Below are 144,179 nucleotides of genomic sequence, written 5' to 3' on the forward strand. Positions count from 1 at the left end.
TTTCCTCCCCGACTTGCTTCTTGGTCATGATGTTTGTGCAGGAATGGAAACCCTGATTAAGACATATTCCTTCTATATGTCAGACAATGTGCCAGCAGCCATGCATGGTAGCAAAGGCCATACAGGTGATAGATAGCCCACAGGGCCATTGTATGAGACTCATGGATTTTAATTCTGGGAATTAGGTCCTGCTGGGACCTTGGTTTATTTGCTTGGGGACAGGTGAAAACATGTCTAAGAAGACTTGTTTTGAAAAATAACCGAAAAATTTATGTAGCACAATACTGTACAGGCAAGGGTTCAGTTAACTAGTTCCCTCCCCTTTCAACAGTTTGACTTACGTTAATTTTGAAAAAAAAATTCCTTGAAAAATACTTTACTAGTTCACAATTAATTGTGATTTTAATATTATTATAGGGGAAATTAAAACTCCTCCTTTGGGTTCTTGTTCACAAAAGGACTTAAAAATTGTCAGGAGGAGCTTGAGGACAACTTTATCAGATTAGCGTCAGCCTTCATGAGGTGGTGGTCTCTTGGCCAAATGATTGACAAGCCCAGATGAATTAACTCTTAAGGGAAAAGACAATAGTATGAAATGTTCTATTCTCCAGAGAAAACTCATTTTCCACCCAGGGCTAGAAGTATATTCCATTTTTTTTTTGACTCGGAGGAATTACCAAAACTGACAAACTTAGTTGTGATGGTAGCGATAGAGTAAAGGTGCTGGCCCTTACTGGAATCTCCATACCGTCTCAGTATCTAGTGGAGCCCAGGAGGGGTGTTAAAGCTCAAGCCTAACTCCCATACCCTTTGCCTTTGGAGATGAGGTGGGACTGCACCTGAGATCTGAGTGTCTATTCTGCTTTAAGAAGCCGTTCTTTACTTAGTGATGTTTTTGGGAGAGTTAAGTTTGATACATGCTGACCCATACCTCAAGTATTTGCCATCACTTATTGCTGGAGCTGCCTTTCACTTAGTTCTCTACACAGTCACGGGACAAAGCTGGCCTGAGTCATTGGTACAAAAGACTGGATATACCCTAGAAAGTCTTAAGCCTTGTCTCATGGACCTTCACCAGACCTATCCTCAAAGCACCACAGCATGACCAACAGTCAATAAGGGAAAAGTACAAGTATTCAAAATATCACAGTGTTTCTCTTCTCAACCCACCAGAGACACTAAATGTGTGAGAGTGAAAGACTGAAATGGAAATCGCTCAGAGTTCATGCTGTACAGTTTTTATCTTTGGTTTTAATTTTACAATCATTTCTGAATGTAGATGGTATAGCCACAGACAAATTATGTTATCCATTGCTTTTAAAATGGTTTTAATTTGTATATCTTTTGTACATGTGTCTATGTTAGATTTTGGCTAATTTTTAATTGGTTTGTTAACATTGGTGCTGCCACCTGTCAAGATAATAAGAATAAATTGATTTGGAAATCTAAAAAAAAAATAAATAAATAAATAAAAAGAAGCCGTTCTTTAAAGAACGTTCTTTAAAGTCTTCCGGTCCGTCAACAACTGGATCAGTCCCAGAGCCTGTTACCTGCCTGTGGATCCCACACCCCTAAATGAACCATCTCCTCTGGCGTCAGTGGGAGAGGATGCCCCTAGTCCAGCCTAGTCCCACAGTGACTTACAGGGTGTGTGCGTCTTTGCTCTCGAGTATTGTGTTAGTGCGTGGTGGATGAGACCCAGAGGGGGACCTCCCTTTCTCAGAGAAGGTGGAATGGGGAGAGGACTTGCATGAGGAGGACTGGGAGGGGAAGAAGGGCTGATATTGGGTTATAAAGTGAATAAATAGAACAGAGTCAGTCTTCCCAGCTCTATGGTTAACCCACTTCTGTTTAACTAATGTTTGATTAATTTTTGAATTTTTGTTTTTGTTTTTTCCGGACAGGGTCTCTCTTTGTAGCCCTGGTTGTTCTGGAACTCACTCTGTAGACCAGGCAGGCTTCGATCTCAGAGACCCATCTGTCTCTGTCTCCCAAGTACTGGGATCAAGACAAGGACCACCACGATGGGCTGCTTAGATGTTCAGCTTCCTTCCGCTGAGTTTATCACCTGGAGCCTTGGGTTGCTTCTCTCTGTAGCTGGATCATGCTCCTTTGCGGATATGCTTTTCTAAGTGAGACTTAGGTTGACCTTGGATGAAAAGCTGGCTAAAGGCTTGCATAGCTGTTCCCTTAATGGGAGGGGACTTTCCTTGTTCCCTCAAAGTGTTCTTGATTCAAAGTGTTGGCTTTTCAGAGTCTACTAACTCCTTCATCATATCTGGCTATGTAATAGTCTTTTGTCCTCCATGGCATGCTAAAATTTAACCTGCATGTCTTAGGGTTTTACTGCTGTGAATAGACACCAAGACCAGGGCAAGTCTTATAAAGGATAACATTTAATTGGGCTGGTTTACAAGTTCAGAGTTTCAGTCATCGAGGTGGGAGCAGGGCAGCATCTAGGCAGGCATGGCTCAGGAGGAGCTGAGAGATCTACATCTTCATCTGAAGGCTGCTAACGGAAAACTGACTTCCAGGCAGCTAGGAGGAGGATCTTAAGCCCAAGCCACAGTGACACACTTACTCCAACAAGGCCACACTCCCAAGTAGTGCCACTCCTTGGGCCAAGCATATGCAAAACCATCACACTGCATCAGATTAAGATGCCATTTTGGTTTCTCTTGTGATTTTTACTTGACCTCTAGTTGCTTCATAAAGATGCTCACCTTAGAGCATCTCTGAATATTTACACCATATTTGAGTCAAAGGCCAGATAATACTCAATAATTTTCTGATACTTATGAGAGCCACTGAAGACAGCAGCAGATTCATGGAAGTGAGCTGCAGTAAGTGGCGCCATGGCGTCATTAGAATCTGTCCCATTTCTAGCTTGTTTTCTGGATGTAAGATTATTCAATATTGATTCTCTTTTCCCTTCCTGTATCTTAGGCCCCTGCAGCTCCTTGGTCCCTAGCCCAGGCTGGCATTCTGGTGACCCCCTCTGTCACTGCATGGGGTTGATTCCTGTATCCTTGTCATGGATGTTCAAATCTGACTACATACTCTATCTCCTGAAAGGTCAATAACTCCCTCTGGGATGGAGGTAGGGACCCCTGAAATTCTTGTCAACTTGTCGAGGGCCTCTCCATCTATCTATGGTGGCAAAGAAGCCCTTGTTTTATTTCTAGCATCACTGTACCACCTGTTTATTCTAAGAGGGTGAAGTCCAGGAAATGGGAGCCCCTTTCATCAGCCCCTCAGACTCTACTGTCTTGGGGGATGGATATTTTCTTATATTCATACTTGAATTTTTGTTGTGACAAATCTTATGTCTTCAGTATCTTTTATTTCTTCTAAACTGAAGTTGCCCATGCTCTGGCTAGAAAACATGGTCTTGTTCTCTACGGTTAAGGATTTAAAGGACCCAGAACATTCCTTGCTGGTAGAGAGCTTGCCTGGCGTGTATAAGGCCCTAAATCCAATCCCCAATCAATCTCTTCAGGCTTATCCAGGGTGGGCAAGCCACTGAAAACACAGTTGCTTCTTTTACAAATTTTCTGCACCCAAAGGGAGGGAGACCCACCAAACGTGATATTCAGTGATATTCTTGATAACGATTTCTGAGGAGGGAATGATTTCTCACAAAGAGTACTTTCTGCTGTTATTTATCAAGGCAGACAGCACTTCATTAGTACCCTGCCCAGGACCTAGGTGCTTGTGCTTACCTGGGCGCTTTAAAGCAACCAGAGCAGACACACTCCCGACCTTAATCTGCCCTGGCCCAACGTTTCCAGTTGGTGGCTTAGGGCAGGTGAGTCGGTGTCCTGCAAGGCGCCTGCAGGCGGGAGAGGGTGGGATCGAGGGCGGCGGCTCTGGGCTTGGCTCAGCCGCAGTAATCGCAGCCTCCCGCACCGCCCGGATCCCCGGCGCCCAGCCCCGCAGCTGCGGCCGAGTGGAAGCAGCGCACCGCGGGGATGCTGGGCGGGGGGCAGGGCGCGGGGTAGGTGACTTTATCCCGCCTCTGTTGCCCGGCCCTGGGGAGCAATGACATCACGTGGCCTTTTCCACGCACCGACACAAAGAACGCCTGCGAGAGGCCTCGGCCAGGGAGGCCGGCGGCCGCCGCTGCCTCGCCGGGCCTCAGGGCCCCGTCAGCCCGGCTCTCCGCTCGCCACCGGCGCCCTTCCACTACCGCCTCCGCCTGCGCCCCCTGCGCACCGTTGAGCCCGCCTGCCCGGGCGCCGGCCCCTTCCCATGCGGGCGGCGCGGGCCCTGGGAGGGGCGCCCGGAGCCAGCCGCGCAGCATGCACTGGGGGGTTGGCTTTGCCTCGTCCAGGCCGTGCGTGGTGGACCTGAGCTGGAACCAGAGCATCTCCTTCTTCGGCTGGTGGGCCGGGTCCGAGGAGCCCTTCTCCTTTTATGGGGACATCATCGCTTTCCCTTTGCAGGATTACGGTGGGATCATGGCAGGGCTGGGCTCGGATCCCTGGTGGAAGAAAACCCTTTATTTGACCGGGGGAGCTTTGCTGGCCGCGGCTGCGTATCTGCTCCACGAACTCCTGGTCATTAGGTGAGCCAGAGAGAGGGCCCCGAAGCGGGCGCTGACCGGGGCAGCTAGCCTGGGTAGGGCTGGCTTGAAGGGGGTTCCGGAGCCAGCCCCTAGGTCCCGCAGCTCAAAGGTCCAAGTGTCCTCACTCATCCTCAACCCCCTAAGGCGTTTCATGGCCACCTGGCCACTTGTGAGAGACCATTTAGAATTGATGGGTGAATTGAATTGGGAGGGGAAAGATAGCATTTGCCTTCCATCATTTCCATGCTAAAAGCAAAGTGCTGTGAGTCACTAGTGTTATGGATCAAAACAATCCGCTAAAGCCCATAGGAAGATTCTAACTGCAATCAATGCATTTGTACCAATAGACGAAAGCTCTGTAGAAATACTAAGACACACTTTTATAAACGCCTAATTGGTTTATAGGTAATAATGCTGGAACATCAGCTATTAGCCTCATCTTTACTTAAAAGGTTAGTTCTCTCTTATTCCTCTCGGTAAATGTCAACATTATTAAGAGACTGCAGTTGAAGAAGCTTTGTGCAAACCTGTTCAGTTTTGAATGCAGCCTTAACCTGCTTACCTGCTTATCTGGTGTGGAACTGTGAGCACCTTCAGGCTTAAATGCAACCGTGAGAGCAGTAGGAGATCTGAGGGCAGCACTAGCACATGGGGCACTTGACCTAACAGGGAGTCTCCCTGGGCTGTAAACAGTTTCATGGCCGCCTGCCGCAGAATGTGTTCAGGGCTGACTTGAACATTACAATAAATGGAGGCCCCTGCTGTTGGTATTGCTAGTCCCATAGGTTTTCAGTGCAGTAGGTGGTAGATATTACAGGGTACCAAGTCTTTGGCTAGCCGGTGCGTCAATTTTGGGTTAAAATTTCCATGCATTTGGGGCCCCAGTCTCTGGAGATTGTTGGAGGCAGAGCACTTTTCAGTAGCTCAGAATTTCTCTTCTGGCCAGTATTTTCAAAGGAGCAAGGGTGTATTTGTACCATATTTTCCGGGGGTAGGGTAAAAGAGGGGGGCATGGTTCTAGAAGTTATAAAGTGGCTGGTGACCTCTAATGGACTTTGGGGGTCCAGGAGGACACTATGATAGCCCCACTGAATTCACACTATTCGTTGGTTCTGAAAGGATAAGGAATCATTTGGACCTGAGAAAATGTGTTGGCTCTCATATTATTTACCCACAATAATGGAAGACTGAGAAGTTTATTTTAACTTCAGAGCATCTCATTGAGCACAGCGTCTTGAATTTAGTTGAGCCAAACACAAAGTTTTAACGTGAGATATCATCAAGATTACTCCCCCTTGGCTCCAGTCTTTAGGACTCTATTTTCAAGTCAGGTTTCAGTCCATATAAAGACACCCCACATCTGTGCAGTGTTTTTTTTTAAACAGTAGCCTGTTGTTTCTCAGTTGTATTTCAGTCCAAAGCCTATGAAGACTGTCCCTGTACTATGCAGCTTCCCAGCATTTCTCCAGTTGATGGAGAATGAAGGCTTCATATGGCTGAATCCAAAATGTGGCTTCGATGACCTTGCAGAAATAATGGGGCCTTGGGCGCTCCCTTTGGAATAGACCACACCCTGGAAGCTTTGGACCCTATATATTCTTGAGCCCTCTGCCCAGGCTAGCTCCTTCTCCATTGTGGTGGCCACAAGTCCCAGGCTAACTCCTTCCCCATTGTGGTGACCAGAAGCCCTAGACTAGTTCCTTCCCCACTGTGGTGACCACAAGCCCCTACCCCATTGTGGTGACCACAAGCCCCAGCTCTGGATCCTGACATGGATCAAGGGGTTTTAAGACCCATGTTGTTTAACTTTTGTTTCTTGACAAATGAATTGATAAACCCCTATTATAATACAAACTGAAAGAAGGCAGCTGGATTTTTGGGAACTTAGTAGTTCTCTGTCTCTTCTGTCTGTCTGTCTATCTGTCTGTCTGTCTGTCTGTCTCTCTCTCTGTGTGTGTGTGTGTGTGCGCGCGCGCACGCGCGCATGATTGTATGTATCTTTAACAGCTCCCACTGTGGAGTGGGAGGGGTTAGGTAACCTGCTGGTGATCACACAGTAACAGGATAACACTGAGGTAACAGTGTGGAGCCTGGCTGCTTGGGAGAAAGTGCTCACTTTGAGGGACTCTGTTAGGGGAAAAGGAAGGACCTGGGAACAGGGGCATTTCCTGGGAAGTGAGGCCTGTGGTCAAGACTCAACTTTCTGCCAGCGTCCAGAGATCTACGGAGCAGACAGGAGCAGTGAAGACAGGCTTCAAAGGGTACAAGAGAGGAAGACTTTTACTTGCTGAGAAATCTAAGCTTCTGTACAGTTAGGCAAAATCAAAATGTGACGTGTGCAGGAGGAAAATGTATTATAAAGTGACCCCCACTGTCTGAGTTTATTGGCAACCGTCAACTCTCCCCTACTCCGCCTGGACTTTCTGTTGCCCAGAGTAGCCTTAATCTATGGCTTTGTCTCAGAAAATAAAGTTATAAGGTTAATTAAGAAGTCTAATTAATGAGCATAACCAATGAATGTATTTTTGTTTTTTTGGTGATGCATGTTTTTTTTTTTTTATTTGCGATATATTTTTGGTATTTGTATTTTTCCACTGTTCTATTTTAAAATAATTATTGTCTTCATCCTTTGTCTTCCCAGAGTGGAGATGGCTTGGCATCTATATTAAATTCACTCAGCATCTGGAAATTTGGTTGTAAACCGAATGATTAAGTAATGACTTCATTACCTGGGGTGCATTTGCACTTTGTGCTCTCGAGCTAAAGGGTCCCTATCTGATCACCACGACTGACTCATTGCCTGTTGTAGAGGCATGATCATCTCTGGTGTCTTTAGAGCAGGGCCAGGGGCTAGTGAGTCTACTATTAGGTTAGCCAGCTGGCCTCTGCAGGTGTTGTTATTCCAATCTCCTTCTAAGGCTGTTTTATGATAAAGTTGCACAGGAAACAATTCATCCTGTGACCTTAAACTAAGGAGAGGGTTCTGACATGTAGAAGGTGGCCTATGGAGACAGGTTGTTCGGGTTCAAATTTGATTCAGCCTTTTGATGTACACACACACACACACACACACACACACACACACACACACACACATTATATATTATATAAATGGATTGTACTAGGGATTGATCCCAATGCTTCACCCACGGAAGCCAAGTACCTTACCATAGAGTTATATCCTCATTTTTCACTCATTTTTTTGGCATTTATTTTTGACATGGTCTAACTGAATTGCCTAGGCTGCTCTTTTTTTTTTTTTTTTTTTTTTTTTTGGTTCTTTTTTTCGGAGCTGGGGACCGAACCCAGGGCCTTGCGCTTCCTAGGTAAGCGCTCTACCACTGAGCTAAATCCCCAGCCCCTAGGCTGCTCTTAAACTTGCAATTTTTCTTGCCCAAGCCTTCTGAATAGTTGAAATCTGCTGCCATTCTTGGCCTGACAGACTTGGTCCTAAATTGGTGTTCCTCGGGCAAGTTACTTTCTGACTTTGAAGTTTCCCATCTACTACAAAACATTAGTACAGCATCCCAAATTTAAACTTGAGCAATGCCCGCTTTAGAATGGGATCAAGTAGGCTAATACAGGCCGTGTCTGTGGTGTCACTGGCACATGCTGGCACATAAGTAGCATCTTTGTGACTGTGATGGGGCCTAAATTAGTCTTTAGAACTTGACTCTTCGGGCCAGAAGGACAGAGGATTTCCTATTTACCTCCTTTTAGTTCTTAAACCTTTGCCTCTCTGATTTATACGAAAACATCACTTTGTGGTGTGAATTATTGTCCTGGGCAAAGTCAGTTGTGAAGTGTAGAGTTCGTATTGTCTACTAATAGAGTCAAAAAGTGGGTCCTGGATTTTAATATCTGATCTCCCACACATTTCATAGTACAGACAACCTTGGTTTTGTAGTGAATGCTTTTAATCTTTTGGCTTGTGATTTAGAATGAGTCACTCTGAGCAATTTAAATGGAGTAGGCTCTCAGTTGGTAAACCCCAAAAGAACTTGTTATGGAGATGCTGAAGCTAGTGAGCACCATGTGGGGATGGTCACAAGCCATTTCTTCTTGGCCAGAAGTAGGTGTAGAACTAAACTGGGATTTGGAGAGGGGAAGCTTGGTGGGGGGGCGTGGGCAAGCCTTGAGAATGTAGTTTATCTGACTGGGAAATGCTAGGCACACAAAACGGTGGAAACTGTAATAGGTCCCTGAGGGGTGTGTAAGCCAGATTGGGTGAGATTGTAATTGTACAAGACCATATCTTGTTGTGTAAGAATAAATTCTTGCCAACTTTTAATGCTTGATAGCTTACTAAATGTTCACAGATACTTTTTTTTTATTAAATCCTTGTGATTGTCCATCTAGAAAAGGAACCGGGATTTTTAGTATCAGAGTTCCTGGAGATGTGGGTCATGGTGCAGCCTGCCCATTCTGTTGTCTCCTCATCTTATGGAGAAGGGTCTGGTTCAAGGGATTGTCTAATGGAGGCACTGCCAAGGTTCTGCAGAGTACTATCAATGTGACCATCTCTGTACCCAGGATTCTCTGTAGCCCAGGTAGACCATGAACTTGTGATCCTCTGTATCTGCCTCCTAGAGCCAGGATTAGAGGCCTGGAGTACCATTCTCACCTTCTAGCATTTGCAATCCATAAAATATATGGAATATATCTACTTTATAAGGTTGCTTTGGAGATTAAATAAAACAATGCCCGGGAAACATGCACAGTCAGGTGGAATACATGGTAAATGCAAAATGCCTGTCCCCCAAATACCCCTCTCGCCCTTGGGCTCCACATAATAAAAGCTAGTTGATTTGTAATTACTTCCCAGAGCCACCAAGTTACAGTCATTTCAGAGTTTGTAAGATCCTCCTGCATGTCCGATATGCTTCTGGTCTCTAAACCCCGGACGAGGTAAGATCTATCACACACACTTCAGGGTCCTCTTGAGAACTAAGGAAACAGAAAACTAACATACAGGCTGTTCTTTATTTCTGACAGGAAGCAGCAAGAGCTCGACTCCAAAGACGCCATTATTTTGCATCAGTTTGCAAGACCTAACAATGGTGTCCCCAGCTTGTCTCCTTTCTGTTTGAAAATGGAAACTTACTTAAGAATGGCCGACCTTCCCTATCAGGTACCTGTTTGCAAATGTGTTTTACTCTTATGCCATTGATATCACCTAGAGGGAGGGGTAGTTGATGTCACAAAAGTGAATATCAGAGTAGGCAGGGTCTGAAGGTAACAGTGCCGAGTCCTCAGTAAGACAGGCATGTGATTCCAGGGTCTATTAACGTCTTTTTACATCAGTTTTAATGAAGGACTCAGTATTTCTTTTAATGTGTTCTTTGGTGGGAGATTTGGATAGGCTTATGGAGCAGCTGGTGAGAAATGTAAGTGTGTGACTGCCTGGTGGGACTTTTAGGTTTTCATTTGTCATTTTGGCCTCCGTGAGTGTGGGGTTAGAGGGCACACTAGATTGGCAGTTCTAGGGCCTGAAGCTTTGCCTCATGTGTACCAGACAAGGGCTTCCCACCCAACTACAGCTCTGGCCTTTGAATAGACTTTAACTTCCTTATGTTTTGCTCAAGTGGCTATCAAGGAAGTACCTGTTCATTTCAGCATTAAAGAATCAATTAAGGGCTGGAGAGATGGCTCAGCGGTTAAGAGCACCCAACTGCTCTTCCAGAGGTCCTGAGTTCAAATCCCAGCAACCACATGGTGGCTCTCACGACCATCTGTAAAGAGATCCAGTGCCCTCTTCTGGTGTGTCTGAAGACAGTGACAGTGTACTCATATATAATAAATGAATAAATCTTTAAAAAAAAAAGAATCAATTAAAAGATATTGGAGAGATGGGTTGGTGATTAAGAGCATTCGTGACTCCTGCAGGACCCTGGTTCGGTTCCAACACCTACCTGGTAGTTCATGGTCATGTGTGACTTTAGTTACAGGGAATTCCATGTCTTCTTCTGACTTTAGGCACCAAGACAAGCAAAAACCAGACATATAAAGTAAATAAATAAAAAATATTATAAGAAGAAATTCAAGAAAAAAGAAGGAAAAAGAAATGCACATACCCATACATACATGCATATACATACACATTCATATGTAATAAATAATTTGCAAGTATTTTCACCCTGTGAAAAAAGAAAATATGTGAGAATCTTAATTATGGCTAATTAGTGATGTTTAGAAATGGATAATTTAAATAAACACCATTTCATAGAAAGAATAAACAAAAGAATGTACTTGAAGACGTCCGTTTTCCCCTCAGTAACCCTGGAGATGGCTCACACATGGCTGCATTATTGCTGTTCTTGTCATTACTCTATGTAGCTTAACTTTTCCCTTATGCTTCCCTTTTAAACAAATTCTAGCTGGGTGGAAGTTTACTGAAGCTCCATTTCTATAATTTTTTAGGTTATGGTCAGAGAAAATAGTCTCTGATGCCAGTCCTTCAGTTTACTGAGACTTTATCCAAATGTGTAAGTTTTTCGTTCAGTGCAGGCAGGGTTTCTCTGTGTAGCACTGGCTATCCAGGAACTCACTCTGGCCTTAGAGTGAGCTCTGTCTTCCAACTCACAGAGATCCGATTCCCTCTGGGATCAGCCTACCCCTGCCTCTCAAGAGCCAGGACTAAAGGCACCCGCCACCACCTCCTGGCACTTATTTTTCTTTTCTAATAGTGGAAAATAATTAATTAAATCTTATCAGTATGCATCTGTTTATCTGTTTACTTGCTTGAACATGTTTGCTGTGTCTTTTAGAGCTGCACTTTTGCGTTTTAAAAATGGTTTGCCTTTGCTTCCCAAAGGGTAAAAGCAGTCAAGTCTTCATTGATTGGTCTCTTTTTGTTGTTTGGTTCACACTTTTATACTGTTTGTATATTTGAGGTTTTATTATTAGGTACTTATACTACAGAAGATTGCATTTCAAAGTGTTTTAGTGTTCAAAGTACAGCTCCAATTATTGTCCCTTGTGATGATTTAAAATTGGACTTGTCACATAGTGAGGTGGATTCAGCCCTCCCTTGGTTCTTATTCAGTTGGGATATCTTTCTCTATCTCTTTATCTTTTATACATTTGCTTCTCATAGATATTGCATTGTTTGTATTGGATCCAAGAGTCTTACTAGCTTTGCATTCTGGAAATAGCATTCTTACATTTGGTAAATTTATATAAAAAATATTTTACATCCAGTTACCTATTTACCTATGCGTATCCTACACAGGCTATCTTTTCATTTGGGTAATTTCTCTCCCTCTCTCTTTTCCTCCCTTCCTTCCTTCCTTGAGACAGGGCCTTACTATGTAGCCCTGGCTGGCCTGGAACTTGCTATAATATACCAGGCTAGCCTTGAAATCTCAGAGATCTGCCCCTCCTCCATGCCTTTTGAATGCTGAGTTTAAAGGCATACACCACAACACCTGACTTTGGTGCATTATTTCTTGATGAATATTTTCCTGGTAAGTCTCCATGGCTTGGAATTCTGAAACAGCTCCCCCCACCCCCAGTTTCACATTTCAAAAGTTTTCTTCCAAAATTCTTTACATTTAGTGTTTTGAAACTATTACCCCAATGTCTTTTTTACTCTGATGTTGCTACTGAGAATTTTGTTGTTGTTGTTGTTGGTGGTTTTTAAAGACAGTCTCACTATGTAGTCCAGGCTGGCCTGGAACTTGCTCTGTAGGGTAAGCTGGCCATGAACTCAGTTTGTATCCAGTAGCTAGAGTGAGTCCTTGAACTTGGTCCTCCTGCCTTTGCCTCTCAACTGCTGGCAGCTACTGAGAAACTTAACTTAATCTCATTGCTTTTTTCTCTGACTTTTTTTAGAATTGGTTTTTAATCTTAATACTCTATGGTGCATTTCCTATCTATCTATCTATCTATCTATCTATCTATCTATCTATCTATCTATCTATCTATCACCTATCTCTCTTATATATCTGTACCCTGTACTTTTTCAGCTTTTTATTTATTGTGTGTGCTCACGCACATGCACATAATACGTCTGCATACCATGGCACACATGTGAAGGCCACACATGTAGACTAATCAGTTTTCTCCTTCTACTATGTGCATCCTGGGGATGAAACTTAGGTCATCGGGCTTGGTGGCAGGTATTTTTGTTTGCTAAGCTACCTCACCAGCCCCTCTGGTTCTTTTTAAATTCTTTTGAGTTTTTTTTTAATATTTATTTATTTATTATACATAAGTACACTGTAGCTATCTTCAGACACACCAGAAGAGGGCATTGGTTGTGAGCCACCATGTAGTTGCTGGGATTTGAACTCAGGACCTCTGGAAGAGCAGTCAGTGCTCTTAACCGCTGAGCCATCTCTCCAGCCCTTCTTTTGAGTTTTTATGTGTCTTTTCTTTTTATAAATTTCTAAAGTCAACGTAAAAAGCATTGGATTTGATTACAGCATGTTTTCTTTTATTAAAAATAATTGAGGCTTTTAACTCTTTAGAGACAATAAACCCAATAAGCATTAGCATAAATACCAATTCTTAGAACAATACATTTTCAAACACAGAAACATTTACTGAAAAAAGGAACTTTTTTGCATCTTTATAAATCTGCTCTATTCTAGCTTATAAGGTCAATGCTTTAGGCTCATGTCCAATTTATATTCAATGTTTGTTGATGTCTGCAATCTATGAGGAAAATCTAACCTCACAAAGGTGCATGGTTTAGAAACAGAAAAGTTTGACTTTGGTTTTGTTGTTGTTTGGATAGTGGTCTGTTTGGTTGTGAGTGTCACATTTCCTTACATATGTGTGTGTCATTATACTTTTACATATTACTTTTACATATGTGTCATTATACTTTGCCTAATTTGACCCTCTCCTCCCCTGCTCCCCGACTCTATTGCTGGTTCAATTCTTCACCCCAAATAGTCTCTCCCAGTATTCAGGTCACATGAATTCCATTACTCTCTCTTTCCCCAACACTCAGGCTCTCCTTTTAGTTTTTGTGGGACACAGAAATGCATGCATGTGTCTAAATTTAAATCTTAGTGTTTGCATATGAAAGAAAATGTGAGCCTGTTCTTCCCGAGTCTGCTGTGTCTCATTTACCAGAGTGACTTCCAGTTCAATCCATTTCCCAGTAAGTGACATAATTTCATTCTTTATGGCCCGGTAAAACCCCTCTGTGTATACACAGCACGTTTCTTTAATCATTCACGGATTGCCGGACACTTAGGCTGGTCTCGTCACTGGGCTGTTGGGAACAGGGCCGCACTAACTGTTGACTTAGATTCCTTCAGCTGTGCATCCAGAAGTGGTATAGGGGCTCACACGTTAGCTTTTTTGAGAAACCTTCATTCTGCAGGTTGGCTGCACCAGTTTATATTCAGGGTTCCAAGTGCTAAATGTTCCAGGGAGTGTTTGCTCTCATTTGTTGTCCTGGTGAGCACCACTTGGACCGGACTGAGGTGACTATGAGCTTTTTAAAATTTTTTATTCTGGGGGAACTAATCGTTAATATTTTAAAAATATTTCCTTTAATAATTGTTTGATTTTCTCCGTGCCTGTTCCCTGTTGTCTAGATGTTTGTCCTTCTGCTTTTCTCTCTCTTGACTCTCTGCTGTCCTGTAATTCTCTGCTGCCTCATGGAACTTTCCTTTTGCTGAGCATCCAATGCTGTATTCTGTTCTTGCAACCATTATGTTGCTGGGTTTTTGTTTTTATTTTTTTTAATTTTTAATTCTGTGTGCCTGTGTATCTAGGGCTGTGCACATGTGAGTCCAGGAGCTTGTGGAGGCCATAGGTACCTGATTCCTTGGAGGCTGGATCACAGGTAGTTGTGATCTGCTGGATGTGGGTGGTGGGAATCAAACTTGGGTTCTCTGAAAAGCTGCATGCTTTTAACTGTTGAGCCATCCCTCCAGCCCCTTGTGGTGTTTTCATCGATTGTGTTCTTTCTTCTTTAGACTCTTTCCTGTGTAGCCTTGGTTGGCCATTCCTCTTACCACCATTCTAGGTGTATGTTACCATTCCTGGCTAGCTGTTGACTAAGGTTGACTTTTTTCCCCTCCCCTCCCCTCCCCCATCCCCTCCTCTCCTCTCTCTTCCTCCCCTCCCCTCCCCATCTCCCTCCTCTCCCCCCTCTCTCTCCAGGGTTTCTCAGTGTAACCTTGGCTGTCCTGGAACTCATTCTGTAGACCAGGCTGGCCTCAGACTCAAAGAGATCCCCCTGCCTCTGCCTCCCAGCGTGCTGCCACCACTTGGCCCCCTTATCTTTTACTGAAAAGTGTGTCTCCTTAGTCAATTTTCCTAATCTCTCCCTTTGTCTGTGGGAGGATATTCATTATGCTAACTAGAAGCATTTGGGCTGACCCAGTATTTTTGCCAGGTGCTGCCTGTACTCAGCATGGTAGTCCTTTCTTTTGTGTTGTACTCATCAGAGGTCCACACTTTCTTTTCAGATCTCCTCTCAGGGTACTGGCTTTCCTCTCCAGGCTTTGTGCTGGGAAAGGGCCAGAGCCCCTCCGTGGTGCTCAGCCTCCACTTCCTGTGTTCTGCTTATTTGCTCATCTTGCGTTTCAGCTCTCTGGCTTGATTTTCTGTTTTCTATGGACAACCTGTATGACTAATATAAAGAGCACCCTAGTGCTCCCCACAAGTTCACTTATGGTTATTATTTCACCTCCTTTGCTTTCGCTCTCTTTTAATATGCTTTTAGAAAGATATTTTTCACACACCATTCGAAAGTACTGTGCAAAAATCAAGACACTTCATTTACAATGCTTTAACATGCTTTAACCTGCCCCCCCCCAATGTGAACAGTTTTTCTACAAAATTACAATATACATTAGATACATGGGCTTTTCTCCAAGTGTTACGGTTTACAAAAGAGAGCCAAGTTGTTTCAAATGTAGCCGGTGGGAGGTGCTGGTGGTCTGGAGTACAGTGAGGATTCATTTTGTTACATAGTTAAAAGCAATTGAGCTGAAAATTTAGAGGTCAGTATAGTAAGTCAGAGCTCCAAGACTTTGAAATCTCACTTAGGCTTTAAAAGTCGTTATCTTAAAATGGCGATGATGATACCCAAAGGTTTTTCCTTAGATCTGGTCATACCTAAGTAAATTATAATTGTCTCTAATTTTAGCTACAAAGCAAATATTGATTATGAAAACATGCTTGAGTTATCATATCCAGAATTGACCTATAGTTTTTATTTCTGTAGTTTGTTTTGTATTTTCTTTTTTTTTTTTTTTTTTTTTTTTGGGTTCTTTTTTTTTTTTCGGAGCTGGGGACCAAACCCAGGGCCTTGCGCTTCCTAGGCAAGCGCTCTACCACTGAGCTAAATCCCCAACCCCTATTTGTTTTGTATTTTCTTAGGTAAAGGTCTCACTTTGCAGCTCTGGATGTCCTGGAACTCACTATGTAGTCCAGGCTGGCCTTGAACTCATAGAGATCTGCCTGCCTCTGCCTCCTGAGTGTTGGGATTAAAGTCATGTGTCACTATGCTCGGCAGGTGGCATCAGCTGGATGCTATGAGTCTAGGTAATTGTTGCAATTTTTTTTTTTTTTTTGCAAGAGGAAGGTACTAGATCAACCAATGTTCTATGTGTATGAGACAAGTGATCTACCGCTGAGTTATAACCTCAGCTTTTAAATTTTGTTTTGACGGTCTCTTGCTCTCCTACCCTCTTCTCCCTTTGTCCCTTCTCTCCCATTCCTCTCCTCCCCTCTCTCTCTCTCCCCCTTTCTCCCCACTTCTATGGCTGGCCTCTATTCTACTCCTCTACTCCTCTTTTCTACTCTTCTCTCTCTCTCTCTGTTTTTTTCTGCCCCTACTACCCTCTTAACTCCCCTCCCTATGCCCTGAATAAACTCTATTCTATACTAAAAATAAATCTTTTGTTTGTTTGTTTTGTTTGTCTGGTTTGCACATCCATATGTATGCACATTGAAATGTGTGTGCTGGAGGCCCTAGGTTAATAATGAGAATGTTCCTTGATTGCTCTTCCACATTATTCACTAAGCCAGGGTATCTCAGTCAAATCCAGAGCTTGCTGACTTGGTTAGTCTCACCAGTTTGCTTTGGGATCCTGTGTCTCATCTCTAGGGTTGAATTACAGGTAAGCCATCATATTCACCTAGCATTTACATGGGCTCTAAACAACTAAACTCTGGTCTTCTTATTTTCATGGTAAGCATTTTAAATTGTATTATTTTTTTAGACAAGGTCTAATACATAGCCCAGACTAGCCTTGAACTCAACTATGTTGTACATGCTGCCTCAGCCTCTAGCATGCAGGGATATAAGCATATGCTACTATGCTTAGTTAGCACTTGATTTTGAGGCAGAATATTTGTACTCATTTGCACTGTAGAATTCCTTCTGGTGGCATTGTTGAAGTTAGATTACATGTGAAGCAATGAATCTAAAAGGGACATGATAGGAGGACTCCAGTGTAGCAAGAGAAATTGGCAACAGGGGTAGTTGTGATTTTACATCTCTAGAATACAAATGACACAAATGTCAGGTGCACTAGTAACTTTTAGAGAGGTGTGACATTTCTTTTAACTAACATTAAAGATAATGTCTAAGTAGCACCCATGTATGATTGTGTAGGTTGCTTTCTGTATAACAGTATAAGGATAAAGGTTCGACAAGAGGAAGTTCCTTTTTTTCTAAACTGTGCATAGGCAATCTGGTTTCATTAATTTTTTTTTTGAGGCTTGGCCTACTTTCATTTGATAATAAGCAATGAGATTAAGTATCAAGACTCTCTGAACAGAGACCAGTCTAATGAAGACAGTGGTAAGTGGCATTTACCTTCTTCACGCTCTGCTTTTGACCCTCTGGAAAGGTGAGACCATTTTGAGAAGTCCAGGACCCTGAAGCTCAGCCTAGCTTGTGGGCATGAATGGATGCCTACCTTGTCACCATGTGCCTGTGATCTCACTGAGATCTCAGAAGCAGGGCATACTCTAGTGCACACCATACAGAGACATACAAATCTGGGTGTGATTTATGTAGAAACAGGTTGAATGACTTACAAAATATGTATCTATCTAGTTCTTTAGTGTATGAGTGTTTTGCCATGTATTTTTTGTATGTATGTCTGTGGACCAAATGTGTGCGTGTGCCTAGTGCTTGCAGAGGTCAGAAAAGGACATTAGATCCTCTGGGACTGTAGTTAAAGTGGTAAAGTCATATGAGAGCTAAGATTGAACCCAGGTCCTCTGGAAGAGCAGCCAATATTCTTAACCATGGGACCATATCTTCAATCCCAACTTCAATGATTTTTTAATACAATAATTTTTATTAGGTCTTTGAGAATTTCATATATGCATACACTGTATTTACATCACATTTACAGTCACTTTTTTCCTCTAACTTAACCCTGAATCTACTTTTCCACCCCCTTTCCTCTTTATGGTTTTTTTTAAATAACTGACTGAATTCAATTTGTAGGGGCCCCATTTACTGATTGGTCTGGGATCGACATGCATAAGGAAGATTCTTTTTCCTCTCCTAGCAGCCATCCCCTGTCAATAGCTCCTCACACCAGCCTTTTCTCTAACCATGCTGTCATTGACTGGCTTATCTCATACAGATTCTGTGCAGGCAACCACAGCTGTGATGTGCTGTGAGAGTAGTGGTCCTATTATGTCCAGGTGGCTGTTGTGCTCTTGTCCTCTTCATGTGGGTGTTAATCCCTGTGCCTGCCCCTAAAGAAACCAAATGAAACTTCATGCTTTTCCACCCAGGCCCCACTTCCCAAATAACAACTTGTAGGCCTATTATTTATTTTAAAAATGCCTAGGCCATAAGAAAAGCTTGTTCCTATTAGCTCGTAACTTATTTAACCCGTTTATACTATTCTATGTCTGCCACATAGCTAGTTACCTCCTCAGTTTCTGACTGACTTCCCCAGAGTCCAGTGGGGGAAATCTCTGACGCTGGCTGACTCTGTCCCAGAGTTCCTCTCTCCCTGCCAGATGTCCCACCTTTTAATCCTGCCTCAGCTTATTGGCCATCAGATTTTTATTGACAGGTAATGCTTCCACACAGTACCCAAGATTATCCCTACCAACAAAAGATCCAGGAGTTTTTGTTTCATTTCTGAAATTCTTTAAGTTTTGGGATTACTAGGGAGAGTTGATTTGTGCTCTTCTAGAGTCTTCTGTTTAAAATATACCTTTGTAAAAAGGTGTTTTCTTGATCAGAATGCTGCTTTAGTTTTAGTTTTGTTTCTCTAGCAAAGAAAGTGGGTAATGACTAGTCTTTGCAACAGGGGTTGTCTTATCAGGCCTGTGAAGGAAGAGGCATTTATAGATTTTTAAATAGTTGGACAAAAATAAAAATAATAATAAAGTTCAGATCTCAGTGTCCTGACTTTTTATTGGAAGCAGTCAAACTCATTCCTGTGTGGTGACCCATGCCAGCTCTTCTGCTGCAATGTTGAGCTGTTAGTAGAGACTTTATAGTCTGGAGTATTTACTACCTGGCTTTCTGTAGGAAGATTTTTGCCGACTTCTATTTTAGAGAAACACTTAAAGATGTTGAGGATCGTTATATTCCAAATTTTATCTAATACTTTCTTCTATTAAAAAAAGCCCACAACTTCCTATAGTTAAAATTGACATGCAACAAGTTACACATGTTTCAAGTATAAGTTTGTTTTAACCAGGTAAGTACTTATGAAGCCATTGTCAAAATCAAGAGTAAAAGTATCGGCCAAGTGTGGTGGTGCATACCTGTAATCCTAGCACTTAGGGGTAGAAGCAGAAAGATCAGGAGTTCCAGGCTAGCCTTAACTATGTGGCAAATTCAAAGCTACTCTGGAGTATATAAGACTGTTTCAAAACAAAACACAGTGAAAGGATCAATTTTCTTCTGAGATTTTCATGAGTCTCTTTGAAATTCTTTGGCTTTTACTTCATTGTCCTCAACAACCTTGGATAGACCTACTGTCACCAGAGATTAGATTACATTTTCTAGAGTTTTTGAAAGGAAGGAAGGATGGATGAAAGTCAAGAAAGAGAGAAAGAAAGAAAGAAAGAAAGGAAGGAAGAAAGGAAGGAAGGAAGGAAGGAAGGAAGGAAGGAAGGAAGGAAGAATTTACAGTATACTTCTTTTGTATGTGTGCTGGCCTGAAACTCACAGAAATCTGTCTGCTTCTGCCTTTCTAGTGCTGGAATTAAAGGTGCACAGCCCCATGCTCAGCACATGTGCCTCTGTCTGTGTGTGGCATGTGGGACCATAGACTGATGTCGGTATTTTTTAATCTTTATCTTATTGCTTTCTATCTTAATGTTTGAGCATGGTTTCTTACTGACCTTGGAGCTTGTCTTAGTTACTGCTTTACTGCTGTGAAGAGACACTATGACTGAGGCAACTTATAAGAGAAAGCATTTATATTGGGACCTTGCTTGTGGTTTCAGAGGGTTAGTTCTTAATCATTCTGGCAGGAAGCAGTCAGACATGGTATTGGAGCAGTAACTGAGAGCTTTACATTCTGATCCCTAGGTAGGAGAAAGAGGTGAGGGGAATGAGGGAGGGGCAGAGAGAGGGGGGAGAGAGAGAGAGAGAGGGAGGGGCAGGGAGAGAGGGACAGAGTGGGGGACACAGAGAGGGGAGACACACAGAGAGAGACACACACACACAGAATGAGAGGGAGAGGGAGAGGGAGAGGGAGAGGGAGAGGGAGAGGGAGAGGGAGAGGGAGAGGGAGAGGGAGAGGGAGAGGGAGAGGGAGAGGGAGAGGGAGAGGGAGAACCTGAGTCTAGCAGGCTTTAGAAACCTCAAAGCCTATCACCAATGGCAGACTTCCTCCAACAAAGCCATATCGCCCACTCTTTCTCAAACTGGGGGCCAAGCATTCAAAGACAGAAGCCCATGGGGGGACAGTATTGTTCACACAACCACAAAGCTCATTACTTTGTCTAGGCTGGATGGCCAGTAAGTCCCAATCTTCTGCCTGTCTCTACTCCCCTACTGATGAGATTACAGATGCCTGTTTCACTTCTGGCTTTTAGTGTAGAGACTGTGGTTTGAATTTCGGTTTCCACTCTTGAAAAGCAAGCACTTTACTGACTGAGGTATCCTCCAACCATATATGGCCAGACAGAACCGAACTCAGGTCCTCTGGAAGAGCACTATATGCTATTAACCACATAGCCACCTCTCCAGCCCAGACTTTTGTTTACATGTCTTTGCATGGCTGTATGCTTTCTTACTCTTGGGTAAATACTTAGGAGTGAAATGGCTTTATTAGAAGAAGGTTGAGGGGCTGGAGAGATGGCTCAGTGGTTGAGAGCACTGACTGTTCTTCCAGAGGTCCTGAGTCCAATTCCCAGCAACTGCATAGTGACTTACAACCATCTATAATGGAATCTGATGCCCTCTTTTGGTGTGTCTGAAGATAGCTGCAGTGTGCTCATATAAATAATAAGTAAATCCTTTAAAAAAAAAAAAAAAGAACAAATGAAGAAAGTTGTAGGGGCTGGAGAGACATTAGTTAATAGAAGGCGGCTCTTTTAGAGGATCCTGGTTCAGTTCCTCACACCACAGGATGGCTTACCACTGTATTTCTAGTTCCAGGGGATCTAATGACCCCTCTGGCTCCACTGGCACCAGACTGGCCCATGGTACAGATATACATTGGAGGCAAACACTTATATACATAAAATAATAAAATGCATTTTTAAAAAGAAGAGAGTGGTGTACGTTTAACTTAAGACAGTGTTAGATCGTTTTAAAGTGGTTGGCCATTTAACAACCCCACCATGGTTTTGAGTATCAGTTGGCCTCTGAGGGGCCATCATTTGCATTATTCAACAGTGTTTGTATAAAGTATAAGGAAGAGTTTTTGACAATCAGATTGATTTAGTGTGATTTGGTGTGTGGTCTGCAAGTCAGTGGATACCATTCTAACAATTAATTTTGAGATTTAAATGATTATATTTATTGAGAAAAGTGATTGAGGACAGAATTTTCCAGAATCCCTCCATTCATGTGGTCCCTGTCTTTTTGCACATTGGAGAACAATTATTGTAATTTTCAATTGTATAACTTGATCTGTACACCTTCTTTCTGATATCTTCTGAGATACTTCTACTGTGCTTATAGATCAAAATAGAGCTTGTCTGAACAGGTTCTGCCCACTACCACTAGGACTAGCCATTAACTCTGGGCTGAAACCCAGGAACCTGCTGAATTAATTTCCTTTAGGAGACACTGCAGTTGAGTCTGTTGTGTATTCTTTGTTTTTAACCTCACTATGATAGATAATTTAGGGGACCTCTTACTTGCTCTGTAGTGAAAATAAGCATTCAGATGCAACATACTGGATTTCAAAAGAGTTCTTTGGTTAATAAATTGGTGCAATCTTCTTTGTGGTTTATTTTCAGTTTTTTTTCCTCTTTGTGGCTAGTTTTACACACTGTAGCTACACTTGTCCACTTCAAGCTTACCCCTTTCTTCTCCCACTCCTTGACTCACAGTTCCCCTTCCTTTCCTAGTTTAGATAGAATTTGAGGCCATGACAGAACCTATGGGCACAAATTAATACTTTAATGTTCAGTAAAAGGCCCCCCCCTTTTAGAGTAATGATCTTAAAGAGTCAGTGTGCTGAGTTCATTTGAGCACTGGGGTTGGAATGGTTGTTTCTGTTAATCAGTGAAGTTTATACACATTGCTCTCTCTCTCTCTCTCTCTCTCTCTCTCTCTCTCTCTCTCTCTCTTTTTCAAAATGCTCTATTTAGAACTATTTTGGTGGAAAACTCTCTGCTCAAGGGAAAATGCCTTGGATTGAATATAATAATGAAAAAGTGTCTGGCACAGAATTCATAATCGACTTTCTGGAAGAGAAACTTGGAGTGAACTTAAACAAAAACCTTGGCCCCCATGAAAGAGCTGTCTCAAGAGCTGTGACCAAGATGGTGGAAGAGCACTTTTACTGGTGAGTCCTTGCTGTGTCTCCCCCACCCCACCCCCACCCCACAGGCACTGCCCAGCCAGCCCAAGTTTACTCATGGTCTCAAAAGTTGTCTGTTAAGTTTATCACCTTTCTCAAAGGTTTTATCAAAAAACAAATGACAAAAACAAAACAAAGCCCTTTGATTTAGGGCCATAGTTCTGCTTGTTGTCTCTAAGAATCTAGGTAAGGACTCCACAGGTAACACTAGAGAGTCTGTCTGTCACAGTCACAATCACACAACTATACCAATAAACCTGGCAGTTTGCAAGCAGACGTCATTTCAGTAAAACTATTATGCACACTGAAACTTGGATTTTATTTATAATAACATAATCTTCCTTTGATCTTTTCCCAACCACATAAACATGAACAATTTTTACAGCCTATGTGTTGCAATTTCCTGGATTTTAGTGAGGGACATATATCAATTTTTGGGACTTATCAGCACAAACTGCTGAATAAATGTGAATCAGATGCTGGGCAGTACTGGCATACACCCTTAATTCCACACTCAGGAGGCAGAGGGACTTAGATCTCTGAGTTTGAGGCAAATCTGGTCTACAGATCGAGTTCCAGGACAGCTAGGGCTACACAGAGAAACCCTGTCTCAAAAAACAAAAACAAAAACAAAAAAAACAAAAAAAAAAACAAAAAAAAAACAAAAAAAGGAAAGTGCATGAGACACCAGAGGAAGACATGAAAGGCTAAGTAGAGATATAATTCCTCTGTAGAATAAGTTAGACATTTGTGAGATGATGTCACCTTTCCTTAGATAATATTCTGCCCAGGTTGCTGCATTTCTAGTTCACAGTCCCCAAGTTTGAAGCGGTACATAGTTGGGTTGACCAGTTGTTCTGTTTTGTTTTGGTGGTAACAAGTTGCTACATTTGAGTTGATCACATCTGCTTAGTCTTGCTTTGCAAACCTATATGTTTTGTGGGCTTTCCTGTCTTTGGCTATTGTCCAGCACATCTTACCCCCTCTCTATGCTCCTAGAATTGACAGGAAGTTTCTTCCGATTAGTTGCTGACTTTACTTTGTCTCAAATACTTAATTAGAAATTCTTAGTCCCACTTTATTGGCATTGCTGTTTCTTGGTCAGTTGCTGATCCAGGAGCTTTTACTGATCACTTAATGGAGGCCATCTTCTCATGGGATTTACCGTGTGATCCTTCCTCCCTGACTCACTGCTTCATCCTCCACCCTCTTTCTAAGTAGCAAACTGGGTGTTTCTTTGTCTCTGTTCCTATGCTTGTCTCTTGTACTCTGTCTTGCGACTCACCAGCACTCCACTCCTCTCCTTACCTCACTATGGAGATGGAGGGCTGCCCAAGGACATGCCTTGTTGGAGAGTGTAGAGCGGTCAGTGTGTGAGAGAGCAGACTCAGTGTTTGAAGGAGCCTGGTCCTTTCCATGAAACGCTGATGGAGATGCCAGGCCTCTGCTTTGTCACAGTGGACACTAGGCCGTGTGACTGTCTGGCTCACTTGGCTTCTGGGAAAGGCTGTGCAAAGGATCCATCTCATTCATTTGCCAGTTTTCAGACACAGCTCTGAAGCAGCAGAGGGAAATGAAAAAGCTGTCCTGTGCCCCTGACTCTCAGGCCACCTTTGATTGTGTTCACTCTACCCCCTTTGAGAGATGGGGTGCCTGTCACAAGGATGTGGACAGCTAAATGTCAGCTTTCTAGAAAGCTGCAGAACTTATGTTTTCCACTCATATTGTGGCTGTATCTCTTACAGTTTTGTACTAGCTCAGAAATACATGTACATACACATATAGATATATATGTAAAATATAAATGTTTGGATTCGGTGAAATACCCAGTTCTCAGATATTAGGCCTTTTGGTCAGGGACCTGAATCATTTTCTATAACTTTACCTCCTGGTAGAAACTCACAGACAACTCTTTTCTGCCCCTGTCTTCACTAACCCTCAGCTAATAGGGAGGTATGGTAGGCTGTGGATGTGAGAGGGAGCAGGGGGAAGATCATGAACTTCCAAAAACTTACTGCATTTGGGGTGTACATACCCTCTTTGTTTCCTCTAACTCACTTTCTATTAGAAAAAAAAGGGAGGCGTTTTGAGATACATTTTCATCTCTAGTACCAAAGGGAAAACAATCCCTTGTTCTGTTTCTTTTCTGCCCTCTGGCTAAGACTCCCCAACACCCACCAGGAGATTTATATCCCCACTCTCAAAAGGAAATGTCCAAGGCAGTGACATTCTCCTATCCTTCTGTTCTTCCAGTCCCAGAGAGCGGACTGACCTCAATGTATGGGAGTTGTCTATGAGATTCTCTTACATGCTAACAAGCATCGAGCTCTGAGGTTGTGATGGTACTTACGCAGGAAGGAGCGGAGGCGTGTCAACCCTCAGTGTTTAACGCATTTATCTGTGGATCTGAGGTTTTTCAGGTACATTTCATTTTGGCCTGAAACTTTAAAACTGCTTGGGTACAGTTTTCTGTGAGACAGAGGTGATAGGATGCTGTCATTACCATTGAACATAACATAATTTCGAAGCTTTGTTTTATGTCCACTCAGATAAGCGCACTCAGCTGTAAAGTGGTTTTTCTTGCATTTGAAATCTATATAATTATATCCCATGTGCATTATAAGAGCTATTATTGAAGATGAAGAAGTCTGTTTTTTTTCCTTATCTTCTTTGTTTTGTTCCGAGTGCTTAAGTTAGATCTAATGCTTGGAAACTGGATTTCTCAGACACAGAATCAAATTACCAAAATGAAATTGATTTTCTAACGACGTTGTTTCTTCAGTGGTGCATACTGCCCTCCCATGGCCATCAGTGAAAACCTCAGATTTTAACACTATAGAATAAGTGCAACACTCAACATTTCCCACACAAATCTGCTTCTAGGTTGCACATAATTTATACTTTTAAGCTTCATCTTTCTGAGTGCTGGCATTTGAACTTGGAGACCTTGTGTGCTAGGTAAGCACAGCAGCATGGAAACCTATCCCCACCTGAACCTGGCTTTTGATGTAGTTTTAGTGTCTGAGGGAGATGGGGAACTTTCCTTAGATGGCTTACCAGATGTGTAAAAGCCATGTGACAACCTGACTGTGATGGCTGATTACATTACAGAACCATTCCACGGTTTTCCTTCTTTATCCAGTCTTAGCTGTAGGGGGAGTTCCTGTTTGGAAGGTTTGTGAAATTTGATGATAGTTGAAGAAGTACATCATAAGTTCCTACCCCTTTAAAGTAGAATCAATAAAGACAACAAGGGTAAAGCCTTGTGTAGAAAGAGGTGGTTTTTGAGATAGGGTCTCACTGTGTAATCTTGACTAGCTGGGAACTCATAGAGACCCACACAGCTCTGCCTTCTGAGTGCTGGAACTAACAGGTGAGCCACCATGCTTGTCAGTGAAAGGTGTTCTTCTGACTTGGGAGGCCCTGTTCTGAGGCTCAACAGTTTTGTTTATGCCTTGGGCCTGACTTCATGTTAGGTTATGGTGAAAAATATTTTCATCAAAACGTCAGCAATAAGGGACTGGAGATATACAGCTCAGAGGTTGAGTGCCTAACTTAGCAGGCATAAGGTATTGGGTTTGATTCAGTATTAAAACCAAACTAAACCCAAGACCAGCTGTCTCTACTTGAGACAGGATCCTGTTCTGTAGTCCTGTGAGGTATGTAAACTCACCTCCCTCTGCCTGTTTCCTGGGTGCTGGGATTACAGCCATGGGCCACGATGCTTGGCCTTTTGCCTATTTTCTAGGTTTCCTTTAGAAGTGTTAGCACAGGCTTTAAATCTTTAAATCTTTGGCCCAATTTATGTAGGAGAGATTAGACACATTAGTTGTGACAAGAAAACGGATATTTGAACTTTCTGAAATAGATTGTCACATGATAAATCACTTTAATTGCTTATCCTAGTCTGTTTTCCCAGTTGGCCCTTCCCGCTGACACCACTTAATAATTCATGACTCCCTGTGCACTGGGCTTCTTCCCAGTGAAGATAAAGGGGCCGTGAACTGCTTAAGACATGAGTGGCCTTCCTTCATCCTCCTCCATGGATCCTTCTCTGCAGTTTTCTTTTCTTTTTTTTTTTTTATTTTTTTCCTCCATCTTTATTAACTTGGGTATTTCTTATTTACATTTCAATTGTTATTCCCTTTCCCGGTTTCTGGGCCAACATCCCCCTAATCCCTCCCCCTCCCCTTCTTTATGGGTGTTCCCCTCCCCATCTTCCCCCCATTACCGCCCTCCCCCCAACAATCTAGTTCACTGGGGGTTCAGTCTTGGCAGGACCCAGGGCTTCCCCTTCCACTGGTGCTCTTACTAGGCTATTCATTGCTACCTATGAGGTCAGAGTCCAGGGTCAGTCCATGTATAGTCTTTAGGTAGTGGCTTAGTCCCTGGAAGCTCTGGTTGCTTGGCATTGTTGTTCATATGGGGTCTCAAGCCCCTTCAAACTCTTTCAGTTCTTTCTCTGATTCCTTCAACGGGGGTCCCATTCTCAGTTCAGTGGTTTGCTGCTGGCATTCGATGTCTCTTAGGAGAGATCTACATCTGATTCCTGTCAGCCTGCACTTCTTTGCTTCATCCATCTTATCTAGTTTGGTGGCTGTATATGTATGGGCCACATGTGGGGCAAGCTCTGAATGGGTGTTTCTTCTGTCTCTGTTCTAAACTTTGCCTCCCTATTCCCTCCCAAGGGTATTCTTGTTCTCCTTTTAAAGAAGGAGTGAAGCATTCGCATTTTGGTCATCCTTGAGTTTCATGTGTTCTGTGCATCTAGGGTAATTCAAGCATTTGGGCTAATATCCACTTATCAATGAGTGCATACCATGTGCGTTTTTCTGTGATTGGGTTACCTCACTCAGGATGATATTTTCCAGTTCCATCCATTTGCCTATGAATTTCATAAAGTCATTGTTTTTGATAGCTGAGTAATATTCCATTGTGTAGATGTACCACATTTTCTGTATCCATTCTTCTGTTGAAGGGCATCTGGGTTCTTTCCAGCTTCTGGCTATTATAAATAAGGCTGCGATGAACATAGTGGAGCACGTGTCTTTTTTATATGTTGGGGCATCTTTTGGGTATATGCCCAAGAGAGGTATAGCTGGATCCTCAGGCAGTTCAATGTCCAATTTTCTGAGGAACCTCCAGACTGATTTCCAGAATGGTTTTACCAGTCTGCAAATCCCACCAACAATGGAGGAGTGTTCCTCTTTCACCGCATCCTCGCCAGCATCTGCTGTCACCTGAGTTTTTGATCTTAGCCATTCTGACTGGTGTGAGGTGAAATCTCAGGGTTGTTTTGATTTGCATTTCCCTTATGACTAAAGATGTTGAACATTTCTTTAGGTGTTTCTCAGCCATTCGGCATTCCTCAGCTGTGAATTCTTTGTTTAGCTCTGAACCCCATTTTTTAATAGGGTTATTTGTTTCCCTGCGGTCTAACTTCTTGAGTTCTTTGTATATTTTGGATATAAGGCCTCTATCTGTTGTAGGATTGGTAAAGATCTTTTCCCAATCTGTTGGTTGCCGTTTTGTCCTAACCACAGTGTCCTTTGCCTTACAGAAGCTTTGCAGTTTTATGAGATCCTATTTGTCGATTCTTGATCTTAGAGCATAAGCCATTGGTGTTTTGTTCCGGAAATTTTCTCCAGTGCCCATGTGTTCGAGATGCTTCCCCACTTTTTCTTGTATTAGTTTGAGTGTATCTGGTTTGATGTGGAGGTCCTTGATCCACTTGGACTTAAGCTTTGTACAGGGTGATAAGCATGGATCGATCTGCATTCTTCTACATGTTGCCCTCCAGTTGAACCAGCACCATTTGCTGAAAATGCTATCTTTTTTCCATTGGATGGTTTTGGCTCCTTTGTCAAAAATCAAGTGACCATAGGTGTCACCATAGGTTCATTTCTGGGTCTTCAATTCTATTCCACTGGTCTATCTGTCTATCTCTGTACCAATACCTTACAGTTTACATCACTATTGCTCTGTAGTACTGCTTGAGTTCAGGGATAGTGATTCCCCTGGAAGTCTTTTTTATTGTTGAGTTAGGTATTTAGCTGTCCTGGGTTTTTCTGTGCTGTTTTCTAAGTACATGCTGTCCCTTAGAAACATCACACAGCCAGCACTGACTCAGTATAAAGCTGGTTTCCATTCAATCATCAAGTCCCTCTTAGCAAGTGAAGCGAATGCCAACTAGTGAACAGACACCATGACCCTGCCCTTACGTGGCTCTCAGGCTGGAGAGCCTTTATGAGAATCCTTCCTTAAGCTTTGCCATTGTTGGGGAAGAGTTTGAGGCTGAGGGAAGGCAGTAAGCACCTACCAGAGAGATGAAGGCAAGGGTCCCAGAGGAAGTGTAGTGTGATAGAGACAACTGGAGTGGCAGGTGAAGGAGCTAATTCTAAGGCCAATTAGGATGTTCAGGTAGACAGCAGTGCCTGCAAACACATGAAACCAAGAAAGAGGTGTTTGGGGAGTGTCTTAGCCCGTTCAGGCTCCTGTAACTGAATAGCAGTCTGGGCAGTTTAGAAGTTTATATCTCACTAGACAGGGAAACTAGTAAACCCAAGGCCAAGGTTTTAGCAGACTCATTGTTTAATGAGGTCCTGTTTTCTGGTTCACAGATAGCTATCATCATACAGTAAGGTCACATAACAGAAAGGATACAGAAACTCTATGGGGTCAGTTTTATAAGGGCAGCAATCTTACCCTTAAGGGCTCTGTCCTCATGACTTAAGTACACTGAAGGACTTGCTTCATAATACCACCTGGTTTCAGTACAAGACATTTGGGGACATGGACGTCCAGTCTATAATTGGAAATGGAGGATCATGCCCTTCCTCACAGCTAACATACAGTTTATATGAGGCCATACTGAGAGATGGAGACTGGGAAGGGCCAGAATACGGTGAGGGTCCTGGGTTTCTGACATTGCCATACTATGTAATCTACAAATATGTTATAGCCATCCTGGCATTCACATGGCCTGCAAGCGTAGGTTTGGCACACCTGGGTGGAAACCATGAAGAAAGTCTCCTGGGTTCCTGAAAAATGACTTTTGGGGGTCGGCCTGTGAGGCGATACAAGCAAAAATCAATCCAATATTGGCAATGTACTTTGCATTCCCTGAAGCTCTCCCATTTGGGACTCATGGGTCTCAGGATGGAGTTCTGGGTTAGGTATAGATTTGGGAGTTACTTTGAACTCCTGGGTATGAACGAGGTCACCTTATGACCATAGATTTAGAAGGTAGGAAACTAGAAGAAAAACAGATAAAATTCTTTCAGAACATGGGAAAGGTGGGAGGGAAAACAGCCATTGTAAGCAAAAGGCAAGTTCCAAGAGAGGCTAATAGTGTTGAATGCTGCAGCGTTCATGAGACTAAGTTGCATGGAGCAAGTTGCTGACCTTTGGCCTACATGAGAGTTGTTTGGGCGGAGTGATGGGGTGGAACCTCTCACTGTTTCTGGAATCCTGTTTGAGAGGTGTATCCTTGACTGTAATGACATGGAAACATGCAAAATATCATGTCCCCTGCCTGCCATAGCTGAGGTAAGAGTTTGTAATTCCCACATTTGTTATCTTTTGACACTTTGCTGGATTCGATCCCCAAAGAGCCCCGTGGTCCTTATTTGACGCTGGTTTGTAATATTTGGGCACAGTAGAGAAGTAAAGAAATCAGATGCAGATCAGGGGCTTGGGAGACATTTAGTCACTAAAGCGCTTTCGAGGCCTTGCAGGTATGGGACCTGAGTTTGATTTGCACATGTGCTGAGTGTTGGTGTTAACGAGATGGCTTAGCAGTTAAGAGTGCTTGCTGTTCTTCCAGAGGGCCTGAATTCTGCTCCTAGGGTCCATGGCAGGGCATATGAGCACATGGAGTGTACTACCCAACTCCGGAAAAAAAAATAAAGCCAAGTGCAAGTGTGGCAGAGCACACTTGTAATCCCAGTGCTGGGAAGGCTGGGGCAGGCATGGCTCAGGGGGGCTCACTGGCCAGCCAGCCTAGCCGCACTTGGCAAGTTCTAGGTCAGTAGTGACCAGGCCTGAAAGAAAGTTGTGTGTAGAACCTGAGGAACCATCATACTCTCGTGCACACATGCACTTATATACATAATGAACGTGTGCATGGACACATACATAGACACAGACAAGCACATGCATACACACACACACACACACACACACACACACACACACACACACAGCGCACAATGGGGAAGAGAGAAAGACCAGTTTGCAAGGCTACTTATAGCTGCAGAGTTCGGAATGAGTGCAGTTCGTTTCTTGTGCCCGTGTTCACGCTGCTACTGCAGGTTGAGAACCTTACATCGTTCACTTTCTGCCATCACTGCTGAGCTGTGTGGCACAGGTGGCCGCCTCTCCTACAACCTGCCACTCTACCTTCTGCACATCTCCATATACATATTTCCTGCTCTGGGACCGTAACAGATGTCATCCTGAGGCAGGAAGCTTTTCCTCTCTGTAGCCCTCTATTCTTCGTAACGCCTTCCTTCTCTCTTAGGCAATGAGGCGTCTCTCCTCCTTTCCATAGCACCTACCAGCACTTTCTTACCTTCTAATGTGCCTTTGAATTATGAATTTTCTAATTGTCCCCATTCTAGAAAATTCCTTAGATAATCTCATTTCCCCTTGCAGCCTTAAAGCCCACTAACGTGTCCCTGCCTACCAGTTTGATCTCCATGTAAAGTTTAAACTCGCCTCTTGAGTTTTCTGCTTTCTGAACATCTTCTGTCTTTGGAACCTTCAAGTGCATCTGGCCCACCTCCCTTTCATTCCTTGAACCCATTCCACCCTGTGTGGTCCAGCACTTATTAGTGAAATCCACTCAAATGCTTAGCCTGAGAGAAAGCAGCCACTTTCCTGGAATGTCCATCAGTTACTGCACTCCTCTGCCTAGACTCTCTCCATGTACCGTCTGCCATGGTATACAGTACCTCCTTTCTTGTCTGTTTCACTCACTCTGTCTTCCTGCCAGCCTTCTTACCGTAGGTCTGAAACCTTCCAGCACTTAGTCTTTACTTTGGGAATTAGAATGATTCAGCCTGGCTTCAAACCTCCAGGGATTGGTTCCGTGGGGCCCACCCATCCCAGGTCTTTAAGATTCCTCACGTACATCCTAGAGCCCAGCTACACTCCTGGAGTTCTTGCAGGTCCAGGCAGACAGTGTTGTCAGGCAGGTGCCTCCTGAGCTCTTTCTTGCGCATCCCGCAGTTATGCACAGGATCTAACTGGGTGACACCACACTTCTTCTCATGTGAACTTGCCAGCTTAAAGTCACAAGTGCCTCCTTTTTATGCTTTAGGTACCTCTGGTATGCGATTATTACTTGTTTATGCTCAGTTTAGATTAATGTTTCCCCCTAAGGCTTTCTTGATGATCAAAGGATATGTAGCCTCCTTTGTTGTGAGTTTAAATAATGTGCAATGAGAATCACGGTGCTCGTTATTTAATGGAATATGAAAACCACTAGTAGATTATTGCAGATATAAAAAAGCTCTCGAAGGGTAGCACTGGCACTTACATAGGATTCAGTGCAATGGATGTGAGGTAGTTTACATCAAAAGACCCATCACATGCCCTGCCCATGTCAGATATTGTCGCGAGGTACTTTTGCTATTCTCAGAGAAACTCATTTCTTCACTTTGCAGTTTTGAGAGACTTATGAAAGAGACACATACAGAGAACTCTTTACAAGATTTGTAGAATTTCTTTTTAAAAGATGACACAGAAGAGTTAAATATGGCTGTAGTGTGGAGAGTGCTTTTAAATTAGGGCTTTTTAGTAAAAATCCAAAAATGATTAGAAACTATATTAGAAACTCTCTCTCTCTCTCTCTCTCTCTCTCTCTCTCTCTCTCTCTTGGAGAGGATCTCAATAGAGTATAACTATATAAAATGCTTAAAATGTCAGGGCTTGTGTGTGTGTGTGTGTGTGTGTGTGTGTGTGTGTGTGTGTAGCTAGAGAACAGGGCCTGGCACATGTTGGCAAATCTTACACCACCATGCACCCCAGCATTTGTTTTCTTCCTAATGTGTAAAATAACATTTCTCCGTAGCTACAATTTACTATCACCCTGTGTGTTTTTAATAATAATAATAATATCTTTTACCTTTGGATTTTTAAGAGGTCATTACTACATATCAGCCCACACCAGGGGATAATGATCAATACATTTTTTTATTATAAAGAGAAGTTAAAATATTTCATGTGTATATTTTCACATTCTTCTCAGAGGAAAACCCTTAACTGTGTATCTAATAACATGGTTAGCTATAAAACCACTTTTGAGATGGTGCAGGTTTCTCAAACCAGTAAGGAAAAGTATAGGCGTTGCCTCCAACAGGATACTTACCATCTGCATGTGTTGTGTGGGAACTCTGGATGGTGAGATGGCCACAAGCGCCACCCAGTGGGAGAGTGACTCTGCAGTTCCTTGGGCGAATTCTTAAAATCCTTGGAAACAGCCTGAGCAAGAGAGTTGATTTTCTGGAAAGCAAATAATTTGCATATTCTCCGCATATCATTTATGGCTTGTAGACACACAGGCAGGTGTACCTGCGCCTTAACCTCTGTCCAAAGGGCAAAAGGATGTCTTAAAAAATAAGTCCACCTTTTCCATTATGAAATGTAAAATACATGCAGCCTAGAAAACAAACACATGACTTAGCACAAAGCACACACGTGCCTGTGGAGCCATCCTTTTTTTTTTTTAATTTTTTTATTAACTTGAGTATTTCTTATATACATTTCGAGTGTTATTCCCTTTCCCGGTTTCCGGGCAAACATCCCCCTAACCCCTCCCCTTCTTTATGGGTGAAGCTCCAGAAGGGAATGCTGCTCTCTTCCCATTGGCTGCAGGCATTGGCATGCACCCTACGGCTCGCGCCAGCCTCCTGAAAGGCTTTCATGAGATAGCACGAGAATGAACAGAGGAGTCTGAGGGCAGGTGGCTGGGAAGATTTGGTTGAACAGGGATACAGGACAGCATTGTTTCTCTGAAAGCTTGTAAGTCCACACGTTGGCTAGAGCTGTTGTGACAATCCCTGCCACTCCGGTTAAACATTGCACTTCTTTGGTCCCTCCAGAAAGTACTAAGTTCTGTACAGTGCATTTGAAAGTGACCACAGAGCTACACATCTCCGACGCACAACAGTAACTTGTTTCCACACAATTCCAGGACATTAGCTTATTGCCAGTGGGTGGACAATCTCAATGAGACCCGGAAGATGCTGTCACTTAGTGGTGGTGGTCCCTTCAGTAACCTGCTCAGGTGGGTCGTGTGCCACATAACAAAAGGAATTGTGAAGCGGGAGATGCACGGCCACGGCATTGGCCGCTTCTCGGAGGAAGAGATTTACATGCTGATGGAGAAGGACATGCGGTCTTTAGCAGGGCTTTTGGGTAACGTACCACACCTTCTATATTTTCTGTGCTTACTGTTGCATGACTAGTGCTGCTGGTTTGTGGATTTAACTTGCTTAGAGTTTTTGCTTCCACCATTTAACCAAGGCCCCTAATCTCCCAGAGTAATCTCTGGCGTTAGTTTTTAGTATAGCAACTCAGGACCCCTGTGAGAACATAGGGAGGACTCTTAAGCATTGGAACTTGGCTGCAGGGGATTCTGGCTGTGCTGTAAGGATAGGTGATTTTGAGCGAGGAACCTCCTCTATTTATTCACAGGCCAGGCTGCTTGTAAGCACATCCTCATGTAAAGTTCCAGGGACTTGGTGACAACCCAGCTTCTGACCTGTTCTGCATGCGCATGTGCTGACCCTTGTCATGCTGTTCATTCTGGTGTATATCCTTAGTTTTCTTCTTCCTAATGTGTTTTATCACCCACTGACTGCAGATAACCTGGGCTGCTATAATTCCATACTGGGCGAGCTTGATTCTTGGCTGTGACGATTCACAGAGAGACTTTCCAAAGCAGCAGTATAGATGTGAACCCATGTCCTCTAGTATGGGACTGTTTAATGGACTCAGTGAGACTTCTGGTTTTATTTTCAGAACTTGGTTTTGTTCAACAGTCCTCCCTTTGTGGCAATGATGTTCAAATCTGTCTCCATTCCCATTGTAAGGAAAGCTAGATTCCTCACCTCCATGAGGAACTGGGCTGTGGGATTTGTTTTGTTGGAACCTACCTGGAAATGGAGGCTCTATGGACATAACCCTTCTTGCAGAGTGATCTACACTGACCACTTGATTGTTCCACATTCCAGAATCTCACTAGACCTGGTGTCCTCCCTTGAACACCATCTGGTGCCTTGCTCTGGGAATCATCATCTCAGACAACCAACCCTTAATGGAATCCTTTTTCCTTAACAGTGGCTCTGTCTGTTTCTGACTTATTCCTACTCCTCTCCAGTTTATGCTGTTGGAAGCCTCCACAAATGAGGAGTTGAGTCCCAGAGTAATTATTATGGCCAAGATTATGCCAGTAAAAGCCTTTTGAACAATTAACCAGCATTGATTTCTTAACCAGAGCACTGGTGAATATCACTCCACTAGAAGTGTTTTGTTTGGAGAAGTTTAGAGAGCAGGGTGATGGCAGTAATGACCACTGACTTTTTCTCTGAGCACTCAGTGACTAGATGGATGCTTTGTTCCCAGTGCATCACTGTGAGTCACTGATAGGTAGGCTGGAAGCCTTGTAAGCCTGGGACTTTGCTCTCACTTATGGCTCATTTGTGATGGTTTCAAACATCAGTGGTTGACTGTGGTCTGAATAGGATGTCCCATTTAATATTTGCAAGTTTTAAATTGGGTGCTAGGACCTGTTCTGTGTAGCCCAGGACATAGATGACTCCTCTCTGTTGGCTGCTGTCATAGCTACTGCTTACTGCCACCTAGTAGCAACGGATTGTGGTGAGGAGTTACAATGCTTGCATTGAAGTAAGCTTTATTTCACTTAATCACAGAATTTGCACTTAACATAACCTAACTTCATTAGGAATGTTATTTCCTAGGAAAACTGTGTTTGAAACAAAACCCTTTTCTCCCCTGACTTTTAAATTTGTCAATTATAGAAGTTTGGGAAGGTTCAGAAAAACACAGAGAAAGAGAGCAAGTCAACAATAATTTTACAACTTATGGCTAACCAAAGTACTATTTAATGCTAACTATTTGATGCCTAGCCTTTGAATACTTTTATAAATAATTTTGAATCATGTATATACATACACACATTATTTTTCTTTTCTTTTTTCTATCATCAAGTATTCTGTACCATGTGACTGTATGCTGTATTATAGTTGATGCCAGAAAAACTTATCAGACAAACTCCACTTTGCCTACTGTTTATCTTATAGTTCTGTTCTGTTAATTCTGGGTCTACTGATACATTAAAAAAAAAAAAACAGAAAATAAGACAGCATGAGAATAAAATTTGTTGAGCTGTATCTAGTATTAGCAAGGAGATCCCCAGCTGTGACCATTAGGTATGCAGTTAAAGTCCGTAGAGACCATGGGATCCAGAAGGAAGTCAAACAACACTATACATCTGATAATGGGGGAAACGGAAGCACACTCAGATTGAGTCACGCCGTTAGGCAGAGGTGAGACAGGATCATATCCAGAACATTAGGCGTAAGACGTTCTTTTCTACCTGCTGAGTGCTTGCATGGCTTGGGTTCCAGGACTCAGATCTGGATGTGAGGGAATAAGGAAAGGTCAGACACTCACTCATACAGGAAACCTGGGACCCGGTGGTCTGGGCTGTCTGATGGAGAAGCCGCAGCACCTGAAGCTCAGCGTGCTTTTTACACAGGATTGAATAAGGAGGCAGGCTTATGGCATACAGCTGAGTCAAGGACACAGGTTTAGGTAATCACGGTGAGGGCAGTCTCTGTGGGAAAGCTTCAAACTTCAATATGGACTGAGAGGACAAAGCCACAGTAGACATTTCTGCATATCCTATCAACATCCGTACGAGGAGGGAAGGGTTTGCCATTCCCAAGGGACTGAGGCACTAGGGCCTTTGACATGGCTCCCTACTACCCAACTATGACCCCAAATCCCCCTCGAATTGTACTCGGTGTGACTCTTTATTATTTCAGGTTGGCATCTTCAGAACATTTCCTGAAGTAGACAGAGCTTAGACTATCAAATTAAGGGGGTGGTCTCTAAAGTGATGTTTAAAGACTTTTATTTGCTTGCTCCTAGAAGTGGGCTACTGAACAATTTTGGGTTGTCTGAGAATGGAGCTCTGTCCAAGCACTGTCCAATGTAGGACCCTGGGCTCCACCGCCAAGGACTGAAAACAAAACAAAATAAAACAAACATAGATAGGTTTGTAAACTGGGGTTGTGCCATCATTGGTAGGCATGCCTTTAAGAGCCTGCTCAGATAAGAGCCAACTGAGAAATTTGACTTATAAATGGGAGTGAGAAAAGCTGATTTCCAGAAAGCATTGTCTGCTTAATAAAACATTTATTGTGCATTTTCTAGTGTGAAGTATTTCTTTTGAGTCCGGAAATAGCTCAGGGTTTCTTTGGTCTTCAGTCCTTATTGATATCAGGTTGGCACGTTTATAAGAACCGCATTTATTGGCTATTTTAATAAGCCTTTGTGATCCTGAGTATTTAATGAAGGGTAAATGATGCAAAGTCTGTGTCCTGTCAGAGGCAGCTTCCCAGACCCTCCTAAGCATATGTAATTACAGCGTGGTGCAGTTTTATAGAATGTTTGCGTGGCGTTGTTGGATAAAAGGAATCATTCTGTTTTTCAAACAGAAAAGACATTTGACTGGTCCCTTAGTTCACGGTTAAGTTATATATAGATGATTAAAATATTCTCAAAGAACAGCATGGAAAAGCATTTGCAATTGAGAAATAGAAAATCTCTAGCCCTCGTGGTTCTCAGACCTTCCCGTCACAAAACACGACTGCATTTTGAAGTTTTGAAAAGGAGATTTCATAATGTGGACCAAAGCTAAGTGTTACTTTAAAGTGTGGAGGTGGGCACTTCCTGTAGGGGTGTGTGTGTGTGTGTGTGTGTGTGTGTGTGTGTGTGTCAGGGGCTAATGGTTGGGTCGAAATGAGCCTCAGTTTCTTCTCTAGAATTCCTTCCGGCTTCTCAGGCTCATAGTGGAGTTACACGCTGCTGGCTGTGGTAGCTGGACTTGGGGACCATCCATCTTACTATGGTGTGTGTCTCTGGTTATAATGAAGCAGAATAGACTAGTTCCTTAGAGTGCTTCTTTGCCTTTAATTGGACATCTATAGGCCCCGTGTGATGACACTGCTGTTATCTCACATGACAGTAGATGATAAAGTTCGTTTGTGAGATGGAATCCCATATCAGGAAAATAATGAAATCCAGTTTCAGTATGGGGACCAAAACTGCATAGTGGGAGTTAATAGTGTCTGTTTGCATACAATTAGCAGACAGCCAACAATAACCTTAGGGTCTGTGGATCTAAGAATTAGTTCTGAGCAAAAATATTAAATTTATGAATCTCCTTGATTTTTCTAGTAAGGGTCTCATGTGGCCTGGTCTGTTCTCAAACTCACCATGTACCAAAGTCTGGCTTTGAACTCCTGATTCTCTTCTCTCTAAGTTCTGATTGTTGGGATTACTGGCATGTGCTATGAACATCTTAAATGTTTATGGTTACATTGAAAGGATGGGGACAGAAAGAGTAACAGGCTCTAATGCCCCTTTCAGACCCGTTTCCACTAGGAACATAGCAGGATAATGTATTTGTAAACACGAGAACTCAGAATCCCATTGATCAATGAGACATGCATTGGGTAGCATGCTGAGATCCTTGTGAAGGGCTTGAGAGCTGGTGACGGGCAAGTTTAGCACAGCTCCGAGTTACCAGGGCTGCCATAAGAAGGCAACATTTTTGGTGAACATTTATAAAATCACACATCTGTGGGTTTCCTTCATGAACAACAGGATGCAAAGAGGTAGTTTTCAGGGGAGCAATCGTCACTCCAGAAGACTTCTTTGGTGGATGACATTTAAAGTGAATGCTGAAGCATAAGCCAGGGTTAGGCAAGCATGTGTGTGTGGGAGGAGGGCAGGGCTATGGCAGCAAACTGAATAGCTTGGGATAAGAAAGGATCATTATGTGGAAAGATCTAGAAATCAGATGCAGCTGGGAGTTTTCAAAGACGGAAAAGGTGGCCAATGTGGTTGGACATTTTACAAGAGCAGAGGGTGTTAGTAGGCAGAGGTAGTCAGGGGCTGAGAACGTTCAGGTTTTATATGTCATGTAAATAATTTCTGTGCCCCTTGTCTGAAAGCAAAGGAGACCATGAGAGGTTGGGAACTGATGGGATGGCTCAGCAGATAAGGGCTCTGTTCCCAAGCCTGTTGATGAGTTGTGTTTGATCCCAGGATCTACATGGTGGGAAGAGAAAACCAACTCTTAAAAGATTCTCTGGCCTTTCTACACATGTGTGGTGACATATGTACCCATACACATTGAAACACACACACACACACACACACACACACACACACACACACACACACACACAGAGAGAGAGAGAGAGAGAGAGAGAGAGAACAAAATAGAAATGTTGCATATCCTGTTTTATGTTTAGTGTGATGATGGAGAGTGGTGCATATGTGTGTATGTGTGTGCATGTGTATGGGCATGTGTGTGTGTGAGTGTGTGTGTGTGTGTGTGTGTGTGTGAAGAGGATTGTTACTGTCCAGGAAAGATAAGATGGTGTTGGGACTATAACCAAGGTGTTATATATAGTTGGGCAGCCAGGGATGGATTAGGCTTGAGTTTAGAGAGAGAAGTAGAAAAGATAGCCATTTGTGGACAGAAGTGTTGGAGGAAGGGGAGTCATGGATTTTAGGTGTGGATATACTGTTTGAGACAGACACGAGTGGAGATGAATTATGTGGCAAAGGGAGCTTATTGTTAGTGGATTTAAGGCAAATGTGTTTATCAAGTTATACTAAAGCGGTTGTGCAATTGTTGGGAACAAATCAATGTAATTCTGATTTCACGTTACAGACAGACAGGTTGGTAGATGCTGTGGTGAGTGCTGCATAAATGACCTTTTCGTCAGTGTTGAGCTGAGGTGGGTACATCCGTATGAGGAGGTGGGAAAGCAGTAGGTTGAAGTGTGTGAGATAGCTTTAGGAGGTAAAAGGAGCCACTTTTTAGTGGCTGCAGGGACAAAGCCAGTCAGCTGGCTTCCAGATAGTTGAATTGACCTGAACTCCAAAAGAGGTGAGGAAGTGGCCAGAAAGCTCTTTGACTAACAAACAGACTGGCGTTGCAGTTAGTGATGTTATTCATTTATTTACTTATTTAATGTGCATGAGTAATACTGTAGCTGTCTTCAGACACACCAGAAGAGGGCATCAGATCCCATTGCAGATGGCTGTGAGCCACCATGTGGTTGCTGAGACTTGAACTCAGGACGTCTAGAAGAGCAGTCAGTGCTCTTAACCTCTGAGCCGTCTCTCCAGACCACAGTTCGTGGTTTTGCACACTGACTTTCTATCAGTTAGGTACAGTTGTTAATTTGGTGCTGGGCTAAGTCTGTGGGAAACACAGAACAGCAAGCAAGATCTTCAGAGGCTTAGACTCTGTCTGCAAGGCCCAAACAGTGTCATAATGTGTGGAGATTTCCTATGTGATCTCAGAATCTCTTGTCATCATTTAGAAATAGGAAGATGTTGGAAGATGGAGATAGGAAACTGTTCCTCTTTACAAAGGGCAATGGTTTCACTAGACAAACAAAATACTCAAGCGAGTTATTAAGGGGATGGCTGGCTCTACAAAGCTACCTCTTATTAATTCTGAACTGGTTACAGCAAAACTAACATTATCTGCATTGCTTGGCCACTGGGAAGAGCAGTTCTGAATTTCTTCCTATGGCTGGATGCCATCTGGTGGGCAAGAGAACATTCTCCTCCAGGGAAAACAATAGAAAACTTCTCTGTTAGATTGAGGCAGACTCATGCCAGGCTGAATAACTGTGTCTTCTTGTCAGTTAGGATAGAATGACACCACCCAGCTCCTAGGGCTGGTCACACTCAGTATTTTTATCAATGACCTGTTCACATCTTTGGAGAAATTGTTTTCTCAGTAGCTAGGATTATAGCACGTACCGCTACCCCCACTGAATGTAACACTTTGATCTATGTATATATTTTTGACATAGTACATTTTATACTAGTTTGGCTATTCAATTTTTAAAATATTTATATTCTTACTGTATGTGTATTGTGTATATCCTTGCATGAGCATGTATGCCTGTGCCTGCGGAGGTCAGAAGAGGGTGTCAGGTTCTCTGGAACTGTGTGATGAGGGTGGTGGGAACTAAACCCCAGTGCTTGGCAAGAGCAGCAAGTGCTCTAAACTGCTGAACCATGTAAGCCCCCTATTCTGCATGTCAAACAAGCAGTGTCTCATCACGGAAAGGGATGCCTGGGCCACTTTCACATTGGGCCGTTAGGCCTTGCCTGGGCACTGCCTGGAACACACCGTTCCCAGTGAACATGATGGAGAAAGCCTCATAGCTGGGCAGTGAGAAAGGATGAAGGCCATAGTTTGTGTCTACACACATTTTAGCAGACGCATTGCATGCTGGGAACTCGGGCCAGCTGGGAAGAATAAAGATGCAGAAATAACCGTGCCTGTCAATCAAGCCAAAAAGGGAAGAGCCACCTAGAAAAGAAGAAAAGAATAGATATTAAAAGGAATGTTTCAGAACCTCAAAGCAGTGCTTGCTGAGTGCTGACCACACTATGGGGACACTTTTGGAAAAGTGACCTGTAGCCTGATTGCTCTTTCAGATCACCCGGGAGATGTGCGTAGTCTGGTAGGGAGCCAGCTACACAGCCCCACGCCAGCTGGATAACTCAGCATTCCCAGCAGTATCTGTGAAGAGATACATTTTTATTTTTAAAGCTGAAAGCCTTGCTTTTGATCATCTATGTAAACTCCACATCCCCCTTTGATCAGTCTGTGTAATTTGTTTATTTGCTTATTTGTGGATGGTCTAAACAGGTCTGAAATCTGACATAGGTTAGGACTCACATACTTAGGAAGGGAACAGATGCAGGGGCCCGGGACGATTCTGAGCCTTCATGACACTATGAGAAAGAATACTGGACTCTTTTATTAGGGAGGGGATCAAATGAGAACAAATCAGGCTTATCTCGGTGCTGTTGAGGATGCGACCTTGATTGGGTCTGCTCACATCATATTTAATCCATTAAGCATGACTCTGGATTTAAAAATTAATAAATGTTTGTAACAATTCTTTGCCCTTTAAAGTTTAATACCGTATTGATTGCGAATTGTGCTGTCTGTATACTTCTTGGGGTGGGGTCATGACTGGAGCATGGTTGACCTACCAGGAGCCACAGCCTTGAAGAGAACTGATTTTCCTTCCCCGCAGAAGACAGACTGTCCACAGCTCCCCAGTTACTGACGGAGGCTCATGAGTGTTGACCATGAGCCATGCTCTTGCCAGGGTGTTGACCAGCTTGCTCTTGCTCTGAGTTCATGACTGCAGCAGTCCTTTGAGATGCTTGTTTTGATCCAGCCCTTCCTGACCTCTTTCTGCCTGGCTCTTCCAAGTCTCTCCACCCCGTCTTCCATGGCGGTCTCTGAGCCCTGAGGAAGGTGTGTGGTACAAAGGTACAAATTCCTCATTTGCGGCTGAGAACTCCATGCTTATTCTTAGGACTTTGACCAATTGTGAATTTGTGCGATAACCACCGTCCACTGCGTATAAAGAAAGTTCTCTGATGAGGTCTGAGAGCTGCATGGGTAGAGACATCTGAATTTAGAGGGCATTTTGATACTCTGTCCATTTAGAACATTTTTAAATTGTATTTATTTAGTTTTATTTGGTGTGTGCACACGTCAGAGGATGGCTTAGCTCGAGATGCTTGTTTCTGTCCTTCTACTGTGTAGATTTCTGAGCTGGAATGCAGGTCATCAGATACGGTGATAATTACTTTAACCAGTTGAGTCTTCCCACTGGCCCCTGAGGGAAGTCTGGTTTTTTGGTGTGGGTAAATTTTAGGCAGTATTTTAGTAAGTAGTACCTTGCAGATATTCTAAACGTAAAACACCCTAGCTAAACACATTTTCCCAGGCAATGCTAAAGAGCAATCCAGCTGCAGGCCACCGTTCTATGTGGGTCTCCTGGTTTGCAGACCATTTACAATCTGCTTCATGAAGCATTGCTTTGAGGTTCCAAAACATCTACTTTAGTATTTCTCCTTTTACCTGTGAATGGATAATCACGTTGATAAGGATAATTACATCTGGATCCTCACTACAGCATGCATGGTTCAGAGGGGCTAAGAACTGTACATTCCGTGGGCCATTTTGTGTCTTTTGCTTTAGTACACTTAGGTCTCTGTTTGCACTGGTGGGTCATTAAAGTCACATGTAAGGAAAGTCACATGTAAGGAAAGCATTGGTTAGACTTGTAAGTCTTACTTTTCTCTTTGTTAATTGAACTCTGGTGAGAGCTTAACTCTTCAAAGGTCCATACGCTTAAAGATCGAAGGGCAAGTGATTTACTCAGAAAGGTTTTTACATATTGGTCAGTAACGCTAAAGTATGTGCTGCTCTCCGATGGAGAGGGCACTAGATGATACACTTAGAAAGTACAAACTCCTCCTTTTGCTCATCCTCCTCATTCCAGAATTCCAGAGGTAGGATGGGGTCTAGAGAGCCCGAGGGTTAATGATTCTGATCTCCTTGATCGTGAGATCAGGTCCCATTTGTGTGCGGAAGAGGACAGCACAGTTGGAACCTCAGTTTGTGGTTTATTTTGCATGCTTCTCCCCTTCCTCCTCTTTTCCTCTGCCTTTTCCTCTTGCTAACATTTACTTGGGCATAAATTTGTATGAGGTCTACAATCCGTAATGGTGAAACAAAGGCATGGTGGAGTAATGGCAGGGAGCTCATGTATTAAAAGAGAAGTAGTAAGCAGAGAGGTACACTGGGAGCTGCACTAGGTTTTCGAAGACTCAAAGCCTAGCCCCTCCCCAACATCTCCTCCAACAAGGCCATGATTCCTAGTCCTTCCCAAACAGTTTCACCAATTGAGCTTATGGGCATCATTCAGATCGCCATAGTGTGCTCCTCCAAGATGGCATTCCTCATCTGTGTTCTTTTGGATTGACTGATTTGGATAAAATTTGAGGAAGAATAAATTTTTGATAGGTGATAACCTGTTACATCCTAATACATTTGTGAGCATTTTTTATAGGTCCTTGCTCAACTCAGTAGCTCGATGAGAATTTGTCTGGTCTATTCACCTCTGTATCTAAAGCCCCTAGAGCTTTGCCTCATGGAGAATCAAAATGACACCAACAAGAGCTGCCATTCATGAAGCACTCACAAAGGCAAGAAGTGAAGTATGTATCGCATACCTTCATAGGGAACCCAGTTCAAAATAGTGTGTCTGTTATGAATGTACTATGTAAGCTAAAACATGCACAAGAATATAAGTTAGATATATGAGTAGTGATCTAATGACAGTGTTTTATGTAGTTTTGGTGAGAATTAACTGGAGTAGTAATTGTTCTACTAATCCTCACCAAAAACATCAGAGAGCGGGCATTACTCTGATTATTTTTACCAGCGATATAATTACGTCTAGCCTGTAGATGGGCAATGGAACCTGGACCCAAGCCCCTGGCTATACGATGAGATGCCTAGTAAGTGGTTGCTTACTGAGAACACTGACAGACTTCACTGTTGGAATGCTCACTGAATTCTGTAATCTCCTAACTGCTTTCTGCCCCACCTCTGTGGTAGAAGCACCCACTGAGGTTGAAGCTCCCGCTGAGATAGAAGTGCTGGGTGGCTTGCCTGGATTTGCTTGAGTTTCATGGCTGCTGTCTCAACCTCTAGTTTCATCTCTTCTTTCTAGAGCTGTTCATCTAAATTTTAGATTCTAAAATATAAGCCAGACTCGAAGGCCTTCACTCTTCTTTACAAAAACGTAAGGTCCTTTCTTTATAACCCTAACCCTACCCTCATGATATCCTCCTTCCCACTTGTTCCCATGTGTGTCTGCCACACTGTATAATCCTTGCTTGCTGAAGTTCACTGTGTGGGCTTATCTCCCCTGCCTTGTTTGATATTTGTTTCTACTTAGACATTTTCTTTGTCTTTTCCCTCCTTCCCACCTCATGAAACTACTTAGATTGGTCGTTTCCCCTCTGAGCAGTTTTATTTTGGTACCCATTGTGGAAGCATCTTCCATGCCTGCTGGCAGTAAGGGGCTATCCAACTCTTCTATGTTCCTCTTCTCCCAGCCTTGCCCGAGGACATGATCATGTTGAAAACTGACCAGCTTTCCTGTGATCTGGCACCTACTAGAAGACCTAGTAAATAGAAGGCCAAGTAACTGTGAGGAGAGTGAGCCCTGATGGTATGATAATCCAATGGTTAGCTTGAGTACCTATCTATGTCCTTGCTCCTAAGTTCTAGAGCCTATAGTCATGTGACGCTAAACATTGAAAGGAACTAATTTAGTGTACAAGATTTAAGGACAAAATATTGTAACCTAGTTTCCACTAATGTAAGAACAATTCTATTTTCTGAGTTCCTGTAGTGCCGGCCACTGGCCAGGGGCAGGCGCTGGGAGGTGGAGTTTAGGGCTGAGGCAGATCTCATTGTCTACATTGGTTTCTGTCTTTCTGGAATGTATTCTTTAGACAAAGTCATCAGAGAACCATTCTGATGGGACTGTTAGAGCATATGGTTGCCAAACAAGCCCCCTGATAGTTGAGTTAATTTGCTTGTTACATGAGGACTAGTTAGCATTGTCTGTGTCTGCTTGTTTTGAGATGGACTTTTTCTGTCTAGTTGGTGGTGCCTTGAACCTGAAGTCTTCCTTCAGGCTCCTAACTGCTGGGATTACAGTGCTATGTTAAGTCACACTGTCTGTTTTAAAAAAATAAATGTGAAAGCACTGTCTGTATCTTAGTCAATGTTCTATTTCTGTGAAGAAACACCATTACCATGGCAACTCTTATATAGGAAAGCATTTAACTGGGTTAGTTTACAGTGTCAGAGGCTTAGTCCACTATCATCATGGCAGGAAGCATGGCAGCATGCATGCAGACAGACATGGTGCTGGAAAAGGGGCCAAGAATTCTACATCCGGGTCAGCAGGCAGCAGGAAGAGATAGAGAGAGGGATAGGGATAGGGGAAAGGGGGAAGGAGGAGGAGAGGGAGAGGGGAGGGGAGAGAGAGGGAGGGGGGGTGAGCATTTGAAACCTCAAAGCCCACCTTCCTCAAAGTTGCAACTCAGTTACACACTCCCTTCAGCAAGGCTACACCTATTCCAATAAGGCACACCTCTTAATAGTGCCACTCCCTAGTGACCAAGTATTCAAATCTATGAGCCTATGGGGGTGTGAGATTCCTATTCAAAGCACCACAGTCTGCTTTAATGTTAGAGAATAGCTGCCAAACATAGTTTAAGGTCAGATGTAGTTGATACATACCCCCTTAGCCAGGTGGTTTGTTCTTATTATGAAACATTTAAGACACAGAAAAATAGAATAATAACACAATAAGTAACTTTATATACATCACTTTAACTAGAAAGGTCCATGGACCAACAGAGAGCCATCTGAGTCAGTGAACAGCTGAGATAGTATCAACTGCTTGGTTTTAGACCCAGGGACAAGGGGCTGAGGTGCATATTTTACATATCACAGCATATCTGAACCCTAGACTCTCCCAGCATCCCTCAATCTCTACTTGGCATACCCTTCCCCCAACCTTGAACTTTCCACCCAGGGGTAGGCTACCCTTCCCAGAGTCTCTTCCCTATATAATCCAGACATTTTGGTCTCCTCTCCTCTCCTTCTTCATTTTCTCCTTCACTCACTCTCTGCTTCTTTCTCTGATCTTTCTTTCTCTTCCCCCTCCCCTCTCTCTCCCTTCCCATGGAGACTTCCCGGCCTCTGGCCTCCTTCCTTGGAGCCAGTGAACTCACCCATCCAAGAGCAGTTTCCCCAATAAATCTGTTAGATTTATACAAACATACACAAATATACATGTGTATATGTGTGAGTGTGTATGTGTGTATCTTGAATTAACTCATTTCACTAGCAGAGAAATCACATATCAGCAGCTATGTGAGCAGTTTCTTAGCAGATCTTTCCTAAGTTATCTCTCTATATAACTGAAACCCTGGCATTTTAGTCAGCTTTCTGATACTATAATAAATAACAGAGATAATTAACTTACAAAGAGAAAAGGTTTATTTTGGCTTTCAGATACTGTTTATGATTAGGCAGACTCATTGCTGTTACCCCTTTGATAGTGGTGCTGTGAGAGACCCTGAGCCTGTGGTACCCAGATAAGACTTCCTGGGTTCTGGGCCCATAGAGTCTAGTTCTTTGAGTAAGGACACTTTCCACCAAGCATGACATCCTGAACTCACTCACTAAGGTTACCATGGCAGAAGGAGAGAACCAACTCCTGCAACTGGTCAGTTCATATGTGCAAATACCCCATGGCACAAGTTCTCTCTGTCTCTCTCTCTGTCTCTCTGTCTCTGTCTCTCTGTCTCTCTCTGTCTCTGTCTCTCCCTCTGTCTCTCTGTCTGTCTCTGTCTCTGTCTCTCTCTCTCTCTACACACACACACACACACACACACACACACATGTGCAATTAAAAATTAAAAATAGAGCTGGGTATGGTAGCACACATCTTTAATCACAGTATTCAGGAGGCAGAAGCAGGCAGATCTTTATAGGTTTTAGGCCAGCCTGGTCTACATTTAAAGTTTCAGGTCAGCTGGTGATACAGAGAGACTCTTGTCTCAGAAAGCAATAACAACCAGAAGTTTTTCGTCGAAAGCTGTTACATTTGGGAGGTGATTTGTTGACAGCTCGCAGTAACTCTCCACTATAGCCTTAGCCGCACTGATTATAGCAGGTTCCTTTATTTAGCTGCTGAGCCATGGAGAGTAAGGTCGGTTTGCCATCGATCCTAGGAATGTTTGCTCACTTAGTTGATAGCAGCCACCATTTCTTGGCCATTTTCAAATTGTTTAGATAAAAGACTTTACATCTTTTAGAGGTAGCATCTTGTTGTTCAGTCTCTGAGGGGCTCTCTGTCTTCACCACTGTTCTTAAACCAGCAGGAGAATTCTTATCTTGGCTGTGAAGAACCTGGGGACTAATTGCAGGATGACACAGCATTGCACACAGAGGGTTCTGTCTATGGATTCAGTGATCTTTGAGAAGGGAGTGTTCACGGGGGAAAGAGCTGTGTGGACATTCTTAAGGGTTCAGACACAAATGAGAAGAGCACTGGAAAGGCAATAACGAAGTTTCCCACAAAGTGGGAGTTGGAGGTTTAGTCCTGCACATGCCATGAAGCCTCACACAGAATTTTAGCATGGTGCTAATAAGGCATACGACTCTTGTGTTTAAAGACAAGACAGGGACCTTAAAACTGCTTAAGTGTTTCCCATGCAAACATGAGGACTTAAGTTCGAACACCCAGAATCCATGTGGAAAGCGGGGTGCAGAGGTGCATGCTTGCATTCCAGCACTGGAGAAACAGAGATGGGGGCGGGGGGAGGGGGTCCCTGTAGCTCACTTGTCAGCCAAGCTATCCTAATCAGTGAGTCCCGGTTCCCTGTGTCAAGAAACACAAAGTAGAGATGGCTCCTAAAGAGTAAGATCTGAGATTGGCCTTTGATTCTCACACACACGTGCACACATGTACACATACATGAACATGTGAATCCCCCCACACTTGCATATGTGCACACACAAACACAAAGCAATTGGACGTCTTTCTCAGGAACCTGTTCTCATAGATTTGATTTGAGTATGGTTTATTCTCTAGGCAGATCCAATAGTGCTGATGGTTAAAGATGTTTACCAGGTTTCTTGCTTACCCAGACATTGGAAGTGATCGAAGATTTTGGATTCCAGCTAGGGAGACACTTGGAGTGTGTCATTGAAGAAATGTCCAGGAGTATGGTGTCTGCTTGTGAGGGTGACCTCTTCTAGCCCTGATGATCAGGCACAAGGCCATCTGTCAGGCTCTGTTTTGGTCCTGTTTTCTTGATAGAAAGTCATACTCTTTGTAAAAGGTTTGGAAACAAAAGTTTAACATGTCATTGGGTTCTGTGTAATGGGTTTTCTCACTAAGCTAAATTCAGAGGCTGTGAGATAGTCTGTGTAAGGAGACAGTCTGAACAGAGAGAGAGAAAAGCAGATTCCCTTGATGGCTCCAAACAGGGCAGCCCAGGCAGAAGTGAGGGAACCTGTCTCGGTAAGTTCAGTTGCATATTCTTTACCTTCAGGAGTGCATTTGAGAATTCAAAACTGGGGAGGGACACCTGACTCATATGACCTAATTTTTCTTTTGTGTGTGTGTGTGTGGGGGGGCAAGTGCATGTGGAGGTCAGAGGACAACTTGTAGGAGTCTGTTTCTCTCATTCTCTCCTTTCACTATGTAGGTTGCAGGGATCAAACTCCAATGGCCAGACTTAGCAGTAATTATTTTTACCCAGGAAGCCATCTTTCCTGCCCCCTTATTTGACTTTTTATAGCTCTCCAATCTCACTATTGCAGGCAGATGGATGGTCAGATCCAGAAGCAACAATGTTGAAGCAATATGGGAACAGAGAAATAAGTCCTCTGATTAGTAGTGAGTTAGGATCACAGATGTCTTCGTGTAGGTGGCTCTTGCCCCTCCCCAGGAATGCTTTCATTATCTAGAATTCCCATAAGTCAGGTTTTTCTGCATGGGTGTAACCCTACACCTATGTTTCCTAGGTTTACAAACTCTACTTAGAAATGCTTTGGGTGGACGGAGTCCAGAAGGTGTTCAGACATATTCTTATAGTGGGGTTCATGTACTTCTCTCTTTCTTGAGAAACTTCAAGAGGTAGGATATCTGCAAAGGAGAGATTGTGAGGAGGAGAAAGGGAGATTGGTGTTAGTCATGAATGGTGATGAAATGCAAAGTTCATCCAAGTCAAAAGAAATTCGTTCTGAAGATCATTCAGAAAACTAAAAGGCTATCTGGGTACTCTAGCTAGTGGCAAGGTATTAAGTTAAGCAGAGCCTGCTAGTCTGTCTCCTCCCTTACCGTTATCTTTCCCAAGATTTTGAGCCAGTCAGTGGAACTAGTTAGAGAATTGTCAAAGTTGACTGGTTCTGAGACCTACCCAAGCAGTGCATGATAACCTCGTCTGAGAGAGAAGCTAAGAACTGTGTGCTGAGTTTGGAGTTTGCTGGAACCATGAGCAAGGGCTGGCATGTGTATTATTATAAACAAAGAGTGGTTTGATCCAATTTAAGGGAGAGCAGAAAGCTGGCTGTGTTTTCCTACATCCTTATCTTCTGGGAAAATCAGAAGCAGAAGCTGTTGAAAGGACATATTTCCTGGTGAGTGACTCCAAGATTACCCTGACTCTGCTGTCCTTGGGGCAGCATTTGACATGTTTGATTCTCAGCTTTGCTTGAATTCTCAGTAAATTCAAGGCAACAGAGGGACAGTATGAAACAAAATGGCATCCACTTTGACTTGATTGGAATTGTCTGCTTGCAAATTGCTAGTGTCAAGTACAGGGACCTCTGGGGGTAAAACATACAATTGTTTTTCACTATGTATCGATAAAAATGAGTTTTGAAAATCATTTTCTCTGAAAGTATTCATTCCTTTCTGCTCCATAGAGTCTGAAAATTCAGCAAAGTTGCAGAGATGTGACGAGAGTGGCTAATTGAAGCTGGGAAAATAGTAAGGGAAGAGAGTCGTGCTCTTTCTTCTGCTTGGAGGAAACCTTGCAATATACCATCCTGCAGAAATGTGGGGAAAGGTGACCAGTTCTCCCAAAGGAGTGTATTAGGACAGGAATGGCTACTGTGACACCATGAAAGAATGGGGTATTCTGAGGAGATACATCTGGTCTCATAAATAAGTACTACAGAATAGTCTAGTGTGCCCAAAATAAAGGTGGAAATGGAGCCAGTGGAGTTGGACATACTTTGTAGAGGGTGATAAAGCAGATTTTTGTATTGGAAGGGTTACTAAACTGGTTCTTTTTGGAAACAATTACATTTTCCACAGATGCTAAGTTCAATCCGAGTTTATTTTATGAACAGCTCTTAAAATCTCTCAGATTTCTGCCCTGATTTCCTTTTTCTGCTCTGTGCTTCTCCTGACCATAGCAAGCTCCCTTGGCTTTGTCGGTTCTGGGGGCTTTGTCTCTGAGATGATAATGTATTCATAATATTATGCGGACAAAAAAAAAATCTGGTCCAGAACTCGAGAAGCTGTAGTGCCAGCATCTCAGTGTGGTTCTGTATTAACTTGGTTAATTTCCACTTGTTATTTTCTGAAACTAAAGAGTTTTGGCTAAATACCATATACACAAGTTGGTGTGTGGCTTAAAATCATTATATAGATATTATATGCTCTAATTTTATCATTTTCTAATTTTTTTTAAAAATTATTCATTTATTTTATGTATATGAGTACACTGTAGCTGTCTTGAGACACACCAGAAGAGGGAATTAAACTTAGATCCTCTGGAAGAGCAGTCAGTGCTCTCAACCACTGAGCCATCTCTCTAGTCCCTAAATGTTTTATCTATATGTGTCTTCCCATCTTGTCTTAAAAGTCTTTGATTTTTGACACTCTAGCATTTCCCAGAGAGAGAGAGAGAGAGAGAGAGAGAGAGAGAGAGAGAGAGAGAGAAAGTTAAGATACAGTGAAGTATCGGTCTTAAGATGCCTACTGTGTGTGCTATTTTTGCTTGGATAGTTTATCACTATTTTCCTATTATTTGGGCAATCAGTTTAGATTCTGAGGTAAGACTGAAATGGCGGCCATCAGTTGACAACACCAAGGGGTCTAACAAGTATACCTTGATTTTCTTCATCAGGAAAGATTATTCGACTAGACTCAGCTTACTGCTCTAGCATGGGGTATTCCTTGGTTCGTATGGTACAGGGACATTCTCAACAGTAGACATTCTTCTCCTCCCTTTCCCTCCCTTCCCTTCCCTTTCCCTTTCTTCCCCTCTCTTTCCCTCCCCTTCCCTCCCCTCTTCTTCTGCTCTCTCTTCTCTCTCTCCCTCTTTGAGGACATCAAACTCACAAAAGTCTTTCTGCCTATGCCTCCAGAGTACGGGAGTTCAAGAGCTGTACCTCCTGGCAGGAGACACAATTTAAAGAACACCTCCCAGTTTCACTTGTCTTCACCAGCTTGTTTGCTTCTGTTGCCTCCTTTGACAGTCTCTCCTCTTCCCTGACCTATGCATTGACACCAAAGGTTCAGCTTCCTCAGCTCACAACTCAAGGATGCTTCTAGGATACAACCATGTCATGAAAATAAAAGCACATTGAGAGAGTTTGTCAAGGAAAAACAAGAAATGAGCCCTGCTGTCAAAGGGCTTTCCATCTGGTAGATGTAACATCCACAGTAAAAGACAGCCTGCGCATAGACGGAAGAGTCGGTATAGGAAAAATTCTATGTGAGGGGCCCGAGACAAGGAAGCAGGACGTATTTATTTCCTTTGTGCTTAGCTCGAGTCACCTCCGTAGTCCCAGGAACTTGCAAATATTTCTAGTTCATAGTTCAGGAATACGATGTTGCCAGACATTTATGCTTTAGGTCCTGTGCGGTTACATGTACAGAAGTGAAACTGGGCTGAGAAAGTATGACTTGGAAGTTCCTGTTATCCCTGGGCAGAATAAGAGAGACCACGTTGAAAGGAAGCTGGTTGTGAATCTCAAAGCCAGACAGAATTGATAGATACAAGTGGGAACCCATATAGGTGGTGGGGCGTAACGTGCAGTGTAGACAGCATGCGCTGCAGAGCAGAACACGGGTTGTAGAGTAAAGAAGGGAGGGATGTCACTACAGTACAGGTTGGGTTAGGAGCAGAGTATCATGGGCCTCGTTTTCCAAGTTGAGCTTGGAATAAGCCATGGAAGAGGAGTGATATGACCACAAGATGACCTTCATTGGGCTGGAGAGATGGCTCAGTGGTTAAGAACACTGACTGATCTTCCAGAGGTCCCGAGTTCAATTCTCAGCAACCACATCACAACCATCTGTAATGGGATCTGATGCCCTCTTCTGGTGTATTTGAAAATAGCTACAGTGTCCTCAAGTACATTAAATAAATTAATCTTTTTTAAAAAGGCGATGACATTCAAGAGAGCTTGTGGTCATCAAGGTACTCAGAACTGGTGCACAGTGCATTACACTTTTACATATTCACAGTTGTCCTGAGGAGAAGGCCCTCTTTTGTGTGTGAGAGCAACTGTGTTCCTACATGCGCTCATTTGTGCTGGCCTCTAGAGGCCAGGGAACAGCCTCAGGTGTCCTTTTTCAGGCATCATTTCCTTTATTTTTAATGAGACAGAGCCTCTTACTGATACTCACAAAATATGCTCAGCTTGCTGACCAGCAAACCAAGGCTCCACACCTCCAGAAGAGAGGTTACAACCACATGCCATCTTGCCCATCTTTTCCCTATGTGGGTCGTAGGGATGGAACTAACGTTCTTATCCTTGCAAAGCAAAAACTTTATTGACAGATATATCCTCAGACAAACATCCTTAATGTCATCTCCGTATTGCAGACAGGAAATCTCTGAAAGGGTTAAGTAATGATCAGGATGGATAGTCATGTGCTGGGATGTGACGTGGGTGGATACCACTCTAGTATTGTCTCTTTATGATAGAGTATTTGATAACAGCCCAGCAGCCAACTTGGAGCAGTTTTCATTCTCTATCAAATTAATTTACAATGTTTTCACATATGTGAATGATACATAGCCACCTTTCTTCTCTCTAGCCCCTTCCAAGTCTTCCTGCTCTGTCCCCTCTCAAATTCATGGCCTCTTTGTCTTTATTATTGCTACAAATATATATGAATAAACATATAAATACCACCTGCTGGGTCTGTTTGGTTTTGGTTCTATGCGTGTGTTTTCGGGTTGACCACTTGGTATTGGACAACCACTTAGGAGCTCCATCCTGAGGAGGACTAATTCTGTTTCTCAGCAGTCATTAATTACCTATAGGTCTTCATCTAAAGTTGGGGTCCTATGACTTTTCCCTTATCCATGTTGGAATATTAATTGGTGTCATTGTTCATGTATTGTACAGTCAACTATATTGTAGAGAGTTCATGGCTGTAGCTTCCCCGTCATGTCTAGAAGATACATTTTTGAAGTCCTGGTCCTCTGGCTCTTAAAATATTTCTGTCCCCTCTTCTGTGTTGCTCCCCGAGCTTTAGCTGTAGGGATTATTTTGGAGATGCACCATATCAATAGGACTGGGCATCCCATGACCAACTGTTCTCTACATTTGACTAGGTACATTGTAGCTTTCTGTTGGTCTCAGTCTGCTACAAATGGAAGTTTCAATCTATGTTACTGGGTACCTTACAACAGCCCAGTAAACAACTTGGGAAGTGCTTCTTTGTCCAGTGTGATAGCTCATATGTCTAGGCCTGAACTTAGCATCAGTGCTGGTTAAGAAGATGTGAGAGCAGTTGTCTGAAACCTCCTTGCCTAGGGCCTGATGCCAGGACTGAACCTGCGACCCTCTGTCTTCTCTGTAGTTGAAGTTTCTCAAGCAAGCTGACATTCTGTGGCTTACATGGGAGTCCATGGGAGTATCACGCACAACATTGCTTTCAAATTCCTTAGCCTAGCCTTTCATTTTGTTGCTAAGCAAGTACGGATTGATTTAGTCTTATGAACATTGAGGTCTCCTGTGCTTGGCGTAAATTACTTTTGAGATGGTTCTAGAAAACTCCCAGGTATTGGTAAGTGTCACATCTTTTAATTACTGGAGTTGAGACAAGGAGGTTCCCTGAAGGTCAGTTGTTGATGAGTTATTGTCTTTCTGGAAGCATCTTTATTCTTTAAGTGAGCACCCTTTCCTGCTTTGCTATATTGGGAGTTGTGTCATAGAACATTTTAGGGGGAGGGTCTTTATTTTGTAAAGGGCATGCATGCATTTCTACTCTATGCTTTGGTGCACAGTTAAACGAACGTATAGTGAGGATATGTTTAATGCTCTTGTGGTCATACTAGACAGTATGGCCCATTTCAATGACCTCTCTGTTCCATTTGCTGCAGGTGACAAGAAGTACATCATGGGGCCCAAGCTTTCCACTCTTGATGCCACTGTCTTTGGACACTTGGCACAGGCGATGTGGACCTTGCCAGGGACAAGACCGGAGCGGCTAATCAAAGGCAAGCAGTAATGCCCTTCATGTAGGAGTTGCAGGACTTGATGGGTGGGTAGCCGCATGGAGAGATGGGTACAGCGAGAACCAGTGACGCCCTCAGTTCTGTGTCCCCAGCATGGAGAGATGGGTGCAGTGAGAACCAGTGACGCCCTCAGTTCTCAGCATGCAACTAATTTTGTATCCATGCCTTTTGGGGCTTTCGCTCTCTTGGTAGAAGCATTGCCAAGAGAGCAGCAAGAAAGCACCTAGATAATTTAGGACTATTCCAAAGGCAGGAATGGGAGTGGCCTGGGCAGGGAAGTTTTCTGTGGTAGCTTTGGAACAAACAACCAGGACACACTTGGCAAATGAGTATGGTAAGGTGAATTTTAGTTCTTTGGTTTTAGCTGTTGACAGAGCCATGTAGGCTGCTCTTGGAAGGGCTTGACATAGTAAGAAATTCTCCATAATTTAGATGAAGACGAAGACAGACTGAATATCAGCACTTCTTAAATGTGGTGGGTCAGTGAGGTGGCAGAGCAGGTAAAGTCACCTGCTACAAATCCTGACACCCAGTGTGCTGTCTCAGGAACCTACAGAGAAGAAGAGAACCAATTCCTGCAGGTTGTTGCTGACCTTACTTATGCCATGGTAAATAGATAAGTATAATAAAAATAGAGTCACACTGTAGCTATATAAATATATATATATATCAAATATTACACATTTAACTGGAGAAGATTAAAAAAGATTTTTTTAATATGAGAAATGTAATCTAGGCGTGGTGACTCACACCTGTAGTCCCAGAATATTCAGGCCCAGGGCCAGAGAGTGGTGGGCTCAAGGTAGCCTGAGCATGTGGTGAGATCCTGTCCCCCAGACACAAACATGCAACAAACAAGCAGTCAAACAAACACATCCGTGACTTCATCATTCACAGAGAACTGTTGATATTGTACTATGTATTTTCATGTTTTATCAATTACCACTGTGTATGCACTTTAAAAGGCTGGAACCATGATGCCAATACTGTTATAACCTGAAGTTTTAAAATAAATGGTGCATTTTAGTCTTCCCTTGTTATTAAATATTCCTGAAGGATGAATTTAATAGTTGTATAATGTCCTATACTTTTTCTATATTGTCATTTATCCAATTAGTACTGTTTTGTATTTATGGGTTATTTAAGATATTTTTGTTAGTATTCTTTTTTAAGACTTAAAATTTTTGTGCACATGTGTGTTCATGCATGTGTGTGAGATATCTTACTGGTGCCTGGGCATGCATGTGCACGTGTGTATGAAGGCTCACAGGGGACAGTAGTATCTTCCTCTCTCACTTCCCACTCTATTTCTTTTTGGAGACAGGTCTCTAACTGAACTTCACTAGGCGAGGCTGGCTGGTCAGGAAACACTGGAGTGGCAGACACACACCTCCATGTCTATAGTTTCCATGAGTCCTGGGGATCTGAACTCAGGGCCTCAGGGTTACCATGGCAAACACTTCACTCACTGAAGAAGTCTCTCTCCAGCCCCCTCCCCTTACTGTAAATCAGTGTTCTGTAGTGAATATTACTGTATATATGCCCTCAGCCTTTCCCTCCTTATTCCCTGAGCTAAGTCCTAGGTGGGGATCGCTATGTCGAAGGATCGATGCTTCAGACTTTATGATTTCTAGCAAGGCCAGACCATTTTCTGCATCTATGAGCAATGTCTGAAAGCCTCTTCAATTTTATTTCTTTGATTAGGCTTTAACTGTAATTTGCCTTAAAATTTTGACCGTTTTTGTAATCTATATTATCAGTAACAGTCTTTCTGCATTTTTATTGGCATGTACTAGGTAACATTTTCTGTTGTTTATTTATTTACTTAGTGTGTGTGATGCATATGAACAGGGACATGTGGTAAATGTGAGGAGATCAGAGGACAACTTATAGGAGTTGGTCCTCTTTCTATTAATGTGGGTTTTGGAGATCAAACTCAGGGTTGATAACACTTACCTGCCGAGCAATCCCACCAACCCTTATTAAGTCATTTTCTATGGTGTGTGTGTGTGTGTGTGTGTGTGTGTGTGTGTGTGTGTGTGTGTGTTGCCACTGGTCCCATGTTCGGCAAATATTTACTGGTAATGACCCAGGACAGGTTGGAGTTAATGCTGGGGGATGCTGCAGGCCTTTCCTTCATCCTCATTCTTATCGAGCACCATTGATCTTGGAGAAAGTTAATCTTGGATTTTGGGTCTGGGTGACAGTGTTTCTAGTGTCAATGAAAATGTTCACGGAAATTTTTGATTATTATAGATATTAAGTTGACACAGGAAGAACACTGGTTACTCTTTTTTTTTTTTCCTTGAAAAGGCAGTTGAGGGTATTTCCGCTTGGGAAATTCCAAAAGAAGACTCTATTCTAGGATTGCCTTCTGGGTAGGGGAACTTTCAGCTTTCGAGTTGTCTGAGAGTGTCACTTTAGTTTTTTTTTTTTTTTGTTTTTTTTTTAATTGGTTCAATCTTCAAATTAGACAGTAATACCTAATGGCTGCCAGTTGAATTACAAAAGAGTGGGGTAAACTGTATGGCTGTCCTCTTTATTGATGTCCACTGTCACTCCCACAGAATAACCGATGTAGAAGAGTTAATGTAGGCTCTTTATCTTCAGATTAAGAATTCATAGATTCATGGTTCTGGTTTGTTTAAACAGTGGGCAGTGCCGTGTGTATTACTCTGCGGCTTACTTTTAACTTACTAGAATGCTTTAACAGTGGTACAACTTTCTATAGAAGAGGTAATTTATTCAGTCAGTGCCTATTGATGGATGCCAGCCTGTTGTGGTTTGCCCTGGAGTTATCTGTATTTTGATGCTAATTCCACTGCCCCAAGGATGGCTGCTAGTCACGTACTCAGGACTCAGGTGATTTCACCAGAACCTTCTCCCCATTTAATTTGCAAAATACAGGTGAGGACAAGTACAGGATAGAACAAAGCCTATGGGAAGAGGAGGAGACTGGGAGAGAGAGGCATGGGCGACACAACCGGGAAGCTGAGGTTAAGATTCACGTTGTACCTTTACAGGTTGTTAAGAATGTTCTTTATTTTATTTTATTTTATTTATTTATTTTTTTTATTAACTTGAGTATTTCTTATTTACATTTCGAGTGTTATTCCCTTTCCCGGTTTCCGGGCCAACATCCCCCTAACCCCTCCCTCTCCCCTTCTTTATGGGTGTTCCCCTCCCCATCCTCCCCCCATTGCCGCCCTCCCCCCAACAATCACGTTCACTGGGGGTTCAGTTGTTAAGAATGTTCTTAAGGGATGGATGTGTACAGGGCTTTGTACCTTTAGGTAGGCAATTATATCTTATCAATTGATTCAGAGGTTATTGTGTTGTGTGTTTTTCTTGTGGAGATTTGAGTTGGGAGAGTGTGTGGCAGCAGAGACACTGGGCCGCCACAGAATTGGGATGTGTGTTTCAGACAAGATATCTAGCAGGTATCTTGGAACACTGCGGTGCCAGACCTAGCAGGGTAAAGACAGCATTTTATTTTTTATATTTTTACAACACCCATCTTTCCTTTTCTCCTCTTGCCATCTTCTCTTCCTGTCCTGATATGTAACACTCACGTGCACATAACCTTATCTACTGATAAGGCAACAGTTATACACACTTAGAGTTTCAATAGACAATATCAAATTATGTTCCAAAGTAGCAACTAACCCTTTGCTGGCCATATAGTGCTGTGTATGGCTTCTATATCCTCATCGGTATTAGATGATACCACACTAATCTTTAACCGTTTATACTCTACAGAGCATAAAATTGTTATCTGATGGCTGAGTGTGCCTTGAAGGAAAACAGTTTTTCTATTCGTGAAGTTTACATATTTAGCACAGGCATTTATGTTTATACAGCGTTTCTCTGTCTGTCTGTCTGTCTCTCTCTGTGTCTCTCTGTCTCTCTGTCTCTGTCTCTCTGTCTCTGTCTCTCTGTCTCTCTGTCTCTCTGTCTCTCTCTCTCTCTCTCTCTCTCTCTCTCTCTCTCTCTCTCCTCACAACCAACATCTGTTTCTGCTGCCCACATTTAGTTTTAAACATGTCCTCTGATGGGAAACTTGGCCATGGGAAGGAGAGCCCAGCAAGGCAAATGTAGAGCCCAGGTCTAGATGTTCACTCTTTGTTTTGTATCTTTTGAGAGTCAGAATGTGATGCGTAGGCTCCCGGTCCTTGCTCATCAAGGCAAACCCTCTTGTCTGTCCAATAGAATTACCACTTCTCCCACCGTAGCTCACAACTGTTAGGGGACAGCTCCTTTGTTTTCATCATTCCAGCAAAAAACAATATTGGCCCACGACAAATAGTGAAAATGATTACATCCCAGGCCAGTCTCTCTCATGAGATGAGGATCATGGTGGGAACTGAGGACGGTGGGAGTTCATATGAGCTCAGTAGCGGGGTAAAGCTCTTTAATGCTGTCTTGTTCACAAGGGACCATGTCAAAGTAGACACATGCGATTAGTAATCTTCATGATCTCACACATTAATGCCACACCAGTAAAGGACAACTCCTTTCCCTCTCTTACCCCCTTTCTATTTCTTCTCATTTTTCTATGTCTCCCTCCTCTTCTCCCCTCCCACTTTTTTTTTTTCTTTTTTTGGTCAGTGTCAGGAATGAAGCCCAAGGTACCTCTCCTTATGGCTGGGACAGTGCTTTTTAATTGGGCCATGTCTGCAGCCCTCCTTTTGCATTTATTTATTTATTTATTTATTTATTTATTTATTTATTTATCTATCTATCTTTTGTTTGACTTTTATATTTAGAAACAAAGTCTTATTAAGTTGTTCATGATACCCTTGAACTCACCCTTGTGGCCCAGATGTCTTAGTCACTATTCTATTGCTGTGAAGAGACACCATGACCAAGGCAACTCTTATGAAAGAAAGCATTTAATTTAGGGCTGGCTTACTGCTCCTGAGGCTTAGTGCAGCAGGAGTCAGGGGACAGGAGGCAGGAGGAGGCAGGAGGAGGCAGGGGGCAGGGGGTAGGGGGCAGGGGGCAGGGGACAGGAGGCAGGTCGCTGGAGAAGTGCCTGAGAACTACATCCTGATCTGCAAGCAGAGAGAAAGCCTGGAACTGGCATGGACTTATGAATGACACCTCAAAGCCCAGCCCCAGTGACACACTTCCTCCCACAAGGCCACACCTAATATTTCCAGTTCTTTTAAATTAGTGACATTCTGTGATGACTAAACATTTAAATATGGGAGCCTATGAGGGCCATTCTCATTCAAACTTCTGCACCAGGCATACCTTGGCCTGCCTCAGGCTCTCAAACAGCTGGGACTGTAGGCCTGTACCATTAGGGTAAGATTCTCATTCTCCAGGGCTCCCTTGAGGCAGCTCCTGGGGATGGATTTGATTAAGCTGAAGAGAGCCATCTGGGACGTCCAATGTCTCTCTTTTTTTGTGAGTTCTTTCCTCTTTCTTGCTGTGGCCATGACATTGGTTTATAGTTCTCAGTTCCCTGTGATTATCAGAGGTAGCTGGAAGATATCCCATGCCTCCCCCGAAGGAGAAAGGACTGTAACTTAAGCAATCTTGAGCAAGGGAACAAAGTTCCCTTGTTCTTAAGGGAACAAGAATGCTCATGTCTCAGCTTCTGCCTCCTCAGCATGAGCATAAATATCCCTTCAGAAGACAACGTCTTAAGTCACGTGGACCACACTATCGCGATTTAAGAATAAAGTGCCAAGCTCAACCAGTAGAAGACCGAAGGCTTGCAGGTCCCTGAAGCAGGGTCCCTGTGTTGTCATGCTTGTAGAGGGAGTGACAATTTCAGGAAAACACCATTCAGGTTCTGGAAGGTTTTCATGACACGGGACAATAATTCATGACGATGTTACATGGGGTAGCAGGTAACAACACTTTAGATAAATAGAAAAGACGAATTAAATTAAAATGAGAGTTGTGATCACCTTGGATGGGTGACCTGGTAAGAGCTCTTTTTTTCTGTTTGTGTTTATACAATTTCTATCCACAGGCTGGTAGCCTTCTGAATTATGTTATTTTCTTTAATAAAAGATAAGCCAGCGTAGTTAGACTCTAATCGACAGAGCCATCAGTGTAGAAACAAATCAGATGGCTGTGACAAGGGACTGGAGGAAATAATTAGAGTGTGGTGCATTCACATAATGCACTGGTGATGACTGTGGTTGCTGAACTGTGAAATTCAGAGGTCCTCGCGCTGTGTCGTTTAGAAGGAAAGGTCAGGCGGACGCTAGTGAGTGCTACTTTATGTAAATACTTGAAAGTATTTCTTTAAGAGTCTAAAAATGTTATTGAGAATGGGTTACTAGAAATTATTTATTGCGATTATCGAAATTTCCTACTTTTTTTTTAACTAAACATGGCTTACATGCATAATAAGTGGAATGTTTATATAGCTATAAAGATGCACAGTCTTCTTAGAGTAAGAGAGATGGTCAAATACTATTTATAAGCAACACTGCCATCTAGTGGGTCCAAGGCAAAAACTCAAGCAATTCCTTCATTTTTCTTTTGGAATTGGGAAACAGTGGACAGATACTATATCATATTTGCAGTTGTGTGTACAGCTGTGTAAATTAAAATATTTAAAAGAGCAAAGAGCATAAGTTTTGCTATGTGTGTTTGTAGGCACACTTATCTATAAGGACAATTCTGGACTGTTTATGGAAAATATAAGGCATAGTTTTTAATCTTTTTTAAAGTTTATTTTTGTTTTTTGTTTTTTATTTTTTTTTGTTTTTTCTTTTATTGAAATCAGATTCTTTGCTCATGCAATATATCCTGATTGTAGTTTCCCCTCCCTCTACTCCTTCCGGTTCCTTCTCATTTCTGCTCCCCTCTGGATCCTCACCCTTTCAATTTCTCATTAGAAAAGGACAGGCTTCTAGGAGACAACAGCCAAACAGGACAAAATAAAGTATAAGAAGATGAAGCAAAAACCATCACATTGAAGCTGGACATGGCAACCCAACAGGAGGAAAAGAGTCCTGACAGCAGGCACGAGAGTCAGAGGCTCACTTGTTCTCATATTCAGGAGTCCCGTGAAAATACAAAACTAAGAGCTGTGATACGCACAGGCGACCTAGTGCAGACCCAGCAGGCCTCTGCTTGCTGCTTCAGTCTCTGTGACTTGATATGAACCTTGCTTGGTTGATTCAGAGGGCCTTTTGCAAGCTGCCCTTTGCTTCTGTCTGCTGTACAGCACACTGCCTTTTTCCATTCAGCCTGCTCATGCTTTAAAACCGTTTTTCTTATTTTAAAACCGTTTGCTGTGCACGTAAAAATCCAAATATTTTGACAGTATCTCTGTGAAAAAACAGTGTTAATGTCCACCTGGCTTCATTCTTCTATGTTACCTGGGGGGCCCAGGGACAATGTCATGTCCCCTTCATATCCCAAGCTAGGTGGTTTTGTAAGTGAAAGCTATTCTTTTCCTCACAGTGCTTGAAGATGGGAAGTCCATGATTGTGGTGTGGAAGGCTTGGTGTCTTAGAGGCCCTGTTTCCTTGTTGACAGATGAAGTGTCTCCTCACTAGACCCTCATAAAGCAGAAGGAACAAAACAAGCTGATTTTTGCTGTTGTTTGTTTGTTTTGTTGTTGTTTTTCTTTTTTGTTTTGTTTTTCATTATTCGTTTTACACCCTGATCACAGCCCCACCTCTTAGTCCCACCCTCGCAAGCCGCTCCCTTCACTACCCTCTCGCTTCTCCTCAGAATAGGGGAAGCCCGCCATGGGTACCAATCCACTCTGGCACATCCAAGCTGCAGCAGGACTAAGAGTATCCTTTCCTGTTGAGGCCAGACAAGGCAGCCCAGCTAGGGGAAGGGGATCCAAAGGCAGACAACGGAAACAGAGACAGCCCAATTCATTTATTAGGGGACCCACATGAAGACCAAACCGCACATCTGCTACTTATGTGTAGGGGGCCTAGGTCAGACCATGCATGCTCTTTGGCTGGTGGTCTATGTGAGCAAGCCCTCACAAGCCAGGTTAGTTGACTCTGTAGATTTTGTGATAGATATCCTTGACTTTCCCTTGGGAGTTTCCCATTCCTGGGGATGGGAAACCTAGGCATTCTGACCACAGCACTATTAGGTCATTGCATTTGAGGGCGCTAACTCTTGCTTCTCTGTCACACCACAGGTGAGCTGATCAACCTTGCCATGTACTGCGAGAGGATCAGGAGGAAATTCTGGCCCGAATGGCACCATGACGATGACAACACCATCTATGAGTCTGAGGAGAGCAGCGAGGGCAGCAAGACTCACACACCTATGCTGGATTTTAGCTTTTACTCAAGGACAGAGACCTTTGAAGATGAGGGGGCTGAGAACAGTTTTTCCAGGACCCCAGACACGGATTTCACCGGACATTCTCTCTTTGACTCTGACGTGGACATGGATGACTACACAGAACACGAACAGTGCAAATGATGCCCCATCATGGACCATCTTCCTCAGGAGTCAGCATTCCCTGGGGTCGGTCTGGTTTCCCAGATAGAAATCCATCTGAGCTGGGAGGAGATCTTCAAGCCTGGCCCAGTTTCAACATACCAACTGGACTATAAACCGCCTTATTTCCTTCTTTCTTTCTTTCTTTCTTTCTTTCTTTCTTTCTTTTTTTTTTTTTTGTACAAACAGAAATACAGAACCATTCAGATGGCTCCGTCTAAAACAGACAAAACAAATATCAGCATGGTACCTGAAATCCATTTTTGTTTTCATTAGAAAACCAATATCGTGTGGGAGGCAGGTACATGAGTGGGCTGTCAACTGGGTGATCGTATTGATCCTGTTGAACCGAGGACTCGGCCGTCAGATGGATTCTTGACCATCTCTCATCGACTGGGGTTTTAAGTAATGAGACATACCATCAGAAGAGACGTAGGAGCTTATGTCCCTTGGCTGCTGTTGTATTTTGTGTGTGTACTTGTATGTCGAGACAGAAGTCAAATGAAGTCCACCGATATTCAGTGGATGGCTGTTACGTGTGTGGCACTGAGTGGGGGTGCTATGCAACATGAGTTTCAGTCTCAACCCTGCCAGTGACTAGCTGTGTGATTTGGGGCAGGTCATTTAACTATTGTGTGCCTCATTTCTCCCACCTGTACGGTGGGGGTTCAATACTCTCCACCTACCTACCTCACAGGGGTGTTGTGGGGACTCACGTGGCAGCATTAGTGTGATGCTTTCAACCTCTGGGCAGTGGTGCAACGCGAACTTATTTTATTCTTCCTTGTGCTTCATAAATGTTAGTGTCTGAGGGTGAAGGACTTTCAGACTTGGACAACAAGCACAGTCACTTGTCAAAGGCTGTGCCCGTGAAACACACATAAAGCCAGTTAGGACTGTGTCATTTCTCTTTGTGACCTGGCTGGAGGAACTTTGGGAGGAACTTCTGCTCTGTGCTTTACAGAACAGCATCTCTTTCTTTGTCTGGTGCATCGGAATGTGGCTTACCCTCCCCCCACCCCCCGCCCTCGAGTGCTAACTTACCTGTGTTTATTAATTTAGAGAAGATTAAGCTTAGGACCACAGCAGGTTAGCAGAGATAAAGGAAAGTAGTTGACTTTGAAGTAGAAGCTTGTCAACTGCTGTGGGTTGTGGGTTGTGCAGTGTGTGTGTGTGTGTGTGTGTGTTTAAGATGGAGATGTATTGGAAAGAGAAGCATGAAGGTTCCTAGTGTCTGAGCCCTCTGCAGTTTCCTTGTCGGGTGTCCCCCTGTTGTTGGGTGACAGCATGATATCACTGACACCAAATCCTAGTGTTTGATCGCTTGCCCCTTCCCATCACCCTCACCGTGTTCTCCCGCTCCACAGAGCCTCTGAACTGGTGAAATTCCCCTGTATTTGTGTCTGTCTCTGAGACAGCACTGGATAGCTTTGATCATTTTGCAGGCAGTTGTGGGGCAAGGGTTTTCTGTGTGATGGCTGTGGATTTGGGCCATAAGACTTAACTGCACACCAATGGCTTTGCTTCTGACCAACTGGGTAAGGATTACTTCATAGAGGGTTGAAGAGGCCCTTCAAAGATGGACGTTTCTGAGAAATGAATGTACTTTGCTTGGAAAGTAAACTCTTCTTAATATAGCTGTTCCATGAAAATCTTTAGGGTGTTTTCCATTTTCAAAGAGGCAAAGGGGAAGTGTTTTGAAGAGGTTTGCCACCTAAGCAGCCATAGGGCATGGGGAAATGGGAGTAGTGTTGAACTCCTAAGTTAGAAATTCTTACCTGCAGAAAACTTAGCTATGAATTTTTTGTATTAAAACCATTGGGAGGACAAGTTTGATGAGGAGAGGAGAGGAGAGGAGAAGAGAGGAGAGGAGAGAGAGAGAAGAGAGAGAGAGAGAGAGAGAGAGAGAGAGAGAGAGAGAGAGAGAGAGAGCACATGAGTAGGCATGCTTGGGTATCAGTGTCATTTGGAGTTCTCCTGGTGTTCTAAGCAACTGGTGGCAGCTCTGTGTGACTAGGGAAACTCTTGGACAGAACATGAGTAGGAGATCTGTGGACTTGACTCTCCACACATTTCCTTGCCTGCTTCTCTTTCTCAGCTGGAAAGAAACGCCGGACACTTTGCAGATAAGCAACCTATTCTTACTGAGTGATACTTCTCCCTGTAAGAATGTTTTCAGTAGGAGTATGCAGATGAATAGTTGCTCTTTTATGCATTACTTGGAGGGAATCTCCTTAGACAGACAATGTTTGTTGTGAAATTGTAGGGTAACGCGTTTGACCCAGGTACCATTAGAGGGGATGTGATGAACGGGTATTATCAACTGGAGTCATGGGTACTTGGACAGCTTAGAGCTGGGTACAGATTTGAGTAGAACCTGAGAATATAGCCCCGTTTTTATCCTCCATATGGGTTATTGACCGAGACAAAAATCGCAGCAACGTGGGTCTTTATGGGAGGCCTTCACTTATTTATGTACTGCCCAGATTTGAAGTCCTATCCAATCTGGTGAACAGATGCGCCTTAGAAGAAAAACAGTGAGAAATTTACTCATTTGCTCAAGTCACACAGTCCCTCCCTATCCTTCAGAAAGTAATTGAAGGAAGCACAATCTTTTATATAAATAGATGCTTTTGATTGGACAGAAAGCCCTGGGGATGTGTTATTTTTTAACCTGTTATTATAGAAACAAAGTTTCTTGTACGTCTGCTTTCCACCTCACAGTCAGTGTCAATGAGCAGTGGCTGTATATATGCTTTGGATCCATCAGGACAGTTAAAAGGACGTCTGTGCAGAAATAGACACTCTGTTGCCAAGTCTTCCCCATTTTGTTGTCCTGTAATCAACTGTGACCATTGACATAGCCAAGGCTAGGACAACATCGATCGACCACAGTCGCAGAACAATTTGGACTTGAGTGTCTACGGCAGTGCAGGCCGAGTGTGCCTTCCTGTGTACTTACAGAAAGTGAGTAAGAGTCAAGGAAAGAAAGTATGAGATTTGTGGTGTTGGAGAGCACAGAAGTGAAGAAATTCCAGGACTTAGCTCTAGAGAACCCCGTAGAGCCCCCGAAATCATCCCTGTCTCCATCACATTCCGTGTATTCGAACAGTAAGACCCGCAACTCAAGTTTTTCACCTTGCCCTGGAGGGCTCTTGCTACCGCACCACTTTGGCTTGGTTTCCTTATCAATCCACGTTTCTGAGCAATTCCCCCATGGTCAGTACCGGCACTCCAGCCTCACTCCGAGTGCTGGGTTCCGATATCATTCCCCTCTCACATCCAGTCAGGCTGGTTCAAACCAACTCAAGAGACCTTGCCTTTGTTCATATCCTATGTACAACACTGCTAGGCTCCGTGACTAATAAGAGGGTGGATTTAGAAATTACCAACACTTTCCACTCTGTCTTTTATTATCTTTAAAGTAACTTCTGTTCCCTCATTCATCCACTCACTCTATGTACTGAGCATTTACCCTCTGTCTGGCCCTGGGATGTGCAGTAGGAATAGAGTTAGGTGGCGGAGCAGACATAACATTCTGACTTCAGGGTATCCTCCTGTGTTTATTTTTCTGTGGTAACCTTTACATGCCCAGAGTTTTTCCATACCCACGTCACACATACCGCTGGAGTAATCTTTGGAGAACTTTTGGTCTCTAGTGGGGTATTTCTTGGCTCAAGTCGAGGCTTCCTTCTTAGGGTTTGATATTCCCACTTTCTTCTCTTGTCTCCCAGGACTCTCCACACAGCCTCGTGTGCAGCAGACCCATTTATTGCTACCTATACAAGCCTCCCATGTTCCCCCTTTGTGCTTCGGGTCACGACAGTCCCTCTGCTGAGATGCCCTAACCGCAGCCCCAACCACCCATCTCTTAAGGCCCAACTTCATCAGTTCCGCATGAGGAATTCCCAACCTATTATCAACCCCCTTTCCTCTAAAAACAAAAACACTTATCGGTTCCTTCCCCCCGAAGGCTAGATGGGCAGAGCATCAGAAAGTGGGCCACATTCTATGAAGTAATGGGTTTTCATTGTGTGTTTTGGTGCCTCTATTGATAATCTAATGAGAGTCCTAGGCTCTATTCCCAGAAAAGTGCAATATGCAAATATCTGAATTTTTAACATATAAATTCAAAGATTTGGAAACTGGAATTGCTCTTTGATTCCTTAGGGGGACCCACAGACCCCAGATGCAGAGGTCTTGTTCTAATGAGTCACTGAATGTCCCTGTTGGTGTTGTTCCTGTCATTTACACATCCAGGGAGGACAGGACTGGAATGAGATGTGTGAGAAATGATGCCCATTGTTATCAACACTGAGTAAGTGCTAAGCTACGAAGAGGAGAGAAAGGACAGCTGTCTCACATTGTTCTAGAAAATATCTTTGTTCAGACAAATTTGGGGACTTTATTTTTATGTTGTGTGTACATGTCTTTGTGGATGCACGCACCTTCGAGGGTGTACAAGCCAGTATGGGGAATTGGATGCTACCCAGCTGGAGAGACAGATGTTTGTGGGACCTGGGTGCTGGGATTCGAATTCTGGCCCTCGCTATTGAGCAGCAATCGCTCTGAACCTCTCAGCCATCCCTCTAGCCCTGGGTTTAGAGTTTTGAAAGCGTTAATGAGTTTTGAAAGCGTTAAAGTTTCTTGTTGCTGTTTTTGTTACTTATTTTAACCACTTCCAAAGCTGATGTAGCAAAAACGAGTTCAGGACCCAGGGACATGGTTTCTGCTCTGAGGTTTACCACCTGGGAGTGGGTAAGCAGCTGTCTGGGGACTGAAGGTGGGAAAGAAGTGGTTGGGTTTTTTTTTTTTTTTCTTTTGTTGTTATTTGTTTTCCTTATGGAATAACATTTATGCAACAAGTTTTCCTGCGTTCATTTTTTTTTCACCGATCAATTGCTGATTGTATTTTCAATAAAATGGTAATGCATTATGTTGGTAGGGATTAGCTCAGTTTATTCTTCCATTAAAAAACCAACCCCCACCCCAAATCAGAACTAAGTTATCTTTAGTGCTCATGGCTGACCTAGAATCCTTTCCGAGTACGCAGTCTATTGTTTGCGTAGACCCAGGGCGGTGTTTCCCACTTTGAAAGCTGAGCTCCACCAGTGCACCTGTAGAAGGCCCAAAGATCAAGTGCCTGAGACTCTGACACGGTTTACCTTTCTGTGATGCTCCTGGTGACCCGAATGACCCTGCAATGTGCACAAGGACCCCAAGTTGTGGTAGGTAGGACTGGAGTTCCCCGCGCTTATAGAATTCTTACTAATGCCATGGGACATGTAGGACACTGTCCTCATTTTAAGTCCCTCCCTGGAACTTAGGTTTGCAGTCTGTGACTTTGAAGACTAACTGAAGTCCTGAAGAAGTGGTTGCCGGAGCCAGCACTTCAGAGTACAGTTATGGGAGGTAGTGAATGAGGCTTAAGGGACAAGGACTCAGCTGTTTTACAGCCAGTAGACAGTGTGACCTTGGCCACTCTGGCTTTCGCAGGAGCAGAGACCTTCCCCAGGCCTAGAGTTTCCAAAAGTCATCTTGCTAGACCATGAAAACTACAAAGAATCATGGCTCCAAAATATCCACTTTGAGGGCACAGAAGGAGTCTTTGAAACAGTGAAACAAGTCATGAACGTGATTTCGTACCTAGTCCTGTTACAGTGCTTTAGAATCCGTTCTGTGCAAGGTTAATTCCAGCAGTGCTTCCTAGACCTTAAAATCACAGCTTTACCTATCTTAAGACAATCTACTGACTGTTGAATAATAGACATATGCACAAGCCATCCCCTGCTCTTAAAAAAAATGGATTTAGCTTGTAAATTAGGACGTTTGTCTCAGCGCTAAACAGAGAACCGGTCTTCAGTTTGTATAGTTTCCCCTTTAATAGTTGTTTGGAATGGAAGTAGTCTTTCATATTTCCTCCAATCCTACCCCTTTTGAGAGATCGCTTTTGGTTTATTAACCAAGCCCAGTAGCTAGTTTTTAATTTTTAATTATATTTGAAATTTTTTTTCTTTGCAATAATGTGACGGAAGAGAACATTCAAATGTTTGGCAGGCCTCTGCGTCAGCAGGACTGATATGCGTCTGCGACTCCTGTCAAAGTGGTTTTGCCTCAATAGTAAACTTCATGAGATCAGATCATGCCAGCCGTAAGCAGGCTTTGCCAACTGACCTGCACCAGATTAAATTGACAACTCAGGTTTTAATTTGGGTGATGGTTTCTTCATGATGGTGGTTGGGAAAGTAAGGTACCAAGTCCTCTTTCTGTGGTTCTTACTTAGCCTTTCACTGATACAGAAGAGAAAGAAATAGCAATAAATACCAGGATTCAGACAATGGTGTGGTGTGGCTGGGTCGGAGATGTGTTGTTCATGGAAAGGATTTTAGGTGATGGAATTTTTTTTTTTTTAAAAATAAAAGGCATAGGCTTCCAAATGAGAAACAGTCTGCACAGTGACAGATTGCCTGTGGATGTACAAGTGGCCAGTGTGGGAAGCAGTGAAGCAACGTTTCTCTTAATTTCTCACCAGAGACACAAGTCCTGAATGCACAGCCTGGTTCACCTCTGTCTCAGTGCTCCCGCCCCGGTACTGACCCATGGACACTGGGTTGGCAATTCGCAGAGGACCTTACAGGTTCTGGCCCAGTGTGTTTCTTTACTTCTTTGAAACTTTGTTCTAATATCAAAAGTTATGGCACCTATAAACAATGTACAAAGTGATTATATTTTATATGAGAAGTTTTAAAAAAATCTCTGGAGATACCCCGGGTCATCTATATTTAGTCATCTGTCCAAACCGTTGTATTTAATTTACTAGAACTTTCTGTGCTCGTCTCTCTGAATTTACTTATAGTAAATGCAGATGTATATATACAGACACTGTTGCATGTGTGTATATGGCTCTGCTGATGTACACTGTCCATTACAAAGCACATCAGGCCTAGGCACTAGAAAGTGTGTGATTCAGTATTGTTCAGGGAATGGAGACTAGACGTTGCTTAGATAGTACCTCAAAGGCTGTCACTGATTAGAGGATGTGTCTGTAAGTGGTGTGGCAAGTGGAAAGACTTGGATGCATGGTTTAGGTTAAGTTATTTACTTATTTTATGTAAAGTGGGCATAAGTAAGAGTCATGGCTACATGTTACTTGTTTCCCTTCCTTCCTACTTGAGACAGGACCTCATGTAGCTAGATGTCACTTTTTTTTTTTTAGATGTCACTTTTACAGTAGCTCATTTTAATTCTGTTTCTGGGAACATCCAATCTAAAATGCATTGACAACTCCCAAATGCTTTCATCACTCTAAGGAAAACAAGAAGATCAAGGAAAAGGAACCCAAATTATTCAACATGAAATGCATTGCTAGAGAGTGTGGGGACCTTTCTGACAGGCAAGCTTTGCTAATAACTGGTAATCACCATCTCGCCTTGTGTATCCAAATGTATGGAAGATGTCCAGGTCTCCCCTGATATCTGAGGTAGTAAAGACCTACACTGGCATGATTTCAGCCTACCTCTCAGCTGCTTGGGGCTGATGGAGGACATGTGTCTGTATCATCTGGTTTGCAAACACAGTGAATAGCAACTCCCTATCGAGGGCTCCAGTTGGGAGGCGTCATACAGTGTTTTTTCTGGAGCTATGAGTTACTTTAGCACAGTTACTGTTAGTAGTTTACAAGCCATACTTCCACTTGTACACTTGACTGTAAGATAGATTTAAATTGTGCACTATGTTGATTACTCTATATAAATGTGGAAATTCTGTATATTTGGTCTTATGCTATATGTATTTGATGTGTAAATGATAACTAATGGATATGAAATAGTTTGCTGTGGATGTCTTCATTCCAATTCATTTCTTTTGAAAATTTGAATGTTTAATCTTTATACCTATGGGGGGAATATGGAAATTTGCATCAAGTATGCTAAATGGTGGCCTCTTAGATTACTAGGGGAATATTTTCGTTGTAAGCCTGCTGTACAATTGGGCCAAGGTAATGAATTTTTTTAGGCACATAAATTCCCGCTTGGATTTTAAGTGAGTGTTTCTAAAGAAGAAGCACTGGTCTCTGGGATATGTAGTCCTCCTTTTTATGCCCCTCCACCATGCTCCCTGTAGCTTGCAAGCACTGTGAGGCATGATAACCCTGACCAAGAAGGAATCAGAGGGAAAGTGAGGAGCACATCTTAAAGCTTTAGCTGTGGCTAGACCCTGCAGTGAATCCACTTCTTATTTCCTCACTCAATTTCTATTCTTAAGTAAAGTAACTATGCTTCCCATTTACAGATCAAGGGGATGGGGTTTGCACATGGCTAAAGCGTGGCTCGTATGTTGGAGTCCGAGACACACAGGTGTGGTTTTGGAAAGACAAGTCTGTTTCTACACATTCCGCAGTGTGTGTGGCATTGAACCTCAGAGTAGCTGGACCTACAGGCATGACAGGTTCTGTGGGGATAGGCAGGTTGCTTCAAATATCATCTGCAGATATGATACTTTCATACGAAACACCATTTGGGGCAAAGTAGAATAAGGTAATATCCAAACTTTACCCCACAGTCAGGATAGTAAGTGGAAAATGAGAGGATCTCGAATCCCACTCTAAATTGAGTGGTTTGAATTTCTGTGCTCTGAGAACTAGCGGGATGTGAGGTAGCTCAGTAGCCTCCTGCTTGCCTAGCACCCCCAGAGTGCTGGCCACCTCATACGCACACATCTTGCGTAAGAGCTCCAGTCTCTCTTTTTTTCTCTCCCCCTCCCTCCTTTCCTTCCCTCTCTTCCCCTCTCCCCTTTCTCCCTCCCCCGTCGTCCTTGTTTTTCCCAAGCAGGGTTTCTGTTTGTAACCCTGGCTGTCCTGAAACTCACTCTGTAGACAAGGATATCCTTGAACTTAAGACATTTGCTTGCCTTTGCCTCCTGAGTGCTGAGACAAAAGACATTCACCACTACTGCACCAAGCCTACCCAAGAACTCCATTCTTAACTATACACCACACTTATTTTTAATGATATATGTGTATATGATATATATGTATATGCACATGTATATGATGTATACGTATACATATGTGCGTATGTGTATATGTATGTGATGTATATGTATATGCATATGCATATGAATGACAGTATATTACTATCTAGATTTGGATTGCTTGGAGCTTACTATATTGACCAGGGTGACCACAAGCTCACAGAGCTCCTTTTGCTCTGCCTTCTGATTTCTGGAATTAAAGGCATGCGTGCCCAGTCTCCATGGACCCTGCCTAAATGTAACTTGGTAGGCCAGACCTTCTGGAACGTATATGGAGGAGAGGTGCTGACATAGGCTCTACCGTCAGCACCTGCCTTGTTACAGAGGCATTGTTGTGCTTGCCTTTAAACTTACCAGGGAAAGGAAGGATGGTTTGCCATCCAGCACATACTGCTAGCAGGTGAAGATGAACGCTTTACTGTTGGTGCTGAATGTTCCCTGCCTCTCATAGTTTGTCTACCTTCCCTGCAAGTGCTGAGATGGAGGAACTGGTCCCTGGGCTCCAGGACCTGACAGTTTTGTCAGCTCTCATGAAAGGTTTCCCAGCTGAGCTGATTCCTTTCAGCAACAGACTTTTCTTTTAGAGACTTCCCTGGCTAAAATAGCATTTCCTATGGACAAAAGAGAACTCTGGAACAGAGGAAAGGGACTGTCTCTTCCTTAGAGAGGTAGCGTGAAGTTGCTCTGTGTGCATGAGGGAGGTGCCTGGTGTTGAGATTATAATTTAACAGAGCTATCTTTAGTGGATGTGATCTTAGGGTCTGAGGCTAAGATTTTCCCACCTGGGAGCGGGGGTTGGTCCTGGCCAACACCAGATAACACCAAGATCCATGGCAGCCTTGAAAAGTAGGGTCAGAAAAGTGTGGAAAGGACCAGGCGTCTCAGACCTAAGAGGTGTACAGGCTAGCCAACCATGCTGCAGGTGCCTTCTCGGCCTCCCTCCCACTTTATTTGAGAACTCAGGGAAGATGGCAGAACATTTGTGCATTTACTCAGCGCCATAAAATAGTTCATATTGGCCAGAGGCTCAGGTATTGATGGGGTATGTGAGGAGGTAGGGTCAGACAGCTAATATGGCTACAAGGAGGGATTTCTGAGCAGAGGGCTAGCTTGGCACTGCATTTAAGTGATATTTACATGAGGGTAGTCTGCATGTAGGAATAATCAGAGAAGAGGTCACTGCGCTGGAGAGTGTCACTACATTTTCATGACTTAGGGGAACAGGCTTGGAGAGGGCAAAGAGTTTGGTGCTAGCCATACTGATCCCATCCAATAGGAGGTTGAGTCCTCAAACTTTTCAATGTGTGTGTGTGTGTGTGTGTGTGTGTGTGTGTGTGAAACCACCCTGAAGCACATAGGTTGGATAGAGAACCATTATTGCATGTGTATGATGTTTAATTGTCTTTAGGATAATAGAAACCATGCCTGCGTCCTTCTATGTAAAATGAGGAACCTCACATGTTGGTCTTCGAAATCTTTCAGCCCAAACCTCTTGCCATCCTTCTCTGATGCTGACTACTGCTCTGTAAATACTGACTTACCTCCTGCTTTGATGATTCTTACAGCATCGGAAAGAGGAGTTAATTGACCAAATCAAGTAATTATAGCGAACATTAACAAATGACTCTGCACCAAGTACAGTGTTCTTAGCAGCCTACACACATAACTCATGTAATCTTCACTGCAGTGCTAGGAGAGATATTTTGTTCTTGTCACCATCATAATCATCATTGTAAACATTCATTCCTTTAACAGTGAGTTAATGATGCTTAACTTTATTAACCATTATTTAGCTTTATGATGGCTAACTTTATGTGTCAACTCCAATGGGTCATGAGATTCCTTGATTGAACACTATTTCTGAGAATGTCTTTGAGGGTGTTTCCCAGTAAGATTAGCCTTAGCCAGCTCGAAGGGGCTCGAGACCCCTTATAAACAACAATGCCAAGCAACCAGAGCTTCCAGGGACTAAGCCACTACCTAAAGACTATACATGGACTGACCCTGGACTCTGACCTCATAGGAAGCAATGAATATCCTAGTAAGAGCACCAGTGGAAGGGGAAGCCTTGGGTCCTGGTAAGACTGAACCCCCAGTGAACTAGATTGTTGGGGGAGGGCGGCAATGGGGGGAGGATGGGGAGGGGAACACGCATAAAGAAGGGGAGGGGGAGGGATTAGGGGGATGTTTGCCCGGAAACCGGGAAAGGGAATAACACTCGAAATGTAAATAAGAAATACTCAAGTTAATAAAAAAAATATTAGCCTTAGCCTTATAGGAATTTATATACTATAGGATAACATTCACACTGTAAAAGACATTTGAAGAGGAATTCAGCAACACTGTGGTAAGCTGAGGGCACACAGATACTGTTTCTATTCTTAGATATATATATATATTCCTGACCCAAAGTCACAGGAATAGGATCCTGAACAACAAGTGTAGAGAGGGAGGACTGGGGACGAGAAGATACAGAAGAAAGTTTGAGGCCAGAAGTCTTGCATAATCTGATGGCTCCTGCCAAGCAAATTCATTAAGAAGTTTTATAAGAAGTATTATGCAGCATCTTATATACAATTTGCAGGGGAGAGATGGGACAGAGTCAGTAGAAAGCTTTCATACAATGGGACAAAGTCAGTGGGAAGCTAATCGAGCAAGGTCATGCAAAAGGAACACAGAATATGTCACAGCCCAAGCACTCAGTAGCCTTGGGACTGTAACTCCAGTCTTCTTTAGGGGGAGAAGTCAAGGTCCTTTGGCTCCTTTGCCTATTAATTTTGTTGCACACATTAATATGCAGCTCAGGAATATCCATAGCCTTATTTATAATCATCTCACATAATAGTAATCTTTTATTTAATAATACAATATCAGATAAGACATCAGCCATTATCCACCGGAAGTGCTCAGTAGGTGGCACTAGACATATTACAACAGGGTCGAGAGGTGCTTAGCAATTATTGTACGTGAGGCAATTGCTCGAAGCTTTGTGGTTTTGTCAAGAGAAGCTGAATCAGGACTGCTTTTGAAATATTTGGACATCCAATCTGGTCATTTCTCCATCCTACAAGACGTTTCTGAAAGTTGTGTGATAAAATGCCTGCCCAGTGAGAGATGAGTTCTTCAAAGGAAGATTGCCCACTGGGAAAGCTTGAGCACTTTCTACACTTTCTCCTACCAGATGTCTTGTGTTATTTCACTCTGTGTAGGCTCCCAAGGGTCCAGGACCACTGTGGTGGATGTCTCTCTGAAGGGCCTGCTGACCTTCTCTCAGTGCACCTGAGTAGACAATAAAAGTATTCTGGGAGCTTCTGAGGAATGTCAGTTAAGTCACTTTTGTGGATATGGTGTCACATGTTACCATTAGTGGGCAATGACTCTCTTCCTCAAGACATTTCAGTTGTTAGCTACAAGCAAAATATGCTTTGGGAAGGTGTTGGCTGTTCTCTTCCACGATCTCATTAACCTGGAAGCACAGGAAATACCTTTCTTCTACTCTGGGTTTGCTGTTAATGTCACATGACCCAGGTCACCACTATTATATATCACATCAGCAGAAAGAAGCCAATCAGCTAGCTTTATTTTCAACATCCCGGGCCTCCAGGAGGGTCACTTTGCATCTTATGACAAAGATGTTACTGGGCTTGATGTCTAGGTAGACAGAGTTGTGGAAGATCTTAAGCCTCGAGAGAATCTGCAGAAGAATGCCTTAGAGTTTGGGTTCTTGGAAGTGGTTACCAGGTATAGCATTACTTTTTCAAACATAGCAGTTTACAAGCTCCCACCATTAGTTTGTTCATTTGGAGTGATCACATGATCATCTTCTCCATCAGAAGAATAGTAATGTACCACATGGGGGTGATGGCTAATTACCATACGAGCATTAATGTTGTACAAATCCAATTTCTGATTTGATAAGCCTGAAAAGGGTTTTGTAGAGCATTTTATTGAATAAATGCATCCATCCAGTCTCATAATGCACTTGGAGACTGTATCAAATTCTCTAGCTCCAGTTCTATTCCCAAGAATGCTTTTTCACAGCAGGAAGCCATGTTAGTTTCCTGTAGAAACTAGCACATTCTGATTTGCCTTCCTCTTCTACAATTTCCTTGGGATAGCTTCTGGTTTCCCTCTTGCTCTTTCCTTGAAGGAATAATTTCTCTATAGGACTCTGGAGTGAATAATTGGTATTGACTAAAGACAAAGAGGTCTTCATATCGATGTTTATAGCTTTGGACAGAAAACTTTTCTTAAGAAATCTCTGGTTGCCTCAGCAAACTTTTGGGAGTGGAGAAGTTGTCATTGGACCCCCAGTTTGCTCTTGCTATGTAGTACTGGTGTCTCCAGACATTTGGGAGAGTCTGAAACTGGAATCAGAAGCACAGCATGTGGACTTCCCTTGTCTCTATTCTGAGAGGCAACAAGTTCATCTCTGAGCAGAGTCTCAGGATGCCCTAAGTCCTCATCCTCATTCCTCATGTATCTTTGCCTTAAGATCTCTCTGCTGTCTTCTCCCCTTTAAGTTGTCTCTTCTTCATCAAAGAAGAAGTTTAATTTTGTATTTAGTCCCTGGTTTGCACCCTCATCTCAGTGAAGGACCTTACAATGTGGACAAGGAGATCTCTGAGAAGGGAACACTGAATCCTCAAAGGTAAGGAGATAAAAGCAGTCAGGTGAACAAACAAACCTCAGCTTCTCTTACAACTTTAGCCCACCCTTCCTTCTACCAATCAACACTCCTTAATCTGAATCCTAAAGAGCTGTACCAACAGCCAGGGTGACTCACACTCTCAAGGATTCTCCATAATCCACACCTTACACTAAACAATGTTTGCAATGAAGGGATGAAGGATATAACGATGCTTCTTAAAAATCGATATGGAATGCATCTTCAGTAGACAAGAACCTGGTATTACTGATGGCATTCTAGTTGCCTGGAGGTCAGTGATATGGAATGGTTGTGTGTCTATCTCATGCTTTTAACACCATCTAAATGTTTCCTTTAAGAAGCTTCCTTAAAGGAGCATTCCCAAGTCACTGTGCATTAGCTTTCTTTCCAGCAAGTGAAGTTCTGGGAAGCTGTTTAGAGCCCTGAACATGAAATTCTCTGAGAAGCCCATCCTGAAACGCTCGTGGTTCTGTCCATAATAAACATTTGCTTTCATTTTAGATGTCAATAGGTACTTATTTTCCAGGCAGGGCTTCCTTGCTGGCTCTAGGATGTTTGATTGCTGTGCTGGATAATATGAAGGCTTTAAAGCCCACAGCAGCTGGAGGTCCAAACAGGACTACACAATCCACTTCTCCCCACAGCATGACACACATAGTAAGTGCTCAATGAAGATTTACTACAGAAATGGACAGATTCTCAGGTAAAAGACAAATCAAATTGCAAAGAAATATCCAAAGTTTGAAGTTTGACACAACACACTGTGCAAAGGGAGTCGGTAAATTACTCATAAAGCAAACCACAGGTGCCTGAGGTGTAGGGTAGTAATCTTTGTAGACTCAGGTGGGTTTATGCAGTCTTCAGCATCCCTTGTCGGAATTACAGCCCCACAATTCAAATAGCTCCTGCTTCCTTGGAACACACAAAGCATGGGTATGAATTCCAAATCTCGCCCGTGGTGGGACCATGTGTCTTCACCGTTGAACTCTTCTGCTGCCCAATAAAGTCTCTTGTTGGCACCTTCAGTGTTAGATATCTTAATTTCACATTACTAAAAACACAGGGACACCCAGATCTTTCTTTGTATCACCTGGTCAAAGCTAAGCACATTGAAATGGTATAGACTTCTCCGAGGTCTCATAGTTTCACTACGGGCTGTGATGTGAGTGAAAGCACTCACTGTAGGAGCTTCTCGGAACCCATGGTGGAAGGAAAGAGCTGACTACCGAAGGTTGGTCTCTGATCTCCACATGTATGCTGGCTCTCAGAGCCCCCACACATACCACATACTTACCCCCCCCACACACATACTAATGTTAAGCAGTGTAAAACACTTTGAGAAGTAACTTCCTCTTAGTTACTGGCTCTTGCACCCTATAGGAAGCAGAGTGAGGTTAGTGAAGCACCAGTCGCTTAAGTGCCAGCATGAGTGGATGTCCTCTAACCTCTGCATACAGAGGCAGAAGGAAAATTCCCTGGTAGTGGGAGATAATGAGCCCTCTTTTATTTTTTCTTCTCCTTAATTTTTCTATAAGATGAGTTCCAATTCATAGTAATGTGATGATGCTTTGGGTCCTCTTTCCTATGCTGTCTTTGTATGTAATGAGTATATCATAAACAGGCGTAACATGGGCAACTGTACAGCAGCTCTGTGGGGTTTGTTTTTCCCTCCAAAGCTGGATGGTGTCCCAGGAGAGCCCCATAAGCGTGTGCCATGTTTGCTCTTAGACAATGAAAAGCTGAGAGGGAAATCTCTAGTTGCTCAGAAGCATGCCCCAGGAGGGGAGCACAGTGGGTCCCACTATCTGCTCCCTCTTCTCTGGTTTCATTGCTGTTCTGAACTTGGAACCCACTGACCTATATCTATCTATAGCCCTTCCTGTCGGCTCATTTGCTGGCTTCTCGCTATTTTAACAATAGATGTGAATCCATAGCCTTCTTGTCAAATGTAATACCAAAGTCTTAAGGTTTTCATTCTCCTTATGCCCCATGGGAACTTTCTTCCCATGGGTTTTGTTCTCCATCTAGAGAACCAATTACTCAAATTTGTGTCAGCCTCCTTGTTGCCTTAATGTCTCAGCTCAGGGTTCCCATTCTCTCATCTTATCTGTGCTCCTCCTTCTGTGATTCATCCTTATCCAAGGAAATGTCCTGCCTCAAGGTTCTACCTTAACTTCTGAAGCACACGCGGTCCATCTGTTCAGTTATTACCTAGCCTCTGCCTGCACACTTTCTATCCACTCCCAGTAGGAGATATATCGCATCTCGCTGTGTAAATTATACACTTCCAGAAAAAAAGTAATGGAGTTTCTGAATTAAAACAAAGTACTCCCTTGCTAGATGTGTGTTTGTGTGTGTGTGTGTGTGTGTGTGTGTGTGTGTGTGTGTGTGTTTTCAAATATTTTGTTGAAGGTTGGGACAGCTAGAAGATATGGGAAAGAACCCATGGTTGAGTGATTTTCAGAGAGATGGGACTGTGACCTCACTATGCGGCCTAGCCTGATTCTCCAGCTCAGCTGATCTTTCTTACTCAGCAATCCACGTAGCTTGTGTAGGCTTATGCTATCACTTCCTACTGCTTGAGTGATTGTAAAAGAAAAACCTGTATAACCTGGTAGTTAATGACTATTAAGATTATTTTATTTTTGTGTTGTTCAAACTCTTGAAGTGATGGGTTCCATATGTATCCAGACTCCTGGGCAAAGAAGTTCTTCCTTTTATTTGTCCTAAATTACCCTTTATACTGATGATCCCACTTAAAGCATAAGGTCTATATGCTTTTAAAGGTTAGGGCACTATTTAGCCAGACACCCAAATATTTATACACAGGAATCTTCATGAGTGTTGTCTGATTAATGCTTGTCTTCTTGGGAAAGCTATGAATAATGTCAACATGAACTACATTATCCCTGCTAGAAATTTATCCGTTTGGTTTAACTTGCGTGTAATGACACCTGAGAGCCAAGAGCTGTTGCGGAGTGCTTGTTGCAATGCTGCTGTAGCTCGTTCAAGACGACTGATGCAGCAGAATCTTCTGCATACCAAGTAGGGGACTCAGGATAAGTGGGAAACTCAATATGTGATGGATATAAAAGGGGAAATGCACCAAGCCTCAGGTACAGAGAAAATTTAACCCAGCAACATGGCTGCTCTGTCAAGGGATCACATCCAAAGACCTTCTAGGTCTATATGATGGAATACAAACACACCCTGAATTACAGTATGGTCTGGCTGAAATACAGACACATCCTTGTACATACCTTTCATCCCTAACAATAAAGGTAAGGTTAGTTTGTAGAAGGGAGCAGACATGTTCAAAAGTGGCATCTAATTGAGGGGCAGACAAAGTGATGAATCAGAGAAAGATTTGATAAAATGACTCAGAGATATGCTATGCCCAAATCTCATGAGAACAGAGAAGATTTGACTTTAGGAAGCAGTGTAGAGAGAAAAGTGTGTGTGGCAGCTTTAGTCTGATATTTTACAATGATAGAACAAGCATAAAAAATAAGCTAAATATAGGTGAAGACAGAATGAGCTAGAGAATGAGAGGAGCCAGAGGATTAGAATATATTGCCAAAGCTAGTATGAAGCCAGGCAGAACAATTCAGTCAGAAGCTGAAAGAAGCCACATTGAATCAGTCAGCTGCGAAGATTAGATTATACGAAGGCTAGAAGCTTCTAGGCCTAGGACTAGGGATAGTTAGAACAGAGAAGAAAACTTTATAGGCTCAATCCAAGGTGTATTTGCAAAGCTTGGATATGGCTCTCATGTCATCACTTCATATGCAGAAATAAAAGTAACATTTACACTCAGGGAAATCCTCATTTGGATAAAAAGAACCTTTAATAATAATGATAATGATGATGATGATGATGATGATGATGAATGAAACTATGGTTTTAACCACATAACTTGCATTAGTGATGTTGAGATTTATTAAAGAGCTTGGGAAGCTACCTTGAAGCAGGCCAGGAAGGCTGGAGAAAGGCTGAGCTCCTCTGTGTCCTTGTATTCTACCTAGTTCTCTTCTTACTATTAGTTTTAATTTTTCTATTGTTATATGACATAAAATTACATGTATATACATAAATATATAATTTCAAAAGGCTTGTTTGTTTTTCCTAATTTAATTTTAAATTATCTTCATGATTATATCATGCTCCCCTTCCTGTTCTTCTCTCTAAATCCTCCCATGTACCCTACCCCTTGTTCTCTTTCACATTTATATCCTTTTTTCCTTTAATTTTTAGTACATATACATGTACATATAAGTATGTATATACTAAATATATAAATATAATCTGCTCCATCTATATAATGTTACTTGTATGTATGTTTCAGGGATGACCCTTTGATATTAGCCAACAAATGGGTGTACTCTTCCTTGAGGAAGACTGTTTTTCCCACTCTCTGAATTCTTTGGTTGCCTGTGGTTATTTGTGTAGGGTTGAGGTCTCATGAGATTTCCCCCTTTTACACTAGCATGTTACTTTCTTAATCAATGACTGATGTGAGAGGATCCAATCCACTGTCGGTGGTCCATGCTTGGCAGGTGGTCCTGGCTGGTTGAGCAGGTTGAGCAAGACATGGAAAGCAAGCTGGTAAGCAGTGTTCTTTTGTTCTCTTGTGGTCTCTTCCTCAAGTACCTGTCTTGCTTTCCTTCTAGGGCTGACTGTAAGTATAAGATGAAATACAGCCTTTCCTCCCCAGGTTGCTTGTGGTCATGGTGTTTATCATAGATAGCAACAGAACCAAACTAGAGCACATGCTTGAGTCCTGCAGATGATGTGTGGTAGAAGTCAGAAAAACACCACTCTTCATCTTAGTGTTGAAAGAGACTGGATGGCGTCTCTGTTGTTGGTCCATTTGCTCCATGCAGAAGGGATTTCCAAATATCTCAGCATAGACTGTTTGAGAACAATACCAGGAGAAAGTCCATTTCTGGCTCATGTCTATTACTATATTGTTGGGGAATTTTCAGAGAGGGCTTCTGTTTTCCTTGACCCCACTACTGTCCACTGGAGCTACAAACAAGGTTTCCACGTGGGTCTTTTTTTCTTTTCTTTTTAAAACATTTCAGATCCGGTCTTATTGTATAGCTCTGAGACTAACTACGTAGCCCAAGTTGGTCTGGATTCCCCTGAAGATCCTCCTGCCTCTGCCTTCCTAGTGTTCAGCTCTTGGGCATGGACCTCCTCACACCTCCCTTGTACTTGTTTCTTTGTTTTTATTTTTAACATTTGATGAACCGATCAGGTTCTCTTACACCTTCCTTGCCCTCCTCACACACACTCTTGTTCTGTTAATGGCAACTCAAGCCATGTGGTTTACATGTCTCTCATTACTTTAGAACCCTTATCTTCGAGATCATTAGTCAGGGCCATCCTTGTAGGATGACGGCAGATTTGGTCATACGGACTGTAAACCTTGGTCCCTATCCTGATCTGGGTTTTGGTTCACTTGCTGCTTCTCATCATGTGTGGTCATGGTGTTGGCTTAGACAGCTCTGGGTTTGGGCCATTTCTCACTGTGCACATTTATGGTGTTGGTTCATGAGGTCAGGCCCACCTAAAATCTCAAAGTCTTTCCAAGAAGCCAGATCCTCAGAACATCTCTTATCTGATTGTGCTGATCACAACATCCATGTAGGTCTTGCAGTATTTCCATACAATACATATATGCTTGCCATCCCATCCGCTTGGGGAGCTCATGTAGCATCCTCAGGAGTTTGAGGCCAGTGTGCCCAATGCTATGAAGCCGGGTCTTAGGAAAATAAAAGCTCCCTTTTAAATATTCCTGGTTTGGTATGATTTTCCCAGTTCTCTGGGTGCTTTCTAGGTTACTACAGTCACCCTGTTCCTGCATTTACTCTTGTTCATGCGTTTCACCTGCACTGACAGCTTCCTACTTGTGAGCAGCTGACTTTGATCAGTAAGTAAAATTATTTTTGTGACAATTCAATATCCACAGTGCTATAATGCTATCTGTGACAGAATCATGGGCGACAGAGTGGAATAGAGTATACTCCATCTGGATTAGTTAAGATTCATTGGATTACGAGCCTTAGAATCGCTTGGAAGAATTTGATTGTATCTCACAAAGGTTTAGGAAGAATGGTATTTTCTAGGGACACATGACTGCCAATTTTTTTTTTAAGCGCTTTATTGGTTTGCTTAAGATGGAGATTTGAGCTAAGGTTTGACTCCAGGTTTCCGCTCCCCTAGTTAAATTTTCTTCTATCTAGATCTCCTTTCTTATGATTCTACTGTAGAATCATAAGATCAAAGATGATCTTTATTTTACAAATTATCATTCTCCAATTTTATAAAGTAATATTAACATCTAAGAAAACATTTTTCAATAAAGTGTACTTTTATAGAGAATGGTTAGTAACTTTTATTACTGTGTTGCTGTAGCACAGTAACAAATGCTAAATAACTTATTGTGAAATTTATTTATCTCTTGATTCTAGCGGCTGGCGGGTTCAGATGGAAACTCCATGGTTGGATGCTGAGACTCAAGTGAAGACCTCCTAGCTGTCTAGCAACATGGCAGAAAAACAGAAAGAGGAGCAGCCATGTAGCATGGGGCCAGCCATCTATGCTGGGTGGCCTTACGCAAGGAGAAGCCCAACCCTTACTCTTATTGATCCGTCATGGAGGTGAAGCCCATGACCTGGTCACTTTTCGCGAGGACCCACTGCTTGAAGGTTCTACCCAGATACCATTTACTTGTAGACTAAGCTTCTAGCACATGAATCTTTGGGGGGAAAATCCCACAGGACAAGTACTGAATAGCTTTTTTATAAAACAAACAGTTTTGTTCATAAGAGACCCTATATTGCCCATATACAGATGACCCTTGACTTATCATGATTCAGTCTATTTTTTTCAACGCTGTGGTGGTAAGAACATGAAATGCATTCAGTGAAAACCATATTTTGAATTTTTAATATTGATCTTTTTCTGGAGTATTAATATGTAGACAATACTGTCTCAAGATGTATTGTTCAATACAGTAGCCACACACACCTCTTGAATACTTAAAATGTAACTCCTGCAAGTCAGGTCTTTTTGAAATACAAATGAAAATAGATAAACATGGCTAGTGGTCTCCATGTTGAACAGTGAGACTCTAGAATACAAGTGCAAGACAGACGTTCTGGTAGGGACAGATGTGATCAGGTATGACCCTCGTGAATCCTCCATTAGAAAAATTATTAATATGAAGTCATTCCTATGCAATGCCAGCATAGTTAACCTAGTTAAAAAAATAAATTAATTAATTTTTACGTTCAGTCGATTTAGAATCAAATGGTGCTGGAAGCAGTCTTGTCTGTTGTGAATGCACTAGTAGGATCAGAGAGGATCCTGTTCCAGAGCCACTGATCCAGTACAGATTGTGATATATCAATAAAAAAAAAACAATAGTCAATAAGATACTGTTTTATGAAGATTCTTCTCTTCCCTTAGATTATTCACACATGTGATTGTATTTTTGGTAAGATTTCCGACATTTCATTTACATTTTAAGGGTGTAATAACTTAAAAATACCCGTTCGCGCTCATTTGCCTGTCACTAGTTAAGTTGCAAATGATGTGGGAGCTAACAGGGGACTCTTAAATCTTTCATTAGCACAGGCTGATCTCTAGAGGGGCCGTGACGTGCACTTTGGATGTATTCCAAGTCCAGGAGGATCTTTTTCAACATTCCTAAAGACAAAAACCAATTCTCTTAGCGCCTCATGGGCCCGGAGTCTGGCCTATCCTCTTGAGAACAGGACTTGGGTTGTAGTGCAAAGGGAGCATTACATCTGTTCCCAGCTTAGACCTGCCTCCCTGCTATTCCTTGGAGCCCAGGTTGCTTTCACAGTCGATCTGGTTCAGGATTTCACTATGATTCCACACCCTGCTTCCCTGCCTCCCCACCCTCACCCCTACCCCCAAGAAGGTACCCCAAGGGACTGTCTCCAGTTTCTTTCTCCTTTCTTCCACCAGGGAGGGTTAGTCAGGGAGCCCAAATCCAGGTTGGTGCCCCAGGAAAGTAAAAAATACCTAACACCAGATTTTGTCTTCTCTCTTCCCTTCCTCTTCCTGAGGCTAAGGGTACAGTGCAGATATCTTTGGGTTACTTCTAAGGTAGGCAGAACTAGCCTGATTCTAACGCCAGTGGGGGGGAGGGGAGCAGCAGGAGGTACTGTTTTCTTGCTTCGCAGTAATGGGCAGAACATTCGGTCTCCCTTCTGAAAAGCATCAGGAGAGGACCCCAAGCCACCCACAAGAGGGCAGCAAATGATTTCCAATCTGCTTTTGCTTCCTTTAAAAATCATTTTGCTTTGCTTCCAGAGAGCTTCTAGTCAGTCAAGAAATAAAAATTTGCTACTGATGGGAGGGATGGGACCTGGGTCTCATTCCTCCGCACATTCTTGTTAGCACAGCTTATCACTGGAGCGTGGCAAGTGTGGGCTGGTGGTCTCCCCGCCCGGAGATGAGTAGAGATTGTGCCTCTTTGTATGCTCAGCTTCTGAGGTCAGGGGTTTTTTTTATCCAGGGAAAGGAAGGCTTTTACACTGCATCTGGTAGCGCACAAATACGTTTTATTGTTTTAACACCCCTTCTCCTAAAGAGCCTTTGTACCACCACACCGCTTACCAAGTTATTAGATGCTAATCAGTTGACAATTTGCTTACCTTGGAGGCTGAAGAAGGTGTCTTGTTGGAAGAGTCTTTTCCTTGTTGGCCATCGGGTTGAACGTTGTCCTGCAACTGAGTATATCTCGTCGTTCCTGTGTTTCTGTCGTGGAAGGCACAGACAGGCCTAGGCTGAATTATGAGTTTGGCCCTTCTGTGACATCCTTTCATTTCCCATCTCTATGTCCTTCTGTCTCATGGGAGGGTCCTTCTATAGTCTCCAAATTCAAATCAATGAATATTTATCAGGTACTTCTTCAGGAAAATCACTGGGTACATGCCTTAAGGGACATCAAATAATACCCACAATAACTTACGTATTAGATATGTGTGCTTAGTCGATTTGCTGACATTTCATTATCCCCCAAACAATCCTATAAACTAGGCGTTATTTCTAATATACAAATGGAAACATTGAGGCTGTGGGCTGTTAACTTTGTCGCTTAGCTTGTCAACAGGAGGAACAGGACCTTGAAGGCAGACCTCACTGACTACAGACCCCCTGATCACACCTAGATTCCTAGAATGGCAGTTAGCACCAAGTATCTTCTAAGTTAATGCAGTAGCTCTCTGACATGGGTGCATATAAGAAGTATCTAGGGAGCTTTTAAATTCCCGTGCCAGTGTCCTATCCAACAAGGTAGGTGTGTGTGTGTGTGTGTGTGTGTGTGTGTGTGTGTGTGTGTGTGTGTAAGGTGGCATTTTGTAAAGGTTTCCATGGGATATGGAATCAGGATTAAAAGCCCTGCTTTGATGGATGGGAAAGGGTGCAGTATATGAAGTCCAGACGTGAAAAGAGAGGTGTGTCTGTGTGTTTTGGGATTGCTTGTTTGTTAGTGCTGTTTGGCCTACTCTGCCCGATAGGTGACTATTCCTGTAGAGGTGAGCACACGTATGCAACGGTACTCTCATCTGAGAATAGTTCTAAGTAGCTAATTTCTACGTGTCTGTCTTTGTATGCCACAGTTCCTAGTTTACAAACTTATATTAACCCTTTGTTGGTATTACTATTACCATTAGATGCTAATTATATAAATGGGTTCATTGTCCATCTCACTACAACTTAGAACTTACCTTGCTTGTCATCAAGCCTAAAGTATGGTAGGCTCTAAGATACAGTGCATTTTATATAGGCTAAGAGGCAAAGGAAAAGCACAACTAATGAACTGTAAGTCAGCTTAAATTATAATTTTGCAGAGAGATAGTGAAAAAAAAACACGTTTTAAAGCTAATGAGTAGTGTTATTGTTCCCGCTGATTGATAAGGAAAAGTTGGCACAGAAAGCTTCGCATGAGAAGAACAAAAGTCTGAGAATCCACCATGCCAACACCATTCTTCATTAATTATAATTTTAAATGAAAATACTAAATTTTAGATAAAATACTCTGAGTACTTTAACTGCTGCCCTAATCAGTTGATCATCTTGTGATGTGTGCTTTGAGTGTGTGTTTATGTGTATATGTAAAGATATATGCATCTGTGTGTGTGTGTGTGTGTGTGTGTGTGTGTGTGTGTGCGCGCATATGCCAGAGGAGGACATCTGGTGTCCTATGTTACCACTCCATCTCATTCCCTGAGACAGTGCCTCTCCCTACAGCTAGGATGGTGATCAGCCTACCTAGTCCTCCTGTCTCTGCTGTGCTCTCCCTGTGCTGGTGTTATTGGTGTGCACTTAACCATGCCTGGTGGTCTTATCAGGGTTCTTGAGATTTGAACCCATGTCCTCTTGCTTATATAGTAAGCAGTTTTACCACGGAGCAATATCCTCATCCCTGATGTATGTTTTTATTTGTGTCTTTTCCTTGGATAATGACAACTAAGGATAAGGTGCTAATTTGAAGCCAGAGAGGTTGCTAAGACTATTCAGTTCTGAGAGAATCAACTTTCTTCACTGCAAATGTTCAGATTTTCCTCTTCTGTGAATCCAGAGACAGTGGCTCTTCAAAAAAAAATCTGGTTGGTTTTTTGAAGAGTTTCCTTCTTTTCTGTAGTGTGTCACAGTTGGAATTTAATCTCCATGAAAGTGATTTTGTCCACAGTTTACGGAGGGAGGTGGCAAGTAATCTCAGGTGGCATGGGGTTTTGCTGGTCACACCAGGAAATATTCATGTCTCCCCCTGTAGGGCCTGTTGTCACCCTTCCTCAGCTAATGTGTTTATCCGACATTCATTGGGGCTGCACTGATCTCTTGGTTGTCTACTGGGCTGGTTAACTGGAAGTGTTGCCAACTTTCTTTCATGTGAGGAAGATTTTAAGTAGGCTTAGCATTGAGTTGTCAAGGTTGTGTCTGATTGAGCAGAAGTATTCTGTTGTAGTTATGTATTCTGTAATGAACTTCTCTAAGGCTTAATGGACTGGAGTTACAGATTATTTCATCATCTATTCAGTTCTTTTGATCAACTGTGCTTAGCCGCTTCTGTTGCTTAAAGTCTGTCAAGTGACTGCAGTGAAAGGACCTTCAGTCAGTCTGGGGGCTAGCCTGGGGCACTGGAAGACCTCAGCCTTCTCCCTCCCCAGTCATCACAGGCCACTTCCCTCTGTGGCTTCACAAGGATAGTGAAATTATCTATCTGTATAGTGGCTGGAGCTCCCAAAAGAGCTAAAGTGGAAGCTTCTGGCCTGGTTAGAACTTAAGCCTGGGACTGGTATGATGTCATGTCTAGCCATTAGGAATTACTGTTGTTTGGGTTTTGAGAGTTTTAAAAGACTCATGTATTAAAGGCTTTGTTACTAGGATGGCACTTAATGCCATCAGGGCACTTAATGCCTAGGAGGAGCTCTTTAGGTCATTAGGACATATTGTAAAAAAGGATTATGGGGTCCTGTCTCCTTCCTTTCTCTCTTGTGCTTCCTGGCCATAGGTGAATGGCTTTGCTTGCAGTGTACTTCTGCTACAATGTACAGCCTCATCATTGACCCAAATCAGTGATACTCAATCTTGCATGCAGACCTCCAAAGCTGTGAGCAAAACTAAAACTATTCTCTTCCCAAATCAATCACCTCAGGCTGGCTTGCTTGTTTTTTCCCCATTCTTCCTGTCTTCTTTCTCTCCCTCTTCATTTGTTTCTTTGTGTTTGTTTGTTTGTTTGTTTCTTTTATAGAGTCTTACTATGTTGCCCTGGTTGGCCTGGAGATTATGTGTGTCTATCTATCTATCTATCTATCTATCTATCTATCTATCTATCTATCTATCATCTCTAATCTATATCTAATCTATATCTATATCATCTATAGCTATATACATCTATATCAAGCTTACCTCAAATTTACAGAGATCCTCTTACTTCTGCCTCCTGAGTGCTAGGCTTAAAGGCATGCACCACCATAGCATGTCACCTCAGACATCTTGTTATAGTGACAGAAAGTTGACTAACACATGGGACTATGGGGCCAAATGAGATTCAAAGCAAGATCATTAAAATACAATTTTAGTGGTTTTATGATAGAATTTATGGCCATTTTATTCTATATCAATGCTTATATATTGAATGAATATTTTGATGAATGTAGATTTAGAGAGAGATCTGATCTCAAGGGCTTGGGGGTATGAAATTGCTTTTATGCCATTTTAGTAAAGATGCCAAATGTGAATTCATTGGTAAGATTTCTTTTTCTTTTTAGAGAAAACTGGTAAGCACCATTGACAAGGTGCTCAGAAGTCTTATTGCTTTGGCCACTGGTCATTTGATTCAAGAAGAGAAGAGAAATTAGACATTTTTGATATTTTTCCATAATAGCTATAACTAGCTTGCTATCCTGTTTTGTTTTGGTTTGAGAGCTCTTGTCTCAGCTGTTTGCTCCTGGAAAAGGAACAACAGCAAGCTCCCTGTTGGGACAAATGGCAAGACAGACACTGGCCTCAATGCATTGCATCTGTTGGAGGACAGGTCCTGCATCATCCTGACTTCTTAACCATAGCACCCGCTACAGAGTCCATCACCCCTGAATGTGGCATGAGCTGAAGTAGAAGAAGAAGGAGATGGGAGGAAGTCTAGATAAGCCCATATAATATAAAACATAAAAGCAAAAACATAATTCCTGTATACAGCTTCACATGCTGTGGGAGATGAGGCGACTTGTGACAGAAAAAAAAAAACTTGTGAGTTGAAATTGTGATAAGCTCATTAAGAAAAGCTTTCAGGGTGTTAATAAACGGAGAGAGATTTAGGAATGGGGAGGCTGACGTCTGGAACTGAATTCTCAGACGTTTATGTGCATGAGATCCTTGCACACAGTGATCCTGATAAAATGTAGATTCTTAAAAGATTCTTATAGGCCTGGCGATCTATATCTTTAACAAGGTGTCATACATACCTCCTGGCCCAGAAGAATCTTGCAGAAATGAGGGCATGAGAGACAGTGCTATTCAGAGGTGGTGCTGATGCGCTCTGCAAACAGGGTCCTGTTTCTTACAACTCCACATTCAATCTTCTAGTGTGTTAGGTTCCGTTTCACTAGCAGCCTCCCTCAGATAGTCTCAGAAGGAAGTAGGGAATGCTCTAACTTTTGAAGCTACTTTGAGATTGTGTGCAGATGTTATTCAAAATTTGTTTGGAAGTCAACATGGTGTTGGAGGACCCCCAAACTGTCATCGAAAATAAGAAATTCTTGAATACACCAAAGAATATCCCTCACGTAAGGTTGTTAATTATTCTCATTTTCCTTAAATGCTGTGGTTTTAATTTTCCCCAGGTAAATATAGTGAAAAGCCCATGCATTGTGTGGTTACTTCCATTTCTAGAATGAGCTCCTACACATTCCTGCACAACACCCGCCCGTCTGAGTGGATGAAAATGAGGACGTTGTCGCTCCAGGATGTGGTTGAGGAGAAGAATTCTATTGTAGAGATGAGGGAGACTTCAGCCAGAGACAGTTGCAAGGGTCCAGACTGAATTAGGAGTCAAAAGACTCCGTGTAGGAGCTGCAGACACTGGCCTTCACTGTAGCTGAGCAAAGCTCTGTGTCTCCACCCAAGATTGCTGGGCCTCCTGCATGGTGAGATAGTAATAGAAAGGAAATGCCCCCGGCCAGTCCCAGCCCTTGTTCAGACAGACAGTGTCTCTTTTTACCACATCTTGTCCATCAGTATCTGGGAGATGGCAGTTAGGATCTCTAAATGATATAATTTGAGCCCACTTGGTGGTCTTTGTTTTATACTAGTTATTCAGGTGTCTACTCCCTGAGCTTTAGGAACTGTGGTGTGACGTCCTTGCTGTATAGAAAGTCTTGATTTGTAACACTCATTTGCCAGATAGTTGTTTTCCTTCAGTCTTACATTGCTGTGAACTGTGCCATGGAAAACCAACACTGTATTTCCTTCCTTTATTGTGGCCTAGCTTAGATAAGGAAACATGATTTCAGATCTTATCCAATGCCTATGCAAACCACTTTGGTTCAGAAAATTGGTCTGTAAATCTTATAGAGTCCAGGATTTTTCTTGAGCACTTACATAGTTTCAGGTAGGTCAAGAAATATTGATATAGTCTGTCCTTAAACTTACAACATAGGTCTCTGAAGCCAGCTGGTAATTGCAAATACTGGAAGTGTTATGAAATGGAAAGTAGGGTTCTTAGATCCTGTGAACTCTAAGAGAACTTTCTGTACTGAGGATTGAACTTAAGGCCTTATGTATACAAGGCAAGCATAATATCACTGAGCTGTCTCCCAAGGCTTTAAAATATTTTGGAACTGAATCTCACTATATAGCCTTGAACTTGTGATCGCCTTTCTTGGTCTTCTGAGTGAGTGGATATAGACCTCTGCCACTGTGTTGGGCTTATAAAAGAACTACTGTCTCATTTCCAGTAGGTCTGCCCTCTCTGATGACAGAGCGTACTTTGTCCCCTGTCCAGTCTTCCTCAGAACACGTTGCTTTTGCCTGTTCTACAGGAGCCAAAGTTAAAGGCAGTCAGATTGGCTTGGTGAACTTCTGCATGTGTCATATTCAGTGGTGCTCAGCAGTATGGGGTATTTCTGGTAGCCAGGTACAGAAAAGCGACCGTAGCACATACACACTGCTGATACCTTGATCTGCTAGAGGACAAGACAATGAAAATGTCTCCCATTGAAAGATCCCACGCAGAGAGACCCTTACTCAAGTCTTGGGAAATCGCGGACCCCAGACACAGAGAGACCATTTTGGATGTAATAAGCAAAGGCGAGGTTTATTACGGAGACCTATTACAGAGATCTCCAGGCCGACACATATCCCACGCAGGAGACAGAGGTGTCAACCCGAGAGGCTGTGAGAAAGAGTATTTAAAGGCAGAGCCCAGGGGATGGGGGTGTCAAAGGGGAAGGCACCCAAGTCACAGGATTGCTTTATAGCTCCAGGAGATAAGGGGACCCAGAAGGTTTTATGGCCCCCGGGTTCCTGGAACAGAGCTACTAAATCAGGAGAAGGGTAGGGTCTTCAGGTCCTCATTATTTTTAAAAGTTTGTCAAAATTGATGGAGCATTTGTATTTGAAACACCTCTGGTTAGGCTTGGGCTGCCCGGTTTCCTGGAATGCTCTCTGCAGGACACAATGGCTGAAAAGCACAAGTAGGGGCTTATCAGGATCTGGAGGACATCTGGTTAAAGTATGACTCTGAGTAAGCTGGGGGGTGTCTGTGGATGGTTTATGGGTCAGTCCTCGATAGCCTGAGCTGGTTTTTGTGTTCCTTTTCTTTATCTTTATGGCCTGCTACTCCTGGCGGCAGGGCTTAGCCCCGAGTTTGTGGCTTTTGGGGCTTACTCTTTTAATTTTATATTTTTAAACCTTAAATTCGTATAATTTTCCTTTCACCATTATGGTATGTCCACATCATTCTTTTTTTTTTTTTATTAACTTGAGTATTTCTTATATACATTTCGAGTGTTATTCCCTTTCCCGGTTTCCGGGCAAACATCCCCCTCCCCCTCCCCTTCTTTATGGGTGTTCCCTTCCCCATCCTCCCCACATTGCCGCCCTCCCCCCAACAATCTAGTTCACTGGGGGTTCAGTCTTAGCAGGACCCAGGGCTTTCCCTTCCACTGGTGTCCACGTCATTCTTGGCTTTGTGTAGCCACCATATCATGTGTTTCCCTCAGCCGACGTGAAAATAGATGTTCTCATTCTCAGTGCCCAGTGGAAGAAACAGGCTCAAAGGGAAGGAGTCTCTAACTTTCTCCCACAGTGGCATTGGGAGGATTTGCCGGAACCCAACATCACCTGGATGGTCTTCATCTGCAACCCTGTTTATCTCCTTTTGCTCCTCTGTCTTGTTCACCAATCCTTTTTTCTCTTAAGGGATTCAGAAATCAGGGTGGGGAAAAAAGGAGGAGTAGTACAAATTCAGGCTAATGCAGTAAAGTTGTTTCATCATGCCTTGCCAGGTTTTAATATAAGTAAATAAATAAATAAGTATATATATACACACATACATAAACATACATACACATACATATACACACATACACACACATGTTTGTGAGTGTTTTGTCTTCATGGATTTACGTTCATATGTGCATGCAGTGACCAAGTAGGCCAGAAGAGGGCATTACATCTTCTGGAGCTGGAGTTACAGATGATGAGCTAACCTGGGCAAGCTGGGAATCAAGTCTGCGTCCTTTGAAAGAGCAGGCATGACTCTTAACCACTGAGCTAACTTTCCAGCTTGTTACACTTTTCCAAGAAGGCTTTAGTTTTAGTTTTAAGGTTACGCATATTTGTCTGTATAGGGTCATGTGCACATGAGTGCCCCAGAGAACAGAAGAATGCAACGCCTTGGATCCTCTGGACTTAGAGCTAAAAGTAGTTGCGAGCTGTCTGATGTGGATTCTGGGAAGTAAATTCAGGTCATCTATGAGACCAGTATATGATTTTTTTTAAAAAAATCTTAATTTGTGAGCATGTGTGTGCACACGGGTGCATGTACTAGTGTTTGTGAAGGCCAGAGCACCAGATTCCATGGAGCTGGAGTTGTATGCATTTGTGAGCGGCCTGACGCAGCACTAGGAGATGCCTGTTCAAGTGACATGGAGAAGGAGAGGGTATCCGGGCTGCAGCAGACTGCAGTGGTGTGGGAGGCACAGGGTGCAGTGGACACTAAAGAAAGGTCTTACTTTTCTGTCATAACACCCAGACTTGGACTGTATCTTATCTTTTGTTTTCTTCAATCATAAGGAGGCAGACTTCTGGGGCAGCGCACCTCCCACTCTATTAGTTCTACACACTGCCTCAAGGGGAAGGGTGCTTGGCAGCAGGCCTTGGAAAGCTGTGGGCGGAGCTACCACAGACCCTGGTTCTGGACAAACAAGTTATTCCTTCTAAAACCATCTCTAGGAACTTGGCTTGCGCAGCAGCTGCTTGCCTCCTTTCTTTGAGCCGGGGCTTATTTGTTAAGCAAAGGCAGCGCCATCACATCTTGCTGATGCTTGGAGCAAACATCAGTAGCAAATGATCCTCTTAAGCAAGTGCAAGTGGCTGGAGGCAATGCTGGGGGCTAAGAGTACGGAATGGACTAAAACCAAAACAACTGCTTCAACCTCAATGCCACCGAGCATCAGAGGGACCCTTCCGAATACTGATGCGGGGAATGCTTTTCAAACAAACAGTTGAGGGGCTGGGAGAGGGGCTGCTTTCTACATGAGCAAACCTCTTGCATTTTGGGGCAACAACTCACGACTTCAGCTCTCCTTATTGTCTGGCTACTGAAAGACTCAGCTGCCGGGACCTGGCTAAGGGTATCGGAGGTGTGGACCTGGGCTAGGAAAGGAAGCACCCTATGCACATGTAAGAAGTATTCCTGTGCCCAAGTAGGTCATTTATCTTCCTAATGGGAAGTCTTTGTCTCTGGGTCATCTGTCTGTAATCCCAGCACTCAGGAGGATGAGGTAGAAGGATCCATCCCAAATTTGAGGCCAGCCTAGGATACATAGCAAGACTCCACTGCAGACAAAACAAACTAGAAACAAAATAAACCATCATCGACATTTTACCTTGCCTATTGCTAGGGCAAAAAGGTCTATGCTTGGGGTTTGGAAAAGGAAATCCTTGGAATTTTCATGCAATGCCTGATCAGTCTTAACATTCTCGTCTGTTCCTTTAGGAACCTCTCTTTCTGACAGAAGCCTAGTATAGGCCTTGTAACACAGGGTAGAAGTTAGGGAAAATTGATGGCCAGATGAACGTGTGTTACTAGGTTACCAGGGCCAATATAAGTGGGACTACACAAGCATTCACACTTCTCCATCATAAGGTATTTGGGAAGTGGATGTGTTACATGACTGTTGTAATGGTCCCTGGGACTTGACGTCTGTGCTCAGTTCCTTTCTAAGTGGCATCATTAAAATCTTGCTTTCTTCTCAACTTGTCTGGTTTCCAGTTTACCTTATTTAATGTTATATTTCTCCTCCTGCAGGGTATAGGTCTTCCTGAACAAACAAGGTCTACTCCTATCTTCAGACAGAGAGATTTAAGGTTTTGTACTAGATGAGTTTTGGCATGAGTCCAGTCCTGACATCTTGTCCCAATTCTGATAACTAGGGGATAGTCCTAGAAGACCTCACACTGTGTCCTAAGTAAAAGGTGAGTTTCACAAGTCCCCTCTCCAAGGCTATGGGAACAGTGACAATCAATGGGGAGAGAGACTCTGTGGTTGGCTGGACATCTCCAAACTGTGCAAGGATTCTTAGGGAGACGGTTTTTGCAAATTGTCATCCATGCTAGGGTAGGATTTTGTATGATGCAGCTGCCTTAAAGTCACCCGTGCTTAGACTGAATAATGTTTTGGTATGCTGTTGGTGTCCAATCTGGGATAAAGAGGTGTTTGCTTATGACTCCCTAGGAAATGTCACTCAATGGGAACTACAGACACATTTACTGTTTTCACCTTGTAGAAAAAGACACATTTGTGGTACTTTTCTTTTTAGTTTTTGTATTATTTGTTTATGCATAAGATTTTCTTTCTACAATCTTAAACTTACCTTGGTTCTTCCAGCATTACGAGCTGTGCTCTTACTGGACTCTCTCTGCTCTCTTTCTCCCTGGGAAACTTTCTCTCTTCTGCTGATGTGGAGACAGAGTCTCCTACATCCCACATGTTTTGTGATTTACTGCCTTGGTAAATAACATGATTTCTCATTTTGGATCCCACTCAGAACATTCACCCATGCATCTGCCCATGCATTCATCCATGTATCTGCCCATGCATTCATCCCTGAATCTGCTCATGCATTCATCCATGTTTCTGTCCATGCATTCACCCATGAATCTACCCATGCATTCATCCATGTATCTGCTCATGCATTCATCCCTGAATCTGCCCATGCATTCACCCATGCATCTGCCCATGCATTCATCCATGTATCTGCCCATGCATTCATCCCTGAATCTGTTCATGCATTCACCCATGCATCTGCCCATGCATTCATCCATGTATCTGCCCATGCATGCATCCCTGAATCTGCCCATGCATTCACCCATGCATCTGCCCATGCATTCATCCATGTATCTGCTCATGCATTCACCCATACATCTGTTCATGCATTCACCCATGCATCTGCCCATGCATCTGCCCATGCATTCACCCATGCATCTGCTCATGCATTCACCCATACATCTGTTATGCATTCACCCATGCATCTGCCCATGCATTCACCCATGCATCTGCCCATGCATTCACCCATGCATCTGCTCATGCATTCACCCATGCATCTGCCCATGCATTCATCCCTGAATCTGCCCATGTATTCATCCATGTATCTGCCCATGCATTCACCCATGCATCTGCCCATGCATTCACCCATGCATCTGCCCAGGCATTCACCCATGCATCTGCCCATGCATTCATCCCTGAATCTGCCCATGCATTCATCCATGTATCTGCCCATGCATTCATCCCTGAATCTGCCCATGCATTCATCCATGTATTTTTCCATCCATCCCTGAGTTAATGAGTGAGTGGACATAGCATTCTAGGTATTATCTTCTGTGACTTTGATCTTCAGAGATCCCATCACCCTCGGCAACCTGGGTTTCCTTTCTGTGATTGTAACAAGGCCTACCCTTAAACTCTTGTTGAGAGCATCTGACATGGCTCTTGCTTTCCCAATGTTAATGCTTTCTAGCTGTCTTGTTATGCTGTCCCTTCACTGTAACTTGTTTGCCCACACGTGACTGATCCCTGCATTTAGTTTTCAGGTATTTTTTCAATCACTTTGATCATTATCATAAAATGTTTAGTTAACATTTAATCCAATTATTATTATAACTGTGGCATTTCTTTAATGTTTTTATTAAGACACAGGATCAAATTAATGTAAGCATGATGCCATATTTCAGTGTGTTCAAATTACTTCTCAGGTGTATATCTAGTTCTGACTATTCCCACTCTAGTTTTGTCTTGATGAATTTTAATATTGTATCCCAAGACATTTTGTATCATTTTGTTAAAATAGCTCATATTTTCAAGACTTTTATGAATGGAAAAAAAAACAAGGTAAAAATTTGTTGTACTAATTCACCTCAGGGAATAAGGAAACCAGAGAGTGAATTGTTCTGTTCTCTCTCTTTAGGTGACTCAACAGGTAAGCTTTGCAAACAAGCACGCAGTTTAAAGTTCTTTCTTGTGAAGTTATGGGTATTCTCAAAATAATGAAATGAAGAAAAAAATGTTGAAAAGTTTAAGAAATTCAATTCAGCCATTTTGTTTATGGGAGTAGGAAAAGGCATTTGGTGATCTGAAAATATAGTGAAATAATTTTTTCTTACTTAAAATTATGACATGTATAATAAATTGATTCAAAATGCAACAGAAGTACTAAACTTAGTGAAGTGGTCAAATAAGAAATGTTGAAGGGAGGGGGAATTACACATTTGGAGGAAGATTATTGGCATAAGGGTGATGTTCTAGATAAGTGTTGCACTGAAGGTATTTGAAGACAAGCAGATCCCATAGGTCTAGTGGGCACTTTTCATTGTGTCTAGATAGACACATTTCATGTTCTAAATGAGCACTGGATGGAGTCCGGGCAGACTTTAGATGAGGTGGCTGAAAGAGAGTCCTATTACCTCCAGTCCTCCTCCCTTAACTCTGCCACAACTCACTTGATTTCCAAATGAAATGCTTCTCTCGGTCACTCTTTGATCTGTGTGCCAGCTTTAGGTTGGATTGCATTGCCTGCTGCCCCACCCACCCACCCAGTCATCTTGCCTTGTGTCTTCTGAACTGCATGTCCCATCACACTTGATTGATTATGTTTGAAAATGCTGTCCCGACATTTCCTCTCTTTTGTTCTGTGCTCCCACTCTCTCTAGGATATGAGAATGTAGAGTCAAAGAACCTTGACCATTTATTTCAGGTAGCAAGGTAAGATGAATCCCTTCCTACATGCACACCTGAGAAGGCACCCTTAAGCATATAAACACATACACACAGACAGATACACCCTTTTCTTTTTAATAACATTTCACATGCATCCACTTTAAGTAGTAATTTGTGGTGGGTAGAAAACTCCAAATTTGGTGTGGGTTCTAATTGATTTAGTTTCTTCAGCCTTGAAAAGTAATTTACCTAGGACCTGTCTGCTGATTGGTGCTGTTCCTTGTGTTCTGTATTATAGAATGGTATATGCTATTTATTATGTGATAGCATTGAGGTATGTGATATGTTTTATATGGTCATGGTCCTTGAACTTTGCCAAACTTAAAATGATATTAGGTTCTACTTATTAAGCACACACTAACAGTACATTATTTTTCAAACTTGGATGCTACACCTCAGAATCACCCAGGGAGCTTTAATTTGGAGTCTTAATTCCACACCCAAAACTGATTGTATGAAACTCTTAACAGTTGGTACCCAACCATTTTCCAGTATATATATATAGTTCCTTAGTTGATTCCATACTAGTTTGAAAACCCTGATGTAAAGCCTCACGAAGGAGAGTTTGCTCTGTGGACCAGCAGTGTGGGGAGTTACTGGTAGCTTTGGCACTCTCAAGCCCCATTTCATTCTTTCTGAATCAGAATTTGCATTTTGTCAAGATGCCAAGATATTTCCATATGCAACGTTGTCGGAGCATGCATAGACATTAAAGGGTACTCTGCTAGCAATTTTAGCCATTCATTCATAAGCTCTCATATGATTAAGCTTTCATAGTACATCATGCAAGAAAGAGATGAATCCAGGCTGCTTACAGTGCAGTATTCCAGCATTATTTTAGGAGGAAATTGGGGGTCTGTACAGGTCAAGTACTTCCAAATAGGGTCAGGCTGGATTTGAACTCTGGTCTCTCTCACTCCAAAATAGAACTTTTCCCACAATGCTACACTGCTTCTGAATGTAGTATAGTTTTTGATTTGTTTTTATATTAAACCAAGTAAGCAATACTTTCTAAATGTTCATCTTACTGACAAAATATTTTAATCCAATTATCAGAAATGAGGTTAAGGTATGTTACTTGGTAGAACAAGTAGTTTGGGGATAGTGGATTCGTGAAGACTTGTTTTTTCAGTTACTACTGCAGGAACCAAGAGACAAGACAAAACTATTCCCCTTGGGTTATGAGTGAGTCCTGGGGGACACGCCGAATATTCATTTTAAAGAGGGAATATTCTCAGTTAGTTGTATGAGGCCTGTAGTGAGCCTGACTTCAGGTAATAGGTCTGGAAAGCCATAGTTGCCTGTAGGGTAGCTTCACCTAATTCTACAAGCATTCTTGTCTTCTTGTGTGCCTCAGGGGCATCATTCTGAGGCTACTTGTTCGAAGATTTTGTGTAAGCAATTCACAAGGACTGTGGTAGCCTGGTTGTGAGGGATATTTGATATGACTGGAAATATGCTTTGTGATGTATATTGTATGTCCTAGTATTATTTCAGCCAAATAACATGAATTTCTGTCACTGTAGCTCTCCACATGCCTAATTCTGGGCTATTTTGTACCGGTTTCCTTCTCAAATCCAAGTTAGTTCTAATGGATCATTTCTAAGCTATATTAAAAATAATAAAGTAGAACCAGAAAAACAAACCACATCTTTTCATGTAACCCTAAATAATTTAAAATCATACATGTGCAGCAGCTTTTCAGATTACTGCTTAAAAGTTGGTCCTTCAAACACATCCTAACATCAGCATTATCTCTTTGGGCATTCTACTTTTTCAGCTTTTATATGAACATTGTTCTCTATAAATCTTCGTTCTGAATGTAAGACTTCTTTTCCTTTCTGCTTTACAAGTAGAGATGGTGAATCAAAGATTATGAGGATTAAGATTGGAAATGAGATGTATTCCCTTACCATGAGAAATGCAATTCATCAAAAAGACTATCCATCAATGCATTCACTGCGTGTTGTAGAAAATACAGATGTTTTGAAGTCTTACAATACTCACAGGAAAGTTGCCTTTTAGAGAGGCTACACAAGTTTGCATTTGTGCTAGAGGTAGTGTTTGAAGAGCAGCTGCCCCTGTAGGCCTGTGGATGGAACATCAGCAAGACGGAAGTTTAGTTGGGAAGATGATGCCAGGATGTGGAATAAGACCAAGCTATCTCTGCATCTTCAACCTTTTGATGTTAGCAGACATCGGCGGTCAGTACTTTCTACAAAGCACCAAACTTAAACCAAACCAAACCAAACCAAACTAAAACAATACCACCCCCCACTATCACCATCACCATTACCACCACCATCACCACCACCACCATCACCACCATCACCACCATTACCACCATCACCACCACCACCACCATCACCACCATCACCACCACCACCATCACCACCATTACCACCATCACCACCATTACCACCACCACCACCACCACCATCACCACCATCATAACCACCACCACCATCACCACCATCACCACCACCACTATCACAACCACCACCACTATCACAACCACCACCACCATCACCACCATCACCACCACCACCACCACCACCACCACCACCATCACCACCATCACCACCACCACCATCACCACCATTACCGCCATCACCACCATTACCACCACCACCACCACCACCACCACCACCACCACCATCACCACCATCACCACCATCACCACCACCACCATTACCACCATCACCACCACCACCATCACCACCATCATAACCACCACCACCATCACCACCATCACCACCACCACTATCACAACCACCACCACTATCACAACCACCACCACCATCACCACCATCACCACCACCACCACCACCACCACCACCACCACCACCATCACCACCACCACCATCACCGCCATTACCGCCATCACCACCATTACCACCACCACCACCACCACCACCACCATCACCACCACCACCATCACCACCATCACCACCACCACCATCACCACCATCATAACCACCACCACCATCACCACCATCATAACCACCACCACCATCACCACCACCACTATCAGAACAACCACTACCACTATCACAACCACCACCACCATCACCACCATTACCACCACCACCACCAACAACAACAGCATCAACAACAAAAGAACACCTGCCAGCTCATTAGCAAAACCAAGGATTTAAAGAGTATGGATCAAGTTACAACACATTTGGATCCACTATCACTATTGATGCCAATAAGTCAGTATCTTTTTGTTTTCTTAAACCTTCTCTCTTTGGCTCATTTTTCAAGTGGCAAAAATGTATGCCTGGGTAGCTTAGAATATATCTGTATTATGAATATATAGCAATCTAGTGTGTGTTCTCAGGACTGCTCAGCCCCCCTCCACCCCAGTGAACTTTTTAAACAAAATTTTATAAAACATTGGGTTTATTACTTTTATATGTGACAATATATTAGCAATCCATCTTCCTTAATACATCCATCTGATTATTATGTTTTGGCACTTTTTTTCTTTTACTCGGATGTGGATGTATTTGAAAGATAGCTTTCCATGTGTGGAATGGATACAGCAACTGGCATTCAAACTGTAGTGATCCTACTCCATATAATCAAGGATCACTTCTAAAACTTCATGTAGATTTGGAGCATTATGTTAACATTTTAAGGACTTTGAAGGGTTGTACTTGAGTCACCACAGAACACTGTATGGCAGCAGAAGTTCTGCAATAATTCATTCTGCAGCAACTAACATACATGAGACTCTTGTGGTGAATATACAGAGGTGGGTTATTTATATAAGTCTTGATTTCTTTTTAAGGAAAAAAGATGGGTATTATACAATTAGCAGAAGAGAAAGTGTGATGCATTAGAGATTTAAAATGTAGAGACTGGGTCTTATCTGGAGGATTAACTCAATTCAGAGAAATCAATGTTTTGGTAATATTTGGGTAAAACTCCCCAAATGGTTAGAGAGAGGGGCAGTAGATATTCGAGATAGAGGAATAGACTTGTGGGAAACATGAGATCTAGAGTTGAGGAGGAAGGCGAGATCCTTGAGGACATCCACACTGGCTAAAATGTAGAAAACTAGGGTGGTAGTGACTAAAGCTGGATAGATGGGTAGGGGTCAGCTGACTGTCTTGTAGGCCAAGATAGAGATTTGAGGTCTTTTTCTAAGCGCTATGGGAACAGGTACAGGTATATACTACTGGCCTCAGTTTTATATGTGTGACGAGGATGGAAGTCCAGGTCCTCATACTTGTGCATGTTACTCACTGAGCTGTCTTCCCAGCAAAGTAATATGATCAAATGACATTGGAAAGAGCCCTGTGGATGACAGACTGGAAACGAATGAGGTTAGAGTTGTGGGATCCAGCGGAGGTTTCACTGTCCAGGCAAGATTCAGGATGCTTGGAAGAGTCGAGGATAGCGAAGGCAGAGAACTGAGGGTACAGATGGGACATAAAAAGGGGGACAACCAGGAGGACTTGGATTTAGGGATGGGAGAGGAGTGAGGGGTGCATTTGAAAGAGCTTAGGGCTTAGACAACATTCAAAATCCTTCACATGGTTGAGACAGTAACATTGTATGAGCCACCATATATGGTGTCAGTGCCCGTGCAACCACGGTACTGAAAACCGTGTGTAGGCCTGCGAAGTTTAAGAAAAAATACATACTTGGGTCATTCGTGTTATGTGAATGCCAAATCTTTTACTATGGTTCACAGAATATATCCCCCAAGTTCACTGGGTGAAGAAGGCCAAGAAGCACAGTGGAAGTACAGTCTTATTCCCTCAGGAACAAAGAAACAGGAACAAAAAACAGGAACCGATTTAACAGTGTTATAGCCCAGGTGTACTGCCCAGGCCAAACAGAAAGGTCAAGATGTTCCTTTGTTAAGAACAAAAGGCTTCCACATGCATCAGCAAGGCTCAGCAGGGCTCAAACACCTATGGGGCCCAGTAGGGTCCGACAATACAGGATTAAACAAATTTGATTTTCTTTGTTTAAGGAAAAAAAATGACAATCTTTAATCTCAAAGGTTATTGCTAGTTTCATTGTTTTATACTTAACAATGATAATCCTGCTTGTATATGATTCCTTAATGTTTGGTGATCATTTATTTCTAACAGCTTTATTAGTATATAAATGATATTTAGCAAGCTCTCATATTTAAAGACTACAATTTTATAAGCTTGACATACATATACAAGCATAATGTCATCCTCATAAGCAAGACCGTAAACCCATCCATTACTTCCCATGCCTCCTATAACCCACTGAGGCATCTCCTTTCTTTTCTATTCCTTTGCAGTTACTCATTTGGGCTTTTGATATCACAGATGAGTTTGGATCTTTGTGGAATTTTGTGTAAATGGGATCAGGCAATATTGTACTCTTTTGTGAGGCAAAAGGGGTTTGTGGTTTTTTTATTTGAGAAAAATCTTTCATGAATATATTATCTTTATTATTAAACCAGTTTAAGGAGACTGGTATTAACTCCAAGGTCAAGTAGTTTATATCCACTGTCAGATGCTGTTGTGATGTATACAGCCTATAACATTTCATCTCCTTGATGTAAGTTCACAGGGCAGGGGTCTATCTATAACTATAGGTGTGTGTGGGGAGGTTGGGATTATGGCCTGGGGTGTCTGAGATGAGCTCTTGACTGCTCACAACAGTATACATGTCAAGAATTCTACTGACAAGGCACACAGATACAAGAGGCCTGAAGTTGTGTGGGTCTTCCCCTGATTTCTCATCAGAACCCAGGGCAGACCTGTGTATAGCAAATGTGCATGAGTGGGTGGTGTCGGAGAGATGGCTCAGTGGTTAAGAGCATTTGCTGCTCTTGCAGAGGATGTGGATTTGGTTCCCAGCATCAACATGGTAGATTATAATCACTTGTTACTGCAGATTATAATCACTAGTGCCCTCTTCTGGCTTCTGCAGAGTATTTACACAGGTATGAACATGGTGCACATATGTATATACAGGTAAAAAATTCATACATATCATGTAAAAACAAATGGATAAATCTTTTAAAAAATAATTAGGAGCAGGATTTTGGTTTACCTTTGCTTGACCAAAACAGCTTGTTTCTGATCCACTCGTTACTTTATGGATCATGGTAAGTTTTTGTTCAATGGATGTCCTTTGTGTTCAAGATGGTCGGAGAGCTGAGAAAGAATCTTATTGGCAGGACACTTGCTTAGCATGTATAATTGAACCTGGGGTTCGATTTCTTGCATTAAAAAGATGTTAAAAGAATAAAATGAACTATACCCCCATAGTCTCAGAACTTGGGGGGTAGAGGCAGGAGGATCAGGAGTCCAAGATCATTCTTGACTACAATGAGAGTCATAAGCCAGCAAAGGTTTGTGAGACCCTTTCTCAAAAGAGAGGTGTGTGGAGAGATGGTTCATTTGATAAAATGCCGGCTGCATAAGGATGCGGACCCAAATTTAACCCAGTACCCATATAAAAGCCAGACCATGTGAAGTCATCGATAAGAATCCTTGGTCTTGATGTCCAGCTGGGCTCTCTGAATTGCTGTGCTGAATTTAGTGAGAGACTCTGTCTCAAGAAAGAAACCCAAAATTGACCTCCTGCCTCCATATGCGTGTACACATTTATGTACATGCATCCACACACTTGGATACACACATGAACACACAAAAACACAAACATTTGGAGAGCATGGAAGTAATTGACCGTTTTATTTGGAGACAGTTATCTGAGGCCTTAACAGGGTTGACATAAAATTCAGATGCTTAATGAAAAAAAATAAATTTTAGATGAGCAAAGAATAATTTTTTGGTATAAAAATTAAATAATTTTTGGTCTTAAATGTTACATATGGCACACTTATATTAATTTCCCCCTCATTTTTACTACATGGCACGGATATGAAAATGTCCTGTCCAAGAGAAGGCCAGAGTGAGGGTTGATTCTAATGGGCGGTAGCCTGTCCAAGCGAGGGTGGTCCTTACCCAAAGAATCATGTCCTAAAGACCAGGTCCTCTCTTGATGTGAAGCCAAGAATGGCTTCCACTGGAGCCATAGCCACTCAGGGGTTGGGATGAGAAATGAATGGATGTAGACCGGGTGAGGTCAGTGCCAACCTGGCCTGCACTGTATCTGCCTCCTCCCTTCTACCCTCTCCTTACCTGGATTCTGTGGTATGTGTACAGTCTAGGATTTTTGTAGCGATGAGATTGACCCTGGTCTTGGCACAGATGCTTGGTGGCAGGGCACATTGAATTCTTGCTTTGAGAGCTTCCAGTTTTTTCTCTGGAGCTCGAGGGAAAGAGGCATACTTGGAGGGAGGAGAGGAGGAGGAGAGAGACTAGGGTTGAGAGTTAACAAGCAAAATCACTCAAATGATCTTTCTTCTTCCTCTTCCCTGCCCCGGCCTCATTAATACAAGGAGGCTAATATTTGGCTCTGGAGTGCGTGCAGGACTGGCGCTCTCTCCAGGGGCTCTGTTAAATGTCATAAATTGCAAGCGTGCAGTTAGAAGAGTTTGTGAATGGCATTTGAGCCTGAGGCCATCTAGTAATATTTATACGGTGGAAGTTCAGCTTGTTTCCCTTTTGGAAAAAGTTTCCGATTTGCTTCATATGATGTCCATCTCAATAACTGTTTTGGGGCTCCAATGGAAGAAGACTCTTGGATCCAAGTGCCAGGGGAAGTCGTGGAAGAAGCAGGCTTTATCACTGGGGATGACTTATAAAGGCTCCCATCCAGGGCCTTTTATTCTGCCCCATGCCATCCTTCTCTTAGGAGTACAATCAGGAATCAGGTCTCCGGCTGCTGGGAGTAAAGCATCATGCTTATTTTAGTCTATAAAATCCAGATAATAAATTAAACATGCCATCATAGCCACATTCAAAGGTCATAAAACCCCATAGCAGGCATGATGGAATATTACCAAAAATAATAAAATTCCAACTCACTCAATCCTGGAACGTGTTCACAATGCCTGTTTAAAGTTATATATGGAGATAGTCATTTATTCCAGGAGCACTACTGTGAGGCTGACACCATTGCAAACCCCACTTTAGAAACTGAGAATCCGAGGTTCAGATTTCTGTTACAGAGGCAAACATCAGATCATGCTTGCCTCTTACCCGTAGGCAGGTACCTCAGACCCATAGCACACACCCCGGGACCCTCACCGTCTTGCCTCCCTAATTTCACTCAGTGCATCTTTGGGCTTGTGTGTGCATGTTGAGAATGCTGGCTTCATATTTTATCACAAAGCCCCCCACCTCAAATCATCCTTCCTTTTACCTGGGCTTCCACATGGCCATTCTAGACCATTCCAGTCGATAAAATCCAGAGAATAAATTAAACATGTTGTCATAGCCAAAACAAACAAACAAAAACAAACACCATCACCATCACCACCACCACCACCACCAAAAAAACCATGCAACTTTCCCTTTGCTCTGGAGTACTAACTGTTCCTTGGTCGTGAGTGCCTGTATGACCTTGAAGTTGTTTTAAACTGCAACACAAGTTTTGAGGTTTTTTTCTTAAGGAACCATCTCTCTCTGTCCCATAACTGGATAATTCACGAGGGAAGAGGCTGTGTATGAGTGAAATGGTTTCTCAGTCACCCACACTAAAGGAGTAAGGGGGCAAGAGCTTTGACTCAAGAGAACCACAAAAGATAATGGAGCACTTCCTGGGAATTGGGATGCTCGTGGTGTCTTTTGGGGTGGCTGATGTCTGTGATAAACTCTGCATGTGAACAGGTGGCTGCTTTACTTATGACATACGGATCTATACAAATCCTCCTCTCCTCAATGTGTTCTGTACAACACAGTAAAACTTTAGAGTTATAGGAAGCCAGGAACAGAAAACCGATCATCATGAGTGGCAGCAACAGCCATAAATAGGTTTTGCCCTTTCCTTTTCTGGCATGATTTTGGTTGCAGTAGGACTCATGGTGGGCAAACCCAGAGGATATGGGTGTTAAGTGTGGATTTACCTATTCATTGTCATTGAGTGCCTTTTCCATTAAATTGAAGAGCTGTGATTCATAAGCTAAAAGCCCGAATGAAGATTTAAGGGTCAAGTTAAATGATATCAGAACTGACTTTGGGTCTAGTCATGGGTTGTTCGACACATTTAAAGCTCACGCCTCCTTTAGAATGTGATCGTGAGCCATGAATTGGGACTGATAGGAATAGGAAAACATGCTGGATGACTTTTGACTCAAAAGTTGGGTCTCAAGACTCCTCCAAGTGAGTGACTGGGCATCTATCTCATGGGGCACCTGTGACTTGTGGTAAGAGCCATTGAGAACTGGGAGGAATTTGGTGCCTTTCCTCCTTGTGAGGTCTCCAGGTTCACCTTTGAGGTATTCTTGGCCCCTGGGCCCATCCTCAAGTCTTCTCAGTGCCTAGAAAGAGCTGTTTGTCCTCCTTCCAAGAGAAAGAGACCTTCTGGGTACAGAACATAATGACTGCTTTTCTTTTATATTCGTCATAAAGATCGATAATCCACATATAATTTCCACACTGGGCGGTAAGTATGAGTAATTATGGAATAATTAAATGTGCAAAGGGTGGCCAGGACTGTTAAAAGAGCAATTATGTAGCTAACTCCTCTGGGCTGCCTTCACTCTGAGTTGAAATAAAATAATTTGAAATATAACGTCAGACTCCAGAGTGAAGATTTTGGAATCCTCTTCAGCCTGTAATGGAACTTTCTTCCTATCTCAAAATTTAATGAACACATAGCAGTCCCAGAGCCCCAAATAAGGACACCCATAAGGACAAAAGAGACTCAAACTGTGCCACAGCAGTGCTGCTCTTAGGTACAAATAAATCCCTTACCAGATTCAAGGAAGGTGGTGTGACCCCAGATGCCAGTGTTGTATCCGTATGTCCAGCCGCCTCTTATAGTTCTGTTTATTTTGTTTTGTTCTGTTTTATTTTATTTCTTTTGTTTTACATTCAGTGCAGTTGACTGTAGGTCTCCTTCACTATCTACACTCTAGGATCTAGGTTAACCAGTCATGGCATTCATAAAAGTGACCTATGAGATAGTAAAACCATGGCACTCCTTCTAAGGACCCTGCTCAGATGTACGTGTGTGTGTGTGTGTGTGCGCGCGCGCGCGTGTGTGTGTGTGTGTGTGTGTGTGTGTGTGTGTGTGTGTGTGCCAGGACAAGTATGTTGACGTCAGAGGACAGCCTGCAGGAGTTGTTTCTCTCCTTCCACCACGTGAGTTCCGGGACTGAGCTCAGTCCTCTGGCGTCTTGGCAGTGGGCACCTCTATCCTCTAGCAGCTTACCCACCCAGCACACATCTTTTCTGCTCACAAAGTGAATTTTCTTTTCCTCAGCCTTCTGTAGCTGACCTGAATGATAAACACACAGTGGGCATTGTGGTGGGTGAGGTAATGCTCACAGGCTGAATTCTGCCCAGCCCTTGATGTTTTTAGCCTGTGAGCCAAGAGTAGTGCTCACATTTTTATAAATTTGAAGTAAATCGGAATAAGTAAAGGGAAGAAAGTTGTTTCCTTACATATTAGAAGTACATGAGAATCAAACTGTAGTGTATTTAGACAGTGCTATGGCTTACATATTTTCTTGGCATGTGTGTTCCTATGTCTTTGGATGAGGTATGTGTGATTGCAGGTGGAGGTCAGAGAGCAACCTCTGTCATTCTTCTGGTGCTATCCACCTTTTCAAAGTTTATTTTATTTTTTGAGATTGTAACCACACATTTCCGCCTTTCCCTTTCTTCCCTTCAAACTCTACCATATACTCAGTTTCTTTCTCTCTTTCAAATTCATGGTCTCCTTTTCATTAACTGTTGTGACATGCATATATGTATCTACATATATATGTAAGTATAACCTGCTCAGTCTGTATGTTACCTGTGTGTATGCTTTCAGAGATGACTAATGTTGGGTAACTAATTGGTTCCCTGGGATAGACCACATCTCCTGATCCCAGCTTCTCTCAGTTGCCCTTAGTTCTCTACAGAGGATTGAGGCCTCAAGGGCTCCTCCCTATCCTTGCTAACACATCTATTTTTGCCCTTGTTCATTTCATGTTGGTAGGATTTTATGGGTATAGCTTCTGACAATTCTAGGAGACACAGTCTCAAAGCAGCAAACTTTTTTTGATGCAGGGTATCTCACTAACCTGTAATTTGTCAAGTAGTATGTTCTGGCTGGTCAGCGAGCCTAGTGATCCACATGTCTCTACCTCCCCATGACTGGGGTTACAAGCTATACTTGGGTTTCAAAAAATGTGGGTTTGGCCGCAAGTTATTCTTACAAGGCAAGCACTTTATAGACTGAGCATTCTCTCCAGCTTTGTTTATGTATTTTCTATGGCTGTTTTCATGCTACCAGCTCAGGATTGAGTAAAGCTGATAAAAATTTAAGTCTCTAGGACCTAAAATACTTACTTTCTGGCCTTTTAAAAAGACCTCCCTTTGCACACTGCTTGATACACTGATAGGAGGTCAGTCTGTCTAGGCAGAGTTTCAGCTGTGCTTCTCTCCCTTTCAGTCCTTGTGGATCATGTGTTCAGCCTCCAGGGTCACTATCTGTATCTGTGCATGGCAAATAGCATTGCTCAAATCATTCCCAATGAGACTGTCTTAATTAGGGTTCTATTGCTGGAAAGAGAGACGATGACCACGGCAGCTCTTATAAAGGAAAAAAGGCAATCCAGTTAATTGGGGCAATTTACAATCCATGTAATTTACTGTTTTATAGGTTTAATCCATTATCTTTTTGTCGAGGAAAATGATGGCATGCAGGTGGACACGGTGCTGGAGAAGGATCCAAGAGTTCTTCATCTCAATCTGAAGGCCGCAGGAAGAACATGAGACCCTGGCCCTGGACTTGAGCTTTCTAAAGTCTCTAAGCCCAACCCAAGTGGCATACTGCCTCCAACAAGGCCACACCTCCTAATAATCCTGCTCCCCTCCCTGTGAGCATACGAGGCCCATGTTCATTCAAACCACCCTAGGGACCGATGGCCACTCCCATTTCTAAGAAGGAAGTTTCTTCTTACTTGGAGCACATTCACGTGACCTATTAATGGGAACTAATGCCAAGGAAATTCACCCTAAATAACATTAAAAAAGCAACAGTAGCCTGGGGAGTTATCTTGGTATCAGATATGGTAGGGCAATGATAAATTTTTGCAAATTAATAGAGAAAAGATGAATATCTCAATATAAAAACTTTTCGTTCATTTTCTAACTTTCCAGAGATTATAAACAAAGGACTTAGTTGCCTCCTCTGTGCTGTGTTTAAGGACTGCTATGCCGCAACAGGTGATTTTCTTTCTATGGCAGAAGCAGAAAGACAACCGGAGGCCAGAGTGCTCTATGAGAGAATGACCTGGTATTGAGTAGAAACAGTCTTCGACTTGGGGGAGCAACCTACACCATGCATGTGGTTTTCCTCAAGAATCCTCACGTTTCCTCACCTCCTGAGATGAGTGTGTCTCCTTATCCTCCTTATTCAACCCAAGCAGCACTGGACATGGAGATGGGGTGGGGGCAGCCTGGACTGGGGTCTCACTTTGGAAAGACTACCAGTGACGTATTCAGGAGATAGGTTTATGTTTCTATTTCTTGTAACTGTTGGTTGGTCTGGGTTGTTCTCAGTAAGTGAATTTCTTAGCAATGTCTGAGAATATTGAATACTTTTGGGCTTCTCAGACTAGCAAACTAGAACTTTGTGGGAAGTCTCTATTCGTTTCCCCCAGCCTTCTTTGGTAGTCAGCTTTGGTAGTCTTGTTGCATATTGGTTCTTCCATGGTCTCTGACTGGATGTCTGTGTCAGTACGCTTTTTTGTCTCTGAAATTCATGCTGCCCCGACTGAGGCACGCACAGAGTGATGGGAGATTAACGGGAGCTAAAAGACTTAACATTAGAAGCCAAGAGAGAAATGGTCTGACCAGTATAGCAGATTCTGAAGAGTAAGAAAACAACCTGACACAGTAGTTGTGCAGTCAACAGAGGGACGCAAGAAAAGAAGTATTTGGAGGTTCCAGCAGAGAGTCCCTGGGTGGCAGGTTTCTGTATTCTTCATGGATATTCAGTCTATGGATACCAGCACGTTGGGGGTCCATAACAGGTGGATACATAGTATAAGAGGAGTAAGGGTCTATCTTTGACTGTGGAGTACAGCAGAAGTAGCTTGATCTTTGGCATTAGATAGCCTGGGCTTAATCCTGGCTTTACCACTGACCTGTGTGTGGTTTTCAACATCACCAATGTTTTGTTGTGTGTAGTGTTAATGCTCTCTAGCTCTTAGTGGTAGGCTCTACCATGCTTATAGGATGTGGTGACACATGAAATGACTTCCTTGTCTCTCCACCAGCTGGGTTTCAGAACATAGCAGTGCTAAGCTTGTGACGGAAGTGCCAGAGGTCCCAGGCAAGCACTCTGCTGTGCTGAGGCTCATAGGCAGTCTGCATTTCAGTCTGAGTTTCAGCCAAGTATCTCGATTGGGATTTCCTATGGGCTTTTTTTTTTAAGCAACTTTTAAAAAGCATTTTGAGCTATTTCATTTGATTGAAGTCTGAGATGGTTAGTAAAGAATGGAGTGGTCTGAAGAGCAAGTGAAGTGGAGAGAATTCAAGACGCAGCACTGACTCTCAAAAAATGATACCAAGGCATTTGTTTAGAGAGCGGGTAAACACAGTGCTCACCTGCCACACTTATCAGCTCCAATGGAAGAAGAGGAGTATGGGCCTACTCTTGTGCTTTTATAGCCTTGGCAACTGATCTAAAAGATCCATTGGGTTCAAATGCTTTAGTCCACGAAGTCACTCCCTCAGCACTGTAGTAAGAATTCCTACTTTCCCACAGTGACTGCACAGTTCCTGTTGGAACAGGCCATGAAAGTGGGATGGGGTGTATGTCCCTAGAGCCCAGATACAGCCACACCCACCTCTGTTTCCAGGATGTGTCCAGGTACTTGGCTTTTGGCTTCATTGTAAAAGAAATTACAATTCACACTACAAATGTTTTCTTCTTTTACAGAGTAATAGTGACTTTCAAAAGAAAATTCCTATTATGAGCTAAAAATCACATCTAATAACATAAATTTTTCCATCCATTTTGGGGAACTGTTAGTATCATAAATATTCTTGGTTCTATACGAATCTATAAAGCTAAATTCCCAAGACCAGAAGTATACATTCTCTTCTTCACTGCTCCCCTTCCTCTTCCAGAGCCTCTGGGTGGCCTGTGTGCCCTTGCTTATATGAGGGACTGTTGTTGTGGGGATGGGAAGGCCTGGAGAGACGGTCTAGCTCAGCGTTGATGCATGTTGTATCGCTCAGTATCTTCCACTCTCAGTGTGGGAGCTCGTCCTGTGGAGAGAGGAAGATCCTTCTGGACTCTTGGGCTGCAGGGAGATGAAACAACCCTAGAAATACCAAGGGCAAAGGAAGACCTTGATAAAGAGTAACACCTCCTCCAAAGATCATTCCCAAAAGAGACCACACAGGGGGGTGAGGCTATTCTGCTGGGCTGTTTGTCCTTGTCACTTCACTTGCTTTCCCCAGAAGTTATTTACCAATATTAAGCATACCACCATGGACACATTATGAACTATCACTAGCTGTAGCATTTCACAGTCAGTATTGGTGGCTACTTACATAATAGTTCTAGTGACACAATTAACGTCAGTTTGATTAAAGTTTCCTCTGTGCTCCAGCTCCATTCCATGAGTCCCAAAGCCTGGCTTTGCTGGATTATTTATTTGTCTTTATTATTATTATTTTACTTATTCACTTTATAACCCATTCCTGGTCATCCCCTCCTATAATTCTCGCCCCCTCCTCCTCCCCTTCTCTTCTGAATGGTTACTTCCCCTTTACTGCACATCAAGTCTACGTAAGGCTAGGCACATCCTCTCCCACTGAGGCCAGACAAGGCAGCCCAGCTAGAACATATCCCACATACAGGCAACAGCTTTTGGGTTAGCTCTCACTTCAGTTGTACAAGATCCACATGAAGATCCAAGCTGTACATCTGCCACATACGTTTGGGGAGGCCTAGGCCCAGTCCCTGTTTGTTCTCTGTTTGGTGGTTCAGTCTTCGAGAGTCCCAAGGGTTCAGGTTAGTTGACTCTGTTGGTGTTCTTGTGGCATCCCTATCCCTTCTGGGGCCCACAATCGTTCCTCCTATTCTTCCTTAAGGGTCTCTGTAACTTTAATTTTTTTCAAATCCTATTTTTAATGATGGTTCTTAAATGCTTTAACCTCCCTTGTAGCCCACCACCAGCCAGAGGTAGTGGAAAAGAAAGGATATGGGGGAACTGGATCTGTTTAGAAAGGTTCTTTGGAGCAACTCCCATCTGTGTTGTCTGGAAATCAGCAGTTCAGTTCCCAGGTCAGCAGACAGTGGCAGCTTGATCCACTCACAAACATTTTATGGCTACACCAGCAGTACAATTTTACACAGTTAGGTTAACAACAGTGGTAATATGACCTAGCAGAGACAGCCAGGGTCCAGCCTCAGCCTGAGTCAGCAGGAGGGACCTGGAGGGACACCAGGAGAAGTTCTTGGCTGAGCCTCTCTCAGGAAAGCAAGGATCATTGAAGACACAAGACCCACAAATGTTGCATAGCTAGCTGTACCAGCAATCCAAGCTCTATCTCTGTCATTCTGTGGAATCCTTGTACCCTCCAAACATTATGTGTCCTCCATATGTCTTGCCTCAGCATGTACATCCAGTCAGCCCGAGTTTGCAGAGTCTTGACAAATAGAGCTCTACTATGCAATGTAAGGCAGACCAATTCTTTGTTAGCAAAGAATCCTTCATCACATGTCTTTTCATGTACTTGCTTTAGCAGAATATCCTCTCTCCTGTGTCTGCTTCAGTGAAACATTCCTTCACGAGTCTGCCTTAGTCTTTTACCTGTGTTCACTTCAGGAAAACACTCCTTCATGTGTTTGCCCCAGCAAAACAGCATCTAACACAACTGACTCTCCAAAGAACCTTTAAAATTTCCACTTCAAGTCCCCAAGCCCCATCCACTGTTTGGTTGTGGGTGTCTATATCTATCTTAGTCAGTTGCTGTGCGGAGCCTCTCAGAGGACAGCCATGTTAGACTCGGGTCTGCAAGCATAACAGAGCATCATTAATAGTGTCAGGGATTGGTGCTTGCCCATGGGATAGGTCTCAAGTGGGGGTGGTTATTGGTTGGCCATTCCCTTAGTCTGCTCAATTCCCTGTTTTTATATTTCTGGTACACAGGGTAAATTTTGGGTTGGAAGTTTTGTGGGTGGGTTGGTGTCCCTATTGCTCCATTGGTGTTCCTCCTTGGCTACAGGAGGTGGCCTCTTCCGGTGCTGGATTATTTTTATCCCCTTCATATCTACTTGCCTTCGTGCCTTTGTTTAGACTGTTCTTTCTTTTACTTGGATTTTCCTGACCACCGAAGTCTCTATCCTATTCTTTCTTTAAGCCTCGTCAAGTACTGACCCTCTGGAAAGACTTTTGTAGCATGCTGGCAGTTCCTTATTCATTGTCTTTTATGTGTCCTGGGGAACTGAAGGGAAGGTCCTCTAAACCCTAACATTCCCTGCTGTTTCTGTGCTCTCTGATCACCCATGGGATCTGGGATGCTGGAAAAGGACAGATAGCTAATGTTGTAGAAACAGCCAGTCTTGAAGGATGGGGTTGTGGGGTAAACACACCAACCTTTTCATCTTGCTTTCCACTGATTCTGATTCATGTCAGCCTGGTCTGGTAGAATCCAGCTTCTCATAGAAGCAACCTGCTCATTTAAGTATTCTTTACTGACTTCTTCCTCCCTTTGTCTTTTCTGTCTTCCTTACATGCTGGAATATTCTAAGATACCCCTCTTTTCTCTCTGTCTTAGTCACTGTTCTCCTGCTGGGAAGAGACACCATGACCAAGGCAACTCTTATAAGAAGAGCATTTAATTTTGGGCTTGCTTACAGTTTTAGAGGGTTAGTCAGTTATCATCATGGCAGGGTAGGGGGCATGGTGGGAACACACTGGCTCTCCTGCACTGGAATTGTAGCTGAGAGCTATATCCTGATCCACTGGCAGGAACAGGGAGAGGACACACACATACACACACACACACACACACACACACACACACACACACACACACACAGAGAGAGAGAGAGAGAGAGAGAGAGAGAAAGAGAGAGAGAGAAAGAGAGAGAGACAGAGACAGAGACAGATAGACAGAGAGACAGAGACAGACAGAGATACAGGGACAGAGACAGAGAGAGAGAGACAGAGAAAAAGAGGAAGGGAGAGAGACAGACAGAGACAGAGGGACAGACAGTCAGAGAGACAGAGAGAGAGTCTGGGCCTAATATGGGCTTTGAAAGCTTAAAGCACACCCCTTGGAACACACTTCCTTCAACAAGGCCACACCTCCTCATCATTCTAATGCTCAATTCTGCCACTCTTTAACGACTAAGCATTCAAATACATGAGCCTGTGGAAGCCATTCTTACTCAAACCACCGCAGGGGCAAATTTCTCATCTCTATATATTTATCTTGGGATCTGCTTTTGGGGTGGAGGAACTCCCAGGTCTAGCCGATGTCTATGATGTTACAAATGCTCACATCGCTTTCTCTTTTACGTGATTTTACCTGAACTTTCCCCTATACATCTGGTACATTCTCCCTCATTTTAGAGGAAGTGACACCTGTGACTGACATTCTGTACAAGGGTCTTGCTGTTTGAAGGTGGGAAACCTGGCAAGTTTCCTTTTATTTTCCACGTACTGAGCACAGGTCTGCACAGAACAGAGGTTCAGCATCTAGTTGTTGAATAAGCGAGCAAATTAGAGATGGAAGATGACAAAGCTCCTTCACACTTTATGCTTCGTTGCAGAACACATCCCAGAGGGCTGCATCTGTGGTCCTTAGCACTCGAGGTAAGCCCAGAAGATGTTAGTAGGATAAAATAAACCCCTATCTGGCGGAAACAAAACAACCTGTCAGCTGTGGTAGCATAGTCTCTAGTCAGTCCTTCCGTGCCTTGTAGTCAGTGAACCCAACGATCCTCAAGAAGCTTCTGTGTTTTGGTGACCGCAGATGCTCTTTTCAGCCAAATCCGTGTAGATAGAACCATGTGGAAAGAGCCCAGTCTTTCGGTCTGGACTCTGTCCCTGTCTTTGTGCACGAGCCTCAGGATTGGCCAGCAGCGAGAAGGTGGCCTGTCTCTCTGATCGTTGTCAGTGGCCCATGGACGTAGATAACCAACTCAACTTGTAGCCTGAAAAATTCAGAGTACTCTGAACCTCTGAAGTTCTTAAGTCCTCAGAGTCTGACCTCAGCCCGAGGAAACCTTTAGGGGATAGTGCTCTGATGGACTGCACAGACTGGGGTGGGGGTGGGGGAGAGCCCAGATACTTTTTTGTCTAAGGGATGGTGAGGCTCCAATTTAGACTTTCAACTGCTGGAAATCCTGTCACACCAGCCACCTGTGTCTGTCCTTCAGGATACACATTGGTAGAAGTTATATTTACTTTATAAAGACAACTGGCATATAAGGATAAGACCCCCTCAAATGAAGTGTGGGAACAAGGTACTATGATGCATTAAGTTGCTGCCCAGAGAAGCCACTCTCAGGAAGTGAACTTGAAAGTTGCTATTGACCTTAACCACATCCAAGTTAATCTCACCGTGATCAGTTCTGTTGCCTCTCCTGTTGTTGGGAATAACAGCAATGATCCAGGACACCTGGAGGGATGATGACGAGAGACAAAATTCCTGGCCACAGTTAGACAGCCAAATGTATGTTCATTCTTTTAATGGTTTTCTTTCCCTCTTTTTCATTTTTTCTCATTTCCATTATACTTTGAGAGACAGTACAATATTCTCAAAGTATGTCATGCCTTGTGTGTATCATTAATAAATTATCAGTAAGCTAGTAGTTGATAGATCTGTTTCTTGATTATTACAGAGGCAGTTATAGGAGTAGGTAGGCTCCCAACTTCTTGTTGAGAATAATCACCACCAAAGTTCTTTATATCCAGTTCTGTTCAGGCCTGTCTGGGTTCCAGGCTTTGGGGATTGCTCAGGCTAGGCCAGTTCTCATTCCAGATCCTGGATCTGGAGAATTTTGAGGAACCCAATGCTCCTGTTGTCCCTGAATTAACTCAGGTAGACTTGGGAGATTCAGAAAGTGGGAAAAAATCATAGCAGCACTTGGTTCAAGGAGGAGATACCATGCATTTCCACTTCTGGAATGAAAGCAGAAAGAAATGATTGGTTAAAAAGGAAAGATGTTTTCCCTGGAGCTAATGCCATGCAATTTGGGAAAACAATTAAGGACTTCATAATTTTCAGCATTAAGAAGGCTTCTTGCTTAAAAGTGCCCTTGGTGACAGAGGAACAGCAGTTCTATGTAGATAATAATCTTCAACACAGGTGTTTCTGTCAGGATGATGGGGGCAGCTAGAGACAGCGAGAGAGAAAACAAGCATTTCTAAGACAAATCTGTTTTAGAGAAAATAGTTTTACAACTTTTAGGGAATAATGAGAGATGTCCTTTGTCACAGCCTGACCAGTGGCCTTACTTTCCCTTACTTTTAAATTAATTTACCTAGATGGCCGTTTTGAAGGACCAAAGGGCTTTGTGTGTGTGTGTGTGTGTGTGTGTGTGTGTGTGTGTGTGTGTGTGTGTGTGTTTATATTGATCTTTGTCAGTTGCAGTGAGGCAAAATATATCTACAGTGTTATGCTCTGTCCCAGGATTCAAACCTGTTACTCAAATGCTCTTAGCTTGATGTGTGGACTTCACCACTGTAAACTTTCAGTGGAAGTTGGGATATTGACATTTCAAGTGCTCTTTTACTTTCATACAATGGAATGACCTTAAAGTGCTTGCATATGAGAAAACTGTAAGAATAAGGAACTATTCCAGCTCCAGAAGTGTCACTGCATTTGAATTACTGGTTTACAGCTACCCTGAATCTATAGTAATGGATATTATAAACTGTCTTGAAGTGTATACCTGCAGTGATCAAGAAGTTGCTTGGCCTTCTATGAGTGACATGGTTGGCTAGGGTGGCATGCAGGTGGGCAGGGACAGGAAGGACACTTCTGGAAAGTCATTAAAGGTTTAAGTCATAGTGAAAGACTCCCGTGTCTACATTGCTGTAGGGAACCAAAGGACAGCGTTGTTTCATGGAGGAGGAAACACAATTAATAGGTAGGGCATTGTGGAACCTGCCGATTGTAGACAATTAAAAAAAAAGAAGAAAGAAAGAGAGTCTAGGCAGCGTTGAGTGCCATAACTCCCATCAGCTGTGATGTGGTGGTGAACATAGCTGTACTGGTTACTTGTCTTGTTTCTGGGACGAAATACCTGACAAAAGGGATTTGATGAAGGAAACTTACAGTTTTATGGTACAGTCCACCATGTCAGAGAAGTCATGGCGGCACGAGCTTGGGGAAGCTGATCACATCTTATCAGCCTCAGAAAGCAGAGGAAGATGAATACTTGTGCATAGTTTGTATTCTTCTTTTATTTAGTGTGGGACCCCAGGCCATGGAGTATGTTAGTGCCCATGTTCAGGGTGGAACTTCTCACTTCAGTTAACCTAATCAAGATGATCCCTCACAGACATGCATAGAAATTAATTTCCATGATAACTCTAAATCCTGTCATTCAAGACCAATCATCACACAACAATCCTACAGTCCTGTGGATGGAGCACCATCCTCAGTAATTATGGTAGGCAGATTAGTGGTTACAGAGATGTCTGTGTTCTTATACCTGAATCCTCTTATCATTACATAGAAAATTGGGCTTTATAGGTATGGTTACACTAAGGACATTGAAATGGGGAGTTATCCTGGATTACCTCTGATGTAATCCAAGGACTCTTAGAGGCAGAGAATCTTCAAAACTTTGGTCCATGGGCGATGTGACTATATTTAATAATCAAAGGGATACAATGTTGCTGGCTTTGCAGATGGAGATGTAGGCTCCCTCTAGGGATGTAGGCTGTCTCTATAAGATGGGAGAGGTCAAAAACAAATTGTTTGCACAGCCTTGAGAAAGGAAGATAACCTTGCTAACACCTCAACAATAGTCGGTGAGTTCCATATATATTCCACAAATGGCAATAGTAAAGTAATACAGTGGTAGAGAATTGGATTGAATAACTGTAACTCTCTGAGACTGCCCCTTGATCTATTGTTATTCTTTAATCCAAATGGGCTTATTATATATTTCTTCTCATGAGAATAATCTTCCCATTAGTTTTATGTAGTTCCAGAGAACATGGCAGTATGAAACATTTAAGTCAGGACAAGTATATTTAATAGTTAGGTTATCTTGATTTTTATAAACATTTTCTCATTGATCAAAGACACAATTTTTCTTTCTTTTTCTATCCAGCTAGTGAAGACACACTGCTTTTGAAATGGGTTCAAATGTGCACCTCCTGCATGTTGTTAGGGCTTTGTGCTCCCAGGACCTTAGGAAATTAACTTTCACATGTTTCCTCTTAGCTGCCAAGATGGGTCACTGACACCTTAACAGATGAGATTTAATTAAAATGTGAGTGACGGGGTGACAGTGCAATTCCCAGAGCAAGCCAATGATGTGAGCCCAGCACAGTCCTGATTCTGAGTCAGTTACAAGAGTGAAGAGCTGAGGGATGCAGGCACAGAGCAGCCTAGTGTGGGCCACACTTCTCTGCCAGCCATGCAGGGCTGCTTCAGGAAGGTACCTCCTATATAAGAGGCCAGTAGGCAAAACATCTTACAGAGGCCGTAAGAACTCAAGTGAACTTTTACAGTCACAAATCAGAAAGACTTCAGAAAGGCCATTATGTCTATCCTTTTCTGTTCCAGAACATTTCACAGCTCAGGGAGGAAGAGAAGATATAGAAAGGCTTTCCCTTTCCAAAGATTAAAAATAATTTCTACTTTTTAATGGGTAGGCATGTAGACACCAAAACCTTACACCTCTTCTCTTCCAAACTGTGGTTTTCTGGAGCCCTTTCGACCACAGGTTCATTTTTTTTTTTTATTAACTTGAGTATTTCTTATATACATTTCGAGTGTTATTCCCTTTCCCGGTTTCCGGGCAAACATCCCCCTCCCCCCTCCCCTTCCTTATGGGTGTTCCCCTCCCAACCCTCCCCCCATTGCCGCCCTCCCCCCATAGACTAGTTCACTGGGGGTTCAGTCTTAGCAGGACCCAGGGCTTCCCCTTCCACTGGTGCTCTTACTAGGATATTCATTGCTACCTATGGGGTCAGAGTCCAGGGTCAGTCCATGTATAGTCTTTAGGTAGTGGCTTAGTCCCTGGAAGCTCTGGTTGCTTGGCATTGTTGTACTTTTGGGGTCTCGAGCCCCTTCAAGCTCTTCCAGTTCTTTCTCTGATTCCTTCAATAGGGGACCTATTCTCAGTTCAGTGGTTTGCTGCTGGCATTCGCCTTTGTATTTGCTGTATTCTGGCTGTGTCTCTCAGGAGCGATCTACATCCGGCTCCTGTCGGTCTGCACTTCTTTGCTTCATCCATCTTGTCTAATTGGGTGGCTGTATATGTATGGGCCACATGTGGGGCAGGCTCTGAATGGGTGTTCCTTCAGTCTCTGTTTTAATCTTTGCCTCTCCCTTCCCTGCCAGGGGTATTCTTTTTCCTCATTTAAAGAAGGAGTGAAGCATTCACATTTTGATCATCCGTCTTGAGTTTCGTTTGTTCTAGGGATCTAGGGTAATTCAAGCATTTGGGCTAATAGCCACTTATCAATGAGTGCATACCATGTATGTCTTTCTGTGATTGGGTTAGCTCACTCAGGATGATATTTTCCAGTTCCAACCATTTGCCTACGAATTTTTGTAAAGCCGTTTTTAGGGGAAAAGCTACCTCTGTTTCTGTAGATACCCCTAGAATCCCTCCTTCCCCCTGCTCCCTGCAAGGATCTGCCACCAGAGCTGAGCAAAAATCCATCCAAGACCCAGATCATATTCTGGAGCATGTAAAAAAAATGATTTGACACAACTTTAAGGTGAGATGGAAATGACATCAGACTGACTCAGCATACACTACAGCCTGCCACACATTCAGGCTCTATAGCACGCCATGCACACAGGTTCTCTAGCTCACCATGCATGTAGGTGTTAACAGCCAGCCATACATGCAGGTGCTATAGCCCTCCATGCATGCAGGCAAGGAAGTTTAGAGAACACACTGAATGGGTCACGCCTGTGAATAATCATTAGTTTTATGTGTTGCTTTTTTTTCCTCTAGGTTTTCTTAGTAGGACATGCCATTTGGTTTTCAATAACGATGGTCCAGTCCAAGAACTGGTGGCTGGGAGGCCAGAGGTCCTAGAAGGGGCCCTTGTACTGCTATTGTTTTGCTAACTGGTCATGTTGTCCTAATGCCTTCTAAGCACTCATGTTTATAGCCATAGATTAGTGTTGTGCTCCATCTTCCCCAGAGAAACTTATTACTGCAGCAGGCTGAGGCAAGGCAGATGCCCATCACAGACAAAATGCCAAGTATAGGTGATGGTGGAGAGATTGATCCTAAGTGAGAATCTATATTGTCCTTCCAAGGCTTGGGGAATATTGCAAAAGTGGGGGCAGAAAGGATTGAAGTATCAGAGGATGAGAGGTGTGCAATAAAATGATGTTTTCTAGACGTGACAGAGCCATTGATTCAGTGAACTCACTGTAGCTGTGGTCATCTTGCTTAAGACCTGTACAAGATTGGGCCCATCAAAATCTCATCATTAATGGGGAAGGGATCCATGAGGCCCCAACCTTTTTGAGGCCCTATACCAGTTAGTAGTTGGGAAAGGGGTTATTGTTTTCTTTAGTCATATAGTCACTGCTAAGTTCCTTGTAAATAACGTCCTACCAATTAAACTCAGAGGGTCACACACAGAATGTCAATCAAATCGAGCCAATCAACCAACCAACCAGTTAGTTAGTCAATCAACATTCATGGACAGAAAGATTTGACAATGTAAATTTTAAAGTCAAAAGGATAAAAAACTCGAGGAGCAAAGGTCTTCTACTTCTGATATCCTACAGTAAGTTCTAGAAGCTAACCTCCAGATGGCAAAAATGGCTACAAATAATTTTGGCTGAAAAACAGGTGACTGACAAGGCCTTTGTCACCAGGTCTTTTGGCATATTTCCTAGTGTCTTTTCTCTTGGAACCTTGGCATTTCTATAATTGGCCCTTCTCTCCTCACTTGGAAAGCCTTGGGTGTATCCTTCACTAGAGATCAGATTGCTTTACAAACCTGATGTTTTCCACTCTGAAGCATTTTCATTGACTGTCCAAAGAAATTATTTTGGGGAGATTTAGAGTTTTTTTCCTTTCCCTTTAACAAAAGAAGTACAGTTGCCCTTCTTTGTACATGGTTTATACATTTGTTGATAGAACTAGCCTTCACAGAAAACCTCTTCAATAAAATGTATTTATACTGAACAAGTATAGATTCTCTCTTTTGTCACTATTTTCCTAAACAATGTGATTTGAATCTGAATGTCCATGCTTGGTCCCCAGTTGGCACTGCTATTTGTGGAAATGTTGAGAGATGGGATCTTGCTAGAGGAGGTGGATCCCTGGAGACTGGTATTTCGGGGGTGTAGTATTCCTGACCATTGCCTACATCGTTTTCTTCTTTCTGCTCACAGTGATGTGCACCACCCTCTTGCTGCCAGGTTTTATTCTAGTGCATGGGACCAAGCAACCATGCACCAAATCTTCTGAAACTGTGGGCCAAAAATAAGCTACTTCTCCTTTAAGGTGTTTCTGTTGGGTATTTGGCTACAGTGAGCAACCGTTCACATGATCTTTATGTTGTATTATATATTGTAAGGAATCTGGAGATGAGTTAAAGCACACGCATTAAATACAAATACGAAGGTACTTATGGGGAGGACTTGAGTATTCTCAGGTTTGGGGCTTTGGGAAGTATCCTCTGTAGAGACCAAGCAACCACCTTAAAAAGGAAAGTTTAGGCTGCAAGGTGTCCACTAATATTACAGTAAAATTGTCCTTCTTCCAGTGTTCCCCATAAAGGTAGCATGCTATCTTATTTGCTTCTGCTGTGCCTAGCACAGTGCCTATCATCTGGCAAGAATGATGTTTGACAGTGGCTGTTGAAATGAACTAGAAGGCCAATGGAGTTGGAGTGAACGCTCTTTAGGAATCGAGTCTCAGATACAAATTTGAAAGGTAAAAACCTGTGTCTATTGCTCCCACTGCTCAAAATAGCAAAGCACAGCAGCCCCTGGCTAATTGAATGCACTTCCTTCTGAGCACTGAGTTTATGGATTCTTGGTGCTGAGCAGTTGGCTTAGCTGGATTTCATTCTCCTGGCATTGGCCCACTGCACGCTACTCATATGGACAGAATGGCAGAGTGCTCCAGGCTTTCATCAGTCATGTAAACTGAGGCCTGCACCCCTGTTGACAGTGTTTCCCAGATTGGTTGTTCAGTGTATTGCATTATTCTCTTTAACCAAATACCTTTTGCAAGCATAAACAGACCTGGGATCACTTACAGGTAAGACACAAGTCTGTATACATTTAATAAAACATAGTGTTCTTCAGTGCCAGACATCACCTTTGGATTCTGACAGTGCTCTTAGAGGACAGTCTGGACCTGGAAGTTTTCTTCACAGACCTGGGTCTAGTCTTATAAAGTCAGCCAGGCATAAACAGAATCCTCTCAAGAGCCGAAGAGCTCTTTGTTTATGAGAAGATCAAGGGAGGCCCATAAAAATGATATCATTTGGAGGGACAGAGTAAGAGAGGGAGGGAGGGAGAAAATAGATAGGGGGAGGGGGAAGAGGAGGAGGGGAGAGAGAGAGAGAGAGAGAGAGAGAGAGAGAGAGAGAGAGAGAGAGAGAGAGAGAGAGAGAGGAGAGAGGTAGAAAGGCAAGGGTTGAAGAGAATGATCCCAGTGAACCAGAATCCACTTATAGTGGTACATCTTTATATGGAGACTCCTACCCCATGTCTCTTTTCTTTTTCCCCCCTAACCTGCTGGTGAACACATAGTAAATGACAGAGTCAGACAGACGCAAAGCAACTCAGAACCATGTTTTATGATTTGTTAAGGAGAGAACGATTCTTTTAAGTAAGTTGACTTTTCATCTGTGCAGTTTGTCTACAGCTGTTTGCTTCACTTAACTCGGGCAGCAAAAGTAAACAACTCATTTGTGGTTTTGAATTTGAGTATTTTTGTATACAACTATCAAGTTTCAGACCCTACAGTTTTTGTGAAAGGCTATTATTCTTCCCTTCTGGTCCTTACAATATTTACTGATAACTGCTAGCTGTAGAAAATTTAAATTGGAAGGGAAGAAAGGCCAGAAAAAGAGACAATGAGTTGGTTCTGAAGTATATATGACTTGTACTAGTCTAGCAGCCTTTGCTGGTGGAGGTGACCTTGTCACCCCCTGCTTATACCTATGGAACAATGTCTTTTGTTTGCCCCCTAAAGTGTAAGACATACTAGACTCACAAAAAAGGTTCATTGAATTTATTTGATTTATTTGTCGGTCAAAGGGGAAGAATGAAGAAGAGAGACCAGATTGACCACTAGTTAGGGTAGGGAGGGAGTGAGAGAGAGGAAAGAGACAGAGAGACTAAGATACTGAGATTTTCCATTAACATCATTGTCTATTTTTCTGATGTGGTAGCTATACTATTCCTCCTAGTCTCAGCTCCTTGCTGCCTTGACCACAACCACACACAGACACATTAAAAGTCATACACCACTTCTTCAACTTCTGCTGTCACTTGGGGTGGTAGTTTGAATGCTTAGTTCCCAGTTAGTGGAATTGTTTAGGAAGGATCAGGTGGTGTGGCCTTGTTGGAGATAGGTCATGTGGGGTGTGCTTTGTTGTTTCAAAAGCCCACTTCAGGCTCAGTCTCTCTTTCTCTGCTTTCAACTATCAGATCAGATGTGAGCTCTCAGCTACTTCTCCAGCACTATGTCTGTGTGCCACCACAATCCCCACTCTGATGCCAGTGGACTAGTGCTCTGGAACTGTAGACAAGCCCCCAACTAAATGCTTTCTTTTGTAAGCTGCCTGTAGAACAGTGACTACGGTACTAGGTAAACTTGCTTAAACTACTTTAGCAAGGAAGTGTCGGTCTCTTTAAAGAGTTCTTAAAAGTGTTGGCTTTATCTGTATCTTAGATTTGAGATACTTACATGTCCTAGCACTGTTCTGGAATTTTGTCTTTTAATATTACCTCAAATATGGAGTTTAAATGAATCCCTTCCTAGAAGTGTTCTCAGCTTTATGCTTTGGTCTCGCCTTCTTCCTCTCCTGAGATCCTTTCTACATGCTGCCTATCATTCCTATGCAATCCTCTCAATTTTCCTATCCAAATGTTATCTTTATTGCACTCATTTTAATTTAAAGATTTTTTGAGAATGTCACACATGCATACTCTTCCCATGTGCCCCCATTCCCTTTCAAATTCATGACTTCTTCTTCTTTAATTATTATCAACACACACATATGTGCATACACATACGTACACATTCCTACAGAGTACACTTAGCATTGCTCATAGGTACTCGTGTACAAGGCTGCTCACTTAAGATAGATAACCTATCAGGACTTTTGTCCTTAGAGAAAATGGATTCTTCCTCTCTCCGTAGCTGTTGATTATGTGTAATTCTTTACACCGGACTGGAAGCTTGGTGAGATTGCCCCATCCACACTGGCTGTCAACTGGTATATCAATTACTCAGGTCTTCTTCAGGTGACCATATTGCTAAGATTTCACAGTTACAACTTCCTTGTCATAGACATGATTATTTTTTAACTGATGGCACAATTTCATTATCTTTCCATTGTTGGAATTCATTTTATTTCCATCACCCAACCCAATTTCAAACAATGAGATGATGAAAAACTTTGTATATGAATTTCAGCACATTTCTTCTTATTTTTGTACTATGAATTCCTGGGGAGGAGTTACTGAGTCAGATCTCACAAACACTTAAAGAAGTCTAGATGCTTGAGTCCCCACTGCCTTCCAGAAAAGTTGTCCTGAGTGGTGGTATCTACTTATGCACGGTGTTAGTAGTCTTGCATAATTGAAGCTCATCAGGCATTGGAATTTCCATTTGGAGAAGCCCCTCTCATGTGTTTTTATTGGTAGCACAGTTAAGCATTCAAAAGTCTTTTGGAAACTTTCTGATATGTGACCTGATCAGGAAGAAGGAAGGAAGCAAAGAAATCAAAAGCCTTGCAAGACTGGTGAAGGAGTGACCATTAACGATGGAGAAGGCAGTGAGACTGTGGGAAGAAGGGGAAAATGATAATTCTGGCAGGATTGTAGAATGGGGGTCTTCCTAGAAGGAAGGGACTCAGCTGAGATACCTAGATTCCAGCTGTACCTTCCTGAGCCTCTGTGACAGCCCACTTACTTTATTTTATAGCAACTATGAAGGAAAAACTCTTCCCTTTTCCCCTTAAGTCAACTGGAAGACAGAAAAACTATAAGCTGACATGTAGCACATTGTGAATGAGACCCATTTGCTGGCTAAGCAGTTGATCAGCACAAATTATGAGCACTTAGACATGTGTTGACCTATTAATTGAGGAAGAGGGACACTGGATGATGAGGTCTCCCTAGATGCCCTCGATCTTCCCCCTCCTGATTCTGAACCACCAATTAACACTCTCAGTCAATACTGGGAAGCATATGGTGAGTGTAAACACTACCCTATAAAGAGTTTCACCCCTGAGTGCCACAGGACATTAACAGATCCATGGTGGCACCCCTAAGGGGTGGTAGCAGCACAGCGGCACATTGTAATGGAAACTTACTGTTGCCCCGTTTAACTTTCTAGTTGAGAAAGGGTTTTCAACATCTCAGAACAATACAAGAAAGTTGGTGTGTGTGTGTGTGTGTGTGTGTGTGTGTGTGTGTGTTGTTGGGCCCCTTCAAAGTCTGTTCCTTTGTTATTCTCATTCACTTATGATCTTGCAATCTATTTTTGATTTGGTGTAAGGTCGATTTAATTGCAAAGGTAGGCTAAGGAGTACATGATGTATTTTCAAGATTCATTAAAGTAGGTTCTGAAATGAAGTCTGACATTTTATCAGTGGTACATCTCTTTGCATTAAATGTGGCCCCTTCCCCCAGGAGGCTATGGTATGGGGAGGACATATGAAATTCTTTAGAATGATAGCGTGCTTTTCGAAAGGAGATGGAGTTACTCTTAAGGCAGGTGTATTGGCAGGCTCACCTGGGTGAAGAGCCAGCCTGGTGTCCAAACTAATGTCTGTCTCTTGGTAGCATTATCTACCCCATGATACCTTCAACACTCTATCCTGCTCTAGTGAGTCTAAAATTTAGGGTTTGGCCCCTTCTGCTTTGTGTGTTCACAAATAGCAGAGTAGCAGCTAAAATAAAATTTATAAAAACAAAATAAATCCAATTCTAAGTCTCTGGAACATATCATCATGTTATATTACATGACAAAGGAAATTAAAGTTGCAGATATATTGTTTGTTCACCAGTTAACCTTGAGATGGAAAGATGATATTGTATTAGCCTGGCAATCCTGAGCCCTTACATCTGAAGGGAGAGTCAGAAGCGAGAAAATCTGAGGGCAATCAGGCCCAACACTGCTAGCTTTGAAGATGGGAAATTAGAAGCATGAGACAAAGAATTCTGGTCACCTCTAATAACTGGGAAAGGCAGACAAAGAAATCCTGTTTTCCAGTCCTCAAAAGAAATACACTTCTGTTGGCTTCATGATTTTAGATTGGTGTGTGTGATGGTTTGAATAAGAATGGCCCTCAAAGGCTTGTGCATTTGAATGGTTAGTCACTAGGGAGTGGAACTGTTCGAAGGGGTTAGAAGAATTAGGAAGCCAGGTGGTGTAGGTGTTGCCTTGTTGGAAGGAGTGTGTTACTAGGGGTGGGTTTTGAGGGTTCAAAGACTCAAGCTAGGTCCAGTGTCTATCTGCCTTCTGGCTACAGATCAGGATGGAAAGCTCTTAGTTACTGTTCTAGCACCTGCCTGCATACCAGTATGCTCCCCACCATAATAATAATGGACTAACCTCTGAAACTATAAACAAGCTCCCCAATTAAATGGTTTCTTTTATAAAAGTTGGTTTTAGTCATATGTCTCTTCATAACAATAGAATAGCGACTAAGACAGTGAAAGCCATTTAAATATCTCATATCTATACCCTTAAGATAGTAAGCTGGTGTAATCTTAAACAGCTATATTTATGGTAATTTGTCACAGAACTAATAGGAAATTAATATAGTGTCCATATTGCCAGCTTTTGAACCTGGGGAAACATTAAACATTGAGTCAACCCCATTTTCACAAGTTTCAGCCTGGGGTTAACCTTTCTGATGTTATATTTGGCCACTTTGTAGATTCTGATTACAAAGGATGAGATGCTGGAGAATCTGTTGTAGAATACTGTTAAGACAGATCAACTGGGTTGGTGAGGGAAAGGAAGCAGGGCTGGGACTGGAGGCCTGAAAGCCTTTCTCCATTTATAAGTTCCCTGCCTCCCCCTTTTAGATCATTAACTTCTACTTTCCACTTTAAATTCTCCATGTTCTTACTCATCCTGGACAGTTGCTGCAGGAAGTTTGTGTTACTCAAAACATGAAGAGTTATTAAACCCCTTTTTATCTAAAGCATGGGCTGACCATAAGCAGTTGTACATTTGCTTATTTTTTCAATATTTATTAACAAAGTTTTGACTGTATGACCTGATACAAAGATGTGTTTCCTATGCTTAAGAAATGTAAGCTTGAGAGCCAAGGCATAAGATCTGTCCTTGAGTTACTCAGCCTCTAGTTAAAGAACTGAGCTAGGAAAGGGAGATTGTGCCAGTTTTTCTAAGGAGTACCTTAGTGGGGCACTATAGGAGTTTAGAAGGCAAGAGTGGCCCTTTGGTGTGGGGTTATTGTTGAATACATGTCTGACAGACGTTGGAGAAATCATTTAGAAAAGCATACATTTGCAGATCAGAAGGAAGTAAAGCTGTGAGAGATCATGACTTCCCAAGGAGTGTGGCTGGGAGTCAACAACCATTAAATACTATAAAGAATGTCAGTGCTGCTATGGGCTTTGATTATAAACACCCTCTAATCCTAACTTTCCAATCAGAAGCTAAGGTTTTGGGAGATAGATGATTTAGCTCTTCAGTCAACAGCCTTTACACTGTCTCCTATACCTGGCCACCTTCACCAGGGGACTGTCAACTCAAGCAGGTATCCTTATGGTGAATAGAGTATTATTATTATTATTATTATTATTATTATTATTATTATTATTATTATTATTGTAACCTGCTTCATAATCATCTTAAAGAAGCAAAATTACAAACATAAGCAACCCTTTGCGTAGCCTGGTCAACAACTGCTCTAGTCTGTACCAAGGCTGAAAAATCTTTCCTTTAGATATAACAAGCCTTGGTAACCTTCACCTTCATCACCTACGAGTGATCTTGAGGCTGCTCTGGACTTTTTGATAGCCATCTTTTATTACATCAACAAAGGAAGAGCATTCTACCAGGACCTCAACAAAGCTAGTGATTAACAGGTACAGTGTTGTGTATACTCATTGCTTGTGATTGATTCTTTCCTATGGCTTGTTATTGGTCCTTATCCAGGTAAGGGGATTTACCCCAGTAAACTGGAAGTTGTGCTAAGATTGGTGCAAATTACTAGAGTTTGCATGCCACAAATGTTATATCTTCTTCAGGCTACCTAACCAGACTACTCCTTAGGATTTTAAAGTCAGCTAGGAGAGTTCCTTCTTTGTGCTGCCCCTGCTGTTGCAATATAAGATCCAATGGTTTTTTTCCCCCAGATGGTCATTATCAAAAATGGAATTGACTGATGTGAACTTGAAGAGAAGATGTCAGCAGTTACAGCAGTGGCAGCAACAGTAGCAACAGTGGTACTAACCACAGCAACAGTAGCAGAGGTGAGAGGGTTGCTAAAGCAGTCTTGAGAGCAACAGTGGGCAGAATCTGCAGAAGACGTGGTAAAGGAAGGCATGGTGCCAATGCTGTGAGTGGCAGAAGGATGTAAAAAGCTGAAGAGGATGAAAGCACGTCTTTATTTCTAGAAAATTTCTAAATTATTTCCAATTCTTAATATGGGTTCCATTATTCAAAGCTAGAGAGTTATAACACTCGTTTTGTTGGTACAGGGTCCTGACATGCAAGACTCAGGATTTGTAATACTAGGTGATGATGGATACTGCTACCACTAGCTGGTAAGACCCGAGGACTATAGGAGCTGGTGAGTGCTGGCAATCAAGGCCTAAGGCAATGGGCCTCTAACCTAAAGCCTATCTTTTAAAATTTAGGACCACAAGCCTCTAGCTACCAGGGTTTGGAACTACAAGTCTCTAAGTCTGCTAGGCCAATCCATAAACCTTTGGTAATCTAAGTCAAAGACTGAAACACTACTTACCTACTCATAACTTCCATTTCTGGGGCAAAGGCACACTATTCAACTGATTACTAACAATTGGAGCCAAACAGAGAGAGGAAAAGGTCTTAGTTTATTCCCTCACTATTTACTAAGTCTAGGGTAAGAACCTGTGTGATGCAGGAACAATATTGACAAAATTTATGCAAATGGTTTTATAATTTTTATCATGTTCTGGGAGCATAAAGAACTAAGGGCTGCATACATATACAGCCACCAAACTAGATAAGATGGATGAAGCAAAGAAGTGCAGGCCGACAGGAGCCGGATGTAGATCGCTCCTGAGAGACACAGCCAGAATACAGCAAACACAGAGGCGAATGCCAGCAGCAAACCACTGAACTGAGAACGGGACCCCAGTTGAAGGAATCAGAGAAAGAACTGGAAGAGCTTGAAGGGGCTCGAGATCCCATATGTACAACAATGTCAAGCAACCAGAGCTTCCAGGGACTAAGCCACTACCTAAAGACTATACATGGACTGACCCTGGGCTCTGACCCCATAGGTAGCAATGAATATCCTAGTAAGAGCACCAGTGGAAGGGGAAGCCCTGGGTCCTGCTAAGACTGAACCCCCAGTGAACGTGATTGTTGGGGGGAGGGTGGGGAGGGGAACACCAATATAGAAGGGGAGGGGGAGGGATTAGGGGGATGTTGGCCTAGGAACCGGGAAAGGGAATAACAATTGAAATGTAAATAAGAAATACCTAATTTAATAAAGATGGAGATAAAAAAAAAAGAACTAAGGGCTGGGAGAGAAGAAGCATTTGTGTTAGAACGTGGAATAGGTTAGTGGAAGCAGCGGATGTTCTGATGAAATCGCTAGGCAGGACATTCAGTGGAGGGATGGAGACATCAACTCATCCACAAAACCTTTGACCCAAAATGTGTCCTGCCTACAAGATGTATAGGGACAAAAGATGGAGCAGAGACTGAAGGTGTGGCCAACCAATGACTGAGCTAACTTGAGACCCGTTCCTTGGGCAAGAGCCAGTCTGTGACACTATTAATGATATTCTGTTATGTTTGCAATCAGAAGCCTAGCATAACATCCCCAGAGAGGCTCCACTAGGCAATGGATGGAAACAGACGCAGAGACCCACAGCCAAACACTAGACAGAGCTCAGGCAGTCTTGTGGAAGAGTTAGGGGAAGAATTGAGCGACCAGAAGGGGACTCCATAAGAAGAACAACAGAGACAACTAATCTTGAGCCTTGGAGGCTCTCAGAATCTTAATCACCAAGCAAAAGCAAGTGTGTTCTGGACCTAGGCCTCCCCACACATACATAGCAGGTATGCAGCTTGATCTTCATATGGGTCCCCCAAAAACTGGGGTAGGCAGGGACTGTCCCTGACTCTGTTGCCTGTCTGTGGATCCCATTGTCTGTGTCCCTTGTCTGGCTTCAGTGGGAGAGGATGAACTTAGTTTTGCAATGACTTGATGTGCCTGGTTGGGTTGAAGCCCAGGGGGAGCCTCTCCCTTCTCAGAGGAGAAGGGTAAAAATGGGAGAAAGATTGTGTGTGTATGCGTTTGGGGGTGGGGGGGAGTGGGAGGAGAGGGAGGGGCTGCAATTGGGATGCAACGTAAATAAATTAATTTCAAATTAGAATTTTAAAAACGAAATGGGTTTCTCTTTTCAGGTAGTTTAATGATAACACAAGTATACAGTAACAGTACAGAGTAAAGAGGCAGGGCTGTGTATGCAGATAGTCAGGGTGTAACCCTTGTCCTAAAAGAAGAGGACAGTAGGAAGAGACTTCAGAGTAGTTAAATTGAGTTGCATTGTTACATAAGCTTGGGTAGTGAGCCAAGGATGTATCTATGAGTAATCCTATTTTTGTTTCCAAAACAGACTCACTGACTTGATTTAAAGTATTAAAAGGGAAAAAGTTGATATTTGGAAATATATTTAACATATTTGTCTTGCAGACAGGAAACATTGGGACAACTTTCCACCATCTTATGCATGGTCTGGGATCTTTGATCTCTTTATATTTTCTTTATATCGAGAAAAAGCTCCTAAGTGTCCTGCAATCATAAATACAGTAGATGCCTGTTGTAATGGGATGCAACAAAATTGATTTGACTCTACAAGGGGGTCAATTCTTGTCTCCTGATAAAATCCTTTAATAGCCTCTTGTCCCTTGATAACCTAAGAGGAGACTGGGATTCTACCATTTACATCCTTCCTTCAGGACACTGAGAACAACTGTCACATTAGCCAGTCCAAGAGGTGGTGACGTCATTCCTCTGCCTCTGGATGACTTTCCTTCAGCTGGAAGTGGACTTCTTAGTGATGCTCATGATAGTGACAGATGCTTTTTCTTATGACTATTCCATTGGTTGGGGAAATGAATGTGACACTTATTGCTTGAAGGAGGTTCTGTGGGTGAGACAAGGCTCTGCCACATCTTTGTAAATTTAAGTTACCCAGTAGGTTGGATCATGAGGACCTGCTGGGTTTTATAATCTGTAGATGAGCTGAATTCCCTAACGCTTGGGCTGTTTTGGGTGGGGGTGGGGCATACAGCTAGACCTATTTAACTGGCATTTTTCATGTTGGGGGAGGCAGTGCGTTTGTGACTGAGAGTTTAACAGTAGCCATGAGGGTTGGAGCTGAGTAAGTGTTTGCCACGCACGAAGTAGACTCTGGTTTGCATTTCACTTCAGAAAGATCAGAATTTGGCCTGCAACTCACCCACAGTCCTCCTTTAATGGAAAAATAGTGACCTGGGAGGAGGAGGCCTGTTTGGAGCACAAATAGCTATTGTTAGAGTTTTAGATAACCCAGTGTAACAGAAGGCCATGTGATTGAAAAGACTACTGATAAAATCTAAATTCGAGTCAAGCCCGGGGATATGCCCTTTCTTCTAGAGCTGACTGCCTAGTTATGTTTGTTATCTGACCCTGTAATTAGGATGGCATTCAGAAAAATAGAAGGGAAGTTGGTATTCTTTTCAGAATCCCCCAATCTTTGCATGGCTGCATGAAACTTTTGGCTTCAGCTTTCCCCTGTTCATTAACCATGCCAAAATTTTTAATCTAACACCACTGTTAAGGAGTGGCAGGCTTCCAGGGAAATATATCAGCCGGGCTTATTAATTTCATGCCAAGTGCTGGAGGCGTGAATGTAGAGAACGCTGTTTGACTTTGGATAATAGGAATCAGGCAGCTTAAAGGCAGGGGATAGAGATCAGGAGCCCCACGTCTCAGGAGGAGGAGCAGGTGCAGGCTTCAAGCAAGGCCTTCAGGCCCAAAGGGGCAGCCCGTGCTTAAAACAATCTGCAAGGCTGCTTTTTTTTCTTTTTCTCTTTCTTTCTTTTTCTTGTTCTTTTTTTTTTTTTTTTTTTAATTTGGCGTGTGCCTCTCACAGCTTAACAGACTGCTGCTCCACAAAGAGGGGTAAACAGAGAAAGGGAAATTAAAAAGGGAAGTCCCAAGGTAGACAAAAACAAATTAGGGCAAACAAATTACACAGAGTCAACAAATAAACAAGGGAACATCTGTGAATATATTTCTTGGGTTTTCGGATTCTGAACGGACCGTGGAAAAAATGGTGGAGGAACTGTGAACAGTGTGGTCTCGAGTGAAGTCCTCTTGGAGGGGATGTGCAAGCTGACAGCTAAAGAGCCAGAAGGATCTAGAAGGTGGCTTTTCTGTGGGGTGCTTGGAAGAAGCCAGAGAAGCTCTGCAGGTGGGCTGCCAGCCCCCAGTGTTTTCCAGGCTACATCCTTGGCTTCCCTTGCAAGGCAGTCCACCAACCATAGACAGGGCTACGGAAATGTGAAGAGGTAGCCGTCTGCTCACATGTGCAAAAAAAAAAAAATAAAATCAAGCAACATTCCAATACCGCACATGTGTTCACCTTATCCTTCTCCCACATCTGTTGCAAAGGGCATACAAGCTTTCAGCCAACTAGATGCGTGCCAGTGCTGACTGGCTGTTGGGTAACAGTTGAGCTACTCCCTCTGGCCACTTGGTTGTTGCTGACACAATTCCCTTCTACCCTGAGGCTGGTGAGACAGTTTCAAGGTTTTGAAGGAAGTTCAGCATATTGCATACTGTAAACCAAAACCAGAGCTGAATTTAAAGACACATGAAAAGAGCAGGAGTTTTTTGTTTGATTTTCTGTTGTCGTTTTTGATTATTATTATTTTTTTTACATCTCCTGTGAATTCTCTCCAACCATAGAGTATAGGAAATTAAAATGTGGGAGTGAAGAAATAACTAATAGGCTTATTCATTACATGGGCTTACTAATCATTTCTAAAATGGCTCTTGGATTCCTTTGAAACTTCTTAAAGTATGCAGTTGTTTAAGAGTCTACATTCTCTTTATTGTTGCTACCCAACCTTCCAGGAGCCTTCCTCATGCAGCAGGTGATCAGTATAAAGGTTCAAGAATGTGAGATTTATTTTGGGGCATGAAAAACTCAAGAATGAGATAAGTTCTCTGCTCTGGACATTATTTTTGCTTTACTGGTTTGTTCTAAGTGGGACATAACAAAAGAGCAGCGCAAATCAGAGATGAGGTGTGATCCATCTGCAAATGTGAGAACAGTTAGACTATGTTGGATCACACTATTAGAAGCAGCTGAGTGGCAGTAACCTGACATTGATCAACCATCATTTAACCAATAGTTTGGACACCCAGACACTTTCCTTGCTGATGTGAGCAGGCTGCAGGACCTTGGTGGAAACTCTTGATTTCTGTGTACCTGCTGTTTTGTAAAGTGAGAACAACTGTATTTCTTCTTAGTTTTACAGTAGGAAGTCCAATCAGTATCATGAGGACATCCCCAATTTAGGACAGAAATTGTCCACAAAATGTTAACACCCAACTTGTTATTAATGCTCAAGTCGCAGGGCTGCAAAAGGCTGGGAAAGTTAGCTTGTCCTCAGTCTGTGTGGCTTGTTATATGGGATCCCAGAGAAGCACATAGACAGATTATTCCAAATTCCTTCCTGTCAACGTATTAAGATGAGGTACCCAATTACTATCAAAGTCCCACTAAAACCTCATTGTAGGATACAAGAAATCAATAGCATGAAATACTGATTGGGTGTCTATTGGGTGCTTGGTGCTTCATTTGTAACTCTCCACTATGATTTAGAGTTACGATCCAGAGGCTCTTACTTGTTTATTTAGTAACTCTTTTCCCTGTTCAGTTGAAAAAATAAAAAATAACAACCCATCTCAGATTATCCCATAAACCAAACATACCTCTCTGGAATAAATTGATAAGAGATACAAGTTTAATAACTCTTCTCGGGAGAAGCCTTGGGAATATCTCCCTAGAATATCACTTCAAAGGCTACTGCAACATTAAACCTCAAAGGACCATCAGACCATAGTTTACAATACTATTGTTTCACTTACTTGAGATAGATACCCAGTTCCACCATATGCTAAGGTACTTGCTGTCTTAATAAGTCTGGCAAAAATAATTTTTTTCGTTTAAAATATTTTGTTTGAATAGAAAGTCTTTGTTTAAAAAATTATTGTTAAGGACAACAACTATGTTTTTAAAAGCTTTGAGTGGTCTCGTTCTTAGTTCACTTCCTCTGCTTGATGAAGTTCTCAGACCATTGCTTTGGACAGAGTGCCTAATTTCTATACCCCTGTGGGACACTAGAATTTATGGGCATTATGGACCTGGGTATAGTTATTAGAAGTATATTTCTTGAGATTCCAAACAACTGTTGATTTTGGTGATCTGCACGCTAACGTTTATTTTTATTTCATTTCTCTGGATAATTATGCACCCCCACACTACTTTTATTCCTTACTCTGGCTTAACCTTTATGGGTTAGAGTTGTGAGAACCACAACTGATCTTTTGCCAGTTGGGGAAAGTAGTTCCGAATCTTTGGGAAAATGGTGTGCTGAAAAGGTAGTTGTTAGTTTAATTAACCAATTAATTCAGTGAATCCAATTAGTTCTTAACTTAGTGTTGCTTATAGTCTATTTAAAAGTAATTACTACTCCTGCTTTTGATTAAGATTCATTGTGTAGTAGCAAACTATCCCTCTTGTTAAGGATAACTACAGAGCACATATTTGTAGACAATTGGGAAATATTAAGGTATCTAGGACTGGAAAAGCTAAGATTTTTGAGAAGGAAAGCACATTAAAGACAGTCAGTCTTTTACTCCTTGGCACTTGTTCCTAAGCTCACTTTCTTTTGGAGCATTTACCAACTGTGGAGCAAGAAGCAGACTCTGAACCCAAAGGATCAAATTTCAGAGTTTAGGGATCAAAGAGAAACTAGAACTTGAAGGACAAATGGGGACCAGAAGAAAGGGCAGTATAGAATGTAAGGTCTATATTGCTGTGAGGAGATACCATAACCATGACAACTCTTATAAAGAAAAACATTTAATTGAGGCTGGCTTATAGTTTAGTCCATTGGCTTAGTCCATTATCTTTATGGTGAGGTCCATGATGGCAGTCAGACAGGCATGGTCATGGAAAAGTAGTTGAGAACTCTACATCTTGGTCTTATCTGCAGGCAACGAGAAAGAGTCTGTGTGCCTCAATGTGCATAGCTTCCGCATATAAAATCACAAAGCCTGTTTACACAGTGACATATGTCCTCCAACAAGGCCGAATTTACTCCAACAAGGCCATACCTCCTACTAGTGCCATTCCCTGTGGCCAAGCATTCAAACACATAAATCTAAGTGGGCCATTCCTATTCAAACCACCACATTCCATGCTCTGGTTCACATAGGTTTGTAGCCATAACATAATGCAAAAATGCATTCAATACAACTTCAAAAGTCCTTATAGTCTGTCACAGACTCAACAATGTTTAAAAGTTTAAAGTTCGAAGTCTCTTCTGATATTCATGCCATCTCTTAACTGTAATCCCCTGTAAAATCAAAATCAAAAAGCAGAGCACATACTTCCAACATACAATGGCACAGGATATACATTACGTTCCCAAAAGGGAGGAAAGGGAGCATTGTGAGGAAATGCTGGACCAAAACAAGACTGAAAACCAGGTGGGCAAACCTCAAACTCTGTATCTCCATGTTTTATATCCAAGAGTTCTTCAGCTCTCCAACTTCTTTCAGCCTTGTTGACTGCAACACATTTCTTTCTCTTGGACTGGTTTCACTCCCCATTAGCAGCTTTCATCAGCAAATATCCCATGGCTCTGGAATCCCCAATGTCTTGGGGACTCCAAGACAATCCAGGTTTCACCTTCACAGCTTCACACAATGGCCTTTCCTGGGATCTATGCAGAGTTGCCCCTGCCACAGGCCTGGCTTCATCAGCCTTCCTTAGTCACAAAGGGAGATTTTATAACTCCTTTCTTCTATCCTTGACTCTAAAGCCCAAAATATGTGGCTGAAGCTTCAAAGTTTTGCTGTTTGCTGGGGTTGTAACATGGCCCTGTGACTCAAATACATTTTCACCAGTTTTCTATTCTCAATAGTTCCATCACTGCCCAAGCTCAGATGCCCTGAAACTCCCTCTGTGGGTCAGGCTAGCATTGAGCATTGAGAGATGAAAACTTAGCTAGGTGAGATCTTATCCTGAGGTTATCACTCCCTTTATTCCATTTGTTATTCTGTTTATCACCCTAAATACGGGACTCCATTTCACTTTTTGGTAACCCACTTCTTCTCAACCTGTACAATTTGTGTGGTTATTTGCTCATCTTGTTCCTTTTCATTATATATCTTCATAAGACTGAATGTTAACAATTACACAACAGAGTCAATACCTGGCTATTTTAAGATTTCCTCTACTAAGGGAAAAAAAAAACAAAAACAAAAACAAAACAACCTTCAATTTAGCCTCAGGCAAACTTTTTGTACAAGAGCAAAAAGCATCTATATTCTTCATCAAACTAGCACAAGAACAGTCTCTAGGCCACATATAACATTATTCTATGAAGTCTCTTAAGTTGGGAGCCCATAGTTCAAATTACCCTCAACATTACTATCTTCTATATTCCTACTAGGATGACCCTACTTAAAGCATTTCACTGCTTTTCTAAAAAAACTTCCAAAGTCCACATTCTTTTAGACAAATCATGGTCAAGCCTATAATTAGCAGTACCCCACTCTTGGTACCAACTTCTGTCTTAGGGTTTCTATTGTTGTGAAGAGACACCATGACCGTGGTAACTCTTATAAAGGAAAATGCTTAATTGGGGCTGGCCTACAGTATCAGAAGTTTAGTCTATTATCATCATGATGGGAAGCATGGCAGCATGCAAGTAAGTATGGTCATGGAGAAGGAGTTGAGAGTTCTATATCTTGATCTGTAGACAACAGGAAAGAGATTATGTGCCACGCAGGGTGTAGCTTGAGGATATAGGAGCTTAAAGCCTGTCTCCACAGTGACATAATTCTTCCAACAAGGCTATACCTACTCCAACAAGGCCACAACCCTAATAGTGCCACTCCCTATGGCCAAGTACTCAAACACATAAATCTATGGGGGGCATTCCTATTCAAACCACCACAGAAACTAAACCCAGGACTGAGCTTCTTTTTCTCTCTCATGGACTTGTCATATTCTGAGAATTACACATATGGAATGAGATGCTGATAAACTTGACAGAAAGTAGCTACAGAAAGTTAAAAAGCTATAAGCAGAGAGGGCATTGCCACAGAGCTGAGAAACTTGTCTAGAAGACAAGCTCTATTAAAGAGCTAAATAAAAGCTAAGTATTTGGTTGAGATTCCTGAAGGGCCAAGTCCTAAGAAATGGTAAATGGATTGACCTTGCCTAAGTCAGATAAACTTTGAGCTCTTAATCTCTCTTTCAGGGGAAAAAAGGGAAGAAAAAGAAAAAAGAAAACTAGATTCTTTTCTGTGTAGTTACACACCTTTTATCAGAGGCATTCCTGAGTCCTGATGTATGGAAAAGGAAATGTGATTTCTTATTTAAATCCAGGAACACATTTGACAAATCCAGTAATGGTCTGAGGCCTAGGGGGAATCTTTAGTCAGAAAACCCAATTCTCTCTTAAGGGGCTGTGGTTATTAGTCCCAAGGCTTCTGTATACTTGGTTTGTGGTACATTTGAGATATCCTGTGGTTTTTTTTGTTTTTTGTTTTGTTTTGTTTTGTTTTGTTTTTGCTGCAACAAGGTGGTTTGATTAGCTTCTTTCTGACCTTATCCCATTGTCTGATGATAGTTTTCTGTTGACTTTAATTCCATGTTTTCCTTTGAAAATGACATATAATTAATACATAGTTGCTGTATTTCTTAGTAAGCTTGCTTAGCATACAACATAGCTTGTCCAAGGCCTCTTGAATCTAGCTTTCTTTTCTTCTCATCTCATGATCATCTCTTTCCTAAGAACCTCTCACTAAAAAAAAAAAAAAATTTCCTGCTGGCCTAGATTATACCCAGAGATATTTCAGGCACTAAAAACATCATCAGATACAATAGGAAGCAAAGTAAATGAAATGGTGAAAGATTTTACTAAAAACCAAAAATCTATAAGAATAAGTTAGATAGAAACTGAATCCATGGTGATGGTAGGAGTACTTGGTGTGTTAAAAGCCCCAGTGTCCATTTAAGAGCCAGGAATGGCTTTTGTGTGCTTGTAATCCAAGCGTCATGGAGCAGAGAGAAGTGGATCACAGAAGCTTGCTCTCAAATGAAGAAGGCAAAGTGTGGTAAGGTTGGAAACATACGCCTAGGGCCTTCACATACATGTATACAGATAGATGCATATATCCTCCCATAAATATGCAAACACACACACACACACACACACACACACACACACACACACACACACACACAAACACACACACACGGGGAGGGGTGGATCAAAGAGCAAAAATTACCTGAATATAGTCATTCATAGATAGTTTTATGGCAGGTCATAACTCCATGAATGAATTCCAAGAAGAGAGACAGTAGAAAATGTCTAGATTGACTCACTGACATGTAAAGGAAAAAAGGGTGAAAGGCACACAAATATGGGACTGTGGGAGAGCATTTGCCTTGCATATTTAGACCCTGCTAGGTTTAACCATCAATATTGAAAAAAAGAAATGGAAAGAGACCTAAGTATATGCACATGAAGTTTTAGAAAGAAGGAGACTAAGGGGTCAAAACTAAACATGTGACGATAAGATGGTTCAGAGTTTTCATAAATGTAAACTGCTTCAATAACACAGATAGCACATATGCAAAGGAAACTATCTACACAAACACATCATGATAAAAACTCATAGGAAATAGATACTCCTGGCCAACCCGCAGGCCACTTCTGTCAAAAAAGCAAGTAGGCTGACTTCAGGTCTTCATCTCACCCTGTGCTTCTTCAGATCCAATCCCCCAAGTCACACAGAATACCTGTGGCAGCCATACCCTCCCCTGTCCCTTCAAATGGATCCCATCTATCATCCCTTCCTAATCTTCCTCTCCCAACTCATTGCTATCTCCCAGCCTCCAACTTCAGCAGAAGCACATGTGCCACAGCCAGGGAAGCAAGTGGGCTAACCATGTCAGTCTTCATCTCTCCCTCCATTATGCCAAGTCCAATTCTCCAGGCTCATCCCAGCTCTACAGCAGAACAAATGCTGTAGCCCCTCCTCACTCTCTGCCTCCATTTCTAGGGACTAGATCCTGTTGGAACATCCTGCTTTTCTCCTTCCTGTGAACCCTCTCAGCCATATGAAGCCCATTCTTGAGTGTCAGCTTTTTTCCCTGAAATTCACTATGGACACATCTATCAGGAATCCAGAAAATTCCATTACATTCTCCTATGAACCAGAAATGAAAAAAGAAACTAAGAAATAAAACACCTATCTAACTAAGATGACAGCACTAAGAATTACAATTTTCTCAATCCAAGATGCCTAAAACACAATCAATAAGAGTCAAGACAATATGTTTCCACTAGAGTCCAACAACTCTTCCTCAGCAGGCCCTAAGTATTCCAACATAGCTGACAAATAGAAGACCTAAAAAAGCCTTTGTGTATATGCTGGAGGTTCTTAATGAGGAAATGAATAAATCCCTTAAAAAATCCAGAAAAACACAGAGGAGGGAATGAATAAAACTGTTCAAGACCCAAATGCAGAAATAGAATCAATAAAGAAAACTCAAACTGAGGGCAATCTTGAAATAAAAAAATTAGGAACTTAAACAGGAAACTCATAGATAAGACTCACCAATATAATAGAAGAGATGGAAGATAGAATCTCAGGTACTGAAGATATATAGATGGTAGAAGAAATAGATATATCAGTCAAAGAAAATATTAAATTTAAAAAAATCTAACACAAAACATCCAGAAATCTGGAACACTATGAAAAGACCAAATCTAAGAACAATAGAAACCAAGGCAGGAGAAGAAACACAGGTCAAAGGCATAGAAAATATTTTTAACAAAATCACAAAAGAAAATTTCCCTGATCTAGAGAAGAAGATGCCTATCAAGGTACAAGAAGCACACAGAACACCAAATAAACTTGACCAGAAAAAAGTCCCCATGGTACAAAATAATTAAAATATTAGATGTACAGAACAAAGAAAGAATATTAGAAGCTGCAAAGAAAAATGATCAAGCAACATAGAAAAGTAGGCCTCTTGGGTGTACTAAGAACAACCATAAGGCCTGTGTCCTCATTCTGGATTTCTTGGATCCTTGAACCTTCATCCTGCTATTATGACTCAGTAAAAACAGCCACACCATCACTAACAGCTAATGCAACATATTCCCACTGTAGCCATGTTTTTCTTATGTGCATGCTCCATACTCCCCATGAAACCCACCACCATGGCCTGGCTTGCCACTGTCTTGCTGTCTCTGTATCCACTTGTATTCCTTCTCCCAACAAATTACTTTCTTGAGGGGTTGTTGTTGTTGTTGTTGTTGTTGAAACACTTTTGTGGTATTCCTTGACCATTAATTGCTGAGATACTTTTTATGCTTCAAAACAAGACCTATTAGAATTGCAGTGGACTTCTTTTGGAGTCTGAAAGCAAGAAGGGATTGGACAGATATTCTATAGAGTCTAAGAGACCACAGATGCCAGCCTAGACTGTACCCAGCCAAAAAGGCATGCAATGATAAAGCTAAATTTAAATCTAGTTCTAAGAAAGTGCTAGAAGAAAAACAACCCAAAAAGGTTAACAAGGAATCAATTATCTAGGACCAGCAAAATTAAAAGAAGGGACACACTGTACACATACATATATACAAACACAACAACAGTAACAACAAAATACCAGAAATCGATGAGCACCACTCATTGATATTTCTCAACATCAATGATCTCAGTTCCCCAATAAAAAGAAGCAAATTAACAGAATGGATGAGAAAGGAGGATCCAACCTTCTACTATATCCAATAAATCTGCATTATCATCAAAGATAGATATCACCTTAGGGTAAAGGGTTGAAAAAGATATTCCCAGCACATAGATCTAAGAAGCAAGCTGGTATAGTCTTTTTAATTTCTGACAAAATAGATCTCAAACCAAACTAATCAGAAGAGATAGGGAAGGGCACACATACTCATCAAAGGAAAAATAATCCAAGAAAATATTTTGTTTCTTAACATATATGCCCCAAATACAAGGGCACCCAAATTTCTAAAAGAAACCCTCATATATTGGTACCAGGAAACTTCAATGATCTGCTCTTGCCAACAGACAAAAACTAAACATAGAAATGCTAGAGCTAACAGATATTATAAACCAAATGGGTCTAATATTTCATACAAACACAAAAGAACATACTTTCTTCTCTGTACCACATGTAAATTGAGCAACTCTTAATGAGAGACAGAAATTAAAAAAGGAATTAAAGACTTTCTAGAATTTAATGAAAATGAATACACAACATACTCAATTTTTGGGACACAATGAAGGCTGTTCTAAGAGGCAAGTTCAGAGCACTAAGTGTCTATATTAAAAATTGGAGAGACCTCATACTAACAACTTAACAGTACAACTGAAACCTCTAGAGCAAAAAGAGGAAACCACACACAAAACCTACACTGAATAATAATCAAACTCAGGACTGAAATAAAAAAAGAAACAAACAAGTAAATAAAACAATTCAAAGAACCAACAAAATAAAGAATTGGTTCTTTGAGGCCATCAATTAGATTGATAAACCCTTATCCAAATTAGCTGAATGGTGATGAGAGAATTCCAAAATTAACAAAATTAGAAATGAAAAGGGGACCATCATAACAGACACCAAGGAAATCCAGAGAATTATAAGGGCATACTTGGATAACTTGTAGTAAACCAAATTGGAAAATCTAAAAGACATGGATAATTTTCTCAATATACAACTTACCAGAGATAAATCAATACAAGATAAACAATTTAAACATACCCTTAACCCATATTAAGTGGAAGAGGTGATTAATAGCTTCTAACAAAAAAAAATTATCAGGAAGAGATGGTTTTAGAGCAAAATTCTTCCAGACTTTCAGAGAAAATTTAACTCCAATATCCCTCAAATTATTCCACAAAATAGAAATGAGGCCACAGTTACTCTACTACCCAAGCCACGTAAAAACCCAACTAAGAAAGAGAATTACAGACCAATTTCCCTCATGAACAAAGATACAAAAATACACAATAAAACAGTTTCAAACTGGATTTGAGAATATATAAAAAAGATTGTCTACCATGATTCAGTAGGCAACATCCCATAGATTCAGGGATGGTTGAGCAAATGTCAACCAATGAAGACAGTCAACCACATAACAAATGGAAAGACAAACTTCACATAATCATCTCATTAGATGCAGCAAAGGCCTTGG

The 144,179-nt window shown here is 42.5% G+C and overlaps 1 protein-coding gene and 1 pseudogene across 1 annotated transcript; one reads left to right on the forward strand and one right to left on the reverse strand.

The window, feature by feature from the left end:
* Positions 1–4,119: 4,119 nt before the first annotated feature.
* On the forward strand, positions 4,120–63,456 carry Faxc (failed axon connections homolog, metaxin like GST domain containing). The gene is made up of 6 exons (NM_001271065.1): positions 4,120–4,567; positions 9,563–9,698; positions 22,298–22,494; positions 33,707–33,930; positions 54,628–54,744; positions 62,900–63,456. Exons 1-6 carry the CDS (start codon positions 4,302–4,304, stop codon positions 63,187–63,189), a joined length of 1,230 nt encoding a protein of 409 aa, NP_001257994.1. The 5' UTR covers positions 4,120–4,301; the 3' UTR covers positions 63,190–63,456.
* An 11,972-nt stretch (positions 63,457–75,428) lies between these two features.
* Wee2-ps1 (WEE2 oocyte meiosis inhibiting kinase, pseudogene 1) lies at positions 75,429–76,716 on the reverse strand (annotated as a pseudogene).
* Between the last annotated feature and the right edge of the window lie 67,463 nt (positions 76,717–144,179).

Source organism: Rattus norvegicus, chromosome 5 (genome assembly GCF_036323735.1).
Source record: "Rattus norvegicus strain BN/NHsdMcwi chromosome 5, GRCr8, whole genome shotgun sequence".
Lineage (NCBI taxonomy): Eukaryota > Metazoa > Chordata > Mammalia > Rodentia > Muridae > Rattus > Rattus norvegicus.

Bases quoted from the DNA above. Each gene is read 5' to 3' on its own strand.
- Faxc (NM_001271065.1), top strand. From the start codon at position 4,302: ATGCACTGGGGGGTTGGCTTTGCCTCGTCCAGGCCGTGCGTGGTGGAC. The intron at 4,568-9,562 runs GTGAGCCAGAGA...TATTTCTGACAG, and splicing joins CACGAACTCCTGGTCATTAG to GAAGCAGCAAGAGCTCGACT. The intron at 9,699-22,297 runs GTACCTGTTTGC...TGCTCTATTTAG, and splicing joins TGGCCGACCTTCCCTATCAG to AACTATTTTGGTGGAAAACT.